This window comes from Megascapheus bottae, chromosome 19, assembly GCF_031878675.1.
Source record: "Megascapheus bottae isolate mThoBot1 chromosome 19, mThoBot2.hap1, whole genome shotgun sequence".
Classification (NCBI taxonomy): domain Eukaryota; kingdom Metazoa; phylum Chordata; class Mammalia; order Rodentia; family Geomyidae; genus Megascapheus; species Megascapheus bottae.
The window spans coordinates 38,164,016-38,308,194 of NC_143527.1; the positions used below are offsets into that span (position 1 = coordinate 38,164,016).

The window sequence follows — 144,179 nt, forward strand, 5'->3', positions numbered from 1 at the left end:
CTTAACATGATAGGTTGCGTTAGAAGTACAAGAAGAGTATGTGTGATAGTTTTTGCTTTCATAAAGAGTAAATCATCATCTTCCAAGGTAAGAACTTGAGGACTCAGAATTTTGGAGGAAAACTCTGACATAATTTAATTCTGTCTTTAGAGATGCTTGCTGTTGATATGGAAATAAACTGAATTTGGATTCTGTGGGACTGTCAGTCATATTGTCCCTTGCCTTGATTTTCAAGGACTTCAGCCAGTGACGTTACTTAACGGTCATAGAATGTAAAGTCAATAAGAACTCAAGTTTGTGTTTTTAACTGTGTGTGTGCGCTCAGGTACTGGGGCTTGAACTCAGGGCCTTGCACTCTTGCATGTTTCTTTTTTACTCAAGGCTAGTGCTCTATTACTTGAACAAGAACTCAACAAAAGCAATAGTCTTTGGCTGGGTAATTAGATAGGAGGCTCATGGATTTTCTTTCTTGAGTTGGCTTTGAACCAGCCTTCTAAGTAGTTAGGATTATAAGGGTGAGCCATCTTGTATTTTTTAAATGTATTTTTGTTTTGAAAATATATTTTAAATTATTTTTAAATAAAAATTTAAACATATATATTATACAGGGCTTTGTGCTGCATGGCTGTGGCCATGCTGGTAATTATCAAATCAGGTTATATTTTAAGCTTCTCTATGTCACACTAGCATGCAGTGTCTAAAGTCATAAAGAAAAAGTGTTCTGGAAGGGCATGTGGTTTGAATTGATTCAAACAGCAAGAGGGCTGGTGGAAGGCCTCTGATGCGTGTTTTCTTCCTCCTTTGCAGAATACAACCAGAACATGAAGCCCCCACTCTTGGTGTTTGTTGCCTGGGTGTTGTGCTGGAGACATGGTCCCTGTGCCCCTGCTTGGAAGGACAGCACTGTCCTTGGTGGAAGCCTGAAGGGTATGCCAGCTTTCTCGTCGGTGCTGTATTTCGTGTGTGCTGTGTCCTGTCCTGCTGGGATTTCTAGGGACTTCCAGTTGGGAGATAACCATGTGCAGTGCAGTTCACCTTGGAATGGTCTCTAGGCACTTAAGCCAAGTCATCGTGACAGCGAACATCTGGATCAAGACAGAAAATTCCAATCAGGTCTCCGTGCGTGAGCATTCACATTCACCAGATGTTTGCTATTGCAGAGACGAGACATGCCAACTTTTTGACAGCCTGGTTTGGGTCGATCCAGATGTGTGGTGTCATCTCAGCACAGCTTCAATGAACAGTGAATTTTTTTTCTAGCATTTAAAAAATTTGAACCATTACAGTAGTGTGTATAATTGTTCTGAAACAAGTCCAGGAGGGGGCTCCCAGTGCAGCAGATCTGTGTGTTATGTGTCCATTTGCTTGTGCCTTTGTCTGGAGATAGGGCGTTTAGGTACTTAAGTCTTACAAGAAGAAATGAGCTAAAATAGAGTTTGTTTGGTCTCAGGTTAAACTTAGAAACAGAAATAAGCTTACCAGGAGACATACTGGCTGCTAAGAGAATATATCCATGAACATGGACCCACTGAGGGATTAAGAATGGTAAGAAAGGGGCAGGAGTTTGGCCTAATGGTAGAGTTCTTGCCTTGCATGCACAAAGACCCGGGTTCGATTCCTTGGTACCATATACATAGAAAAAAAGGCGTAAGTGGTGCTGAGGTTCAAGTGGTAGAGCTCTAGCTTTGAGAAAGTCCAAGGACAGTGCTCAGGCCCTGAGCTCAAGCCCAGGACTGGCGGGAAAAAAAAAAAGAATGGTAGGAAAGGGTGTCTACTGGGTTTAGAGGACTCAGGTAATTCATGAGATATCTCTTCTGGTAAGTTCTTGGAAGAGACTTGCAGTACAAAAAAAGAAAGTAGGCTGAGTGCCAGTAGCTCATACCAGTAATCTTAGCTACTTAGCAGGCTGAATCTTCGCAGTTTGAAGCCAGCCTGGGCAGGAAAGCTTGTAAGACTGTTATCTCCAGTTAACTACAAAAAAAAAAGGCAGGAAGTGGAGCTGTGACTTAAGTGGAAGAATGCTAGCTCTGAGCAACAAAAAAGCCCAGGCTCTGAGTTCAAGTCCCAGAATGCACACATGGACACAGAGAGAGAGGGGTGGGGTAAGGTAATTAAAGTTCACAGTGAAACCCTCAAGTGGCACATGATATCACATCATACACATTGTTTATTTTTGAGAAATATCTGAAACTTTCTGTAATATAAACATAGCTGGGTCTGTGTAGTGGCTGTATCCACGTGGCTGCTGACAGCTAATTCATTATGACCTGCTTTCAGAGTATGAGGCTATAAGAGAACAATGGAGCCTCTATACCAAAGAAAACACACTGTTATCTGATCAGGTTTCAACAACCTACACTGTGTCTCTTAGGTTTGTTGGAGGCAGAGGAGACAGATGCAGATGCAGAGGTGAAGAAAGCTTTGATGGGCATGAAGCAGATGAGAATCATGATGGGAAGGAGAGAAGAGGAACACAGCAAGCTAATGAAAACCTTGAAGAAGTGCAAAGAGGAAAAGCAGGTGCTGTAATGAAAAATAACATCTGTTCTCTTCTTAAGACAGAGCTGAGCTATAAATATTGCATTTCTCACAAAATGGGTGTCACTTGTTTTCCCTGCTGTTAAATTTTCTGGAGAGCAACTTTTGGTTTGAACTTCAGAGCCTTACACTTGCTGAGAAGGTACTCTACCACTGAAGCCATGATCCCAGCCCATGTTAGCCTTCATTCTTCAGATACGGTCTTTTTTGCCTAGATTGGCCTGGATCATGATCCTTCTTTTTACATTTCCCACATAGCTGGGATGACAGCTGCACTGAGATTTTCATTGGTTGCATTGGAATCTCAAATACTTTTTGCCCTGGACTCAAATTGTAATTCCTCTGATAGCAGCCTCTCATAAACGTTTTTTGAGCCAATACTAGACTTTAACTCAGGGTATTGTGTTTACAGTCCATTTTTTTTTCTCAAGGCTACCACTTTAGTTATGCCTGTAGTTCAGCCTTTTGCTAGTTAGTTGGAGATAGGAGTCTTTCTGACTTTTCTGCTTGGGCTGGCTTAGAACTCTGACTTTCAGATCTCAGCTTCTTGAGTAATTAGGATTATAGGCCTGAGCCACCTGCATCTGGCTGAAAACAGCTTTGGCTGGAGAAAAGCTTGACACATACTTTCACATTCCTTTAAAGAACATATTCTTTATAGAACAAGCCTCTGCAGGACTCCACACATCGTGTTTGGGAGTTTCATTCCTGTGTGAGAAGGGATGCTTTCTCAAAAAATCGTTTTTATCAGTCCCTTCTCAGTTATCGAGTCAAAAGTGTTCACAGGCAGTTTTGGGCTATATCAAGATAACTGGTTCCCAAAGTGTTTTTACTGTTTCATCTCTATTGTTAAAGAGAATTTTAGCCCATACCCTGAAAGCTATTCGTTTCATCTACAGTTGAGATGCATAAATTGCTACCATTAGTGCCCTAATTTACAATATACATTAAGAGCAGAGTTCATCATTAAGTTCATATTGCAAATAATCCCATAGATATTTTGAAATTTTTAGTTAACTTGCCAGATGTTATTAGATCATCAGTTTAACACTGCATGGCCAAAAAAAAAAAAGAGTTTGCAATGAAAAACTTACTTTAGTCACATGTTTACAAAAAATGGGGGAGAGTTGGTAATACTGAGGGGTTTTTTGTTGTTGCTGTTTTTTAGGTTTTTATTTAGGGCCTTGAACTTGCTTAACAAGTGCTGGGTTTCATGCTTTTGTCTGGGCCAGCCTCCTCTGGTCACCATCCTCCTAGTTATGCCTCTCAAGGATCTGGGTTACAGACACATGCTGACATGTCTCTAGGCATGTAACCCACCCAGTGGGTAGTCTCCAGTCCAGCCAGCGAGGGTGCGTTTACTTACAGCTAGGTAAGTAGCCTAGCTGAGTCCTCTTATTATGACAGCTGCAGATGAACAGAGAATAAGTAAACACTGGGTCAATGCTTCTAGAGTATAGAAGGACACTCCCCACCCCCGCTTCCCCAAGGTCCTCACAGTCAGCTAGCTCATGGGATATCTGACAGGAACCCCTCAAGAGAGAGAGGCCCAGTGTATATTAAATAATGTACCAGTTTAGCCCATTTGTGTTTTACTTTTTGCAGTGCTAGTATATGTTAGTCCAGCACTCTACCACTGAGCTGCACCCCCACTTATTTACCTCCCCATCCATTTTAGAAATGCTAAACAGCTTTATTTAATAGTTCTACTTCAAACTATGTGTTTTTATGAAGGATACATATTCAAATGTTCTTGGACAATGTTAAAAATTGACCATAAGCTACTGTATAAAGCTCAGCAAATTTCTAAACTATGGACACTGAATAATTTATAGTTTAATAACAGTACTTAACAATATTCAGAGCAATATTTATTTTTGTTTTGGCAGTCCTGGGGCTTGAACTCAGGGCCGGGACTCCAAGCCTTCTGTTCAAGGCTAGCAGTCTACTACTTTGAGACAAGGTACCATTTCTGGTTTTCTAGTGGTCAGTTAGAGATAAGAGTTTCATGGCCTTTGCTGTCCAGGCTGACTTTGAACTGTGACCCTCAGATCTTAGCTTCCTGAGCAGTTAAGATTATAGGTATGAGCCAACAATGCCCGGCTCAAAGCAGTAATTTCTAAAATAGGAAAATGTCATATTAGTGGGTAGACTAATAAGGGGAAGATAGGCTGGCAAGGGATATAAAGGGAGAGATTACAGCCAAAATAGATTATTTGCAACTGTAAAAATGGAATAAGAAAAACTGGAGGACTGGGATTAAAACCAGACTGGGGAGAAAAATCCAGGAGACTTCATCTTCAGTTAACCAGCAAAAGTTAGAGTAGGAGCATGGTTCAAATGGTAGAATACCAGCTGTAATAAGAAAACAATGTGAGTAGAAGGTCATGAGTTTAAACCCCTATGTCATAAAAAAAAAATTGTCAGTCATGGTATTTGAACTCTGGGCCTGGGTGCTGTCCCTGAGCTCTTCAGCTCAAGGCTACTACCCTACCCCTGGAGCCATAGCCATTTTCTAGTGGTTAATTAGAGATAAGAGTCTCACATTCTTTAGTGCTCGGACTGGCTTTGAATTGCCATCCTCAGATCTCAGCCTCCTGAGTAGCTAGGATTACAGGTGTGAGCCACTGCCCCCAGCTTCTGTCGTATAATTTTTTAAATCAAGAAATGTTAAGTTGTGGCAAAAATACAAAGTTTATCAGCTTACCTTTTGTGTATGTGGTAAGGATTGAACCCAGGGATGTATGTACACGCTTTGCCACCAAGCTACAATCCAAAGTCTGATGCCAAAGTCTTACACATTGCCACTTAAGCCATAGCCCCATCCTTTTGTTCATATTTGTGAGTCTAACTTTTCCTGGTTATCCTTGAACTTGTAACTCCCCAGTCTTGGCTTTCTGCCTTCAGAATAGATGGGATTACAGGCATTCACCATTTTACACTCAGCCTGACTGATGTCAATCATTATCAAATTTGCTGTTTTACTGAATTTATTCATTCAGATTGTCATGCAATCAATCCTCAGAATTCTTTTCATTTGGCAAAAAGTTGAAAATCTATGCCTATTACACAGAACTTTTTCCCTCCACCCATCATTTTAAAATTTGTGGTAGTGCTATAAATTGGATCTCTCCTCATCAATTTTTAAATTAAATAATATAAGCAAAGTTCTAATGCTTTCTATTTTTATCTACACTGAGATACTTAGCAAGTTGGACAATGCAGCAGTCACCTCACTCCTGGAGAACTGTAACATGTGAAAGTCCATTAAACAGCTGGAATGCCCCAAAGCTATGGGTCAGCCTGTTACCACACTGCAGCCACGCTGAGCGCCCAGCATCACGCAAGGCCAGGAGAATGTCCAACCAGCAGCTGCAAGCTCTCCTTTGGCAGCAGTCAAAAGATTTTGAAGAACACTTTTCCCTTTGCCAAATCCCGCTTCCCCTCCAAGACGGGCTCTTCCCTGCTGGACCTGTGTTTCTGGTCATCTTGGATTAAGGACACTTAATGCCCTGAATATAAAACTCATCATCACATGATGTGCTTCAAGCATCGGGGCCAAGTGTACTTTCATGTTACAGCTCAGATGTAGGAGCTTTAATGAACGTGTCATTCACAACCTGAATGAATGAGCCAGGAGAGGGCAGCAGTGCACATATGGCCTGGGTGTGCAGCCAGTGGCTTTCCCCATAGCTCTCTTCTTTGGGCCTCCTGGCAAGTGCTAGGAAAAAAAAAAAATGTCCCCGTCAGAGGAGAACCAAGGAGGCAAACACTGCTTCAGTTCTGGTCCTGAACAGTTCCAGCAACTAGCAAAATATGTATGCATCTTTTAAAACTGTACACTTAGAAGCCCATTGGATTAGACTCTTAAGTTTGGAGCTGGGATTCAAAAGTCATCTGGGAAAAAAATTTTAAACCTATTTCTCCTCTAAGTCTCCTACCCCCGATTTACGTTAGATGTAGAATAAAAAGTGGTTTAGACAAAGTAAGAGGAATTGGCTGCTGAGTTTCCCTCCATTATTAGGTGCCACTCATCCCTGGAGACATGGCATCACCACCATCCACCCTGCCTTCTCCCTCCTAATATTTCCTGCCAGCACCTAAAGTTGCTTGTACTAGAATGAGAACCTCCGGTGGATCCTGATGGGTCCATCAGGCCCAGGCCATGCATGCTGATGAGCTATAGAGCCACAGCTATAAACCCGGGCTCTGTCTATGGCGGGGCTATTAGAGGAAGTAGAAGGAATGGACAGGACATTTCTTTTTTAAAAAACTTTTATTGTCAGGATAATGTGTAGAGGGGTTACAGTTACATTCGTCAGGTAGTAGGTGCATTACTTCTCACACATTGATACCGCTTCTCATGTTTTTGTCCCTGCTTCCCTCCCCGTACCCCCTCCCAATCATCTTGTTTTCCCCCTTCCCTTCCCTATTGCAAATAAACAAGGACAGGACATTCTTAACCAGAGACCTACCGCTACCATAGCAACACTTGGCCTCCAAGACTTGAGAGGTGCCATTTGGTCAATGGTCTTTTTTAAGCTGCTGAGGGGCTACAGGAAGGAAGCCTGAGAGCTACTCTTTTGCTTTCTTATCTGTCTTAATAGAAAAGCCTTAAGAGGTAGATCACGTACTTCTGATTTACAAAAGAGGAAACTGAGGCTTCCATATATTGCTTCCTAGGGAAACTTACTACAGTAAGGACTGTCCAGAATATTGGACTTTGGTTTATGGGGACAATGAGCAAAAGATTCAAGTAGGAATGGAGTGGAAAGGCCAGGAGGACTCTGCTACCTGCCTGGATGAAATGAACGTAGTGTGTGTGTGTGTGTGTGTGTGTGTGTGTGTGTGTGTGTGTGTGTGTGTGTGATGCCCCAGCTGTCCTTGAACTGCAGTCCTCAGACCCCAGACTCCTGAGTAGCTAGGATTACAGGTGTGAGCCACCAGCATTTGGCGGAAATGGACATTCTCGATAAAATGTGATTCCAGCATTGTTCTTCAAAGCCCTGGCTACAACATGCACTTGACAAGCTGGCCCTCCGAATCCCTTATGTGCCGGTAGCTAATGCTCCCTGGCTCTGCACCGAGCTCCGCGTCAGGAGCTGAGGAGCCCACACTGTGCAGCGATGGGGAAGAGTATCCAAGGGACCCTATTCTTTAGGTCTCCTACAGCAGCTAAGGGTACTAACTTCTCCTTTCCTATGGGATGAAACAAACAAAGCAGTAACACTGTAATCACAGCACTAGGGAGGCAGGAGGAACAAAAGTTCAAGGCAAACCTGGGCTATATAGAAAATCAAAACCATACTAAATGTGTTTTAAGCACAGAAACTTTTCTCCACTGCATTTTTTTCCAGTTCTGGGCTTGAGCTCAGGGTCTGAGCACTGTCCTTGGACTTTCTCAAGGCTAGAGCTCTACCACTTGAGCCTCAGCACCACTTCCGGCTTTTTTTCTATGTGGTACCAATGAATCGAACCCAGGTCTTCGTGCATGCAAGGCAAGCACTTTACCACTTGGCCAAACTCCTGGCCCCTGCATGTTTTATTGAAATCAGGGGCCTTTCGCTCTAAAGCCTTTAGCTCATGACCCTCCTCCTAGACTCATCTCAGGCGTGGAGAAGCCAGCCTTGAAGGGACATCAGTGGTCTAGTCAGGAGAACAAGAACCACCTGCTGTGTTCTTGTGGGACTCCAGGAGCAATCACCTGGCCATGCACAGCCCACACCACCAGGGGGCGCGGCACGCTCAGGAAGAAGATGCTTCACAGGCAGCCTCTGGAGACAGTCACTAAGTGCTTACTTGCAGCATTAAGGAACACCCCACTCTCAAAGGCAGCATTTATGAAAGAAATAAAATATACCAGTTTTATAAGCCTTCCGTCCAAGCTTCCACATCCTCAAAAGTCAGGCAAGTAAAAGGGCAAATCACAGAGGTTTTCCCCTAGGCAGGGACAACGTTCTGGCTACTGGCTCACCTATACAGAGCCAAATACTCAATAAATATTCGTCAAACAAAGGAACCAGAAAATGAGTAAAATTTGCAAGGTCAATCTCTGGCTTTTCCCTTCATCCAACAGAAAGAAGTGCTACAACACATCTAGGGATCTGAAGGAAAAAGACTGAAGTGGCTTTGAATATGTGAAGATGTACTTTTTTTTTTTTTTTAATTGCTCATGGGGTTTCTGTGCCTGGGCACTGTTCCTGAGCTCTTCAGCAAAAGGCTACTGTTCTACCACTTGAGCCACAGTGCCACTTCCAGTTTTCTGGTGGTTAACTAGAGATAAGAATCCCATGGACTTTTCACGCCTGGGCTGGCTTTGAACCATGATCCTCAGGTCTCACCCTCCTGAGTAGCTAAGATTACAGACATGAGCCACTGTGGCACCTAGCTGAATATGCACATCTTTAAAAGAGCAAAACCAACTAAGCTACACAAAGAATTATGAAATGGCAATAAGACTTCTGTTTCTAATTTCATTTAGGAAGCCCTGAAACTTATGAATGAAGTTCAAGAGCATCTGGAGGAAGAGGAAAGACTGTGCCGGGCATCTTTGGCCAATTCCTGGGACCAGTGTCAGACTTGCCTGCAGAGCAAGTGCATGAGATTATACACAACCTGCAAATCTGGCTGGTCCTCTGTGAAAAGCACCGTAAGCAGAGAGCAGAGCTCAACATTTCCGGTTCCTTAAGTTGTCTACCTCAGAGTCCTTGTATTACTTTCTATTAATATTTAGAACAAATCCCTGACTTGATTTTAGCCCTTTATGATCTACAGTCTAACAGCAATGTTTATGTACCACCACCTGTGGATGTGAGAACAATCACTTACTCTTCATCCCTCTCTTTCCCATATTTTATTGATGGGAAGTCATTGTACAAGGGGGTTCATTCTGGCATATATTCATATCCTGTACCCTCATCAGACTCACACCATACTTATCCCTCTTTTTAATGGCACTGAATGTATCTCCTTTCCCAGTACCCTGATTCTTCCTGTCTGCATTTGTTAGTCAAAAATGCATTCCCAGCAGACAGTAAGCATTTTGAAGGCAGAGGTCATGACTTACTTGTCTTCATCTGAACATTTCACACATCTAATCAATGTTTGTTTAATCGCATTCTCAATGGCAGTATTACAGGCTCTGAATTTGATAGGCTTTAATCTTTCCCCACTTGTCTGCCTCCTGGTTCTGTAGTACATACATACCTGTAATGTCTCCTCTTGCCCACTCCATGGCATCCTGCAAGACTAGCATGCTTGGCTATCCTCCAGGCACTGGGATTCACAGAAGGTGGTGACCCACATAGCATGAGTACTGACAAGGAGTGGCTTAGGTTGGCCTGGATTCTTCTCTCCTCTCAAGAAACAAGCTGCATATGAAATGGAGTGGAATTTCACTCTCCGCAGCAGAATGTACACTAATTAGAGTACACCCTGGCTTGGCAGGGCCATGTGCAATGACAAAGAACAGCCTCAAGGATAATGAATGTGCCAAGTTAATTTGCCTCCACTGTTAATAGAGGCTGCTTTATTTTTAAAGCCCCTGCAGGATGAGGTCAAATTGAGGATGAGTCTCATGGGGGCTAGTTGTGTATACACATTTCTTAGGAATATGGGAATATATATATTCTCTCTCTTCCTATCTCTCTCTCACACACATCTATCTATCTATCTATCTATCTATCTATCTATCTATCTATCTATCTATCTATCTTTCTCTCGATCGAGAGATAGAGAATGTGTGTGGTATGTTGGGAGGACCCATCACATTTCCAAAGTGATCTCCAGCTCTCACACTTCTGGCCTCATCTCCTCATCTCAGCTGCCTGGGACCATGGGTGTGTCCCCAGCTGGGCACTTCTATTTTTGTGGATAGATTCAAGTAACCACAAGATGGCAGAGGGGAAAGCAGGTTGTTATTTGCCAAGATGACTTTCTGAGAATTGAAGAACACCTCTGTGAGAGGACAATTATTTGCACAACAGGAGTATTCAACAATGGGCAACACTCAGCACATTTACGTCACTATCACAGAGGGTAACTTCAGTCTGCCCAGACTCAAGTGTCACAGACACCCAGCAGAGCATAGTGCGACTGCTGGGAAATCTCCACTGGTTGATACTCAAAAGTCTACAATTGGACTGTCATTGCTTTGACTATAACAAGGAGGCCTTTGATCGGTGCAAACACATCACCTTCTCTAACGAGTCTGTTATGCTGTATTTGTTATCTACACATCTGTGTTCATCATCCCATGGCCCAGTATATAAGATGAGAAAGAGGATAGTTTAAAGACATTAGTGACAACCTATTAAAGAATTAACAACAACAAAAAGAGCAAAGCCTTCAGCAAATTTATCAATGAATTTCCACGTTGTCCTGTGAGCTAAGGTGCCAAGGGCTAGTGTACATCAGGTGAGATGGCTTATCCACTGGATCGAAAATTTGGCCTTTTTCAGATACTAGGGGGCAAAACTAAACCAGGAGAAATTCAGATCCTAATTCCACAATCAAAGTCAGAAAGCCCTCGTCCTAGCTGGTCCACCATTGGAACGACCTCAGTAAGCTGACTTTAAAATGTGAAGAAATGATCTAGAAGGAAAAGAAATGTTCTCTTTTTGTCCCCTGCCTCATCCAACAGATTGGACAGTTTTTCAGGAAGCTGTACCAGTTTCTGTTTCCCCTCCATGAAGATCAGGATGACCCCTTAGCCCACAGAAAGCTCGCTGAGGAAGACCCACAGGTGACACAGATGGAGGGCGTGTTTTGCCAGCTGACTGAGGACATGCGAATCCTCTTCAATAGGAGTTTATTTGTCTTCAAACAAATGCAGCAAGAATTCGACCAGGCTTTTCAGTCCTACTTCCTATCAGACTCAGATCTCACCGAACCTTCTTTTCTTCCAACTTTCTCCAAGAAGCCAATCCCAAAAGCAGATGTTGGGCAAAGGTGGGACTTCCCCAGTTTTTTCCAGGTGCTTTGCAATCTCAGTCTCTCTCTTTATGAACGAGTCAGCAAATCTATCACCAGCACACTAGGCGCCATGCAGGACTCACTGACACAACACCAAGGTGAGTATTAGAAGATTCCTTTTATTTATATGTCTCTACTAAAGTCAGGTTTGAGCTTTGGAAATTATAGATATTTCTGAATTGCTATACATAATTTTTTTATTTTATTTATTTTGTCTTGATACTAGAGCTTAGATGTAGGATCTGGGCAGTCTTCCTTAACTTTTTTTCTCAAGGCTGGTGTTTTACCACTTGAGCCACATTCCACTTCTTTTTTTGCTGGTTAATTGAAGATTAGGAGTCTTATAATGAAAGGTGAACAAATACAGCAGTGCTACCACTAGACACTATGAAGAAAATGAACTATACAACTTGTGGGTGGGATGGGAGGGGAAAGCAGAGAGAGCAAGGGAAGGGGTGATATAAAAGAAATACACTCATTACCTAGCTTACATAACTATAACCCCTTTGTACATCACCTCTACAATAACATTAAAATAATATTTTTGTAAAAAGAAGGAACTTCCTGGAAGTCTTCACAAAGAAGGAGCTTTAAGGGATTTTTTAAAACAAATGTATATAATCTCATGAGGAAATTTTTTTTAAACAAGCATGATACAAGAACAGTATATTGTTCAAACCAAAGCAAAAAAAAAGTCTCATGGATCTTTCTGCTCAGGCTTTATTTATTTATATTGTTATTGTAAAGTTGATGTACAGAGGGGTTATAGTTACATAAGTCAGGTAATGAATATATTTCTGTTTGAACAGTGTACCTCTTCCCTAATTTTCTCCCAGTTTTTTCCCTCCCCACCCTCTTCTCCCACAAGTTGCATAGATCATTTTCAACAAAATCCTCTAATGAGATATTCTGAGCTTTGCCCTTGGTGGTAGGCAGAATTAATAGCTTCTCAAAGATACAGCTCTCTAGTTTCTAGAATCTGTGAATACGCTGTTACAGAGTGAAGAAGTAAAATGATAAATGGAATTAAGGTGGCTAATCTGCTAGGTTTAAAATATGGAGATTATTCTGGATTATGGGAGTAGATTGGTTGTAATCACAAGAGTAATTATATATAATCACTTACAAGTAGAAAGAGGTAGAAAAGAACAGGTAACACCAGGGGTCTTTTTCTTGGCTGATTTCAAAGTGGAGGAAGGAGCTACATGTCCAGGAATAGAGGCAGTCTTATGAAGTTAGAAATGATGTAAAAAAGAGTTCTCCTTAGAGCTACCATGAAAACCTGCCCTGCTGACATGTTGTTAGCCGAGGAGACCCACTTTAGACATGATGTAACAGACTGTACAATAATGAACATGTATTATTATTCCAAGCCACTGACATTGTGGTAATCTGTTATAACAGCAACAGGAATCTGACATATGCCTCTTATTGATGATACTGATCAATGACTGACACTGAGAAAGTGCTATGTGTCTGGCAGCCATCACAGCTGGGCCTTAAAGGTCATGAATGCCCTCGGAGTCAAAAGTCAGGAAAATAATTGAAATGGAATAAGGTTCACCATTAAAAAGAAAGAGGGAATAACAGTTATTTAAAATATCTTGATATTTAATGTTATTTCTAATTTCTGATTTGTTACTAATTGCTAATTTACCTACTTTACCTCAAAATTTGTTGGCTTTAGGTGTTTTATTTGTTTGTTTTTGTCAGTCATGGGGCTTGAACTCTGGGCCTGGGCGTTGTCCCTGAGCTCTTCAGCTCAAGGCTACCGCCCTACCCCTGGAGCCACAGTGCCACTTCCAGTTTTCTAGTGGTTATTTGGAGATAAGAATCTCCTCATCTTTCTTTTGTGCATGGGCTGGCTTTGAACCACGATCCTCAGATCTCTAAGCACTGTTCTTGGGCTCTCTTAAGGCTAGTGTTCTAGCACTTGAGCCACAGCACCACTTCTGGCTTTTTCTGTGTATGTGGTACCAAGGAATTGAGCCCAGGTCTTCTCGCATGCTAGGCAAGCTCTCTACCACTGGGGAACTTTGAAGTAGAATTTCAAAGAAGGAAGTGGCTGCAGTCACCTATTTAACCTTATTGGTTTCTGCCACTCCTCCCTCTGAGTGCAAAGGAAATGAAAAACTACCAATGAAGGAAAACTTCACACTAGATAAATTAATTTTTAGCCAACTAATATGGGTCGGGAGCGTGGCCTACTGCCACACTTGAGAAAGCTCAAGGACAGTGCCCAGGTCCTGAATTCAAACCACAGGACTGGCAAAAACAAGGAAAGAAACAAGGAAGGAAGGGAGGGAGGAATGGAAGGAAGGATAATAAGCCAGATACCAGAGGCTCATACCTGCAATCTTAATGACTTAGGAGGCTAAGAGCTGTAGGATTATGGTTTGAGGCCAGCCTGGGCAGAAAAGTCTTGAGAGATTTCACCTCCAAATTAAACAGGAAAAAACTGTGCTAGAGGCATGGTAGCATATTACCTCAGTGAGACTTTGAAGTCCTGAGTTCAAATCCCAGTACTAGCAGACAGAAAAGAAGAAAGGAGGGGAACAAGGCACACTAATTATACAATAATCTAAATATACAGAGGGACAAAAACATTGCCTTCTCCCACCCCCATTAAGTCTATCTTCTGGAAAACTATTATTTTCCATTCCATCATTTTGTTTCTAGAAAATGAAGTCACATGCCTTAGTGTGCATGCATGTACATGTGTGTGCTAATAATAAACTTCCAGCAACCAGATTCTTGGATTCAAAGCTAAGTGTTATTTATAACACATGTCAAACTGTCCATGCAAATGAAGACTGTGAAAGTACTGGTAAGAGAAAGCAGTGTCATTGTCTGTGTGTGTGTAATGTGCACACTCTAAGGACAGATGTATCAACATCACCATCCTTGATTTCAGAGCCTTTCCCTGAGTGGGACAGAGTGTCATGTGAGGAACTTGGCCAGAATGTATCTGGATGTTTTGAATTTCATGAAAGATGCCAGATGTGTCAGAATTATATATCTGAAGGTAAATATTTTCTCAAGGTTTCAGTAGCATTAAGTAAAGGTGGTGTGTGTGTGTGTGTGTGTGTGTGTGTGTGTGTGTGTGTGTGTGTGTTGTGGGCTACACAAGCCTAGGGCTTTGTGTATGCCAAGCAGATGCTATCACTAAGCAAAACCCCCAAGCCTCACCTTTTTTTGGTCTTCATATAGGTGGTAGGTGCATGATATTTATAGCAAGTTATTCTCCAGCCCAGTTTCTGTTATGTAAGATCACACAATTAACGGTTAATGAAACTAGATCTCATTTGAAACCGACGTGGGTGGTATCCATCACTCCAAAATAACAGACAGACGCTAAGAAGTCACACGGGACCATGGTGCCCACTGCCCTTTCCCGGGTTACTTTCTCCCCCAGGCTGTCCTGACGTCCCTGAACTGCACACAGAGCTCCACGAGGCTCTGAGACTGGTCCACCTGTCTAGTGAGCAGTACGACCAGATCGTCCGCATGACCCAGTACCACCTGCAGGACACCCAGAATCTGATGGAGAGGATGAAGGCACAGTTTGGCTGGGTGTCTGAACTGGCAGGCCAGATCCCAGAAGCTGAGATCGTCAGTGACTTAACAAAGGTAACTGCCCAATTCAAAAGATGTATGGAAATTGCTGATTTATTCACTGAGCCTGTGTGAATCTGAAAATAAGCTGAAGGGGATGCGGGTGTTCACTGTGATTGTATTCAGGCTGACATGACATAATGTAGCTTATGGCCTTTAGAAAACAAGAATCTCTATAAGAAAAACCAAGTTAAAGAACACCCTCCCACTCACACACACACAGGTGCCAGGAGCATGGCCTAGTGGTACAGTGCTTGCCTTGCATGCATGAAGCCCTGGGTTCCATTCCTAGATACTACAGACAGAGAAGCTTGAAGTGGTGCTGTGGCTCAAGTAGTAGAGCACTAGCCTTGAGTAAAAATGCAAGGGCAGTGCTCAGCCCCTGAGTTCAAGCCCCAGGACTGGCAAAGCACAAAACAAAAACACATATATACACTCACACACCTGTAATCTCAGGTACCTGGGAGGCAGAGATTGAGAGGCCCACAGTTCAAGGCCAGTCAACACCAATCAGAAGGTGGGTATGGAGGCATGTACCTGGCATCCTAGCCATGTGGGAAGTATAAATAGGAAGAGGGTGGTCTCAGGCCAGCCTGGGTATAAATGTAAAATCCTATTTGAAAAATAAAGCAAAAAATAAAGGCTGGAAACATGGCCCAAGGAATACAGAACTTGCCTGGCAAGCCCAAGGCCTTGACTTCAGACCCTAATACTGAAAAACAAAAACAGTACCAACAATAAACAAATAATGTTCTAACCCAGAGAAGTTACAGGGCTGAAAGCAAGGTAACTCTGAAGAAACCTGGATAATGTAGGTTTTAAAAGAGAAGACTTACAGGTAAAACAATTTGGTGCCAAAATTTAGCAGTGAAACTTAGCTGAGAAATCTTCAAAAAGTTCCTTAACCTTTCTAAGCCTCAGTTTCTCCACCTTTAAAAATGAGAGTAACAGTAGCTACCTCCAAATGTTTGCCTGAAAAGCATAGTTGAAGCCCCTTGTACAAAAGAGAAGGCTTGTAAATTATGGCTCTTAATACTTTTTGCAACAGTGAGATACTGAGTTACCTTAAGCAGCAAATAATGGCTCAGACCTACAATCCTAGCTATTCAAAAGTCTGAGATCTAAGGATCTCATGTCAAAGCCAGAGAGGAACTGCAGCTTAGTCTGAGAGAATCCACTTTCAATTAGTGTGTAAAAAGTCATGTACTGGAGGTATAGTAGAGTGCCAGCTGCGAGGGAAAATGTGAAGGAGGAGCATGAGGCCCTGATCTTGACACAAACTCTAACACACACAAAAGGAATTATGCAAATCTTATACATTTATCTTTGTCCTCTTAAAGTGTACCTATGATTCCTACACTTAAGCAATAACTTTGTTGCATAAAGCAATGACTTTTGGGCCAGGAGCATGGCCTAGTGGTAGAATGTTTGCCTAGCATGCACAAAGCCCTGGGTTCGATTCCTCGGTACCACATACACAGAAAAATAAAGTAAAATGCAGTGACTCTTTCATGAGACATGCACCCCTACAGCCACCCCAGCATTGCATTTATTGATTGACTAAATGCATTAATTGATTCCTAATGAGGATAATATAGGGGAGATATCCTAAGACTTGGCCACAAGAACCACTGGTCAGAGCAACTAACAAGGTAAGCTGGGTATGGTGGCACACACCCATAATCCCCACACTCAAGAGGTTGACACAAAACCTCGAGTTTGAGATCAGTCCAGGATACATGAGACCCTGTTAGGAGACAGGGAAAAGGGGTAGAGACAGAGAGGGAAAGAGGGAGAAAAAGAGGAGATAGAAAAAAGAGAAGAAAAAAAGAGAGAGAATAAGTAATATCCCATATGCATTTTGCTTCACTAGGTCTTGCCCAAATCACACATAAACCATAAATTGCAAATTTCCTAAGAACACTCTGTATACTCCTTAGCAGTCTATGTTAATGTCAGTCACAGAGACACCAACGCTCATTGAACATTTCACAGTTCACTCAGATCTTCTTGTCCTCCTTGTGGGTAAGTGGGACCGTGTGACAGGTTCAAGCCAAAGAAGTGTGAGGAAAAGGTCACGGGTCATGTCTAGGGTAGGGAAGTGTTGGACCTATCCACTCTCTTCCTCTGTTGAGTACACAAAGAAAGCCAAGAGTTCAATGCCACGGTGATATAAGGATGCCTTTCTGCCAGCCAGGATCCTGAACGACCATTTAGTCTGGAGCCCTTGTAATGGACAGGTGACATGAGTAAGAGATAGACTGCTTTTATGACATCAGTGGAATGTAGGAGCTAATCTGTCACCTCAGCACAACCTAGCCCATCCTCACTACTGTGGTGTTCCTTTTGAATGTATCCTGGGATCTAATAAACCTTACACAAAATAATCCTTCTGCTCTAGGGACGACTAAGTGTTGGTGAAGGACATTCTTCCAAGCAAGATGAAACAATGGCAGACTCACACCTTCTGCCTTCCCCCAGTGTCACAGTGAAGATCCCTCCTGACACAAGCGCAGAGCGCTCTAACTTCCTGGAGTACGTGGCAGCCAAAGTTCTAGAGAATCTTAGGGAACATTTTAAGACTTGGTAAGTGGAATGCCCGATTTGCAATGCTTTGTGGACAGGAAGAGATGACTCATAAAAGATTAACACAGGCAGGGAGTTTGGCCTAGTGGTAGTGTGCTTGCCTAGCATGCATGAAGACCGGGGTTCAATTCCTTGGTACCACACACATAGAAAAAAGTCAGAAATGGTGCTGTGGCTCCAGTGGTAGAGCTCTAGCCTTGAGAAAGTCCAAGGACAGTGCTCAGGGCTAGAATTCAAAGGCCCAGGACTGGCAAAAAAATATTAAAAAAAAAAAAAAAGATAAACACAAACTTGATTTCAAAATCTTTGGAAAATATGTTCAAACTCATAATAATCAAAGACATGATACAAATAAAATACTTTCTATAAAATATACAAATTTTTAAAAATTGAGTAGGACTTTTAAAAACCCCATTCAGTCCTTCTAGGATTGTGATGAACTTAGAATTCTTTTGTTTTATTGTTGAGACACTGTCTTATTATGTAGCCCAGGCTGCTCTTGAACTCATAATCCTCCTGCACGTCTCTAGAATGCTGAAATGATTCAAGATACAGTGACAATAGGCAATTGCATGCTGAGTCATTAAGAGATTGAACAAATTATTTGCTAATCAGGCAAAGGAAGCGATGGTCTTTTGTAAAGGCAATGCTCAAAAAAGTCAGAAATCAAAAAATGTCCATAATCCCACCATTATTTTTTTTTCCAGTATTAAGGTTTGAATTCAGGGTCTCACACACACTTGGATTGCTTACTGGGGTAATGCTCTACCATTTGCAACCTGCTTTCAGCCTTGCTGTTTTTGTTTGATTGGTTTTTTTTTTCATTTTTTATTGTAATTAATAGAAGGGTTACATTACATTCACCAGATAGAAGGTACATTACGTCACATACATTGATACCCTTTCTCATGTCTTGGTCCCCAGTTCCTTCCCCCCACCCCCACCCCTCATCTTGTTTTCCCCCCTTCCTTATCCGATTTCAAATAACCAAATAAACATATATACAATATATCAGATAACAAGGTAAAATACTGTAACAATATGAGATAACCAAGGCACAGCAAAACAGATGAGAAATAACATAGTACATTAAGGACAACAATCACTCATTATGTGGCTTTTGTTTCTATATCCTAAAGGTCCTTTCATTTAGCATCATACTATATGGCCTTATGTATCTAGGTTTTGCTCTACTGCAAAGCTCTGCTAGGAGAGCCCAAGGTTTTTACTGATTATGACAAATGAGGGAAACCACTGAGCCTATGTTCCTTTGAGTCTGGCTTACTTCACTTAATATGATTCTTTCCAAGTCTTTCCATTTCCTTACAAATGGAGGGATGTCATTCTTTCTGACAGCAGCACAGAACTCCACTGTGTATAAATACCACATCTTGTTGATTCCATTTAGAACAGTGAACCAGGATTTCATACCTGCCAAAGATCAAATAGAAACTAAAGAAAAAACAGAAGAGAAAAGATGGTAGAAAAGAATCAGCACCTGCATTTGCAAATATTTGTTAAGTTCTAGAATTCTCCAGTAATCTAGCATGCCAACTGCCTGGTGGTCCTGACTGGTGGTCTGGTTTCTGATGTGTTATACTTTTCTACTCCAAACTTCCTCTGGGACAACGGTTACAAGGTGTGACACAATGTCTAAAACATCCTGCACATTTAAAAAGCTTTAGTTGATAGGTTCTTACCAACACTGTTATTTAAAAAAACCTTTAAAAAATTGCTGGGTGCCTGTGGCTCATGCCTGTAATCTTAGCTATTCAGGAGGCTGAGATCTGAGGATCATGGTTCAAAGTGAGCCTGGGCAGGAAACTTTTGAGATTCTTATCTCCAATAAACTACCTCCAAAATAGATGGAAGTGGAGCTATGGCTCAATGTAGGCCCTGAGTTTAAGCCCCAGTACTGGCAAAAGAAAAAAAGGCCAGCAAAATGCAGAGCTGGAGGCATGGCTCAAGTAATAGAGCATCAGCTATAACCAAGCAAGCATAAGGCCCTGAACTCAAACTTTGGAATATGCAAGTAAAGAAGAAATTATAGAATAAGGTAATAGGTTATGACTAACAGAAACTTATTGAACAAAGGCTGCAGAAGACGCACTTTCACAGCAGAAGAAGGGTTCACCTTTTGTTTGTTTGATCTATTGTTGTCTCATGCTGGAGTTGAACACAGACCTTCTGCATGCTCAACACATACTCTTTCATTGAACTACAAGCCCAGGGAACATTTGATAGTTTCCAAAGATTAACAAAACTCTGAATCTTTCTTCAAACAATGATGTTAAGAATGTCCATATATTAGCCAGGTGTTGGTGATTCACATTTGTTCATCCCAGCTATTCAGGAGTCTGAGATGTAAGAATCAGAATTCAAAGTCAGTCCAGACAGACAAACCAATTTACCAGCAAAAACCCAGAAAGTAGAGGTACATGTGGCTCAAGTGGTAGAGTACCAACTGTGAGCAAAAAGCCAAGTGAGAGCATGTGGACCTAAATTCAAGAAAAGAAAAAAGAATGTAATATATATGAGTCTAGAAAAGAAAGAGGAAAATGTCATGAAAGTCAGAAGGAGTCATGAAAGTCAGAAGGGATACTATTTTTTTCATATATTTTTCATTGTAATTAATAGAAGGGTTACATGATTTTTGCCAGATAGAAGGTGCATTAATTCACATACATTGATACCCTTTCTCATGTCTTGGTCCCCATTTCCCTCACCCCCATCCCCACCCCTCATCTTGTTTTCCCCTCTTCCCTATCCAATTTCAAATAACCAAATACAAATATATCCAATATATCAGATAACAAAGTGAGATACTGGACCGGGAGTTTGGCCTAGTGGTTAAAGTGTTTGCCTAGCATGCATGAAGACCCGGGGTTCGATTCCTCGGTACCACATACATAGAAAAAAAAAGCCAGAAATGGTGCTGAAGCTCAAGTGGTAAGAGTTCTAGCCTTGAGAAAGTCCAAGGACAGTGCTCAGACCTGAGCTCAAGCCCAGGACTGGCAAAAAAAAAAAAAACAAAGTGAGATACTGTAACAATATGAGATAACCAAGGCACAGCAAAACAGATGAGAGATAACATAGTACCTTAAGGACAACAATCACTCATTATATGGCTTTTGTTTCTATATCCTAGAGGTCCTTTCATTTAGCGTCATACTATAAGGCCTTATGTATCTAGGTTTTGCTCTATTGCAAATCTCTGCTAGGAGGGCCCAAGGTTTCTACTGATTACGACAAATGAGGGAAACCATTGAGCCTAAGTTCCTTTGAGTCTGGCTTACTTCACTTAATATGATTTTTTCTAAGTCTTTCTATTTCCTAACAAATGGAGGGATGTCATTCTTTCTGACAGCAGCATAGAATTCCATTGTGTACAAATACCACATCTTGTTGATCCACTCATCAACTGAGGGACATCTAGGTTGGTTCCATACCTTTGCTATGGTAAATAGTGCTGCAATGAACATTGTTGTGCTAGTGGATTTAGTATGTCCTTGTTTCTGGATGATTGGGTAAATGCCAAGTAGTAGGATTGCTGGATCATAGGGGAGCTCTATGTTTAGGCTTTTGAGGAACTGCCATACCGCTTTCCATAGTGGTTGAACGAGTTTGCACTCCCACCAACAGTGTAGTAATGATCCCTCCTGGCCACATCCCCTCCAGCATCTGTTGTTATTAGATTTCTTGATCCCTGGCCATTCTAACTGGAGTGAGGTGGGATCTTAGTGTTGTTTTGATTTGCATTTCTTTTATGACCAGAGATGTTAAGCATTTCTTCATGTATCTCTAGGCCATTTTTGTTTCTTCTTCAGAGAAGACTCACTTTAAGTCTTTGGCCCATCTTTTAATGGGATGGTTGTTACTTTGGAGATTAGTTTTGGAGTGATTCAATTTTTTAAGCTGTTGATATATTTTAGATATGAGGCCTTTGTCCGTTGTATGGTTGGTGAAGATCTTCTCCCATTCTGTAGGCTTCCTAATTTACTAGCTATGTCCTTTGCCATACAAAAGCTCTGCAGTTTAATGCAGTCCCACTTATCCAGCCTTTCTCTGATTTGTTGTGATTCTTGGTCCTTATTAAGAAAGTTTCGACCTGTGCCAAGGAAGCCTAGTGTATCTCCTATTCCTTCTTGTAAAGTTTTCAGTGTGTTGGCTTTTACCTCGAGGTCTTTGATCCATTTGGAGTTAATTCTAGTGCAAGGTGACAAAGAATCATCTAACTTTAGTTTTCTGCAGGTGCTTAACCAGTTCTGCCAGCACAACTTGTTGAAGAGGCTATCTTTCTTCCATTCTATTTTTTTGGCTCCCTTGTCAAAGATTAGGTGGCCATAGGTCTGTGGGTTAATATCTGGGTCCTCAGTTTATTCGATTGGTCTTCAGGCATGTTCTTGTGCCAGTACCAAGCTGTTTTGTTCACTATAGCTCTGTAATAGAGTCTAAAGTTTGGTACTGAAATTCCTCCTGTGCTGTTCTTTCTGCTAAGAAGTGTTTTGCTATATGGGGTCTTTTATTATTCCATATGAAATTTTGGATTGCCTCTTCTATTTCTTTAAAGAATGCCATTGGAATATTGATGGGTATTGCATTGAATTTGTAGATAGCTCTTTGCAAGATTGTCATTTTCACAATGTTGATTCTTCCAATCCAGGAGCATGGGAGGTTTTTCCATTTCCTCAGTTCTGCTTTAATTTCCTTTTTCAGGGTTTTAAAGTTTTCATCAAAAAAGGTCCTTTACATTCTCAGTTAAGATAATTCCTAGGTACGTTATTTTCTTTGAGGCTATTGCAAAAGGAGTTGCTTTCCTGATTGTTGCCTCATTCCTCTCACTGTTGGCATAGAGGAAGGCAGTTGATTTTTGAGGGTTAATTTTATATCCTGCTACCCTTCCAAAGTTTTGAATTAGCTCAAGGAGCTTGGGAGTGGAGTGTAAAGGATTCTTTAAATACAGAATCATGTCATCTGCAAAGAGGGAAAGTTTTACTTCCTCTTTCCCTATTTGGATCCCCTTTATGCTTGCTTCTTGCCTTATTGCACTGGCTAGGAATTCTAATACTATGTTAAAGAGGAGTGGAGAGAGTGGGCATCCTTGTCTCGTTCCTGATTTTAGAGGGAATGGCTTTAGCTTTTTGCCATTAAGTATAATACTAGCTGTGGGTTTGTCATTCACAGCCTTTATTATACTGAGGAATGTTCCATGGATTCCTAGTTTCTCCAGAGCTTTTAACATAAAGGGGTGTTGGATCTTGTCAAATGTCTTTTCTACATCTATTGAGACAATCATGTGATTTTTGTCCTTGCTCCTGTTGATGTGTTGAATTATATTAATTGATTTGCATATGTTGAACCAGCTTTGCCTCAGAAGGGATACTACTAAAGATAAAAAGAACCAGAAAAGGGGGTGGGGAGGGTAAGAGAAAGAAATGGAAAGTGATACAATAAAAGTATGTCATGTGTATGCATGAAAATGTCACAAAGTCCATTATTTTATATAATTAACATGGGCTAATAACAATTTAAATATCCATACAGGTGTATCTTCCATTATTTTGCTATATATTCATTTTTCCATAAGGCAAGAGCATTTATCCTATTCTGATATTACTCCAGGGCAAAAAAACTATAAATAATTCACTGGTATTTTATTATTGCTACTTTGATTTAAAGGCAAGAAGACTGAATACATCCCAGATCCAGTAAGAAGTACCTCTTCAGCTGAGCACTGCAAATTCTCGCACTCAAGACAGATTAACACAGTAAAAATGGTTGTAGGAGATAATGTCAGTCAGATATTGTAACATACTGTTCATTTACTTGTGTGGAATGGCAATTTTTATTGCTAGTCAAACTGAATGAAAGTGAAAATTCCTCCTAAATAAATGTACCTATTCTATGATGCATTAAACAAATGTAAAATCACTTATGTCCTGTTAACTGCAAATGTGCTTTTTTCTTTCTGCCCTCTCCTTCCTCATTCCTCAAAGAGGCCCAGACTGGCCTTGAATTCTCCATCCTCCTGCCTCAGTCTCCTGAGTGCTGAGAGTACAGGTGTGTGCCATACAGAATAACTGAATGGAATGAATGGAAAAGATGAAACTTTCTTTAAATCCTAACCAGAGCATATTCCTTTGATGGTCTCCAATAAACAGCACCTATTCAACCATACACTTCATGTTAGGGCAGAAAATAAGCCTCTGGTGCCCCACTTAATGTTTTATGTGTGGCTCATAAACATCAATAAATAGTAACCATAATAATAAAAAAATTGGTACCTGAGTCATTGTTAAAAAAACAACCATTTCCTAACTCTCCTTTACCTGATTTGTTTTGGCTTGGTTTGATTTCTTGTTTTGAGGATGAGATCTCACAGTGTTATGCAAGTAGGTCTCAAATTCCTAGGTTCAAACAACCTTTCTGCTTCAGCCTCTCAAAAGCTGGGACCATAGGTAGATGCCATTATGTATGCTCCTTTATCAACTTTTACCATCCCTTCTGAGAATTTGTTGTACAAAGAAAGACTTTTTCTAGATAAATTGTCTTGAAATATTTTTTGTTTATTTGACATTGAAAGAAAACTGAAAATGATTCACATGGGTTTTTTTTCTGACTTTCCAATGTAAGCTGAAAATATTAGCAATTGTTTTGGCTAGTCATGGGCTTGAACTCAGGGCCTGAGCACTGTCCTTGGGCTTTCCTCAAGGCTACCATTCTACCAATTAAGCCACAGCACCATTTCCAGCTTTTCTATGTATGTGGCACTGAGGAATCGAACCTGGTCTTTGTGTATGCTAGGCAAGCACTCTACTACTAGGCCAAACTCCCAGCCCCAGTATTAGCAAATTTTAAGTTTCCTATGTATTACCAATATATATCTCTTAATAATTGAGTCCCAAGAAAAAAAACAAAACAAGAAGAAAAGACAGAAAGAGAAAAAGAAATATACCTCTGAATGAAAGGAACCTTTAGGTCCCCCAGAACTGTTCATGTATACAAAACTAACCATTATATATTTTTGTCTTTATTTTCAGCTTCTTCACAAAGCATTCTTGAAGTGTTGCCAGTATTCAGGTGACCTTCTCAATGGACTCTTATGTAGCCACTAGCTTCCTTGCACAGAAGCACTTGTCAGTTTGGATGGTGCTGGAGACTGAACCCAGGGTTTCACGATCTCCCAACCAGCCACACCCCCTGCCCACCTGCAGATCTCTTATTTAGAAAGTTTCGACTGTGTGCTAGGATTTCAGTTCCAAGGAGATAAGGACCTTGCCTGAATTGCTCTTTGTTGGGGCAACATGGAAAGCTCTGTGACAAAATGCTTGTTGAATACAAGTATCTGAGGATCATTCGTTCTACCTAACCTTTATTGGCAGCCAGTTTGTTTTGTGCTGATTTGGGGGCTGGAATTCAAGGCCTGGATGCTCTTGCTTAGCTTTTTCACTCCTGGCTGGTACTCTATCACTCGAGTGATCCCTCTATCTCTAGCTTTTTGTGGTTAATTGGAGGTAAGAGTCTCATGGACTTTTCTGCCCAGGCTGGCATCCAAGTGTGATCCTTGGATCTCAGTCTCCTGAGCAGCTAGAATTACAGGAATGAACCAGCATCCAGTTTTGTTTTGTTTTGTTTTGTTTTAAATGCAATACTGAGGCTGGAACCCAGGGCTTTGTGGTTGCTTGGTAGGTACTGAATGGCTACTGCAGCCATGCTGGTCATTATGAAACCAGACTTTCAGTACTCACACAGGCGCCCTGCAGTGTGCAAGACAATCCTGCCCAAGGAAAAAATAAGCCCCATCCTAAGCACCCAGGTCTTTTGATAGACCCTGTGGCTCATTGCACACTCAGCACTGAGCCTCTACTGGGGTAATCAGCTCAACATACCTAGAACAATCTCAAATGAGTCCAGACCCCCGTGTCCCCCATTCTATCAACTGGTTCTTTGAGCTCAGATTACAACAGTCTCAAAGTACCAGAGACACAGTCACCTGGAATGAAGACAGCCCTCTCACCAGTACAATGTAACACACAGCAGGGAGTCAGTGCACAGCACCAATATTGACATACTGCATATTTTATAGAGAAGGAAATTAAGCAAGAGGCACAAACAGAAAGCCATTCTCCCTGGTTCTTACCTTTTTCTTCTAGGAGAACTAGAGAACTAAAGAGTTCTCTGACCTCATTTTCCTGAAAATAAATCCTAAATCTCTCATACCAGAAGGCTAATTTATACCTAGAGGCAATAGAAATCTGAATAAACAAGTCTTGCTAAATCACCCTCCTCCTTCACAGTATCATCTGTTTTTTTTTTTTTTATTACCACTTTATTACAAAGCACTATCTTTCCCTTACCATCTCAAGGCCATGGTGTGGAGACAGTACTTTTGCTCCTCTCCACACTGGAGGGCTGTCTTTCTAAGGGAACTGTGGATGGTTTTTGAGCATGACCACTACACTGGACTGGAGGTGGGGTGAGGAAGTAGAGGATGAAGGATCAAGGCTGATTCAGGAAAGCCAGTTCAGTACAACCTGGATGAAAGGGATTTGATCTATATGCTCTCCTGTGAAATGTGACTGGACAGGTATAATTTTCATTAGCTGCCTACAGACATCTTCCTGAATTGATACGTTTGTCTAGACTGAAAATCCCATTCTAGATACCCCAAGAGGCCTTGACAGGAATCCAGATTCCCCTCCCCTGTGTGCATTTCGGCTTCTCCCTTGAGGAACATCCATACTACCAAACAATAGGACAATCATTTCCACCACCAGGTTTGTGAAATATTTTCTGAAATACTCCCTTTTCTCTCCAATTAGCTCCAAAATGCCAACATTTCCACACATCTTTCAGATTCTATTTAGTGAAGACTCTGCACCATATAAAAGCAGGCAATGGTTGTTTTAGCTGAACACAAGAGGCCAAGCTGCAGATAAAAGACATTTAACTAACTCCTCCCAGTAATTAATACTTTTAACTCGAGGCACGCACTTTAGCAGACACTAAAACCTTTCCCTTATTTTGTCAAAAATGCCCAAGAGAATCCATTTATGAAGAGAGGTTTATTTCTACTCACTTGTTTGAGAAGTCTCCGCCCAAGGTCTGTGGGTAGTTGAAGATAGGAGCAAGAGGGTGGGGCAGAGAAGCTGCTTACCTCATAGCAGGCAAGAAGCTCCAAGAGGAAGAAGCTGTGAGTGCTTGGGGGGGGGGGCACTTAATAGGCCTGTAACTTTCAGCTGGTACACACCACCCACCCCTTAAAGGCTCCACCACCTTGCCATGGCTTACAGGCTGACCACCAAGCCCGACACCTGGACTTTTGGAGATGCTTATCCAAACTATAGTACTTGCAAAAAACAAACAAACAAAAAAACGAGAGGAGATAACCAAGAAAAATAATCATGAGTGCTGGAACACCAGTGGCTCACAGCTGTGACCCTAGCTACACCCAAGGCCCACGTACCCCACATTTCAACGGAGCTCACATCCTGTTCTTCAAGGCCCCAGATGTGGCCAAATACATTTTAACACTTGCAGTGTTTTCAATGTTGTTGCAGATCGTTCCTTGCATGCACATGTATTATCACACTGTAAATGATCAAACAGTTCATATTCATCAGCGTTTGTCTGATAGGTTTCACCAAAGTTTAAGAAAAAAATAAAGTCTGTGTGTGTGTGTGTGTGTGTGTGTGTGTGTGTGTGTTGTTGAAAACACTGGACCTTCACTGGTCAAAGCTGTATTATGGCTCGCCATGTTCAGACCTATTTATTGTGCCAGCCTAGCAAGCAGGGAGTCCTGAGTTCACGCCAGAAGGAAAGAAGGAAGGAAGGAAGGAAAGGACGGAGGAGGGAGGGAGACAGCTGCAGTGGAAGTGCGGGTCCGCGCGTCTGCGCCTGCGCTCGGTGGCGGGTTGGCCGTCTGCAGGAACAAGTCTACACTAGTCCGTAGGCTTGCCCCAGCTTTGGTGACCCCTCCGCAGAGGCTGGCGCACCAGGGTGCTGGGCTGAGTGTCCCCGGCGGGCGCGGCGGGGCACGAGGCGCGCGCGCGAGCGGGTCCGCACTTGGCCGCCAGAGGCGCGCGGACAGGGGGGCGCTGGGTCCTCGCTCGGGCGGGCGGGCGGGCGGTCGCTTCCCGGCAGGAAGAGGCGGAGCGCGGGACGCTGCGCGCGCGGAAGGGTGCCCGCCGCCCACTGCCCTCCGCGCCGCTCGCCATGCCCGCCGTGCCCGCCGCGCCCTCCGTGCCCGCCGCGCCCCTGGTGCACGGGGAGCGGCAGTACCTGGGGCAGGTGGAGCACATCCTGCGCTACGGCTTCAGGAAGGAGGACCGCACGGGCACCGGCACCCTGTCGGTGTTCGGCATGCAGGCGCGCTACAACCTGAGAGGTGACCCCGGCCGGGCCCCCGGGGGCGCGGGGACCGTGCGCCCCGGCTGCGGGGAGGGGGCGCGCGGGCCGCGGTAATCCCTACCCCTGATGCCACAGGGAGGCTCGGGCTCGAGGGAGGCGCCCTGGGTCACAGCAGGGAGTGTCACCCGGGCCCTCGTGGCTCCCCAGCCTTGGTCCTCCAAGGCTGCTACCTCCCCCTCCCCCGCCCCCAAAGCGTTCTGACTCTATTGCCTGATCCATAGCTAGGGCGTGGGACTGGCCTGTCCGGGCGACCAGGAGCCCTTAGATTTTGTTCCCCCCCTTTCCCCTCCTCGTTGTTGGTCAATGTGCATTGCAACATTTTTTTTTTTTTTAAACTAGAGCGAAAACGCTCTAGTTTCCCGCCACGGTGGTGGCGGGAAGAGAAGAGGACCGGGAGTCTGGGCGGGAACTTGTGGGTTCCGGATTATTTCCCTCTTAAACCTAGAAAGGAGTTCTGGTTCCCACTGCCTCCTTCCCTTCCTATTACAGCATGGCCCCGGGGTGGGGGTGGGGGGAGTTTCCCAGGCCTGATGTAGGTCTGGATGGGGGAGTGCGGGGGTGCACGGGAGTTGGGGCAGTAGGTGGCATGTCTTTCACCTCGGCGATCCCTGGGATTGAGCCCCAGTTGCTAGGAAAAGGGGATTCCTCCAAGGTGCTTCTGCACCCTTGACCCGTGGTTTTGAAAGGGAAACGTTAGGTGAGCAATGCATCTACACTAGGGAGACTCCCAAGCGCCATTAGCTACTGCAGCTGATCTAGTTGGACATTCTGGAATTCTCCAAGCAGGGATTTCCTTCTACTGCTCTCCACAACCAGGGTTCTAAAGGCTTTAGTCTTTAGTCAAGTTACTCTGCCTCAGAGGTTAAGACGCGGGGCAAATGCTCTTTATCCTGGGAGCCTTGTGGGCACAGTGGTGGGACAGGATCACAGTGGTGGTGGTTGTGGGGGCTCTTTTTGTTTCCACACAACCTGCTGCCCCCATCGTGTCCAGGCCAGTGTGACTCCAGTGGGTGGTCCCTGAACAACATGTTACTGACTTGCCTTGCTGCCTGAGGGCCCCACCCTCACTCCAGGTGGCCACTGGGCAGCAGCTGGCATTTTCTGACTGCGCTGACACCCCAGGGCTTTACATCCTGGGCACTTTTCCTCTACAGAGAAAGTTGGGCCGTGGCAAGGTGTGTCCCATATGCCGACAGATGTGGCAAACTTTTTTCTTTTTTTTTCAGATGAATTCCCTCTGCTCACCACCAAACGTGTTTTCTGGAAGGGTGTTTTGGAGGAGCTGCTGTGGTTTATCAAGGTACAGAAGCTGCTACAACCAGTAATCCAACAGTCCATTCACCACACCCAACCGGGAGCATTTAAAAGTCTGATCACGTGGTCCTCAGCCTTCAGATTCAGGCCTTTCCCCTTTCACCTGTACCAGCCAAAGTTCCTGTTTTGGCTCCTTTTCCTGCTTTTTTCTGCCCCACCCAGGCCTCTCCTGCTTTCCCCTGGAACATTCTTCCACTCAGTTCAGTCTGCTGCCACCTTGACCTCCTGGTTTAAGACTGAGATATCTCCTCCCCCTAGCTTCTTTTGCTTCTGTGGGAAGCAGCATCCTCTGGTGTGTGGTTTGGGCCTTATTTCTCCTTGAGGAGAGGGAAGAGGAGAGGTATCAACAATAAGTGAAATATCTTGTAAGCATCAAAGAGTGTTTCTCTTCTTGCTGTTGTGTCCCTAGGGCTTACAACACAGCCCTAGCCTCTGGTAAGCACACAGAATATATTGATCACTGTGTAGGAGGTAGATGCCTATTAGTCACTCACAATTAGCAATTGCTAACTCCTCCCTTCTCCATATTCCAGTCCAGAACCAGTGATATTCTGGGCAGTGTTGTGCAGAGTATCTGAGGAGACAGGCACGTGATCTTTGGTCAAACCAGACCTGAGAGTTGTTAATAGATTTTAGAAAGGATTTAATTGTGGTCTAGTGTGTCTTCCGTGTTCTTGAAGGATTTTGTTTTATCTTGGCTTTTCATCTGAAAGCCTTTAGCAGGAGACATATCTACAGATAGCTCAGAAGAGGACTCACACACATATCTACTGATAGCTCGTGTGTGTGTGTGTGTGTGTGTGTGTGTGTTGGTACTGGGTGGGGCTTGAACTTTTTATGCTCCGTTACTTGAGCTACAGCTCCACTTGTAGCTTAGCTAAATTTAACATAGCTAAATTGATGGAAAAGGGAGAAATTTGAAGCAGATTGTGAAAGACTGAGAAATTACTTGTGAGGGGAAAAAGGAGTACAAATGCAACAACCGAAAGTGAGGCAGGAAGGGAGATGAATCCCTAAAATATGTTCATGTGTTTTAACATCAGGCTTGAAATTCAGTTTTCTAAGAAATCCTTACCAGCTATACAAGATGCCCCTTATCCACTGGGACCTTCATCAAATCCAGGAGTTAGAATACACCAGGAGTTCTGACATACCTGCACTACAGCTTGGGATCTGTGAACAAGACAGGGCCATGTAAGGGTTAATCCATGCCCAGCTGCATTTTGCTAGTCCTGACTGTTTCTTACAGTAGACATGTATCAGTATTGCTCCTGTGCTCTTATAGGTGAGGTTAGAGGGGTGAGCTGAGGAGTAGATATAGCAGGGTCAGGTTCCAAGTCCCCAGGTATATGACCCACCATATCCAGAGACTCTAGAAAAGGAGAGGGGTCTGTCCTGTTCCTGCATGATGAGGATACAGATAAGGATGCCATGGGCATAACCTAATGGAGCGAAGTCAGATACACATAAGGCCTTGGAAGAGAATAGCCTTTTAAGTGTAGGTTGTATAGGGAGTATTGATTGGGGGGAACATGATGGCACAGAGAGGAGGTGAATACAGCTGTATCCAAATTTGGTCATGTATAACTGGTATGAACTGGCTTGAAGGGTGGTCTGGTCATTCTGAAGTGCCCAAAAGTTTGTGCTGAGACCAGTCTATTTCAAGATAGAATGGGCTCCACACACCGCTGTGGCTAAGTGGCCATCCTCCAGTGGCTTGTGGACTGGAGTCTCTTGGAGGCTTACACCAGGTGGCATGAAGTCCACTTAGATGCCTGCTCTGTCCTCATCTCTTGCAGGGATCCACAAATGCTAAAGAACTCTCTTCCAAGGGAGTGAAAATCTGGGATGCCAATGGATCCCGGGACTTTTTGGACAGCCTGGGATTTTCTGCCCGAAAAGAAGGGGACCTGGGCCCAGTTTATGGCTTCCAGTGGAGGCATTTTGGAGCAGACTACAAAGATATGGATTCAGGTGAGGAAATGGTGCAAGCCTTGACTTCTAGCTGAGTCCAATCCATTGTTTGAGGTAAAGTTTGGAGGTGATACGCCAGAACCCTAGCTCATACTTTTGTGTTTTGCACACGTGTGTGTGTGCATGCATGGATGCATTCATGCACTAATCCTAGAGCTTGAACTCAGGAGCCTGAACACTGTCCTTGAGCTTTTGTGCTCAATAGTAGTGCTTTGCCACTTGAGCCACAGCTCTACTTCTGTTTTTGTTTGTTTGTTTGTTTGTTTGTTTTGGTGATGACAGTCTCACAGCCTTTCTTGCTTGGTCCTGCTTTGAACCACGATCCTCAGATCTTGGTCTCCTGACAAGCTAGGATTGTAGGTATGAGCCCCTGGAACCCAGCTTCATGTGTAATTTTGATACTGAAACTCGACACCGAATTAAGGTGTGGGAGCCACAGCTATGTCTTGTAAAGAGCTGATCATATTCTCGGTCACTGACATTTATTGGGCATTTGGAACTTTGCATCCCTGTGTCATTGGCAGATAGCACCGGACCAGTGTTTGCATTGGAAAATGGAAAGTAAATCCTTGGGAGACAGAATGGAAACATGGTTGTGGTTTTCCTTTTCGTGCTGTAGGTGGCGCTGTGGTGACAGCACAGTTGACTGGGTTACCTCTCTGTAGGAACAGACCAAGAATTCAACATCTCATGTCAGGTCTTGGACCTTCCTTTTCCTGTTGGTGGCACCACTGAAGTGTCACAGAGTCCTGGCTTTTGGTGCTTCCTGTTTTATGGACAGTTTTCAAAGTAAATGCCACCTGGAAAGGGGTGTGCCTCTTTGCAGGAAGTGACACTTTACTGGCTGGGCAGGACCAGCAGCCTGAACAAAAGGCATGCCATGTAAAGGGATGGCTATAACTTGCTTCAGCTAACTTGATGGACTTAGGCCTGGTGCTGCCCACATTCTTCAGCAAAAGCCTAGATTTGTCTTCTTGTGTGATCCTGAAGTTTTCTTAATGTGGCAACTTCCAGAAATTTCAAATGCAGTGTGGACCAGAAGTGGACAAATTCATAACGCAGAAAATAAAGTGGGCATTGCCTGGGGGTGGGGGGCAGGGGAATGGGGAAGTAATGTGTAGTTAAGAGTGCTCAGTAGTGTGGCTCTACAACAGTATGGATGCTTTTAGTGTGACTGCATTGCACACTTGAACATGGATCTAGTGGTCATTTTCATGTTAATGTGAACTTTATCATAATGTGTGTGCTGGGTCCCAGGAGCTCACACCTGTCACCTAGTCACTCAGGATCTAGCTACTCTATATGTGAGGATCTACACTCAAGGTCAGTTCAAGCAGAAAAGTCTGAGAGGCCCTTTATCTTCAATTAACCAGCTAACAAACTGATCTGGATGCATGGCTCCAATGATAGAGGTCCAGCCATGATAGCAAAAAGCAGAATAAGCATTCCATACCCTGAATTGAAACCTGGTGCCAGCAGACGCTGCTCCCCCCACCCCCTGAAAAAAGTAATGTGGACTAGACTGTTGGTTCTTCATGTGAGAAGTGTGCAGCGTGTTGGCTTCTTCTCTGGGCATGAGGGTCTTCCCCTAGCTTAAGTCACCTTTCTTCCTGCCTGGGAGTCAGTTATTTCTTGTGGCCTGATATATTAAAAGTTGTATGTGTGCCAGCTGTTGTAATGCCAGTATGGAAATTTGTCTTCTTTGTTTAAAATGTTTCATTTTGAAATTAATAGATTCACACACACAAAAAAAACTGAGAAAGAAATGGCAGTTTCCTGTACCCTTCACCCTTTTCTCCCCTGGTAATACCTTGTACTCCATCTGGCATGAATTAGCTGTAGTGCAATCTCCAGGGTTCATCAGTTTTATACACACTTATCTGTGGGTGTATGTGTAACATACGCGCAGAAAACCATGGGGCCTCTGCCCTGATGACTTTATCTACCCTTAGCCTCCTCCCAAAGGCGTAGTTGCTAAGCACTATTAATTGGATTAAATTTCTACCCTCTAAACACTTCACAATAAAGATTAAATTTCAACGTATGAACCCCTAGGGTTCACACCATCTCCAGACCACCACTTAGAAATAAGGGAAGGTTAGGGGAGAAAATGAAATTGCATAAGCCAAAAAATATAAAAGACTGATCTACAGGAAAGCAAACAGACTGTCACAGCTCCAGAAAACAGATTCAGGAAGTCAGGCAGGGCCCTGAACTCAACATCAGAGAGGCACAGAACATGCTGGCTGTCTTCCGACCATGGATCTGGGAGGAACATGGAGTGAGGCCTGTAAGAGATGGCTTCAGGGCCACCTTGTGAGGCTGTGAGTAAACACACGGCACACACACACACACACGTCCTTCTTCTTGACAATTCACAGATTACACAGGCCAGGGAGTAGACCAGCTGCAGAAAGTGATTGACACCATCAAGACCAACCCCGACGACCGGCGGATCATCATGTGTGCCTGGAACCCAAAAGGTAGAGAACAGCCCAGCCATCTCCTGCGTTAGCCTAGTAAGCTCAGAGGGTCACATGTGCAAGGCACCACTGTGACAGATGACCCTGAGAACTGTCCTGGCCATGAAGCTGTCACGCATGTAACCTGGTGCGGTCATGCTTACCCCATAGTCATCCTCATATTAGGGGTTTGGGCTAACGTCTTATGCATTTGGGGGCCAAGAGTTTGGCCTAGTGGTAAGACTGCTTGCTTAGCATGCATGAAGATCCAGGCTCGATTCCTTGGTACCACATACATAGAAAAAGGCAGAAGTGGTGCTGTGGCTCAAGTGGTAGAGCACTAGGCTTTAAGAAAGCCCGAGGATAGTGCTCAGGCCCTGAGTTCAAGCCCCAGGACTCAAAAAAATAAAAATCTATGCATTTATATTTGTTGTTATTCCAAAAAGAGCCTTAAAAGGCCTATGAAAATACCTATAGTTTTTTTATGTTAGGTTTTTTGTTGTTGTTGTTTTTTTTACAGTATTGAGGCTCAGTCTCAGTTCCAGCTTGCTAGGCAGGTACTATATCACTTGAGCCACACTCTGGCCCTTTTTGCTGTGGCTTTATGGAAGGGTGGTGGAGTATTCTGTTACCGCTTGATGGGCAGTGGTGGTGGGAATGGCTGTGGCCAGGAGGTGGTTTGATATGGTATCTACCACCTGTGCTGGCTTCTGCTGTTTTACCTTACTGACAGCACCTTTCCCTCTGTGCTCACTCTTCAGATCTTCCTCTGATGGCACTGCCTCCCTGCCATGCCCTGTGCCAGTTCTATGTGGTGAATGGGGAGCTGTCCTGCCAGCTGTACCAGAGGTCCGGAGACATGGGCCTGGGTGTGCCCTTCAACATCGCCAGCTATGCCCTGCTCACCTACATGATTGCACACATCACAGGCCTGCAGGTGGGCCGCTCAGGAACTGGATAGTAGCCGAGTGCTCTGAGCTCTTCCATTCTTTCACAGGGAACAGATACATTGAGGCAGTGTGGTCTGACTGGTAGGAACCCTGGGGAGAAGCAGTAGAATATGAACTGGCTCACTCTGGAGCTTTGCTGTCTCGAGGTGTATGTGACCTTACAGGCTCATGTAGTGCCACTTTGGTGAAAAAAATTTTTCACTAAAGCCACACTGGCTAATTTATTTATTTAAAGAGCTTTGGGGGGCCAGGAGTTGGGCCTAGCACACATGAAGCCCTGGGCCCAATTCTTTGGTACCACACACAAAAAGCCAGAAGTGGTGCTGTGGCTCAAGTGGTAGAGCACTAACCTTAAGCTGAAGTACTCAGGAACAGTGCCCAGGCCCAGCGTTTAAAACAAAAACCCTTGGGTACTTTACCTAATGTGCAATTGCTTGATGTTTTAAAGGAACTAAAACTGTTCTGGTTTCTCCCATTGAATTTATTTAGCCAGGTGACTTCGTACACACTTTGGGAGATGCACATATTTACCTAAATCACATTGAGCCACTGAAAATTCAGGTAAGAATAATTTATGTATTACACTCTTTTTTGTTTGTTTATTTGGTGGTACTAGTATTTTAACTTGAGGACTCAAACTTTCTAGTCAAGTGCTGTACCTCTAAGCCACACCCCAGCAGTTTTTTTGCATTGTTTCTTGAGATAGGGTTTTACTTTTTGCCTAGGCACACACTTGAATTGTAGTCCTTCTGTTTTATCCTTCTCATACTAGCTGGGATGACAGATGCCCAGTTTTTTTCATAGATGTAGAATTTTGTGAACTTTTTAGAAAGCTAATGGTTGGCCTAGAATTATGAGCTTCTTGATCTCAACCTCCCAAATAGCTACTAACAACATTGAATAGTGTGGGATATAAATATACATTACCATACCCAGCTATTGATTGAGAAAGAAGCTTGTACATGCATGTGTGAGTTGGCCTCAACCTGGGATCTTTTTTGATCTTGACCTCCTAAATAGCTGGGATTGCAGGCATGAGCCACTACTCTTGGTATGTGGTATATTCTTTTGAGTTTGGCATCTTTTCCTGATTTTTGTGGAACACTCCTTACATCAGAAGCACTTTGCTTGATGTTGTGTCTGAGGTAAATATGTCATGGCCCAATTGCAGGGCTTTGAGTTAGGGGAGGTGGGTAGGGAGAAGACTGATACATACTTCAGCAATCACAGTCACTGAATGTGACGGATGCACAAATGTACTGAGCACCAGAGAGGAAGAGTCACATTTGAGACCTTCCCTGAGTTGGCATTTGAACTCTTTTTACTTGAAGGAGTATTGAGATGCCAGTGTTCTTCATTTTATGCCCAATACAGTATTTAAGTCTTAACTTTCAGGGGCTTGTCTGTTCTTCAGACCCCTTGCAGGGGTGGGGATTGTCTGGCCTGGGCCAGAAAACACACATGGTAGATGATGGGACAGACACATGTAATCCTCATGTGCTTCCTCTTTTTTTTTTTTTTTTGCCAGGCCTGGGGCTTGAACTCAGGGTCTGAGCACTGTCCTTGGGCTTTCTCAAGGCTAGAGCTCTGCCACTTCAGCCACAGCACCACTTCCAGTTTTTCTATGTATATGATGCTGAGAAATCCAACCCTGGTCTTCGTGCATGCTCGGCAAGCACTCTACCACTAGGCCAAACTCCCGGCCCTTGTGCTTCTTCTTGACTGCCTACCACCCTCTTTCTGTATTGATAATTTTGTATGGCTCTTAGGAGAAGAGCCAGCAAATAATGACTTGAAATGATTAATAAAAATATAAGCATCTCATGGCAGGAGCTGGAGGCTCACTCTTGTAATCTTAGCTACTCAGAAGGCTGAGATGTGATGACTGCAATTCAAAGCCAGCCTGGGCAAGAAAGTCCCCAAGATTGTTATCTCCATTGAGCACCCCCAAGAAAGCTGAAAGTGGAGTTGTAGCTCAAGTGGTTAGAGTGGTAGGCTTGAGCACAAAGATCAGGAGCAACACCTAGGCCTTGAGTTTAAGCCCCTCCATTGACCAAAAAAAAAGAGTAAAATTTGTTAAAAACGCATCTGCATTATGAGCCTAAAGGGGGAAAACATACCAGTCCCTTCCAGATTACATACCTGAGTTCCTCCTATTTGGGTTGAGTCTCTTGAGTAGAGGTGACTGCAGGCTGGCTCAGCTGTTCTCTGCTCATGTGCTCTGTCCTGATGGACATAGTAGTGTGAGGTCATGCCTTCATGTCCTGACTGCCACTGTGTGTGCACCTCAGGAATCCTGAATGGCATTCCTTTCTATGAATTAAACAGATGCCTGCTTTTGTTCTTTTTGCCATGGTCAGTTGGGATGGGGATTATGGAACCCCCCAAAAACATACTGAATGCTCTTTTGAGTTTCAAATGGAAAAGTAAAAAAGACTGGGTTCGCATGTTTAATAAATTTACCAGGAGTTATGGCAAGTACACCTGGTGAGCTATCTAAGGCTGTGTAACATCACAAAATACCACGACTAGGTGTTTAGGCTCAGTCCTGGTTCCAGGAAGTAGGTACCTACAGTGTCACACCCCTATAACACAGGACTGTGTTGATAGAACCCTATGTGCTTCTCTTATAAAGGACATAGGGAACAGAATTAAAGCACAGTGTACCAGTATTGAAAAATCATTCCCCGCTTTTGTTCTAGCTTCAGCGAGAACCAAGACCTTTCCCAAAACTCAAAATCCTTCGACAGGTTGAGACAATTGATGACTTCAAAGTGGAAGACTTTCAGATTGAAGGATACAATCCTCATCCGAGTATTAAGATGGAAATGGCTGTCTAGAGTGCTTTTAAAAGAGCCATTACAAGGATGTTGCCTGCCTTTTGAAACCCAGGTGAAAGTTACTTTTGTTTTAAAGGAGAAAACTACTATAGTGGGTCAAAAAATATCTGTCAGTAACTTACCAGTTACTACTGCTTAGTGTTGAAGGGTGTTGTTTCTCTTAGTAATGGAAGGCATTGTTGAGTTGGGGGAGCTGACTGGGATGCATGAAATGTGGAGATGAGTTAAGTGCAGACACTGAGGAGAGTTTCAGTCATAGACATTCATGAAGGCTAGTGACTCATCATAAGCTGTTTTTCTGAACTTGAAATAACACCATCAATCCTACTGTACAGGGTCCTTATAAATGTGTATAAAGGTATATTTTGTTTTATATACTGCTGTAATAAAGAACTATTCTTTCTGTTTTCCTCATTGTGTTGTTTGCTTAGTTCCTCCTTAAAATTGAACCTTCAAATAAATGCTTTTTAGTGGGGTACAGTATACTTCATAAGTTCCATTTTGCTCTGTTTTTCCTTGATTTATCTCATTCTAGTTTTTTTTCTTTTGTGGCAGTCCTGGGGCTTGAACTCAGGTACTTGGCACTGTCCCTGAGCTTCTTTTGCTCAAGACTAACTAGCCACAGCTTCACTTCTGGCTTATTCTGTGTGTGCAGGACTGAAGAATTGAACCCATGCATGTTAGGCAAGCACTAGCCCATACTAACAGCCCCGTAGTTGCTTTTTTTTGTTGTTGTTGTTGGTCGTGGGGCTTGAATTCTGGGCCTGGGCACTGCCCCTGAGCTCTTTGGCTCAAGGCTACCACTCTGCCACATGAGCCACAGAGCCACTCCGGTTTTCTGATAGTTAATTGGAGACAAGAGTCTTGTGGACTTCAGTGCCCAGCTGGCTTTGAACCATGATCCTCAGATCTCAGCCTGCTGAGTAACTAGGATTACAAGTGTGAGCCATCAGTGTTCCAGCAGGGCATTTTTATATGAAAATAAAAAATGGCTATTTAGTTGTCTTTTTGTGGTCCTGGGGCTTAAACTCAAGGCCTGGGCACAGTTCCTGAGCTTTTTCGCTAAAGGTTAGTGCTCTACCAGCTTTTTGGGGGGTGGGGGCACTTAATTGGAAATGAGCCACCTGGACTTGCCTACTCAGGCTGGCTTCAAACTACATTTCTCAGATCACTAGGATTATGGGTATGATAAGTCACCAGCACCCTATGTACGATGTGGAAAATGAACTATGTAACTTGTGAGCATGGATAGGCATGAAGGAAGGGGTATCTATGAACCATTTGCTTCAATTTGCCTCAATAGTGTAAATTCTCTTAAGTGTGATCAAGAAAATGGATGCTGGCCAGGCACCAGAGGCTCACATCTGTAATCCTAGCTACTTAGGAGGATGAGATCTGGAAGATGGAGGTTTGAAACCAGCTGGAGCTGAAAAGTATAAGACTCCATCTCCAATTAACTAGCAAAAGATAGGGATGGAGGCATGGGTCAAGTGGTAATGTACCTATCAGAGAGAGAAGGGCTGTTATACTAGTCTGTGAAATCATCTTCCCTTTGATGCACCAAGATCTAATTTTTGACAAGTTTGAAATTATCCCAACAAGTTGTGACATACTGCTGACTTTCAAAGTATGGTTTTAATTACTATATAGTAAGCACTTGAGAGAAATTTTCTAAGAAACTTCTGGACTTAGATAAGTAACTATTTGTTAGAGGATACAACAGAAAATGTATTGGCTTGACATTTTTTAATTTTTTGGTCAGTGGTGGGGTTTTGAACTCACAGCCTTTTTTGCCAAGTGCTCTACCACTTCGAGCCACAGCTCCACTTCTGGTTTTTGAGTGGTTGATTGAAGATACAAGTCTCAGGAATTTTTCTACCCAGGCTGGTTTCAAACCACGATCTTCAGGTCTCAGCCCCTTAAGTAGCTAGGATTATAGGCATGAGCCACCAGCACCTGGACTGTATTGACTTTTTGAAAAAAAACAAGTAGTAACAATGATTTAGCTGATCCATTAGGCTAACATGTTTGAATTGGGAAGGATGAAGTTAGAAGCCTTCTTCATTTAAGAGTTAAAAAGAAGGCATTCAGGCTCAACACTTAATTTTCTTGAGCAGAGAGGAGTTTCTTCCAGACTTCACCATGTGGGTACTGGTGTTTCTGCACCGATTCCTCCTTCATTTCAGTGGAGTACCCCGCAGCCTAGCAAAAACATCAAGTGAGCAATGATAATAACTACAGGGGACAGAAATGTCTATTTTGCCCTGCTACTAAGTGTTCTAAAATCAGCCAGAGACAGTTCCATATTTCAGAAACTTTCAGCTTGTCTGAAAGAGCAGAGGTGCACACCTTAATTGGCCACTCAAGATTAGTTACCAAAAGTCATCCAACTTCCTTTGATACTCAATGTCTGCCTATGAAAATGAGCTCTTAATCTGAACAAAATTGGGATAAATGGCTCTGATTACACAGCTGAAGTCAAACCTTTAGGGTCACTAACTTATAAGTGGTACTGGGTGTGGTTTTGGGGTGTTTTTACCCCCTCCATAAGTTGTTTTTATTTTTTTGTTGCATGTCTTGGGGCTTGAACTCATTGTCCCTGAGGTTTTATTTTGCTCAAAGCAACTGCTCTGAAATTTGAGCCACAGCTCCATTTCTGGCTTTCCTTCCTTCCTTCCTTCCTTCCTTCCTTCCTTCCTTCCTTCCTTCCTTCCTTCCTTCCTTCCTTTCCCCTCTCTCTCTCTCTCTCTCTCTCTCTCTCTCTCTCTCTCTCTCTCTCTCCCTCCCTCCCTCCCTCCCTCCCTCTCTCCCTCCCTCTCTCTCTCTCTCTCTCTCTCACAGACTTTCCCGGAGCCACCAGTGCCCAGCATAAAGAATGTTTTAAGGCCTCATCTCTGACCCTCAATTTCATATTGGCTTACGAAAGAGCCACCTGTTTTTAAATAACAAAATACTCTTGTGTCAAAGCCCCATATGTCTGTCTCCAAGATGTTCTGAGCCCCAGCTTACCTTAGGAGGCATGTAGGAAGCCTGCTTGATTATCACTGGATACTTGAAATGTTCGTGCAGGTGGTCCACGTATTCACACATCCTAGGGGGAAGGAACCACAGTAGGACAACATTGCCTAAAGGGTAGGTAGTATCTGAGCTGATGTTAGAGCTGGCAAGTGAGCTGGGTGCTGGTGGATCACACCTATAATCCTTGTTACTTAGGAGGCTAGTATCTGAAGATGGCAGTTCAAAAGCCAGCCTAGGCAGACTCAAAAAAACAGAAGTGGAGCTGTGACTCAAGTGGTAAAGTGCTAGCCTTGCACCAGGTAACTTGGGGACAATGCCTAGGCCCTGAGTCACACACACACGCGGGAAAGCACCCAAAAAAGAATGATCAGGATTACAGCTCAGTGATACAGTGTTGGCCTAACATACATGAAGCCCTGGTTTCAGTCCCCAGAGAAAGAAGGAGAAAACTGCCATCAAAGTCCTTGACTTTCTCTAGCTGATATGCTTTTGTCTACATTGCTTTCATAGCAATGTAGAAAGGAGCCAGAAGGTCCCTTGTCCACAAGGTTTTGTAGTGAGCTGACTCAGATTTCATAAAGACCAGGTTATTTGGATGCCTTTAGGGCAAGTTGGATGGATGGATTAAACCAATAAATAAAGTCCCTTGCACCTACACACACAATTTGGAGGAAAAGCACATGGTTTAGAATCAGATCGGTCAGTTTAAGTTCTCTCAGCAGCCTTCTAGTTTTGTGCTCAGGTACCCTTATGGGGCCAGTAACATAATTTTTCTTTTATTTGTACTGGTTCTGGGTCTTGAACTCAGGACCTGGGCACCGTTTTCAGTTCTTTTTGCTGTACCTCTTAAGCCTCAGCTCTACTTTTGGCTTTTTTTTTTTTTTTTTGGTGATTAATTGGAGATGAGAGTCAGGACTTCCTTGCCTGGGTTGGCTTCAAACGGCCATCATCAGATCTCAGCCTTCTGATTAGCTACGATTATGGATGTGAGCCACCAGCCCCCGATCAAACTTGTTTATGTGTTAGTGGGCACTGAATTCAGGATCTTGAAAAGGTTCTACTACACTCTATCCTCATTTTTATTGTTTCTGACATAGGGTTTGCTACCTTTTTACCTAGACTGGCCTCTAAACTACCATCCTTATTCTGCTTCCAGGTAGCTGAGGTTAGTAGCACACACTAGCCCCAGCCTTGTATCTTTTTGTCCCTGGTGTAAATAGCAGTGTGCATGCTTGGTGCTGGGATGCACAATGAGACTGGCTGGCAAGAGAGCCCCATGGTTTGAATGATCACAGGCCACTGACTACATGTGCTATATGACATCTGGAAAGAATAGGGTAGCCATCGAGAGAACACAGATGAGCTTGGAAGGTGAGCTGGGAGCTGGTAATCTATGCTGAGGGAATGGCAAAGCCAAGCTGAGGTCTGACAGCACCCGTGGTGGTTTCACATGTACAGGGATACTGCTCTGGGGCATCACACGGACACCTGGTGCCCTGAGCTGCAGGCTGACGATCCTCATCCCTGCAGAACTGCAGGACACTTTGAGACTGATGGGATCCCTGTTAGAGTGAAAGGCAGAAACTGAGAGGAGGGGCAAAGGCAGAAGAACCTAGAAATGTTCATTTTTTTTTCTCTCTCCAGGATCAGGAATGATTGGAAATAGTTATCTAGGGAGCTGAGAGTGTGGTCTAGTGGTAGAGTGCTTCCCTAGCATGAACAAAGCCCTGGGTTTGATTCCTCAGTACCACATACACAGAAAAAGCTGGAAGTGATGCTGTAGCTCAAGCCATAGAGCATTAGCCAGGACTGGCTAAAGGAAGAAGGAAGGAAGAAGGAAAAAGTCCCAACCTTCAGCTTCCAGCGATCCAATAGGTTTAGACTCATGTAGAATCAAATAGGTTAATGGTAGCTCCAGGATGAAGGAAGCTGTTTCCTTTCCAATCTAATGTTCTTTAATTTACATCATAAAAATACAGTAGTCATAATAAAAGGAAGCACCAATCTGTTCATTACCAACTACAATTGCAATTACAACTATAGTCCTCTGTGTGTCCTAACATCCCATTTCTCTTTCTGAAGTCAGTGTTTACCTTTCCTCATGCCTTTCATGTTCAGTATGTTCTTTAGTGAGCTTTCTGTGACATTTAATTCCTGGAACAAATCAAGCCACACACATGCAGTCTCTCCTAGGAGACTACCAGTTGAATGTCTACCTGAGAATCTAGGGCATAACTTGCTGGTAAGTTGCTTGCCTAGCCTGTGAAAGACCCTTGGTTTGATCCCTAAGAAGGTAAGGAGGAGAGGAGAGCTGATTCACCTAGGGCATGTTAAGAAATAAGACAAGGCTGGAAGTGTGGCCTAGTGATGAGTGCTTGCCTAGTATGCACCAAGACCCAGTTCAATTCCTTAGTACTACATATATAGAAAAAGCCAGAAGTGCTGTGGCTCAAGTGGTAGAGCTCTAGTCTTGAGAAGGCCTAAGGACAGTGCTAAGGCCTGAGTTCAAGCCTGGGGACTGGCCCCCTCCCCCTGAAAAAAGACCAAATTAATTAAAGATCTAGATGCACAGAATGGAAGAAATTAGACAGAAGTACAGAACAGGCCTGATGAAATCCAGGCTGCAGAAAGTTGGAAAAAGGAGCTGGTTGAGGGAGGAGTTGGCCCAAACCAACCATAGCCCTAGCATACAAAGCAGTGAGTCAGCTACCAAGAACCTGGCCTTCTAGTAGGAAAAATGACTATGCTGTGCTAGATCCTGCTATCGTCTTGTGGAAAAGCCAAAGCAAAACCAATTCATCCTGTGAGTTACAGACTGGGTTTAGTTGAACACCATTGGGTTTAACTTAATTTGGAAGTGGGTTTGTTGTTTATGCTAGTACTGGGGCTTTAACTTAAAGCCTGTTGCTAGCTCTTAGCTTTTTTTTTTTTTTTTTTTTTTTTTTTTGGCTTGCCTGTCCTGGGCTTGAGCTTAGGGCCTGAGCACTGTCCTTGGACTTTCTCAAGGCTAGAACTCTACTACTTGAGCCTCAGTACCACTTCTGGCTTTTTTCTTATATATATATACACACATACATACATATATATTTGTAATTAATAGAAGGGTTACATTATATTTGACAGATAGGTGTATTACTTCACAAACATTGCTACCCATTCTCATGTTTTTGTCCTCATTTCCCTCCCCCACCTCCATTCTGGCTCTTTTCTATGTATGTGGTGCCAAGGAATCGAACCTGGGTTTTCGTGCATGCTAGGCAAGCACTCTACTACTATGCCAAACTCTCAGCCCGCTCTTAGCTTTTTTTTTTTTTTTTTTAAATCAAGACTAGCACTCTACCATTTTCTTCCCCAACTGGGCTTCAAACGATGATCTTCAGCTCTCAACCTCATGAGTAACTAGGATTATATGTGTGAGCCAGGGACTCCCAGCCCCTTTTAGCTAGCATTCTTTAGTCCCTTTCATCAGTGCATTTGGGTTGTTTCTTTGCTCATGAGAGCAGGACTTTTAAAGATCTGGCTTGGCTTAAGGGATGCTAGTGCAGTAAAGTGAGCTAATGCCATGTCACTGACCTGTTTTTAAGGCTTCCAGAGACTGATATGAAGTCAAATATGATCAAGTGCTGTACCAGTTCACAGAGGCCTACACCACCAGCATGGGGGCAGACAGGAACTAGAAGGAAGATATTTTTGTTTGATACCAAAAGTAGTACCATAGTAACCCTGTCGTTTTGTTCATGCTCACAGATAATTAGATCATTAATATTTAAGAAGGAAATTCCAGGATGCAAATCATCAAAGATTCCTTGATTAGGACTAAAATAGTTAGTAAAAATAAATGTGGAAAGAACATTAAGGGAATCACAGGAAGTGACGTAGGAGTGGGAGGCCTGGCCAGCAGCCTTACTTCCAAACTTTCTGGCCATCAGTAAAACTGAGAGGTTCTCATTGACACTTCCCAGTCTGCAGCTGTCAATCTGGAGAAACTGCAGGGCATCTGCCTGGAGGAGTTGCTTAAATATCACTCTATTGTGGCACTGGAAATACATTTGAAAATAACACAAACAAGAGTCAGCTGTTTGGCCTTCAGGACCCCCTGAACCCAACAGTGGGTCAATTCCTGGCCAGGTGTTTTCTCACAGCAGCCTCGGGGAAGCTGGGCCTATTTCCTTTCTGTTCTCACTAAGCATGAGGTGGCCGCTTACAGTGCAGGCAGGGGCTTTGCATCACTTCTTGACTCATCTGCAGTTGTGACAGCATGAGTCAGGTGGAAGTCACATTGGTTCAGTATTAGAGAATAACTATCAGTGATGCATGGGAGGTGAAGTGGAGTCTCTGGATGACATGGTTGACAGTGATGAGTGGATAGCACAGTGATAAATGAAACTGAGCAGTATTTCTCCTTTTGTTGGGAAAGCTGTCTGTTCCTCTCACTGCTGTGCTTGGGGGCTGTCTGCATCAGGTACTTAGGCTTAGGCTTTGTTTATAAGCATAAAAAGTGAGCCACCATGTCAGTTCCAACTAGAAGCTAGCCTTCTCAAAGCTATGTATGTTCAGGCAATGGTAACTTTAAATCACTGCCTTGTCAATTTTGATTATACACTGAAAACAAAATCAGTGACTTGAGTTATGTATTGTAGAAAAAAAAGCCTCCAATTTTAAACTAGATCTGGCTCTAGATTTTAATCAGCTGCCTTTTCTTTATTCAGTGCTGAGGATTGAGCTCAGAGCCTTCTGTATTCTAGGTAAGCATTCTACCACTAAGCCATATCCCCAGCTGGTCAGTTTCTAAGATGATAAAATGCAACTTCAGAATGCAACAGGTGATGAAGCCCAATGCACATTCTCCATTAGGTGGCAAGCTTGTGACAAGCAGGACAATCACTTACCTGTTCTCCTGTGGCAACACCAATGCCTAATGGGGCCAGTGCCTACAAAGGAAGGCAAGCTGGTGTTACTTTTCTCAGTAACAGAACAGCAGCTCCTAATGTTTAAATAATGTATTTATAGCTGAAGAAGGAAACGTCCCTGCCGTTGAATGTTTATAGCCTGGCAGAAGGATGTCTGGGGGACTGTGTGCCTGTGGGCAGGCTGTGGCTACACAGCTCTATGGGGACTGAGATCCTACTTTACAGGAAGAAAGACCATTGCTCACCTGGTATACTCCCTCACCTAGTGCAGTGCTAGAATCTTCACTGCTGGTCACTGTGACCTCTCTGCTGACCCTGAAAAGCCACTCACCTGCCACCTGGGGCCAGGTTGCTCCCAGCCTCCACTGGATTGTGATTCCACAGCTCACCTCCCCAGGCTCTTTAGCTTCTGCCTGGTCTTCCTTCCTGTCGGTGATGCTAAGAGCTACTGCTCTCTGAATCTCATTCTGAGTCAGGCACAGTGCTACATACTGACTTGAAAATCCATAATGGCTCTCTGTGCTTGGCCGTGTCCTTGGCAATAGATCCCACCAACTGGCCTCAGATGCTGCCTCTTTGCTGCATTCTGCATTCCCCCTGGGTCTCCTCTGAGTAGTGGCCTGGACTTGTTGTCTCTGCAGCTGCCCTCCCCTGGCTCATCTGATGCCTATTCCTTGAGCTTCCATCATGTACACAAAACATCTATGGGTCCAAGTCCAGAAGAGCTTCCAAAGAGACTCCAGGTTGGCAGAGGTGAAGTGGTGCCAGGCCCAAAGCATTCAATATGGTACAGCCACTCTTCTAGAACTCTTAAGGAACCAGGTGTGGGGGTGCATGCACACTCATAATCCAAGCACACACGAGGCAGGAAGACTGAGAGCTCCAAGCCAGCCTGAACTCTATGTAGTGAGACCTTATCTCAGAATACCAGGACATAGCTCTAGAGAATAATCCTTCCTTCCTTCCTTCCTTCCTTCCTTCCTTCCTTCCTTCCTTCCTTCCTTCTTTCCTCCCTCCCTCCCTCCTCCTCCTTCCTCTTCTTCCTTTTCTTCTTCTTGTCCTGGGCTTGAACTCCGTGCCTGGACATTGTCCTTGAGCTTTCTCAAGGCTAACGCTCTAACATTTAAGCCATAGCACCATTTCCAGTTTTTTTTTTTTTGCGGGGGGGGGATATATGGTACTGAGGAATTGAAGCCAGGGCTTTGTGCATGCTAGACAAGCACTCTACCATTAGGCCACACTCCCAGTCCATAACATTTCTTTTTTAAATTCAAAGTGACCTGTAGCTTGATAGCAGGACACATTTAAGTACAAGGCCTAGGTTTCAATCCGCAGTACCACTCAAACAAAACAAAACAACACAAAACAACAACAACAACAAAAAACAAGGCAAGTGGAACTAAATTGATTCAGGTTCTATCGTGGCACTCCTTAGAGTCAGCTCCAGTCTCTTCACCAGGCCACCTCCCACTGGCCCAGCCCATGTCCACCCTCTCATTTTGAGCTTCTGGCCAGGACACTCATCACTCAGTGCTCTGGCCTTCTCATTTATTTGTCTTTGCCTCGGATATCTGTGTTTCCTCTCTAGCAAGGCTGTACGTGGGGAGTAGACAGCAATTTTAAGACTCAGGCTGTGAAGAGGATCTGACAGAATGTACACTGATTTACAGGAGCATGCCCCCTGACCTCCGTCCTCAGAGAACTTGGAACTAAGACTTAATGTTTTAAGATCAATCCCTAATGGGGGTGAGTATGGCTATACAAAGTCAGCTCAGGGAGAAAATGTTCCCAAGGAGGGAGGACTTTGACTAGTAGCCAAAATGTACTAAGCTAAGGACACATTATGTCCTTGGCTATCAGATGCAAACACAAAAAGGGCATCAGAGGCAAAGGGATGAGGCCCTAGAGCCAGAAGCAGGCAAGTCAGAGCTTAGAGATGGCTGTTCTGGACCACTGTAATCTGATGCCATTACATATTCAAATTCTATAACCAGCCTCTGCCTTGATTCTCTATAGCCTGTAGCCTCATTCTGTAGCTTCTGGCTCATTGTGGCTCCTTAACAGATTTCACTGTCGTTCGAGGAATGAAAACCTGGAAGCTATAGTTCTTCTTACTAATGAACTCATTCAGTGCTGTAAACCTGAACAATGGGAGCCACCTTGTAAGAAAGAATGGGGGGGGGGGTCTCACATGTTCTGATGTGTCAGGTGCTTCCTGAACCCTAAAGACAGAAACTGGTCCCAGTTAGTATGAATTTGTCTCAAGGCTCCCTGGAAACAGGCAACCTTTTCTTTGGGAGGCCTCACCCTAGCATCTGCAAAGGAACCTTTTCTTTGGGATCAAGCAGATGAAATGTATGGTGTGTGTGTGTGTGTGTGTGTGTGTGTGTGTGTGTGTGTGTGTGTGTGTGTGTGTGTGTGTGTGTGTGTGTGTGTGTGTGTGTGTGTGTGTGTGTGTGTGTGTGTGTGTGTGTGTGTGTGTGTGTGTGTACGCACACATGAATAAAGTACAGGGTGTTCCTTAGTTAACATGGGACTATGTCTTGATAAACCCATTGTAAGTTCAAAAGGTCATCCTAGGTAGAAAATGCATCTAATACATCCAGCCTATAAGACATTCTAGCTTAATGACACACTGTAGCATACAGGTGGTTTAGGTGGTTTCCCATTGTAGATGTAGGGCTGGGAGCTACAGTGCATGCTTGCTGACACTGGGCATTGCAGCAAATATTGCACTGCACACCACTAACCCAGAAATATCCATTTACCTTTGCATTATCATAAAGTACAAAGATCATGTTGAAGCATCACAAGTCAAGGATTGTTTATACTTAAATGCTATATTTCTACATAAAGTAGGGTAACCAAATCCACTCATCTTAAAACTGGTAGTAGCCTTTCAACTTTCAGAAACTCACTTTCTGTATGACAAATGGTAAAAGGATGACCACCCTACAGCTCTTTTAGGCCCAACTCAATTGTTTTAGCTACTTGATCAGAAAGTAAAAGGCACTGGTGAGGGAATTTTGGGGTCTGTCATGACCATGCTGGAAAGTTAAATAACTATATGGTTGAGACAGCAGAACCCGTAATATTCCTACCTTGGAAATGGTAGCATGTCCCAGGATATCATCAGGGGATGTAGGCTCTTCAATCCACAATGGCTTGAACTCTGCCAGCTTTGACATCCACTCCACTGCCTCAGGCACATCCCAACGCTGGTTGGCATCCATCATCTGCAAATTCAGACCCTTCACTGTAGAACTGTTGTTCCCAGGGAGGACATGCTGTCACTTTGTCAATGACTGCTAAGGCCTAGCCTATAGCCCAAATGAAAGGAACCAAAGTGCAGCCATGAAGACTGGAACTCTGCCTCCAAGTTCTTTCTTCTAGAGGAGATGAAAGTGGTTCTGTGAATCACTGTGAAGTCTGGACATGCCCTGGCCTGAGCCATAAGCGCTTACTCCTCCTGGAGCTGAAGCCCTGCCTACACTTAAGATGGCCCCTTCCCATACTGTACTGTTGCAGTGCCAGATTCTCTTGGAACCATTTTGTTGCACATTTTGAACTATATACTCTGACATATTAATCAATACTACTGAGTGAAGCTCCTGCTGTACCAGGCACTTAGAAGATTTGGTGGCATTTAACACTTACTCCTAACCCTATGCGAAGGCTCACATGAATCCACTTCACAAATTAACTCCTCCCTGATGTGGAGGAGTAACAGTAAGTCCAGGCCTTGCCCTTTAGGCATTGGCTTTGTCATTCTGCCTAGAAGCCAGGAGCTGGGTATGCAGAGCTAGCGAGAAGACCCCCCAATCCAATGTCAGCCTTACCGCACTTGGACAAGACAGATAAAAAAAACAGTATCTGTAGCCCACTAAATGGTAACTTCCTCACAGAACACTGAGAACCAGAGATGGTAGATGCAGAATCTATTTTTATCATAATTTGGACAAGGATGACCTCATGAAGCAAAAGTAGCATTAACGTATATATAAATAATGTGACTTCTGAGTAAGCCTCAAAAAAACTCCCCACAACCTTCATAAAAACATCTGATGTGACTTATGAAAATATTTGTGTAGTGACTTTCATATTCACCCTCAGATCGCCAGTGGCTCATGCTTTAATTGTTTTTGTTTGTTTGCCAATCCTCGGGCTTGAACTCAGGGCGTAGGCACTGTCCTTGAGCTTTCTCAAGGCTAGTGCTCTACCACTTGAGTCACAGCACTATTTCCAGCTTTTGCTGTGTATGTAGTACCAAGGAATCAAACCCACCCTACCACTAGCCTACACTCCCACCCCTGGCTCATGCCTTGTAATCCTCGCTGCTCAAGAGGAGGAGATTTAAGAATCAAGGTCCAAATGAGAGTCCAAGAGCTAATGAACCAACTATAGATATGGTTCAAATGGTAGAATGCCAGCCACTACTGGAAAAAGCCAATTCAGTACACATACACACAGAGAAAACTACAGTCAGAAATGATAAATCCTTGTTATTTATATCAGCAAAATCTTCAATACTTCTTCAACAAAGGCTCTATGAAACCCATCACCTGATGAGCTACTTAGGAAGGTTAGTGATTATCATAGTTGGTAAAGCACTTGCCTCATGTGTACAAGGCACTGAGGTTGGTTACCCTATCCATCTCCCCCCAAAAAGGCTTCATGCAAGGTTGCATATGAGAGAAAGTGGTTGAGAGAATATGAGACGATTTACCAAAATCTTCTCTGGTCCAATCATGTCTCGGATGAGGCGACATCTACGAATGTCATCTTGGAGATCAGCACCAACCTTTACTTTAAACCTATAAATATATTTGGTTAGTTTAGATCTATATTTTTCTTTTCTTTTTTGTTTTTTGTTTGTTTGTTTTGGTGTCAGTCCTGAGGCTTGAACTCAGGCCTAGGCACTATCCCTGAGCTTTATCATGCAAGGCTAGTGCTCTACCACTTGAGCCTTAGCTCTACTTCTAGATTTTTGGTGAATTATTGGAAACAAAAGTCTCGTAGACTTTCCTGCCTAGGCTGGCTTCCAGATTTCAGCCTCCTGAGTAGCTAGGATTACAAGTGTATGCCACCATTATCTGGACTGGATCCATTCTTTGACTTGGCAAAAACACCTGGTTTTTCTGAAAAAGGTGCCGTGTCTATTAATGATTCACAGACTGCCCAGTAACCTCTTGCTCTTTCTCATATGATCTTTTAGACAAGTCACTTGGTAGTAAATCTGCAGACTACTTGTCTTTAGTTAGTGTTGGGGCAATGGACTCTCTTACCTGCTGGAGGAATCAGGTTAATACAGGAATTTTTAACTCAGTTTAATCTGAGGTTTTGCTGTGTTGTAAAACAACAACAACAAAAAAAAACAGTTGGGTGCAGTGGCTCACGCCTATAATTCTAGCTACTCAGGAGGCTGAGATCTGAGAATCTCAGATCAAAGCTAACCCCAGCACTACAAAGCCATGAGACTTTTATCTCCAATTAATCACTAGAAAACAGGAAGTGGGGCTGTGGCTCAAGGGTAGGGTGGTAGCCATGAGCTGAATTGCTCAGGGACAGCGCCCAGGCCCAGAGTTCAAACCCCAAGACAAAAAAAAAAGGCAACAAAAACAAAGGAAAAGACCTCAGTCAGAAAAGAGCAGGCTTAGAAGGAAAGATTACTACACTGTTAGTGGGAGTGTAAGCTCATTCAACCACTCTGGAAAGCAGTATGGCAATTCCTCAAAAGACTAAACATAGAGCTCCATGACCCTGCAATCCCACTCCTTGGCATTTACCCAATCGTCTAGAAACAAGGACATACTAAAGCCACTAGCACAACAATGTTCACTATTTACCATAGCAAAGATATGGAACCAACCCAGATGCCCCTCAGTAGATGACTGGATCAAGATGTGGTACTGATATACAATGGAATTCTATGCTACCATCAGAAAGAATGACATCGCCCCATTTGTAAGGAAATGGAAAGACTTGGAAAAAATTCTATTAAGTGAAGTAAGCCAGCCCTAAAGGAACATAGGCTCCATGGTTTCCCTCATTTGTAATAAGTAGTACACATCTAGGACTCTCCTAGAAGAGGATCACCATAGCTCAAAAGCTATGTTCATATGGTCATATAGGATGAGACTCAACAAAATGAACTCTAGGATATGAAAGCAAGAGATTTATCTTTGTGATTGTTGTTCTTCTGTACTATGTGCAGTTAGCTCTTTTCTCTTTTTTTCCCCTTATGGTTAATCTCATGTGGATACTGTATCTGACTTTGTTACCTAGTCTATTGTATATACATTTATTTATTTGAAACAGGGAAGGGAGTAGGGGTAAACAAGATGATTAAGAGGGGGTCACAGGAGTGGAAGGGGGACAAAAACATGAGAGGGGTATCAATGTTCAAGAAGTAATGCAGGCCATACTACCTGATGAGTGTGACCCCTCTATACATTGCCCCGACAATTAAAAAAAAAAAAAAAAGGAAAAAGGAAAAGAGTAGGCTTAGGGGACAGCAAGCTGACAAACTGTGTCTAGGGTTACTTTTAGCCCGAATCTAGTGTGGTTTGTAAAGGCCTACATGTGACAGGCTTTCCCTCAGAGGGCTCTGTCTGCAGGGAGCCTCATGGAGGAAGACAACAAGGCAGGTTGGCTCCCAGGGTCTGACCTCAGGGAGAGAAGGACCTTAGCCACACACTGAAGAGCAGCAGACTGCTGCTGGATGCTCCCTATAGAGAACTCCTGTACACATCTGGACATGTCCAGGACGCTCCTTAGTTTATGTGCATGTCCTACTATGCTCCTAGTGTTCCCTGTGACTTGCCACCATGAGCCTGTTAGCTGGAGGAAGAATGAGAGGATTAAATGTATCTCCTTTGCCAGCCACTCCCCAGAACAATCCTTGTCAGTGTTGTACTTGGGTTAGCAGTGGCTACTGGCTGCCACTCTAGGATGGCCTAGGAGTCCTCTCTCTGTGTTCCTAAACATTCATCCCCTCTTCCTCAGAAGCACTGGCTGTGGGATGGACATACAGATGGACACATACACATACACACTTCATCTACTGCCTTCTCTCCTTGCACTCAGCACTAAGCCCCTCCTCAAAAAAGAAAATTCTACACCAGGTGGGAATTTCAGTTCCTAGATCTGTGGTTCTGGAAGGAGGGCGGCTGGCCAAAGCTCAGGCTTCCAGACCTAGGAGGCCCATGAGTCTTTCTGGAGCCTTCCAGATGTGCCAAGATTTGACTGCTCCAACCTCCCCAGGGTTGAAGGAAAGCACAGGAGGCCAGCACTCTAAACACTTGCTTCGAATCTGCCTGGTGCTGATCCTTGTCAGGCATGGCACGGAGTTACTATTTGAAACAGTATTTAATATTATTCTCTCTCACACAGAAAAAAATGGGGATCAGAGATGCTGAGAATTTGCCTAATACCCCAGAGAGTACTTGTAGAGAATGAGGGGGAAAGGCAGGATTGGATTATAATTCTATCAGAAGCCAATGCCTCTTTCCACTGCTATGTACTGCCCCTTCATTCTCCTCAACCCTTTATGTGGCCAGAGTTAACGAGAATTCAGTGCCTATCAAACATGTGATACCCACAAGTTGCTCAAAGGGCCTGGCTACAATGTAGAGTGGGGCAGCAGATTCAAGGAGAGGCCTCAGACTGTGTACCCCTGCCAAGCTCTTAAATGATACTGCTGCTTCACAGAGGGGGAGGAGGATCAGTAGGCACCCTGTTTCCAAGTCAGGTAGGAAGCCTGGCAACACATTAAAGGCAAAAAGTGGACTGGAGAGTGGCTGAGTCAAGACACAAGGATCCCTCAGAGACCTGTACTATACCAGGATTTGAGGCCATGACTACTACAGTTCATTGAGAGGGTCTAACCCACATACAGGTGCCAAGGGAGGTGTACAGGCGGTCATTCTAGACAGCAAGTGGCCAGTGAGAGGGAAGGAAAGACCTTGGCTCTAAAAATTCCATGAAGGAACAGTAGCTAAATGTTATGAAAGTTATAAGATCCCTTACGCAATGGAAACAGGCTCCTCAAAGTGAGGCTGGCTGCCTCTGGGTCCTCGCATACACACTGAATCAATGCATGTTACTGACCTTAAAAAGGGATTTCTAATTCTAGACAGTGCCTGAAGTGGAGGCTCTCCAAAGCCCCTTTTGAAAATCCGTGATGTTTGGGGATTCTAAGTAGCACTCACATCTCTCTTTAGAGAGTAAGCCTGGCCTAGGGTAAAATGTCCAGGTCCCCACATGCCTGGCTTTGTTGATGCACTTTCACTACTGAGTCTCCTCATGCTGCTCCTTGAAAGGTCAAGTCCATTACTGCACACATCGCTTACCTGGTCCAGCCATCCTGCAGTGCAGCTGCACAGAGCTATGGGGAAAGGGAACACATCTCATCACACACATGGTACTGTGCACAGAGCTCCCCTGGCCTGAGGGCCTCAGTCATTTCTGATTTGGGTTTCACTAACATTATGGTCAGAATATAAACCAGAGGAAACAACCATGTGTTGTTGAGATTAAGAACGGAAACAGCTTATCCAACAGAGCATCACTCTACTTTGAGGGCGGCTTTCTTTCCTCATCTCTATGGCAACCATTTCTCTCACTGTCACAACACTCCTGGAAGGGTGCTATAGCATAAATATCCCTTTTTTTAAAAAAAGATTTTAAAGATTTTTTTTCTGTGGTATCCATATAACTACTGGATGTAAAAATAACAGCAGACGCCAGTCTGTCTCAATGGTAGAATGCTTGCCTGGCCTGGATGAGGCCCTCAGTCTAAAAATGCTCAGTATAGTGAAGAGTAAAAAACGAGCTTTAGACCGATTGCATGTCATGTGCCAGTTGTGGTATAATAACCTACACATTTCATCTGAATCCTCAAAATCATTTCATGAAATGTAGAATATTATTTCCCCACTTCTTACGGGGGGAAACTGAGATGCAACATGAATACGTGGCTTGAACAATGTTGCATGACTGCCTCTTCCTGAGACTCAAACTGTCTATACTGTCACCTTCCAGTGAGCAATGTGGGACTCAGGGCTAAGTCAGAACCATGGTGGTAGAGCTGTCAATGGCTTCACATCCACTTGTGTATAAGTATTGTCATGGTACTACATTTTGGGTCCAAGACCCAAAATGATATAGAAAGGCTGGCGAGAAAATAGTAAATCCCAGAAAGGGAGGAATATAAAGCCTGTGGGCCACAGAGACATGTATTTGATATCCTCCCAATCCCTCCTCCCACATACTGTACCGCCTTACTGTATTTCCTAGGGCATAGCTCCTACAACTCTTAGAATCTCCTGAGTGACAAGTGTCTTTTGTATTCCAAAAAGAAGGCCCTTTATTAGCTGATCATCAAAACTAAGCCATGACAAAGGGATTAGAACTCTCATCCTCAGACTCTAGGGAGGGAAGAAGGGCTGAAGACTGAGCTAATGGCTAATAGCCAGTGGCAGTGAATTCTCGGTGAACAGCCCAAAGGACAGAGGCCAGTAAACATGTGATGACAGCTAGAGATGCTCACACACTCCCCTCTATCCCCCTCTTCAACCTGACTGTTTTGAGTTGTATTCTTTACAGGCTCATGCCTGTAATCATAGCTACTTAAGAGGCTGAAATCTGAGGATAGAGGTTTGAACCCAGGCAGAAAAGTCCCTGTGAGACTTTTACCTCCAGTTAACCACTCAGAAACCACAAGTGGAGCTGTAGCTCAAAGTGGTAGAGCAGTAACCTTGAGCAAAAGTACTCAGTAACAGCATGGAGGCCGAGTTCAAGCCCCACAACCAACAAAAAATAAACTGTAAAGGTTAAGAAAAGTTTTCCTGGCTTCTGCAAACCTTTTCTCTAGCAAATTAAGGGGATGTGTTATGGGAGCTTGGGTTTTCTAGCTGGTTGGTTGGTCAGAGCTGGGATTAGATCTGAATAGGGTAGTATGGTGACACAGAGCCCTTGCTCTATGTGGTCTTCTCTAATGCCAGGGAGGCAGAGTAGAAACTGAGCTAAATTGCAGGGCACATAGTTGGAGAAGTGGTAGTACAGGAAAACCTCACACTGCCAGACCAATGCGCAGTGATAGTGGAGTGAGCCCTGAGTACAGAAGGAAACCTGTTTTTCTCCTTTTGGTCGGCCTGCAAAACCAGTTAGAAAGCACACCTGCTTCAGTGTGGCATCCGAGTACCCCAGCCAGGCACACGACGTGGTATAGGCTGGGTAGCCATGTGTCAGCATTTGCTCTTCTGGAAGATATAACATTTGTCAACATCTGGCACTTTCCAGAGAACTGCAGAATTAGAACTTCCTATAGCTATGTTGTGCCACTGAGAATCCAGCTCTTCCCTGGGTGGTTAACTTATACACTCCGTTATTTGTCCAACCCTCTGGAGTTGTCAAGGGCAGATGACTAGAATATTCTCTGAATGTCCTACTCCCCAGGGCCCTGCCTTACCACAAACCCCCTGTAAATAGTGACTGAAGTGCGTCCCCTCCCCCAAGTGGTATCTTTATTCAACTCACATGTGTGAGGTCAAGCTGCTTAGCACAGGGCATCGGGAACATTGTGAGGTACCCCTGGAGACCAGGGACCCTCAAAATTGGTAGCACAAACAGGGAAAGAGCATTTCACATAACTCACCTCTTTCCTTTTTACCAACTTGACCTTTCTGCAGTATTTCTGAAAAGAAGAGAAGTGTCACTTGATGCTCTAGAGCCCATTGTGTGTGCGCCATGGTCAGCGCCAGGAATTTTTGGCTTCCACAGCCCTCCCAGGACTCACCATAGGCCTCCTCTTCTGTCAGCACATCAGTGATGTATCTGAAGTCGATGCAGGATACCAGTATCCGGGGATCCTGGAAGGGAGTGACAGGAGAAGAGCCTGGGTCAATTCATAGGCAGATTATACTCCGAAGGAGTTACTTCTGTTACCTGTGGAGCTTATCTTTTCCAGGAAGGGGCCTATGGGATTTATGCCAGATTGTCTGGTTCTGTCATTGCTTGGTAGGAGTTGCTCAGAGGCTCCTTGCCCCTGGGAGCATCCTGATTTTCATTCCCTATTCCTCTAGGCAGCTGTTCAACATGATCAAGCTGACCCTGCAGTGAATCAGAAGGGGACAAGGAAAAAAAATGGGGTGGGGAAGGGGAGATGCGGCTGTCACAAAACACTCAATGCAGAGAAGACAGGTCATGCTCAGAGCTGGGTCTGGCAATCTGCTCTCCTGGGGTGTAGAGAAAATTCATTTCATTGACAGGAAGAAAGTGGCAGAACAGGAACACCTCGTGGCTCGGGGTTTGCTCCTTCTTCCTGTTCTTCCCAACTGCATGCCCAATGCCCTGGCCACACAGGTGAAATTTTTTATTGGCCCCAGCAGAATAGACACAGGGGAAGTCAAGGATTTCACTCCACCACTAGTACTGTACTAGGCTGCAAGGAATTTTAAAAGCTTCTTCAATCTTGAGCCTCTGGGATTTATTTAATTATTTATAGGTGGTTATAGGACTTGAAGTCAGAGCTGGGAACTGGCCCTGAGTGATTTGCTCAAGGATACTGCTCTACCACTTTGAGCCACAGCTCTATTTCTTGTTTTTCAGTGATTAATTGGAGATAAGAGTCTCACAGGGACTTTTCTGCCTGGGCTGACTCCAAACTGTGATCCTCAGATCTCAGCCTCTTGAGTAGCCTGGATTACAGATGTGAGCCACCAGCACCTGGCTTTTGGGATTTTTGCTTTTGAACTCAGGGCCTTGGTAGGCAGCTGCTCTACTACTTGAGCCCAGTCCTCATTTCGTTTACTTTCCTTACTTTTCACTTACTGTCTTGAGTTTTTGCCCCAGGTCAATCTCAGACCTCCATTTTGCTACCTATGCCTCCTATTGGTTGAGATACAATATCAAGGACACTTTTCCTAGGTGGGCCTCAAATTATCCATACCTCCTTGAATAGGTGAGATTAACAGGTGTTAGCCCCTTCACTAGTCCTGAGTCTGCTTCTTTTAAAGAGAAGTGGGACTGAAACAGGAAACATGAGCCAAACGATGGAAAATTCATAGCTCCTTTCTGGGGGCCCTCAACTTTTTCCATGTTGGTGGTGAATACCTCTGTGAAAGGCTCACCTTCCCACATCCTTCTTCCAACACCCGCCCCACCCCGCATGCTACCCTCAGCCTGCCAGAGAAGTGAGAGGGAACCTGCCATAGAGGAAGAGCAAGGTCTCATGGCTCAACAGTCTTCAAGGCCATGTTGTCATTGTCTTTAATTTTGCTGTCAAGTAATAAAAAGGGCCCTCATTTGTGGACCACCAGGTTTTCCCCAGAGGCAGTTGCAGCTCGCAGTGGGTAAGCAGTTGACTCAAGGTCTCTTAGCTAGTTAGTAGTGAAGGTTAGACTTAGAGCCAAGACATGCTGGGTTTGATGTTCACTCCTCTTTAACTCAAGAGATTTCTTTTTTTCATCCCTCAGCAACCAGGTGCTCATCTCTGCCTTAAATAGGTCAAGGAGAAAGAAAACAGCCAAGTGTGTATCTTTAGAATTCACTATTAAGCTCCAGCCTGCTCGATGCTGCACAGTGAAGACAGCCATAGCCTCATCTTGATTTTTGAGTTCAAGTGCCGCAAGTTATCTTAATGGTAACGCTGGCTTTTCAGACTTAATGGAGTGCTTTTCTCATTTTAGGCTGATTCTGTGAGCTCCCTAGATGTCTGATGACTCTCTTAGTCAAGTTGCAGAGGGTCAGAGAATTTGCTTCACATGCTAGAGACCCCCCCAAGTGGGGAGGCAGGACCTGAGCTTGACTGCGTGAGCATGGCTGCTGGTTGCCTCAAATAGTAGAAAGGGCACAGTACTTGCTCAGCTTGGGTAAGACTCTGGTTCCATCTCCATAAGAGCAAGAAGTGTATTTTATTGATTTTTTTTTAAATCTTTTTTTCTGGTTCTGGAGCTTGAACTCAGGACCTGGGTGCTGTCCCTGAGTTTATTTGCTCATGGCTAGCACTCAGCTGCTTGAGCCACAGCTCCTCTTCTGGTGGTTACTCGGAGATAAGAATCTTACCGACTTTCCTGCCTGGCTAGCTTCGAACTACAATCCTTAGATCCCAGCTTCCTTAGTAGTTAGGATTACAGGCGTAACCACAGAGACCTGGTAGTTTGGTTTCGTTTGGGTTTTCCCTAAATCATCACCAAATGGTAAAATGTGAAATGTATTTCAATTAGAGATAATTATAACATTAAAGACTACTTACCATGTCCACAAGTAACTTCCACAGAGGCTTGAAGAAAAAAAGAAAAAAGGTTTATAAAATATTATGTAATGCAAAAAAACCACATCATTTTTGTCCAATAGGGAATACACTAGTGGCAAACTCCTGCTGGTGTCTGACCACTCAACCACCCTACCCCAGTGCTGCCTCATCCCTCTTTGCCCTTTACCCTGGTTGTCCCTCTCCTCCTTCAGCCCTTTCTAAACTCTTCCTACTCATTCTTAAGTACTACTGGTATCTTTCAGGGAAGAAAAGAGTCAAATCCCTATTTCTGTTCGGGGACCTGCAGTGCATTGGTCTTTGGTCTTCAGAGGGTCACTCAGAGCCAGTCACATGTCCTATGTCATGGCATGTTTCTCAAATGAGTTACCTTTCCCTCCTGCTTTGCCCATAGGTCCCACACTGCATTCAGAATGGCTGCTGTGGCCAGGTGTACCACACCTTTCTCTGGACCAATCTGATTGGGAAGCAAAATACAACATATATACAATCACATCTTAGACACAAAGGGAAGTCAAGTCTTTTAGCCAGTACATAGTTTATGAATTTGAAAGTGGGACTAGAGACTCAATAAAGAAGAAAGAAGGAAAAAGCTGGATGCCAGTGGCTCATGCTTATAATCCTAACTACTCATGAGCTAAGATTGGAGGATTGTGGATCAAAGCCAGCCTCTTAATGTAATGTGCTCCAATTGCCATGGTGTTCTGCCTCACCACCAGCCCAAAGTGATGGGTCCATCCAACAATGGATTAATCCTGTAAAACTATGAGCCAAAATAAACCTTTCCTTCTTTGAAATAGATCTTCTCAGGTATTTTGTCACAGCAAAGGAAAATCAGCTAACACACTGATCTGTGTCAACAAAAAGGCCTTTCTAACTTTGCTCTTCTGTTTCTTTCCTGAATGACTCCTCCAATAAGGTTCTCTCTCCTTAGAAGAGGTTACTCATCTAGCCTTTTATCCTCTAGATCACGTGTTCTAAGCCTGGTAAGTGGGAGGAAGAGTATACAAGGACAGGGTGCTCCCAGGATCCAACTGCATCCAGGCTCAAGTCTTACAGAAAAGAACAAAGTACTGTAGACATTAATGAGGGCCGGGAGTTTGGCCTAGTGGTAGAGTTCTTGGCTCGCATGCATGAAGACCCAGGTTCGATTCCTGGGTACCACATACATAGAAAAAGCCAGAAATGGTGCTGTGGCTCAAGTGGTAGAGCACTAGTCTTGAGAAAGCCCAAGGACAGTGCTTAGGCCCTGAGTTCAAGCCCCAGGGCTGGCAAAAAAAAAAAAATGATGAGCTGAATACCTCAAGCCCTAATGTATGTGAATGAAATGTTTTATTTTAAAATTGTAAACCCATGTCTAGTTTCACATTGGTGGCAATCAAAAGACACCATAGAGTTTAAGTGACATTATTTATACAATCTTTTTAGAAAATAGGATCCTTACCCATCTGAGTTGCCCATCACTGGTCAGCTGCCGGTAGAAGCCTCTGAAGTCCCCAACAATGTCCCTGAGGTCTTTGTGAAGTACATGGTGGGCAAGGGCATTCACAGCACAGACAACTATTAAAGAAGGATTTCATCTGTGTTCATGTTTTAATATACAGACAAAATATGAAAATACTACAAGTAGTGTAGATATTTTGTGGACAAGGCTTAGCTACCAAATGGACGCGCTTTGTAAAATTACTCTAAATACATCTTCTGTCATTCACAACTAATATCCCACAGTGGGAACAGTTCAATCACTGAGCTAAATTTTCTGACTAGAGCAAATATATTTTGTTTGCTTGTTGTGTGGAAAACTATAGATCTGCAAGTTTATATGGTTCCAAATTATTTTCCTATTCACTGGGGAAAAGGTGTTCAGACTATGAGATTCAACGCCAAACCTTTCTAAGTTCAGTAGTCCTACAGAATAGAAACTATAGAATTAGATCTCAGGAGACTGAGATCTCAGGAGGCAGTTCAAAGCCTGCCTGGGCAGGAAAGTCTGTAAGAATCTTTTACCTCCAATTAATGATCAGAAAACTAGAACTGTGGTACTGTGTCTCAAAGTGGTTTAACACTAGCCTTGAGCAGAAAAAACTCAGGGACAGTGCCGAGGTCCTGAGTTCAAGCCCCATAACTGACCAGAAATTAAAAAGTAATAATAGTAAGATAAAAAGAGGGCAAGGAATTTAGCCTAGTGGTAGAGTGCTCACCTAGCATGCATAAAGACCCAGGTTCAATTCCTTCGTACCACATACATAGAAAAAGAAGTCAGAAGTGGTGCTGTGGCTCAAGTGGTAGAGCATTAGCCTTGAGAAAGCCCAAGGATAGTACTCTGCCCCTGAGTTCATGCCCTAAGATTGGCAAAAATTAAATAAATAAATAGAAAGAAAGAAAGAAAAGAGAAATACCTTCAATATGGACAAGTATAGGAAATACTTGGATATATAACACACTATTAAAGACGAAATAAAACCAAGGGTGGTGCTGATGCATGCCTGTAATTTAAACTAGCACTGAGACTGGGATTGCATAAGCTACATGGGCAAAAGATCTTGCCTTCCCACCCCTCCCCCAAAATCAAATAAATTAATTTTCAACTAGCATAATATTTATATATGAAACATTAACGTACATAAAACACTATCTTCATAAACATTTGAAGGATAAACTTAATTTTCCCTAGTATTACCATGAATTAATTAATTTTGGTGCTTTAAAAGGATTCATTGCTTAAGATGAAGAGGGATTGGGGACATCACTCAGTAATTTAAACCTATCTAGCATGTGTGAGACCCTCAGTTTGATACTTAGAAGGGAATGATGGAAAATATTAATAAATTATATTCACAAGACCTATCCTTTGTACATTCTAGGAAACAATGTATGTGCAGGACATCACCCCTTGGAAGTGGGCTGGAGGAGGAGGGAGGACTCATTTGTGACTCATCTCCTCTGGGGGTCTGTCCTGTGTGTTCCCTGGAGGGAAGCAGTCCCTCTCTCTGCAACTTGTACATACTAATAACAGGAATTCTAACAGTACCCTGTGACCCTGCCTTTTAGTCTGTCTGTCCAATGACTTTCTGTGCTCCTTGTAGGTAGAACTGTTTTTGTCATATTTCTTCCTTTTAAAAATGCTTTCTCTAGTACCCAGCAGAGGGCTGGTTACATAGCAGCTCTTAAGGCAAGTCTGTAGAAGACTGATTCCCTGGATGACCAGGGAGAAGCTGCAGTGGACACATACACCCCTCCCATCCCCACACACATGCACACTTACTCTACTTTATTTTTGCCTAGTCCTTGGGCTCCAAGTCAGGGTCTGGATACTGTTCCTGAGCTTTTTTTTTTTCCCCTCAAGGCTAGTAGTACTATACCACTTGAGCCACAGCTCCACTTCTTGCTTCTTCTTAGAGATGAGTTTTGTATATATTCCTGCTAGGTCTAGCTATGAATTGCAATACATAAAACCATCACTTAACCCAAGGCAATCAATTTATTGTAAAATATCTGATCACTTACTGTTTGGTATTGTACTACAGTAAAATCTTTAGGTCACTTACTAAGATAGTTATGGGGCACACTCAGGTCCTACGGGATCAACATTCTGAAAGAAGCCTGACATACTCCTAGGATGTGCCTAGCCTCTGAGCCAGCTCTTGAAGTCCACACACTTGTGGATGGGTGTAGGTTCAGGTATGAACCAGCTATTTTAGGTTTCCTGGGGTTTTATTGATGGAATATACCACCATTCCCAACCAGGGCCACTCCTCCTATAATTTACTCCTCAGATTAGGAGAATACAGAATTATCCTTGTTTCTTGATGGCTGATGTTCTTAGGCTTAAAAGCAATCTGACCAGTACATCAATAACCCAGGGTGAGGGTAGTCTATCATTATCAATATACAGATTGGCCTTATTGTTGGAAGTCACTGACTGCTGTGGCTTGCATCACAATAGAAAATGCTTCTCACAAAAGCTAAGGATGACTTCATTCTCCATGGCTCTAAGAAATAAATTATCTGTAGCAGGTGAGTTTCCTTGGTCATCACAAGGGCAAGAAGTTAAATAAATTTTGCTACATTCATTAGAAATTTGGACTGGGGTATCTGATCCCAATGTAGAACAATTTAGGTTTTCATATTTTATGGGATGGGTGGAGATTTATCTTCAGAAAACCAGTCCTTGAAAGGTAGCTGGCTTGCTGTCTTAGGGTTTTCTCCTGTGACCGAGGACCCCCCAGGCCTGGCTGAACATTCAATAAGACTCGTGGATGACCATAGGTATTAGAGCCCTGGCAGTGACATGAACCTTTATGGCTATATATTTTAGAAGTTGTTCCAATTAATGTTTCTTTTCTTTTGGTAAACTAGCTTGGCTTACACTATACATGACCTTTCACATTTGTCTAAACTCACAGACGATACCAAGAGTGAATCCCAGTGTTTACTGTGGACATAGTGTGACCACAGGGCATTACCACAACTGTACCACTCGGGTAGGGGGTGACAATAATCAGGCAAACTGGGAGACATCTATAGCTCAATTTTGCTGTGAACTTAAAACTCCTCTATAAGAATGAAGCCATTTAAAACACTTAAAAAAGCAGGAGAAAAAAATGAATAAGTGAATAAAAATGTTTGGAAAAACAATGAAAAATGACACTGGTATAGTCTATGCACTAGAAAATAGCCTTCCCTCCCTATCTTTCACTTTCAGCACTTACTTCATGGCAGTGAAGTAAGCAGTGTTTCACTGTCTCACCATCTCTCATCTCTCTTATCTCTGTCTCCTCCTGATTAGGTGAAGTGGGTTGATCAAGGATGCTGGAGACCCAGATGAGATAGCAGATTTCTCACCTTTGGTGTGAGTACCATGTAATGGTTAATGAGATAGCGGTGACTCATATTAAATATGTAGCAAGGTCAAAGTCAAAACAGATCTGTCACACTGTGGTCTGGAAAAGGCAGTAGCCAACATTATTAGCACAACAGAGCACATATTAAAATCATTAAAGAGATAGAAGTTGGCTTACCCATGCCCAAGACATTTATCATGACTGGGGGTGGGTTAAGAGGGGATCATAGAGCACAGCTCATTCTACCAGAGCTCAGTCTCAGGGCAGGTCCCTCCGCTGGGTATCCAAGTGCATGAAGCTCAAATTCGGCTGTTAACAGCAATTTCAATGGCCTCTCCGATGCTTTATAAACTCACTGTGTGGTTTATGAAACCTTTGGGGGCCATGCTATAAGGTTTGTGGTATGAAGAAAAGGACATCAGCTTCCTAAAGTGCTCAATACCTAGCCAGGGGCAATTAGAGTTGCAGAGATGCTGAAACAGCTCTCAAATGTACCTCAGTCAGCCATTACTACGTTGAGGAAGGTTTTTACAGGAAATCACCCTTGGAAGTGGGGTGGAGGAGGAGGGAGGACTCATTTGTGACTCATCTCCTGTGGGGGTCTGTCCTGTGTGTTCCCTGGAGGGAAGCAGTCCCTCTCTCTGCAACTTGTACATACTAATAACAGGAATTCTAACAGTGAGTGAAAAGCTCAGTGCTGGTGACTCTGGCCTGAGCCAGAGTCTGAGATCTGACAATTGCAATTCAAAGCCAGACCTAGCAGGAATACACATGAAACTCATCTCTAAGAAGAAGCAAGAAGTGGAACTGTGGCTCAAGTGGTATAGTACTACTAGCCTTGAGGGGGAAAAAAAGCTCAGGGACAGTATCCAGACCCTGATTTGAAGCCCAAGGATTAGGCAAAAAATAGAGTAAGTGTGCATGGGGGCGGGAGGGGTGTATCCACTGCAGCTTCTCCCTGGTCATCCAGGGAATCAGTCTTCTACAGACTTGCCTTAAGAGCTGCTGTGTAACCAGCCCTCTGTTGGGTACTAGAGAAGGCATTTTTAAAACTTTCCCTACCACAAGACCTTTCCCCCACTTAGCTGAAGGGTGGATTGTGCACATATAGAAGGTAAGGGCCCACACTCATGGTGGAGAAGCTGTTTTCCTTCCTTGGCCTTTACTCTTCAACCTGTCACAACTCAGCTTCAGTCTCTAATGATGCGTTGAAAGCCATCTGGCAAAGGTCACCTTTTATGCTTCTTGAATTGTGAATGAAGTATATGGATTTTGTAACCAGTGAAGGCTGCATTTAACTGATCTGGACACTAAGTGCTCCTACCATCACAGTGGTGGGTTGGGCCTTATTTCCAGACAGACCTCAACATCACCTGTCCAGCTCTGAGAAGCATTCCATTCTGTTCAGGGTCTTCAGGCTAGGGGTGTTTGTACAATGTGCACCCCTAAAGACTCTACTCTTGAAATGAACATGCTGTAAAACAACCTGTGGTCTGAGTACACTCAGCATACATCACAATGAGCCTTGCTGCCTGAGTTCACCACCATTCCCTCTCTTCAACCTTGGTCACTGATCTGTTCCAGGTACTCAAGGCCCTATGTAGTCATGAGTTAAGAGCAGGTGAGTAACAGGCTGGCAGTTTACCATCTGACACAGAAATGGACCCAGAGTGAAGGAGTGTGCAGCAGTCTATACATGACTCCAAGAGGAGAGGCCAAGAGCCCCTGCATTTAAACTTCTCCTAGCAAAACTACTAACAATGTAATGTGTTTAAAGACAGAGAAAAACATGGAAAAGGAAGCATCATGGCTCCTCAAGAGCCCCAACTCACCAATTTCGGTGCCCTTCCCTAGAGTGAAGGTAATGCCACAGCCCTTGAGTCCATCTTCTGCGTCCGTTTCTATGACAACATAGGCTGCTGAGTAATCAGGATCCGTGTGCTGCAGGTGTTTGGAAGCCGAGAGTACCATGAGAATGACACGAAAGAATAGAAAAATGCAACCAGGTTGCTGGTAGCTCCCACCTGTAATCCTAGCTATTCAGGAAGCTCAGATCTGAGGATCACAGACTGAAGCCAGCCCAGGCAGAAAGGCACATGTCTTTATGATCTTCAGTTAATCAACAAAAAGCTACAAGTGGAGGTGTGAATCAAGAGGAAAAGGGAAAAAGCTAAAGGAGAGTGTCAGGGCCCTGAGTTCAAGCCCCAGTACTGGCATAAAACAACCAAGAATAGAAATTGTAATGAGGACTATGCAAGAAGGGCCCCAATCATATGTGACAATTAGTAGAAACCAAAGTCAATCAGGAGTTCTGAATAGACCAAGAGAAAGTGCTCATAAAGGTTCACATTGGTCCCTTGGTTATTTCATATTGTTATAGTATCTCACTTTGTTATCTGATATATTGAATTTATTTGTATTTGGTTATTTGAAATTTGATAGGGAAGGGGGGAAAACCAAGACGGGTGTGGGGTGTGGGGGGGGAGGGAAATGGGTACCAAGACATGTGAAAGGGTATCAATGTATATGAATTAATGCACCTTTTATCTGGCAAACATCATGTAACCCTTTTACTAATTACAATAAAAAATGCAAAAAAAAAAAAAGGTTCACATTGGTTTTATAAGTATAGTATACACATTTGGGGATGGGACAGGATTGAACCCAGGACCTTGTGCATACTAAGCTCAAACTCTACCACTGAGCTGCACTTCAAGCCCTAAATGAATGCTCTGTTGTTAAAGGAGGAATGACATTTTCATCTGAGTTGTGGAGGCTTGAGTTTATGGCCAGCATCTGGTCCACTGCTTTGGGCTGAAGGTGGCAGGGCATCACAGCACAGAAATATGAGGCAGAGCAAAGCTGCTCACCCCAGGGCTGCCAGGAAGCACAGAAAATGCATGTACGAATCTTCACACCAGTTTACAATGATTTTGAAAACCAGTATTCAGCTCAATTCTGAATTTTTCTGTTGTTGGGGCTGCTATGCTGGAGGTTAAACCCAGGGCTTCACAGATGCTAGACAAGTACTCTACCATTTGAGGTATGCTCCCAGCCTTTGTAAAAATTTAAAGTTTTTATTTGTGCCAGTACTGGGTCTTGAACTCAGAGCCAGTGTGCTTAGCTTTTTCATTCAAGGCTGGCACTCTGCCTCATGGGCCATACTTCCACTTTCAGCTTTTTGCTGGTTAATGGGAGGTAAGAGTCTTACAAACTTTCCTGTCTGGGCTAGCTTCAAAATTCAAATCACAGCTTCCTGAGTAGTTAGGATTACACATATGAGTCACTGGCACCTGACTAATTGTTTTTTTCAGACAGGGTCTTGCCACTACTTTAAGGCTGAAAATCTGTGGGATCAAGGGTAGGCGTGTCTCCAGTCTTCTCAGGAACACTATCCAACATCACTGACGGCTAAGAGCACAGACTCAGAGCTGAAGCAGAGAACCCCCAGGAGCTCACAGACAATGAGCAAAGAAGAACAGTACTGATAGAGATGATCACGGGTCAGCTGGACTATGAGCTCACAGCTGTGGACCTTTCTGAGAAGTGCTAGGAAGCAAGCAACTAGCAAATACCTGCAGGGCAAAGCACCTCTTGTTTTTAACAAGGCCAGTAAGAAACCATAATAAAAAGCCCACATGTGCCAGTCCATTCCTATAATCCCAGCTACCTGGGAGATGGGGCTTCATCTTGGTTTAAGACTAGAGCCCTAGAAAAAAATTAGAACACTCCCCATGTCAACAAACAAGCTAGGAACAGTGCTTCACTTCTCAGCTACACAGGAGTCATAGCATGTAGTTTGTGGTCCAAGGTGAGTCCAGGCCAAATGCAGTACAAGACCTTACCTGAAAAATAACTAATGTGCATAAAGAGCTGGGTAGAATGCCTGCTTTGCAAATGCATGGTCCCAAGTTCAAATGCCAATACCACCAAATGGGAAAAAGAAAAATCCTAAAAGAAGCTTTAAGAAATTATAAGGTCAAGCCAGGCACCAGTGGCTCATGCCTGTAATTCTAGCTACTCAAGAGGCTGAGATCTGAGGACTGAGGTTCAAAGCCAACCCAGGCACTAATGTCCTTATTTCCACCAGAAAACTGGAAGTGGTGCGATGGCTTAAGTGGTAGAGCGATAGCTTTAAGCTAAAGAGCTCAGGGACAGCGCCCAGGCCCCTGAGTTCAAGCCCATGACCAACAAAAAAGAAAAGAAAAGAAATTATAATGTCAGTTTCAGGGCTCTTTCCAAAAGAAATGTTCTGCTTCTCATCAGGAAGGCTTCCTTTCCTGCTGACTGCTGAGAAGCAGGGATGTGCTGAGCCCAGCACTCCTTAAAGGGGAATGAAGCCTTCATGTGGAAAACTGCCAAGTGGCATTCTACACACAAGGCTCTGAGTATCAGCACAGCACACTCACCTCCCTCCTGAAGAGCAACACTCAAGTGTTTATGAACTTGTAACACAGCTATCAGATGTCCCCTCATCCAGAGTTCATACACTAACATGTACCCATAAACAAATTCCATCTCTTAAACTTGCCCAGGTGTTAAACTTAACACCTGACAAATTCAGTCAAGTTCTGGTTACTCAGTCCTGCTTCAATATCATTAAATGCAAGGAATAATGTGCTGACCAGGACTGGCCCTTCTGTCTTGCGAGCATTTTCTGTGTTGGGTTCTACTGAGGCACTCATTTATGTATCTGAAGTGGATACTAATGTCCCAGTGTACAGATGAGTCAACCAAGCTTGCTAAAATTCACAGGGGCAAAGGCAGTTGTTCTCAGTTAGAACTTTGGATTTTATAAGTTGGTAAAATTTCAGTTATTTGGAAATCCACAAAGAATTATGATGGGATTTTCAAAAGCAATTTTCCATAATAGAAGAAAGGATATGTAGAGTTTACAATGCAGGATAAAGTGTGATACTAGTACAGAAAATTTCACAAAATCTCCTCTCAATCCATAGTGGGGCACAATAAGTGAACCTGCTGTCCTAGTTTTGTGGGGTTAGGATTGAGAGAATTATAGTTCCAGGTCAGTCTGGAGAGAAAAGCTGGGAGATCACATCTCAACAGAAGATACTAGATGTAGTGGATCACACTGGTCATTCCAGCTAAGATGGGAAGCAAAAACTGGAAGCACTCACCTAAGCAAGAAGGGAGAGTCTATCTCGAAAGAATAAAATAATCATATCCCTGTAATCTGAGCTACTCAGGAGTAGTTGAGATCTCAGGATCATGATTCAATGCCAGCCAGAGAAGAAAAATGTGAGTGTATCTCCAATCCAGCAAAAAATGCCACACTGGAGTCCTGGCTCAAGAGGTCAAGTGCCAGACTTGAATAACAACAACAACAACAAATGTGAGCAAAAGCACAAGACCTTAAGTTTAAGTCCTAGTACCACTACCACAAAAAGAAAAAAAAGATAGCTAACACACACACACACACACACACACACACACACACACACACACACACACACACACACACACACACACACACACACACACACAGAGAGCCTGGAGGGAGGCATGGCTCATCAAACAGAGTTCCTGCTTGGTAAGCGACTTTGAGTTCAAACTCCAACACTGATGTAAAGAAAAACAAAAGGGGGGGGGGGCTGAGACAGGAAGAGGGAGGGCCCAAGTAGAAGAATGACATGTCCTGGCTTCAATTCTCCAGCGCTCACATACACACACATACAGGGGGAGTGAACCCCTGGCTAAAAGACATTATTTTGCATTCAATACCTTCAGCATATTCTGAGAGGGCTATAGCCTACAAAAACTTCAGGTTCACCGGGAAACAGAGAATGTAATGAACACCAGTTTGCTCTCTAGCCAGTTTTGGAAGTAAAAGCTGACACTGTGATTTAAGAATCCCTGGTATCGGGGCCGGGAGTTTGGCCTAGTGGTAGAGTGCTTGCCTAGCATGCACGAAGACCCGGGTTCGATTCCTCGGTACCCCACATACATAGCAAAAAGCCAGAAGTGGTGCTGAGGCTCAAGTGGTAGAGCTCTAGCCTTGAGAAAGTCCAAGGACAGTGCTCAGGCCCTGAGCTCAAGCCCAGGACTGGCAAAAAAAAAAAAAAAAAAAAAAAAAAAAAAAAAAAAAAAGGTCCCTGGTATCCTTCCTCCCTTCCTTCTATACATGCACTGCATTTCAAGACAACTTTACTTTTCACTTAGTATAGCTGTCTCACCGGTGGAGGGTAAGGATCCAGCACCAAGCCCCATAGAAACACCTGCTGCACTCAAGATATCTAGGAAGCACTGCTTACACATTTGGGGAGACAATTGAGGAAGGGTGGGAAAAGAGTTCCTCTAATCTTCTTGGCTTCCATCTCTGTCTAAACACACACACAGCTGACATGCCTCCGTCTCTCTGTTAATTGCACGAGGTTGTGAACTTGGGGCCTTGCACTTGCTGGGCAGGCGCACGAGGTTTAGAACTCAGGGCCTTGGCACGCCAAAGGCCTAACTCGACGGTGGCAAATCCTTTCGAACAAGCGGGTGGGCACAGGAGTCTCGGGCGAGCTACTCGGTTTTTTGTTTTGTTTTTCCATTTCACGGATGGACCCTCGAGGCCCAGAGAGCCTGGGGTCTTCCTCAGGCCACACAGCAGGGTGGGGCGGGGAGGCTTCCGGGGGCGCCATTCCGGTCGATGCCCTCAGCTCCCCGCCAGGGAGCGTCCAGGACGCCGCTCGGGGTGGCGGGGAGCTGCGCTGAGCAAAACCCACTAGTTGCACAGCACACCTTCCACCCTTTCCAGAAAGCCCAGGCACGGCAATCGCGGGCAACGAAAACAAGAGCGGGAGGGCGCGGGGCCCCCGGCTGTTTATTTCCTTCGGGACTAGAGGTGGCTTCTGGGCCCAGCTGCACCGGACCGGTGAATACCCGCCGCGGGCCTGGGCGTCGACCCCGGGTGGTTGGTCAGTGCTTACCATGGCGTCCGAGCCGTGGCCCCTCAGCGACGTGGGGAAGCGCACGTCGCGAACCGAGAGCCGGGAGATCCTGCCGCGAACCATGTCGTCAGCCGCGCGCACCCCAGGCACGGGTCCCGGATCTCAGCTACGCTGAGGGACCTCGAGGCGGGGGCGGGGCCTCCCAGGGCGGGGCGTCGAGCGGAGGGCGATGATTGGGCGTGCCGCGAAGGGGGCGTGGCCGCGACCTGGACGTGACCTTGCTGGGGCTACCGGCGCAGATCGGAGCTCTGCCCCTACCAGTATGATCCTCTGCCACTGCGCTGCTCACAGTGCGTTCCACCAGGGTCTCAGTGGACGCTGGACGAGAATGAGGCACCACATGCAGTCTGCATCTCACATATATTAGCCTTCTCAGGGTCTGAAAGCCTTCTTTCCTTTCATTTCCTTATCTATTCCCTCCCTCCATCCCTTTCATTCTTCCTCTCCCTATTCCTCTCCCTTTCCTCCCTCCCCGCTCCTCCTCCTCCTTTTCCTCTTCCTTCTTCCACTCAGGGTTAGGCAGGCTCTCTGCTGCTAAGCCACTATTCCACTTCTGCAGATTATTTTTAAGATGGGGGTCTCGATTTCTCTCCTTGTGCATTTGGAAATTGTTTCCTTCCTGCCTTTTCTGGGATGATTGACGTAAAGCAACGTTTCTGTTGAGATGGAATCTTGTGGACTTTTCTGCTTCAGCTGGTTTGGAAGCTTAGTCCTCATTTCCCAACTAGCGAGGTTTACAGGTGTAAACCACTGAGTGCTAGTGCCAGGCTCTGGGAAATTATTTTTAATACAATTTTTATAACTTTAAACAATAATTGCTATAAAGCTCTTTATCAAGTAGTTAATCTCCATATACTACCTGTACACTTAAAATGTTTTATTGTCCTAGGAAGACTGGCCTATCGGTTTGGCTTCTTTCTGGAATTTTCATTATTATTATCACTGTTCAAAGAGATAATAATAATGAGGCTTCAATTCTATGTCAGGTTATGAGTACATACAATGTTCTTGATCAGTGGCACTGCTTCCATTGTTCTACCCAATTCCCCCTCCCATCCCTACCCTCAAGTAAATACTTCAGGTTTACACAGTGTACACTGGATGTAATGACTGCACCTGTAGAAGTTTACTTCCACGAAGTTTTAGTTGATCACTGATGGGGAGAGTCTAAAGGCTGTAAATAATATCAGTAGTATGGCGAAGAGTACAGCTGTACCATTTGCCAAACTTTCCAACAACTTGTATGAGGTAAGCAAAGGATGCTAATCCGTTTTACAGTTAACAAGAGCTAAACCTGTGAAATTCATTAATCATAAATGTGGGTTGCAAACTCCAGGCCAACAACTTAAAAGTGGGGAAGAAAAGTAAAGTTGACACAAAAAAGAGGAGAAAAATACAATAACAAATCCTCAGTTTAAAACTACATAGGCAGTAAAAGAATATAAGACAGAAATAGGCTAAAGGTATGTTCTCTCTGACATGTGGAAGTTAGATCTAAAACACACTGGGATATGGCAAATTACACAGGATTCTAGAAATTCACATACAGTGAGACCAAAAGAGGATATTCTTAGAATAGAATTATAAAGGCACAATGCCTAAGCACCTCTTCTTTATATAAAATAATACACATACTGAAATGAACTCCAAGATATGAAAACAAATGACTTTTCTTTTTTAGCTTTTGATGATTCTTTTTATCTTATACATGGTGTAGTCACATCTATATTTTCGGGAGGGTGAAGGGAGGGCACAGAACTTGAGGAAAAGAAGGTGAAAAAATGCAGCAGTAGAGTTCACTGGACTCTGATGAAAGTGAAATATACAACTCATGAGTGGAAATGGGAGGGAGGGACTGGGAGAGAATAAGGAAACAGATGACACTGTACAAAAGGAAATGTATTCATTACCTGATTCGTGTAAATGTAACCTGTCTGTACACCACCTCTATAATAACAATAAAGTAAATTTAAAAGAAATGAGCACAAAGAACAAGGAAAACAAACAGTAACAAAAATGGTATATAGTAATCTAGCACTGCCAGATGTTAGTGGTCTAAATACACCAATTGAAAGAGAGGCCCAGAAAAGAAAAACCTAGTGCTATGAAAGTGATATTAAAAAATGGCAAAAATAGATGAAAAGCAGATGGTGGTATGACTGCATCCCCCCAAATCCTTATACTGCAACTTAATCACCAAAGTGACCATGTTAAAAGCTGAAATTAGAAAATGGTTAAGCCCTGAGTGCTCTGCCTCCACAGGTGGAATAGGACCTTATGAAAGGGTTAGAGGGACCAGCATTCATCCTTTCCTCTACATGAAGGCATCGCCTTCAAGAAGCCATCTTGAAAATAGAGATCAGGGTTCTTACTGCCAGACACTGAACTGGCCAGGACCTGATGAACTGCCGAGCTTCTGGAACTGTAAGGAAGTAAGTACATTTCCTTTCTTTATAAGCTACCCAATTTTATTTACAGCAGGATGGACAGATTGAGACAGTAACATAAAGATGTACTATACTGTTACTGAATCGAGCCTACTGGATTGGAACCACAAGGTTCTTGGTCTTGTCAAAAATTGAATGACAGAAACAAGGGGCTTAACCAGAAGTAAGTTTATTAATGCAAAGTACAAGTAAAGCCCAAGTTTAGAGAAAACTGAGCAAGCTCACAAGGCAGCTGCTCCGGAGTGTCTCAAGACAAAGAAATCTTATTGGAATGTGCAGACAGAGGGGTAATTTCTGTAGAACTCCTGCCATACTGTAGGTGGGGCAGTTTTTGGCCTTAATATTCAAACTGGAAATGTCATTTTCCCTGGGCTGTTGGGCAAGACCACGTTGTATGTCATGCCATGAATTCCATTAGTGTTGAGTTTTAGGGGTAGGACCTTGCATATTCTCCTCCTCCCCCGCCATTTACAGTCTCCCTTGTAGACTGGATGACAGGTGCATGTCACCATATCTATCTTATTGACTCAGATGAAATGCCACTAATTTTTTGCCTGGGTTGGCCTGCAGTCTGAATTTTCTTCATCTCTGCTTCAGAAATACCATTATAGAATCATGGAAATATAGGCATTCAAATGTGACTATTAACACTGACAGAAAGCAGGAGTAGCTATGTTAATTTCAGGTTGAATAGATTTGAAAAGTTTTCCAAGAATAATGAAGAACACAACATAATAATAAATGGGTCAGTTGTCCAAGAAATTTAAAAATCCTGTGATGTATGTGTCCAACAACAGAATATCAAAATAAGGTAGGGAAATGTTAGAATTATCACTGATAGGTGCTGGACCTGGTTGCATATGACTGTAATACCAGCTAGCACAGGAAAACTAAGATAAATATACTGCAGTCCAGGAGTGTGCCTAGGCAAAAAGCAAGACCATATCTAAAAAATAACCAGTGCAAAAAACAACTGGAAGCATAGCTTAATAATATAGCACCTGGTTCAGCAAGAGTGCAGCACTGAGCTCAAAACCCTAGTACTGAAAATAAGAAAAGGAAACATTAAAATATACAATATTTATGGAAAATCATTTTTTTTTACAAAAAACATGCAAGACTTACACTGAACACAGTAAGTTTCCATAGTATTGTTAAGCAAGACATGGTGGTATACACCTAGAATCCTAGCAATTGGGAGACTGAAACGGGAGAATCACATGTTCGGTGCCAGCTTGTGCTACACATCAACACTTCTGTCACAAAAAATGAAATCAAAGATGGCTACACATCATTGCTTCTGTCTCAAAAACTGAAATCAGTTAAGTCTTTGTCTGTGGTAAATTCACATATCTTCTTCGGCCCAAATTTGTGCTGCATTGTCACTGTGGTGAGCTGAGTTTTTTCAGTATTTGAGATACAAGTCCATTCTCTAATCTGTATTCTGCAAATGGTTTTCTTCCCTTTGCACATTCCTTTTTCCTCTCATTAATGATTTCTAAAGGAAAACATTCATTTTGATGTAGTTCAATTTATCCTGTTTTTCCTTTGTGATTCATGTGTTTGGGTCTTAGGAAACTTTGTCTTATCCAGGTTCATAAGCTCGAATTACCACTTCCCTCCCTGAAAAGAGGTGAGAAGACAAAACAACAGGGAGTTCTCCCTCTCAGGACTTTACCTCACGCCACCAATAGTAATCCGTGCTATTCAGGAGACTGAGATCTGAGGATTGTGATTTGAAGTCAGTCTCCGACTAATATGAAAAAAGCCAGGAGTGGCTCAAGTGGAAGAATGAAGGGAAAAGCCAAGAGGGAGCTTAAGGGTCTAGGTTCAAGCTGCAGTGCTGGAACAAAGTGGGCAGGAATCATTGTTCTTTGGTCAACTCCAAGGCTTAGTATTGTATTTCTATCAGAACCATCTTGCATTTTATTTCTATAATCATTTATGCTTTAGCATGTGTGTCTATTTTTGGATTCTCACAGCCCTCCAACTTGTTCAAGTTAACTTGACCTTTCAGATCAAAGCAGAGATGGATGGAATCCCCCTCCCCTGTGATGGTCCAGTACTTCACCCAGTACCTCTGGGGTTGCCTAGTGGACTTACACTGCTCCTGCTTACCCACTCAGCTTCTGTATTTGCCACATTATTCCCTTTACTTCCACAAATGCCCATGGCTGTGGTTTTATTTTGTTTGTTCCAGTCCCGGGCCTTGAACTCTGAGCCTGGGCGCTGTCCTTGGGCTTTCTCAAACTTTACTACTTGAGCCACAGCACCATTTCTGGCTTTTTTTTTTTTTTTCCTATGTATGTGGTACCGAGAAATCAAACCCGGGTCTTTGTGCATGCTAGGCAAGCACTCTATCACTAAACTCCCAGCCCTGGCTGTGTGTTTTGAAGGTTTAAGGTAATCAAGGAGGGCCCAACATGTGCCTTAAAACCCTGAGAATTAAGAGTCCACCTGTGATGTCAGCTAATCAGGAGGCAGAGATTGGGAGCCTTGTGCTTTCAGGCCAACCCTGTCAAAAGTAAGACTCTGTGACCCACCCCCACCCCCAAGCCTGGCATAATGGTTTGAAGCTGTAATCTCAAGTTACAAAGAAGGCCATAGGTAGGAAAATCACAGTATGAGGACCATTCCTGGGCAAAACTTGGAAGATCCTATCCAAAACATGACAAACGAAAAAAATGGGCTGGAGGAGTGCCTCAATTTATAGATGCCTATCTAGCAAGGGAGGCCCACAGTTCAAACCACAGTACTGTCAAACAATGTGAAAACCAAGTACACATTTTTGTAAAAGGAAATAACCTAAAAGGATATTTTATACTGTTTCAATTAGCTCCTAACGTCTTTAAGTTTCTGGGTTTAAAAAAATTCCTTTTCTTTTCTTAGCATCTCTTACCTCACAATCTCAGTTTTTTTAATGTACCAAGTGAGTACTTCATTCTCCTATTCTGAAGAACAGGCTTTTTAGTACTTCTATCACAGGTGGCTAATTAAATTTGTGTAAATTAAGAAAACTTCAGCAAGCCTCTGATGGCATATACATGTAATTTTAGCTACTCAAGAGACTGCTCTGAGAATCATAGTTAAAGCCAGCCCAGGCAGTAAAGTGCATGAGATTCATCTCCAATTAACCACTGAAAAACCAGACATAAAGCTGTGGCTCAAATGGTGGAGCATTGGCCTTGAGCAAAAATACCAAGGGTCAGTACCCAGGCTAAGTTCAAGATCTGGTATATTCTCTCCATAGTTAAAAATCCTTCTTTTAATTTTGTGTTTACCACAACACCATAGAATTACTAATGTACTGAAAGCTTTCCTCACTTTAGGTAAAATGTTTTTGATGGCTCTAATTTGTTTTTTCAATACAGCCATGACAAATGAACTGGAAACAGAAGGCAAGTCAGTTAGATTGAGATAAGGATATTCACAAAGGGGTGGGCAATAGGCACTCATTAGGACTGGTGCAGTTAAGTTGGACTGGGCTGGGAGCAAAAAAATACCATCCTCCCTAAGGCAGAAGAAATACAGAACTGAGGTGCTACCGAAAGAGGGCTCTACAAAGAAAAATCTTTGTTAGGATATAGCCACCCAAAACTCACAGGGAGGAAGTACTTGGTTCCTTCTTTCGGGTTTCCTTTGATCTGCTGGAGCTCTTCCTCCTTGTCCTGACCCAACAAGAAACCAGGGAGCAAGAGACTTACAACCAGAAGCTGGGTGGATCTGGATGTGAGAGCAAACAATTGGAAGTGGGCAGGAATGCTTAGGGGCCAACTATTCCCTTTTCTATTAAAACAGTCTTAATATTAACCAGGGCTCTGGATGCCAATGAGAAAACCTTGCTGGTTCAAACAAATAGAGAAATGATACAGTAGAGGAAAGACAAGAAAGAGCTGGTTTTAAGGAAATAACCGTTATTGGGCACAGTGTCTATGTTTTATCTCTGTACTGGAAAGTATCCTTCGAACAGTGTAATTAGACACAAGATGACAAACATCTTCCATCTTCCAACAGAAAGCTTAGAGAAGAGCTTTACTGTGCAGTCTAATGAAGAATTACATGTGTGGGACAGGAAGAGTGATTTGGAATGTCAACTCTTACCAAATCAGCTTGCAAGTATAATACAATCAGAACTAAACTTCCATCTGAAATTTGAAAAATAAAGACTACACACTTCATCAAAAACTTATCAGGATACCAAGATTTTTTTCTTTTTTTAAAGAATAGCAAAAGGAAACTAACTTTATTATTAAAAAAAGTGTTAGCCAGGTGCAGTGGCTCACGCTCTGTAATCCTAGCTGCTCAGGAGGCTGAGATATGAGGATCAAGGTTCAAAGCCAGCCCGGATGGACCTGAGACTCTTATCTCCAATTAACCTCTAGAAAAGGGGAAGTGGGGCTTGGCTCAAGGGTAGACTGGTATCCTTGACCTGAAGAGCCAGGAACAACACCCAGGCCCAGGGATAGGGTGGTAGCCTTGAGCTGAAGAACTCAGAGACAGCACCCAGGCCGAGTTCAAGCCTTATGACCCACAAAAAAAAAAAAAAAAGTGCTATGCTGTATTGATGGCAGAGATGACAAATTTACTGGGCACAACAAAAAAATGTATATAATGAAGGAGTTCATTATGGGTTAGCCAATAAAAGTACCGGAAAAAATAAACAGGAAGAAAATTCATGCTGGATGATAAAATCACATTTTATACTCAAATAACTTCCAATGAATCAAAACAGTGTATAAACTGTAATACACATAATGTGGGGGCCTGAGTTCAAACCACAGTTCTGTCAAACAATGTTTACTGAAGAAGCATGAACATTAATTTTCAGAAATCAGGTAAAAGGTGAAGAATCATTTCAGATAATCTAATAGTACAAAGTAACACAATTACAGTACTGAAAAATCACATATGTTCTGGCCATTTAAAATTTAGTAACAATTTTATTTTCATCAAACCTATAAAAATGAATTGTAAAATGCATAGAGATGTGGTTCACACATTTATAATTAAAAAAAATCAAGTCCCTTTTGATCTACTTTGGAGTTTCACATAGGTTCTATGTGAAAAGATTTATTCAATACACTTACGTTTCTGTGTGATACAAAGACTATTTGCTGACATAATTTTAAGAAAAAGAAAATACTATTATAGAAAAAAACTACCATGGAAAATTAACCACAAAGAAAAAGGTTGACAGTATTCTAAATTTAATAAAGAATTCAAGCTGGGTGCGGTGGCTCATGCCTGTAATCCTAGCTACTCAGGAGACTTGAGATCTGAGGATCATGGTTCAGACACTAAAGTCTGTGAGACTCTTATCTCCAATTAACCACTAGGAAAGCAGAAGTGATGCTGTGGCTAAAGGAGTAGGGTGGTAGCCTTGAGCTGAAGAGTTCAGGGGCAGCACCAAGGCCCAGAGTTCAAGCCCCAACAATAACAAAAAGAATACATTTAACTCTGCTCAAGAGGTACAAATAAAGCATTTTTTTCCAGTAAAAGAAAAAAGTCACAATATATTAAGTTTTAAAAAATGAATAAGGTTTGGGTATTGGTGGCTCATGCCCGTAATCTTAGCTATGCAGGAAGCTGAGATTCAAGGATCACAGTTCGAAGCTAGCCTGGGGAGGACAGTCCATGAGACTCTTATCTCCAATTAACCACTAGAAAACCAGACCGGGAGCTGTGACTCAAAGTGATAGTGTGCTAACCTTGAACAAGAGCTCAGGGACAGCGCCCAGACCCTGAGTTCAAGCCCCAACAAAAGAAAAAAAGAAAAAGAGAAAATATGAATAGCAACTGAAAAGATAAATAGGTGCATTCAACAAGAATTTTTATTTCGATTATCCACAAAACAATATTACAATACTTTATAAAAATATTACATTTTAGGCTACCATTATTCGTTAAAAAAAAGTATGTGCTAGGTGGCTCTTTTTGCCAACGTTTTTGGTAAGGGTTATTAAGTTCCACATTATGACAATAAAAATGAAAGTTGTTGGAAAACAATCTTCAAATGTACAAAACAGTTCATTTTCTTGGTAATTTAAAAATACAAACCTAATATGCATTAAGTTAGTGTTTTACCCTTCCTATGCAATTACTATTATAAGGAACTGCTCCCTTCAGTTAAAAACCTATGGAATACCACACCAACTTTTGTTGGATTATTTTTTTTAATGATCAGAATTAGTACATAAACATGATTTTGCTACCTTTTTAAAAATACTTAAAGAGTCTAACATATAGTTGATTGTAAAGCCCTTTGAACATTCATGTCACGGTTGTAGACATTATGGGCAATGACAGCACTCTTTTTAGGAGACCCTTTGGGGGAGAGGATGCAACACTAAACAGGTTATAGGAAAAAAGGAACTATTATTTTTGGTACCAGAATTGTTGCCAACCTGCATGAAGTTCATTTGTTAACATTTTAAAATTATGGGAACATGAACATACATCCCACGGCAAAAAATTCTAAATTTAATGATAAATCAGACAGTGATACAGTTAATATTCTAAGTTGAAATATGGGAGCCTCATATATTTTAAGAAGTTTGACTATAAAATACGGTATTTTACAACATAAATATTACACTTTTTGCTTATCAGATTGCTTTTCCTTTGCTAGATTCCTAAACAAGTAATGCTGTTAATCAAATCCATATTGGGAATTTCTTTACTTCTGAGCCAGAAAAAAAATCAGTCTTATTTTGTATATTTCACCTTTGAACTCTAAGTGGGCAAAAACTGTCACACACCCCCTTTAAATTACCACTATTATTCAGAATACATTTTTTTCCTTTCTAAATTAATATATTCTAAAAGGGCAAATGACAGCCATCTAGAATAGTTTTTTAAAAAACTACATGATAAGATTCAAACAGGGATTTGAAAATTGCAGCTTTACAAAGGTTTTGCATAAAAGCTGTGTTTAGTGTGAAGCCTTGCTTCACCGTTTTGAGATTAGCACTCTTGAGTGTGTATGTTAAGAGGAATTAGGTTTGCAGTGTTACAGTCTCAGAAAAGAGCTAAGTGAGGAGCTTTGAGTGCCAGCAAAACCATCTGTTACCCCATGACATCAACACTAAACACTATATTCCATTCCTCTATCTGTAAAACTTCCATATTTTCTTTCCTATTTCTTTTAAATACATTTTCTTCTCTCTATACTCAATACTAGCAAAAGTGCATTCAAGTCCCTGATCTGGTGATATTTTCTACGTGTGGCACCCATTCCCATAAGAACACATTAGCAACATCTCACATACCAAGCATTTTTTTTTTTAATGGACTGCTTAAACACTGGGTCTTACTTTCCATGCTATCTAAAGATGAAAGATTTCCCCATGGACTGGACAGTAGAATTCATTTATATATTGCCTTTTAAAAAAGCAATAAAACATTACAAAAGATTGTCACTTTCTACTTACCTTTATTATTCTGAAGTGAACTAGTCAGAAAATGACTGAAAAATTTTCTATTTTTCAGCTCCATACTGTGAGTATGAGCACAGTGTATTATATTTTCCCATTCCACTTCTGAGGCCTAACATTTAATCAAGGTTTAGCAATTGTTTATGATCCTTTTTTTGGCTTTGAAAAACCTTGGCCCATTCCTGCACAAAAGGAAGGTATATGCTAAGACCGCACATATTAGCTGTTTGACATTAAAAAAAAAACAAACAACTTTTGAGACTAATAAATGCAAGATAAAAAAAAAACTGGAATGGACTTATTTGGTCCTGTGAAATTCCTTAAATTTAGGTTTTCACTGTGGTGTAAATTTTACCTCTCAAGTTTTCCCTGTAACAATAAATAATTTTCATAATGGTGAATGTAAGGAAAAAGCAATGATTATAAGCTGTAGCCTATTGCTGTCTTCTCATGTTCTCACTCACACTGCCATCAATAACTTTACTTTCTTTGGACCCTGAAATAAGTTGAAAAATTCATCAATGGTACTTTAAAGTTTTAACACATGGGGGAAACAGTGGTTTTGTGCAACCATATCTGGAATTCCAGTTTACCATTAAAAACATGCAGAGTGAAGATTTTCTTCTTTCTGATTCCTGGACGTGAGGAACTCTACACAAGTTCTTTCCATTTTGGCAGTTTGTATATGAAACAGGCCACTTGGATTATAAATTTTCTCCCGGCTGGTACTGTGGCTCTGTAGCAGTGAAGTAGTCTTCTAAGAAGGACTGAATATAGTCAAATGTTGGTCGTTCATCAGGGTCCTTCTTCCAACACTGATTCATCAAGTCATGGAGAGACTCTGGGCAGCTCTGAGGGCATGGCATCCTGTACCCTCGTTCGACTTGTTCCAGCACTTCTCGGTTCACCATACCTAATACAAGATTCAGATATTACACACAATGCCAAAAACAGTATGTGTCTCCCAAGCACTAAATGAGGAGGCATTTAAGTTTATTTACTAAGAAAAGTCTTTCAACAAATTTAAATGTAAGAGTATACCCATCCAGAGGAGAAAAGAAATCTCCACCCCATCCCCCCCCCCCCGCCTCTGCCCACCAGGGCCTGAGCACCATCCTTGGGCTTTCCTCATGGCTAGCATGGCACCACTTGACCTACAGCACCACTTCTAGCATTTCTATGTATGTGCACAGGCTAGGAATTGGGCAAGGACCTACAGGAAATTTGTAAGCAGCATTTTAAGAGTTCCTTCCTCCCAGAACAGGACACTCCAGATTCTAGCACTGGATCCTCTATCTCCTTTGTTCAATAAGCCTGCTGCTTTCTGTTTGGCCTGTACCCTTTTAGTAACTGTTTTCTATGTCCTTTTCACAACTGTCCTCAGGGAGAAAGGTGATGCAAACGCAGGGCTCATTTATGTGCTTCTGTTAAGGATTGTGGATCTTATTGTTGGAGGTGCAATGCTGAAACTGCTGTTTTTCATCTTTTGTCTAACTTCTGTAGTCTGTAGTGAGGTGGTACACTGGATACTAGCCATACTAGCATGCCCCGGACTTGAAAGTTTCTCGTAGCTTTAAACTCGAAAGTGAAACTACCTAGTTTGACTATTTTTTTTTTTTCCATAGTGATGCTTTCTGAGGGTTTAGCAGGCAGAGCTGAGTTTTATCTGGTGTCATGACTTTGCCAAGTAATAGTAGTAAAATAAAAAGGCAAATGACAAATATAAATGCAAGAGAGGGATTTTTACTGTTTGACCATGAAATTTAAGAACGGTTGGTTTTATGAAGATAGGAAAGGGCAGGCAAAGGTGGCAGAATTCAGATTTTGGTGTTATCACAAATTGCTATGGTTAGGATAGAGCTGGTAAGATGCAAAGAAGGAAGTAGGTAATGAAATCTGATCTATAGTTGAAGGTATTCGAGGAGAGAAGCCAAGTGATACTCAAATGTCCTAACATTAGCATAGTAGTTTTGGATTGGATTTTACATACTTTAATATTCCTCTATTACTAAGCTACTTCGGGAGATGTTTAAGGACCATCAGGCTAGAAAAAAATACTCAATTATAGCTGAATTTCAACTGAGCTCAAATTCCCTTTAACCCCAGAGGCTCTATAAATTATTTTTTCAGAGGGAAACATTTTTCTCATTTTTAATAATGAGAGGTATCAGTGGCTCATGCTTATAATCTTAGCTACAGGAGGCTGAGATCTGAGGATCACCATTCAACTCCAGCCCAGGCAGTAAAGTCCCTGTGAGACTCTTATCTTCAATTAACCAGTCAAAACCAGCAAGTGGTGCTGTGGCTCAAGTGGCAGAGTACTAGCCCTGAGCACAAAGAGGCTCTGGGACAGCTCTCAGGCCCTGAGTTCAAGCCCCATAACCACCCCCCCCAAAAAAAAGATAATGACAGTTAAGAGACTAATAGCTTGATAAAATGGGAAATATATACTAACAAAAATACATGGGTCACATGACTGGGAAAATTACTTTGGAGGGAGTAAGAACCCAGGATATTTAAGATACAGCTTTTTTCTTTCTTTCTTTTCTTTTGTGTAGTACTAGGGCTTGAACTCAGGACCTAGTGCTCTTATTTGGCTTAGTTTTGCTCAAGGCTGTCACTCTAACCACTTGAACCACATTTCCTCTTCCAGCTTTTTGCTGGCTAATTGATAAGGGTTTCATAGGCTTCTCAGTGTCAGTTGGCTTCAACCAGGATCCTTAGATTTCAACCTTCTGAGTACCTAGGATTATAGGTTCAGGTTATAGCCACCAGTAACCTGTTAAGATGTGCTTTTGATCTGAGAGAACAGGCCAGATTAAAGGAAGTCCTAAAGGAGAAAGCTGAGTAGAACATAGGCTCAGACACCAGGTGTGCTTGTTCTAGTAACTCAAAGATTATAGTTTCCAACTGGCTGCTGAGCACCAACTTAAAATGAGAAGGTAAGAAGAAAAGCTCCTACTCGTACATTTCTACTTTCAATATACTTACTAATGTCACTGCTAGGAAAACAAAAAGCTAGTTAAATGCACACTTACCTGGATATGGTACTCTCCCCTTCGTTACTAGTTCTGTCAGTAGAATTCCAAATGACCACACATCAGACTTTATTGTAAATCGGCCATATAGTGCAGCCTCAGGAGCTGTCCACTTAATTGGAAATTTTGCACCTAAAACAATATTGGGAATCTTAATTTGGTTTTAAAAAATTTATTTGTGTAAATATAGTGTAAGCAGGGGCTTATGTTGGTCAGTGTCCCCTTTATGTGTTGTGTCAAAGTCTTCAAACCCAGACAATACATGTTGAAATTAATTTCTAAAATTTATATTAAACTAAATTATAGTTCTTTTTTTGTCAGTCATGGGACTTGAACTCTGGGCCTGGGCTCTTCAGGTCTATGCTACTGCCCTACCTCTTGAGCCACAGTGCCACTTCTGGTTTTCTGGTGGTTAACTGGAGATTAAAGTACCTGCGCTGGCTTTGCCTGGGCTGGCTTTGAATCCACGATCCTTAGATCTCAGCCTCCTAAGTAGCAAGGATTGTAATTGTGAGCCACTGCACCTGGCTTAGTTCTTTCAAGACATTCAGTAATTTTTTTTTTTTTTGCCAGTCCTGGGCTTGAGCTCAGGGCCTGAGCCCTGTCCTTGGACTTTCTCAAGGCTAGAGCTCTACCAGTTGAGCCTCAGCACCACTTCCAGCTTTTTTCTATGCATGTGGTTCCAAGGACTCGAACCTGGGTCTTCGTGCATGCTAGGCAAGCACTCTACCACTAGGCCAAACTCCCGGCCCCATCAGTAATATTTTTTAATAAATGCTGGAGGGAAAAGAAAACCATCCAAGAAAATAAAGAGTGGAAACTGAACAAGCAAAAATATGGATCATAAAATCTTTAACTTGCCAGATGCTGGTAGCTCAAGCCTTAATCCTAGCTACTCAGGAGGCTGAGATCTGAGGACTGCAATTCAAAGGCAGCCAGGGCAGAAAAGTTCCCATGAGACTTATCTACAATTAAGCCCTCAAAAGCTGGAATTGGCACTGTGGCTCAAGTTGCAGAGCATTAGCCAGAGGCTAGAGCAGAGTTCAAGGCTCTGAATTCAAGTCCCACAAATGATAAAAACAAAACAAAACACTAAGTTTTAGGGCCAGTTACAGTGCTTGTACTTCCAGATACTCAGGCGAATCAAGAGGACTATGTTTCAAAGCCAGCCCAAGCAAAAAGCTAGCATGCCTTCATTTAACAAGGAAACGAGGTGTGATGTGGTATCACAAGACTGTTGCCTCAGCTATGTGGGAAAGCATAAGTAGGAGGATCAACACAGTGCAGGCTTGCCTGAATATAAATGTGAGGCCCTATGAGAAAAGTAATAAAAACAAAGAGGTCTAAAGGCATGGATCAAGGAGTAGAGCTCCTGCCTAGAAAATTCCAGTCCCTGAGTTCAAATCCTCAGAATCATAAAAAAACAAAAAACAAAACTTTTGTTATTAGATAGCTCAGGCTAGCCTGAAATTCAAGGTTTTCCTGTCTCGGCATCCTAAGTGATATGATATGCACCATCAGGACTAACTAAAATCCATGACTATTAAGTACAGTTTGGTATTCAGGAACTATAACTAATTATTGTTGATAGCTACAAGCAATTTTTCCTGCCACTTTTCTATTTTTTTTTTCATAAGATGGCGTCTCATTAACATTTATTGTCCAGGGTTTACTGAAAGGGTCATGAATGTGTCTTAAGGGGTTTTTTTTAAAACCTGGTCTCAAGCAAATTTCTTCTAATCTCAGCCTCCCAAGTATAGTGTTCACTGTTTCAAATATGAAAGAGTACAGTCTGAGTTTGGGACAGTAGACATAATGGTCCTGGCTTTTCCTATCAGTTTTTCTTTCTTTGTAATATTGGGAACTGAACTCACAGCCTTGCACTTACTAGGAAAGCAAGTGACAATGAATATGACATTTCAGTCATATTCCTACCTTTGTGGCTTCTTTGATTATCTGCACCAGCCCTGGATTTGTTACATCCAGATTTCCTATTACATGAGAAAAAAAATGACTGCTGGATTGAAAACAAACAAAAAGGTACTTGGGTGTTAACTTTCCTTAGTCATAACTGTAACACTCTACCTTTCCAACTTGGCCCCAGCAGAAAAGAAAGGTGGAGAGAAGGACCTTTCTAATATCAACAAGATGGTGACCTGAAAAAACACTATCAACATTCACAAGTACACCCACAGAGTGGGCTTATAGGAGTGTACGCCACAGGCATTTCAGATGTATGGATCAGATGAAGCTCACAAAGTTGTCTGAGCCAAAGGTATATGAAATGTCCCATGTTGTTTTGTGTACAGTTATCTAGAAAGTGAAAACAAATGTTACTCAAATAAGCTCTATACTTTGGTAACTTAAGTCCCTGTTACCACATGTCATGGATAAAAACTAACCACAGAATGTCAAATATAATTGCAAAAAAAAAAGAAAGAAAGAAAAAGAACAATGGCAAGTAAGTTAAAGTGGTTCAAGCCTGTACCATAGTTGTTTGGGAGGTAAAGATTACAGTTGTGGTTTGAAAGTAAACTCCGTATAAAAGTTCTTAAGACTCCATCTCAATCAATAAGCTAGGACTGACAGCATGCTCTTGCCATGTCAGTGACAAATGGAGGTGAGGGGACTTAGAACTATTATTATTCTTGTAAAATCTTGTATTTTCGAGAGTGTTAAGACATTTGTTTGAAAGTAATTTTACCTTGTCTTGCTGTGTACTCATTGTCTTCAATTAATCTTGCTAAACCAAAATCTGCTATTTTGCACACAAGGTTTTCTCCTACAAGAATATTAGCAGCTCGAAGATCTCGATGAATATAGTTCATTCTTTCAATGTATGCCATACCATCAGCGATCTTGGAAAGAAAACAAAATGCTGAACATATAACACAAAGAAAAGCAAGGAGAAACAATTCTGCTTAATGTCAGATGTATCACTGAAAAACGAATCTGTGATTTCAAAAGATAACAACAGGAGATTGGTGTATAGCAGTGAACTGCAGTTTAAGTTCAGCTTGGGCAGAGAAGTTCTTCAAGACTTTAACTTACAGCCTGGCACAATGACATACACCTGTCATCAAAACTACTTGCGGTTCCAGGCCAGCTTGAGCCTGGAATGAAAGACACATATGAAAGACTTCCATCGCTGTAGAGGGAAGCTGGATGCAGTGGCAAGGGACTACAGTCCTAGCAATGACAGTAGCCAAACGTAGGCAAGAGGGCAGCTCAAGCACACACCCAAAGTGGAAGCCAGACTGTATCTTTAATTGGCAAAAGCTCAGCAGATTTAAGGCCTGAAGATCTCAGTTTGAAAGTCTATGAACTTATCCAATGAACTACCAAAAAGATAGAAGTGGTGCCATAGCTCAAGTGGTAGAGCACTAACCTTGAGCAAAAAAAGCTCAAGGATAGAACCCAGGCCCTGAGTTCAAGACTCAGGATAGACAAACAGAAATAGACACACACATGCCCCCCCACCCAAAAAATAACCAGCAAAAACCAAGGCTGGGGGCATGGCTCATGTGGTACAGTGCCAGCTTAGCAATTATCAGGACCTGATTTCAAACCTCAGTACCGCCAACACAACAACAAAAAGATAGTACAGGCATAGTCTGGAGGGAAAAATAACAACATTAAAACAAAACACTCTAATACTAAGTAATCTAGTACTTCAAAAAAGCTGGAGGGGCCAGGAGTTTGGCCTAGTGGTAGAGTGTTTGCCTAGCATTCATGAAGACCCAGGTTTGATTCCTCGGTACCACATACATAGAAAAGACAGAAGTGGTGCTGTGGCTTAAGTGGTAGAGCACTAGCTTTGAGGAAAGCCCAGGGTCAGTGCTCAGGCCCTGAGTTCAAGCCCCAGGACTGGCAAAAAAAAAAATCTGGAACTTGGAGCTGGTAGCTCATATCTGTAATTGCAACTACTCAGGATGCTTTAATTTGAGGATCATGGATCAAAGCCAATCCAGGTAGACAAGAGACTTTTTCTTTATTTTATTTTATTTTTGCCATTCCTGGGGCTTGAATTCAGGGCCTGGGCACTGACCCCTGAGCTTCTTTTGTTCAAGGCTAGCACTCTACCACTTGAGCCACAGCACCACTTCCAACTTTCTCTGTGTATGTGGTACTGAGGAATCAAACCCAGGGCTTCATGCATACTAGGCAAGCACTCTACCACTAAACCACTTCCCCAGGTCTCAAGAGACTCTTATCTCTAATTAACCAGTTCAAGCCCCAGGACCAATACCAAAAAACAAAACAAAAAAATCTGGGATTAATAAGAACTCCTGGATAAAATCCCATCAAGGTCCATACAGGCATAGTTTTATATGTAGTGGTAATAAAGGTATTTGTCCCCGTGAAAGATGACTGATGTGTAAGCCAGATAAATATAGCCGGCAATCTGTTAGAGTATGGCCCAAGAAAATGACTTTTTATTGGTGCAGATACTGGAGTTTAAACTCAGGGATCCATGATCTCTCTTGAATTCATTTGCTTATGGTACTCTACCCCTAAAGCCAGACTCCTCACTACTAGCTTTTTTCAAGTTACTGAAGTTAAAAGAACCTTGAGAATTTAGCTGCCAATGTTGGTTTTGAGCCCTGACACTCTGATCTTGAATGCCTGAATAGCTACAATTATAGGCATGAGCAACTGTGCCCAGCTTCTCTCCGCCCCCCGCCCTCCTCAATACTGAGCTTTGAATTTCCACATTCAATCCAAGGACACACACACATACAAAAGTGCAGTATGACAAAATTTTATATAACACACAGGCCTAACACATTTACTGTGTTTTTACAAAGGAGATGTGTTGATTCCCCTAATATTCACTGTCTGAAAGCCTTAATTTAAATAAGGTCTGGCATATGTTTGTCTCATAAGTAAGTTTCCCAGTAGGATACTTCTCATTTCTCTGAACTGCCAGATTCCATGAACATGAGGATGCTTACTGGGAAGAATCAGCAGATCAAATGAAACGAATAAAAGGCCCTATGAACATTAACATCAATATTAGCAGAAACTGAATTTGAAAAAGTAAACTAAGTCCTGGAACTTGACCTTTAGGCGGATACTGTCCCTGAGCTCTTCAACTCAAGGCTACTGCTCTACCACTGGAGCCTACATCTTAATTTTTGTTTTGTACTATAGTAATAAATATTTGAGCATATGCTTTAGACAGTTAATATTCTCTTTGAAATGATACTCATCTATTTTAATTTTCTTAATCTACTAAAATATGAATACAGACTTTACAGTTGTGGAAACATTCTCTAAGACACCATGTGATATAGTACACAACACCAGAGTAGGAGTTCTACAACTAAAAAGTGGCTAAAAAGCTATGCAAATTTTAGACTTCTGGTCTTCAGATACTGTTATAGTAGATACTGTTAATATTAGAAGAGCATACTTGATTATGTAGCATATTCTTTCCTCTTCTAAAATTCCATTATTTCACTACATAAAATATAGTATTTACAGGTACCTGTTAAGATTCCACATTTACTCTTACTATGTATTCTACATTTTAAATATAAACTTTCAATTTAGATTGATATATGTATATGCAAATACCTGAGCAGCCATATCGACTAGTTGTGGAAGCTTCAAATACTTTCCATCTCCTTCTTTAAGAAAATCTAATAAACTCCCTGTAAGAGACAACAAGATTATTTATGGAAATTAAGCAAATTTTAGAGTAAAGTTGAAATACTCTTTTCATCCCCAAACAAATTACCCAACAACAAAAACTAATCAGCTTTTCTCTCTCTCTCTCTCTCTTTTTTTTTTCTTGTGGGTTGTGGGGCTTGAACTCTGGGTCTGGGCTCTTCAGCTCAAGGCTACCACCCTTGAGCCACAGCCCCACTTCCAGTTTTCTAGTGGTTAATTGAAGATAAGAGTTGCATTCTTTAGTGCCTATGCTGGCTTTGAGCCAAGATCCTCAAATCTCAGCCTCCTGAGTAGCGAGGATTACAGGTGTGAACTACTGCGCCTGGCTGGCTTTTCATTTTTTAAATACCTTTTGGCAGCATTGAAATTTAAGAAAGATTCTGGAAAATATTCCCTAAAGAAAACCAAAAACTTCTCTTGGTAACATGAAAAAAGGAAGGAAGGAAGGAAGGAAGGAAGGAAGGAAGGAAGGAAGGAAGGAAGGAAGGAAGGAAGGAAGGGAGGGAGGAAGGAAGGGAGGGAGGGGGAAGAGGGGAAGAGGGGAAGAGGGGAAGAGGGAAAGGAGGGAAGGAGGGAAGAAGGGAAGGAAGGAAGGGGAAGAGAGAGAGAGAGAGAGAGAGAGAGAGAGAGAGAGAGAGAGAGAGAGAGAGAGAGAGAGAGAGAGAGAGAGAGAGAGAGGAAAGAAGGAAGGAAGGAAGGTAGGTACAATTCTCTATCCCAAGCGAAAACACCACCAAATTAGTCATTTTTTCCCTTGTTTTTATCAAGATTCTAATTTTGATTTTAAAAGTAGTTTTAAGTCAACCTGAATGAGGAATTCAGATAACTGTGACTATATTGGTATAGTAACAATATAGAGTTGGCGAAACTAGCTGCTGTGCAAGTACTGAACTCAATTTTAGCAGAAGACATCATGAAACAGCAATGTGCTATGAATAGAACAAAGTGAAAGGCTAGGAATGCAAAATCTGGTTGTTGCTTCTATTAACAGTTAGAAGTATACCTTGAATTTAGTCAAGAAAAAAATATCAGGTGAACCCAATTAAGGCCAATATTCAAAACATGAACATGGACCATGAAAAGTAGCAATGCTATGTGAAAAACAACAGTTGAGGGAACTAAATGTAATATATGGTTATAGATTGGCTGTCAATCAAGGAAGAATATTTGGTAGATTGGTCAAGAGATAGGGAAATCAAAATTTCATGTGAAAAAAATAACGTAAGTCATGGGCAGGGTTGGGATATGTATGACTCAGTGGCAGAGCATTTTGCATCCCCATGTTCCTGAGTTTGGTCTTTAGCATCACAAGGAAAAAATAAAAACACCACAAAACAACTAAACAACAACAAAACCAGCACCAGTAAAACCCATACAAGAAAATTTGTCCAGAACAGTGGGGTTTATGCTAGAGTACATGAAACAAAACGATATAGGAGGTTAATGGCTAAGGAACTGAATATTAGAATGGGTGAGATTGTTACTAAGTTTTGAAACTAGAAAAGACTTTTGTTACTTGTAAGTTAAATTCTGGAAATAACCCTAAGTTACTTGCCAACACAGAATCCCACTACATCCTCCAAGCTAAACAGTTCTTAAAATTAACATACAGAGCTAAATGAAACATCAGCATTTTCTCCATTTTATCTCTTGTACTAATCAATATTTTCATTGTAATGTTACCTCCCTCCTCCTACTCTTTCCTCTTCTAGCTCATTCAATATACCCGTTCCAGTAGCTTTCTGGACAGTTGTTTAGGAGAGGAAACTCCTTCTAAAGAATACTAGGCACTTGGGACTCTCAGAATCTTTTAGCTATCCACTAACAAGCTGTTAGTTGGTTTACAAGTTTGTAGTTGCTCCTATCACCACTAGATGGAACTACCTCACTGGTCAAAGTAAACCACTGGAGAGGGTGACATAATTTAAGTGACTTAACTAGTCTGATTCAAAACATCAATAAATAATTTTAAGACAGATCTGATCCAAAATGGATCAAATATAGTCAGTCACCATATTCTATGACTTACTGATTCCTCTTCTAAAGTATCTGGCAATAATTAACCTTTGTCATGCAAGATCATGGGAAGAAAGGAAAAACTTCCATTGATGACAGTAGAAAAAGGAAGTTTCTGGAAGTTCTGAGTACATAATTGTGCCAAAGCTCAAAGCCAGCCCGGGCACAAAAGGATCTGAGACTCTTAATTCCAATTAACCTCTAGAAAACAGGAAGGGGGGGCTTGGCTCAAGGGTAGAGTGGTAGCCTTAAGCTGAAGAGCTCAAGGACAGCACCCAGGCTGAGTTCAAGCCCCAGGATCCACAAAAAAAAAAAAAAAAAAAAAAAAGCAAAAACAAACAAAAAAGACAGATTCTGAATGCTTAATTTCTTTAGTACTTTATAGTATACGCTGGACAAACTATAAGTAATCATTTTTCTATAAACTGTCACATTGCCTCTTTTCAGATTCCTGTATAAAAATCTACACGTAAAATTACTTCTTTTTTTTTTTTTTTGGTGCCATTCCTAGGGTTTGAACTTAGGACCTAGGTCCTATCACTAAGTTTTTTTGCACAAGGCTAGTACTCTATTACTTGAGCCACACCTCCAATTCCAGCTTTTTGGTGGTTAACTGGAGATAAAAGTCTCACAGACTTTCCTGCCTGGGTGGGCTTTGAATCATGAAATCTTCAGATCTCAACTTCCTGAGTAGGTAAGATTACAGGTACAAGCCAGTGCCATCCAGTCATAGACTTACTTTTAAAAAAAGTTTTCCAATGTAAGTAGTCTTTAAAACAAAACACTATATACATACCTTTTGACATAAATTCAGTGACAATATAAATTGGCTCTTCAGAAACCACAGCATACAGTGGAACAAGTTTGTCATGTCGCAACTTTTTCATTATCTGAGCTTCTTGAAGGAAAGCTTCTGGCATCATTGTACCTGGTTTTAGTGTTTTGATTGCTACTTTTGTGGTTCCATTCCATGTTCCTAGAGAAAGAAATGCCTTTTACTACTTCAACATATGGGATTTCAGCGCAAACTTCAGTGAATAATAGTTCAACTATTTAAACATATTAACTAGAATTTCAAGTTTCTTACCCATCCATACTTCACCAAAGCATCCTTGTCCTAGTTTAACCTCTAGTTTCAAAGATTCTCGAGGAATTTCCCAAGCATCTCTTGCTAGACCTTGAGTCTGGGGTTTCACAGTTGGACAAACAGTTGTTAACTTGTGGCATAAGCCATCAGCATGCTCTAGATAAATGAATAAACTACACTGTAAAATGCATTACAAAATTAAGCAGCAGAAACATAGTGTATCATTCTTTTAAAAGCTTGGCTACAGAAAAACAATACAAAGTTTTATCAATTTTATTCTAAAAACATTCACACACAAGAAATTGTCCTTAAGAAGCAAAGCAAATATAGAAGTAAAATGTTATAAATACGTATTGTTATCTACTAGATACTATGTTCTAGCTATTGTGTTTATATATATATATATATATACATATGTCATGTAAGTGAGGCTTGGAAAAGTTATGAAACTCTCCCAAGGTTCCACAATAAGTAAGGCCATGAAATTTAAATCTATCTTCAAAGTTTTGCTTTTGACCACTAGAATTTATTTATTCTTTATTAATAGTTATGTAAAACCACCACTAATTTGTAATATTAAAAATCAAGGAAGAATTTCCTTTAAGGAGATTGGATTTTAAATGGAGACACAAAACCAGGAAACACAGATTTGTGAGGGCTCCACTTATACACCTTGCTTATACAATTGTATGAGGTATTTCCTCCCATTCTAATGAAGAGATCACACAAATTCACATTCTTACAAGGGCAATTTTAAGTGACAACACGGCTTGGTCACATGTTTGATCAGTGCCAAGATTGCTGATTGACTTGGTAAGACTCAATTTGCAACAAGATGTCATTAAAGAAGAAATTACTGTGGAAAATTCCCATCTTGTAGTTCTTATTATCTGAAGACTTTCAGCTACATTTATATATCAAATTGGCAATGAGAAGTTTTGAGATACAATATTCCAGTAATACTTTCCAAAGATCCTTAAAAGACAAGAATGTCTACAGCTGCTTTAGACTAATTTTCTAGGGTAAGAAAACTTTATCTTCAGACCAAATTTCATTATCTTTGAAATCTTAAAAGATATATCCCTCCCCGAGATAGTGTTTAGTTTTGTATACTTATTTATGTCCTATTTATGTCCATAAAGAAATATTTGGTTTGAAATGAATTCTAATGGAAACATTAAGCCAGTGAGATGAAAAATCACAATGATCAGTCTGATTTTACACATTATCTAACAACCTAATTTAGATACTAAGTTTTACCCATTTTATTTTTTTAGGGACAGGGTCTCACTTTATTTTGCCTAGACCAGGTCCAGCTCTTGTTTCCCATTTTAAAACTAGAATATAAACTTTACTGGGCACATACTGTATGTAAGTATTAAAACGTAAGACTTGGTTTTGTCTTCATGTAATAGATGAAGAAATAACTTTTACCTCTGAAAGAATTTACCTACCTGTGTAGTGTTTCACCAATTTCTGTAGAGTATCAAATTGTGCTCTGGTTGTAATATAGTATCCACCACTGTCAAGTTTTCTAATTTTGTAGTGTTTCACATTGTCGCCCCTGACCTCATCCCAATCACGAATTGAGAGGGAATAAGCACCTAGGAATAAAAATAAACTCCTTTATTATACCTTCCTCAAAATATTGCTCAAGGGAATTTTCTACTTACTCAGTATAATAATAGTTCATACCTTTAGTAGTTTCGCTTTCTCTTACTAAGAATATACCTCGTTGATTGCCAGGATTCAGAAGTAATCTTTCAGCATCTTTTCTTCCCATTTTGCCAAAATACCATCTGGAAAAAGAAATTAATGATACTGTGAGCTGGAAAAATATGAAAGTCAAAAAAAGATACATTATCAGTGAGAATGGAATGTGATAGGAGACAAATCATGGTATGAAACCCAAATTTTTATTCATTAATCAGAAATATTATAAATATGACTATGCTCTAACAGTCATGTTTATAGTATTTTCATATACAGACTATTCAAAACTTCTCTTGAACACTACCGGAAGACCTAGAAATAGTAAAAGAAGGGAAAGTGAGTAAATACAGATGCTATCTGATAGCAAAAAGAGGGAAATACTGAATACAGAAGTGAACATCTGTATTCAGTAAGATGGAAGTATATGATATACAACATATACAAACTAAATTTTCATTTTTATTTAACAAAGGTTAATGACTAAAAATGAGTCTTCCTATGAAAAACCTTACTAAATACTAGAGAAGACAAAAGGAGGAAATAAAAAGTAATGGTAGAAAAGAGTCACTGAGATAAAGTATCACCAGTAAAGGTAAGCAAGCACTGAAACAGTATTTAATATATATATTATATATATAATATATATATATAATGTATATAATATATATGCATGGAACTGTGTTAAGTGCTCTAATAGAAAAACAAAGTAGCATGTAAACTGGTTTGACCTAAAAGTAGTAACCAAAAGTCACCTGTTAGTTTTTAAAAGTTCTAAGAACACTACCACAGGACAACCATACGCTCTACAATCAGGTTTTCCAGTGGTTCACATTTTGCTTTGTACTTGCTTGTGTATGTGTACTTTTTCTTTCACTATCAAAAGTTGCAAACATGGGGCCGGGAGTTTGGCCTAGCGATAGAGTGCTTGCCTAGCATGCACGAAGACCCAGGTTCGATTCCTCAGTCCCACATACATAGAAAAAAGCCAGAAGTGGTGCTATGGCTCAAGTGGTAGAGTTCTGACTTTGAGAAAGCCCAAGGACAGTGCTCATGCTCTGAGCTGAAGCCCAGGACTGGCAAAAAAAAAAAAAAAAAAAAAAAAAAAGCAAACATGCTTCAATCATTAATACTTCAGTGTGAGCTTCCTAGAAAATAAACATGTTCTCCTACACAACCACAATTCAAGTACCTAAGTCAAGAGTCTGTAGAGCATGTATAAAAAAGTAGAAAAGGGCCAGGCATTTGGCCTAGTGGTAGAGTGCTTGCCTAGCATGCACAAAGACCCAGTTTCAATTCCTTGGTACCACATACAAAGAAAAAGCCAGAAGTGGTGCTGTGGCTCAAATGGTAGAGCTCTAGCCTTGAGAAAGCCCAAGGACAGTGCTCAGACCCTGAGGTTCAAGCCCCAGGACTGGCAAAAAAAATATAATAATAATTTTTTAAAAAGTAGAAAAATAAAGCACAGAGACCAGGCATAATGCAGTTTGATTAATGCAGATTCACTTACAATACTCTGAACAGATATTATGATATCAATTATTAATTCTCAACTTGTATCTATTAATATGATACATTAGCTGCATTAAAACTAGTATGTAATTGTGTGTGTGTAAGGTTGTGGTTAAGTAGAATGCACATTAAAACATTTTTGAAATCAAAATAATAAATAAAATATGAAGTATTGCCATACTCTTCTGCCTGAATGGAATCTGCAGGCGCTACGTAATTGCTAGGGATATAACCATTCTTTCCTGTAGCAATTGATCTTGCTTCCCACCAGTCTCCTTCCCTGTAACATATAAAACAAAAGTTACCACAATCACACTACTATACCAAAGTTCTTGATGAAGCACATAAAAGGTATTATTTCTATCTTTTAATTTATGCATTCAAAGAACAACATTTAAAAAACAGGTCACATGAGTTCTGACTAAACAAAAGTTACATACTTCTACTCCAAACCAACAAGAAAACTCAAAACATCACGTAAGCCACATCTCCAATCTTGCTTCTCCTTGGTTATCTCTAAGATAGGATCTCATTTCAATCTGAGTGAGCACATAAGCTGTGATCTGCCTACTTTAGCCCTTCCATGGTTGCTGGGATTACAGCTATACATAAACTGAATTCAGATGTGAGTTGAGGTCTTGAGGCTCGCCTTGAACTAAGATCCTTCCATTCTCAATCTCCCAATACTTATAACCCACTGGCATCTCTTTGTACACTGACATTTTAGTTATGAATTTCTGTATTATTTTTCAACGTAAGATAACAAAATGCTGACTAATACTGGAGAGATAAAGCTTTAAAATTATTGCATTTAGAGTACTTTAAAAAAAAATAATCTTGTGCTGGGAATGTGGCTTAATGGTAAAGTGCTTTCCTAACATGCATGGAAGCCCCAGGTTCAATTCCTCACTACCACATAAATAGAAAAAGCTTTAGGTGGTATTGTGACTCAAGTGGGAGAGTGCTAGCCTTGAACATACGAAGCTCAGGGGCAGTGCCCAGGCACCGACTTCAAACCCCAGATCTGGCAAAAATAAATAAATTAAATAAATCTTCAAATAGTTGTATGAAGGGGTCTCAGTTTAACGTGTTCATTTATGTGTACAATGGTTTTGTTTGTTTGTTTGTTTCTGCCTGTCCTGGGGTTGGAACTCAGGGCTTAGGAGCTGTCCCTGAGCCTATTTGTGCTCAAGGCGAATGTTCTGCTACTTCTGGCTTTTTCGGAGTAGTTTACTGAAGACAGAATCTAGGTTGGCCTAGAACCTTGATCTTCAGCCTCCAGAGTAGCTAGGATTACAGGCATGAGCCATTGCTACCCAAGTACAATGCATTTTGATCATTCTCCCTATCCCTCCCATGCATCCCACCTCCACTGTCTAATTTTCTATTTCATGTACGCACTGAGTTTTATGGCTATATTTGTTCACCATTCCTCTTCCCATTTGTCTACTCCTTCTTAGCCTATATGTCCCTCAGGAATGTTTCAGCTTCCTAACATTCACTCTCTTAAGTGATCTATTAATTGCTCAAAGGGGTTACACCATGAAAACCCAATTCTACATAAACCATACTTTGTCAGTTTGATCTTATATGTATATGTGTGCATATGTGTGTGTCTATTTAGGTTTGTGTATATGTACATATATATGCATATGGCCCTATGCTTTCATATCTCACATTTTAGGTCTAATTCCCATACACTGTTTATCTCTCTGAGCCTGTTTTTTATTTTTAAAGACTTGAGAACATTTGGATACTATAACCCATATGTTTCAAGTGTAGAATTTAGCTGCTTTTAATATGGTCAGAGAGCTGTAGAGCTATCAGAATTATGAATTTTAGTACATTTCTTCAGTCGATACCTATTACTAGATATCTCCAGGCCCCTTCCACTCTTGTCACTGGCAACCATTAATCTCTTGCCAGTCATTATTGATATGATGTCTATGTGAGTCTTTCCCACAAACAGATTGATTTATACAGTCCTTTGTGACTGGCTTCTTTCACGCAGTATAATTCTCAAAGTTCATCTATGTTATGGAATATCTCAGAAGTTCATATTTTTGTTGTTATGGCATGTTTTTTCTTTTAAATAGTATACAAAACTGTAATGTTCTTTTTTTTCCTGTCAGTTACGGGGCTTGAACATGAGACAGTCTTTAAAAGTACAGAACCCACCATCTGTCAGTGATACTTTTTTAACTGATGAATCTGTCATGTTTACTAATACTTGTGGCCTCTACCCACTACTCTACCCACTAGATAAACAGAAGCAGCATCCTGATTGCAAAAAACAAATATATCTCCAGCCACTGTCAAGTATCTCCTGAGCCACTCTGAATGACGGGTCAAGTGACAAACTATAATTTAAAATTTGATGCAAATATGATTGAGGTTTGCACAGGGTGCTATAATAAACACCCAAGAGAAACGAGAAAACAGGAGACCAAGCTAGGTAGGAGAGGCATCAATTGAAAGAACCTATGAACTGTATTTTAACAAATGAGTACGGATGTTAAGACAAAAGAAATGAAGACTGGCAGTATGGCTTCAGTGGCAGAACATTTGCCCAGCCCACAAAAAAAGGAAATCACACATGGATATGGAAAGAATGAGAAAGTCCAAAACATTCAGAAAATTCCAATTACTCCAGCATGGGTATGTAATAGAATGAGAAAAGAGAAAAAGATATAGTGGATGATTATTGTTTCTGCTCTTTTCCTTTTATCTTGGTAATAATTACTGTCTATGGAACGAGACAAAAATCATACTTTGCTTTCTAGAACAATATTGGTAATAAATGGGAATATAGATAGGGAAAAATGACTGGAAGCAAGGAGCTCAAAGTATGCTTTGAGATATTACTAGGGTTGCTAATAAAATTATTGTTTTTCATAACAAGTGTTAAGTTTTTTCTGGTGGACCACTAAGTGACAAAAAGTCTAGGAGTCACACAGAGAGAAAGCAACTTAATTTGGTAAGTTTGGGGAAAGAAGGGTTCCTCACTCAATGTTTTCCCCTTTATTTCTTAGGAAAAATGAAATCTTTGCAGTTAAGGTGGTTGAATATATTAAAGTACCTCATTCACATGTAAAAAAATAGTGAGACCAGCCACCAAATCACTCATGCAGAGGATAGTAGTTTGAAGTTAGCCCAGGCAAAAAAAGGTCTGTAAGACTCTATCTCCAAAATAAGCAGCCAAAAACTGGGCTGGGGGCATGGCTTAAGTGGCAGAGTGCCAGTTGAGTGCAAATACATAAGGCACTGAGGTTCAAGCCCTGGTACCCGCAAATAAAGAAAAGGAAAGGAAGGAGAGGAAGGAAAGGGGGAAAGAGGGAGAGAGGGGCAGAGGGGAAGAGAGAGGGGGAGGGAGGGGGATGGAAGAAAGGAAAGGAAGGTGGAAGGAAGAAGGGAGGAAGGGGAGGAAGGGAGGAAGGAAGGGTGAAAGGGAAGGAGGGAAGAAAAAAGGAAGCTGTTAAAAATTATTTTTGAAAGGGGAAGAGTGATTAAAAGAAAAAGTTACACTGGGGGGTCAATCTGACCAGAGCACACGAGTTTATAAGAAATAGCATCATCTTTATATCACCTGGTACTTACATCAGATTCTCTTTATGAGAGTTTTTCCTTTTGTTTTTGGAATACAATCTTGATATGTAATCCAGAATAGACAGGAACTAGGCTGGCCTCAAAATTTGGTAGATCTTCCTGCCTCAGTCTCCTGGCTGCTGGCATTATAGATGCCAGAAGGCTTCATTATTAAATCTACCCTTTAGGGATGAAACCCAGTGGCACAATTTGTGTAAATGTGACTTCGGCTGCAGTAGTAGTATGCCATGTATCTCAAGAAACGAAATGCATTATCCAACTCAAAGGTCAGAGATTTATGCCCTTCTCTCATCTTTAGATCATTAACCAGTTTAATGGCTCCAATGTAAAGACCAGGTTTCTATCAACGTTTCTCCCTCATGAAATATTCACAATACTTACGTATTGTTAATTATTTGAAATCTTTCACCCTTCTTGAATGAAAGATCTTCTGTAGTTCTAGCTTCATAATCATATAAGGCCACAAATATAGTAACACCACCTGCAAAGGAAAAAAAAAGTATCAAGGTAAATGATATAGACAAATCAATAAAAGAGAAATAAAGTACTGCCTGCAAAAGGAGAAGGAGAAGAGGAGGAGGAGGAAAAGAAAGAAAGAAAAACTTAGGGTCAGTGTCCTCGTTTCTAGAATTTATTTTTAAAATAAATTAGGCTTTTGACAATTGCAGTTTAAGTTCTTTAAGGTCTATTAAATTACTCTAAATTCTAAAATTTTATACTCAAAGGGTAATAACTGAAGTTTCAGTTTTTGAAGAAATATTTCTGGTTTGAAAAAGATAATCAAAATTTTATGTCAATGCTGTGATACTAATCTGCTCAATTTCTTTTCTTTTCTTTTTTTTTTTTTTTGCCAGTCCTGGGGCTTGAACTCAGGGCCTGAGCACTGTCCTTGGACTTTCTCAAGGCTAGAGCTCTACCACTTGAGCCATGTATGTGATACCGATGAATCGAACCTGGGTCTTCATGCATGCTAGGCAAGCACTCTACCACTAGGCCAAACTCCCGGACCATCTGTTCAATTTCTTAAATGCAATGAACAGCCCCTATAATTATTAACAGGAATTATTAAGATTTAATCGTTTTTTATTTCTGTACCCTTGTCTTGTATGTAAGTATCTGATTTGGGGAGAGGAAGGAGAAACACAGAAACAGGGACAAATGGTGAACCAATTCAGAAGTGATACTCACTGACACTGTGTTGGGGGTGGGGGAGCTGAGAGGGGTAAATAGGGAGAGGATGAGGGAAGAGTGACATTACTCAAAAAGGAATGTACTCATTACCTGACTTAGGTAACTGTAACCCCTCTCTACATAACCTTTACAATTAATATGTGTGTATGTGATTTAATAGGACTATTTATACTTACTGTAAAAATAAGTTACATTTTTTAAAGCAAGCCTTTATTTTATTTATTTATTTTTGTCAGTCCTGGGGCTTGAACTCAGGGTCTGAGCACTGTCATTGGGCATTCTCAAGGCTAGGGCTCTACCCACTAGAGCCACAGTACTACTTCTGGCTTTTTCTATGTATGTGGTACCAAGGAATCAAACCCCGGTCCTCATGCATGCTAAGCAAGCACTCAACCAACCACTAAGCCAAACTCGCAGCCCAAAATAAAGTTACATGTGCCTTAGAAATTAACTGACAGGAATTAAAGCACACATAAAAAAAATAAAAAAAAATTTTAAAAAAAAACCTGTTACATTTAACAACATGTGCACAGGAGATGCACTATACAATTGAAGTTTATATGCAATCAAAATAAACTACAGAACAAATGTATGCAATATGTTCAACATTTCCGTCTCTACAGTTACTCAAGGCAAGTATTCTGGTATTCTCATCATTTTGTTTTTTAAAAATTGTATACACTGGGGCTTGGAGTATGGTGTAGTGGTAGATGCTTGCCTAACATGCATGTAGCCTAGGTTCGATTCCTTGGTACCATTTACACAGAAAAAGCTTGAAGTGGTGCTCTGGCTCAAGCAGTAGAGTGTTAGCCTTGAGGAAAGCCCTGGACAGTGGCCAGGCCCTGTGTTCAAGCCCCAGACAGGCAAAAAAAAAAAGAGTACACATTTATTGCATATAACACAATTTTGAATTGTGCAAATTATGGAATGGCTGATTTCAGCTAACTGGCATAGGTTACTACCTCACAGTGTCACTCTTTTTTTGGGTTAAGAAAACAATTTTCAAGAATACAATAGTTACTATCTACACATTTTGTTATTAATGACTAATATCAGTTATTAACTGCCTATTTCTCCCTCCTGACTGAAGTTTTATAACCTTTTGAACATTTTAAGATTTGTGGTGTGAGAGACCAAATCCAGAACTTCAGGCATACAAAGCAAGTCCTCTACTCTTGAGTAACATCCTCAGCTCTCACCACATATTCTTGATCTCAACATGTATATCCTGTACTCAGGACAATCCACTGACTTGCCATAAACATTATTAGTTTATATGCATCTACCCATGGATGTAAAATGGAATAAATTTGAGATGGTAAAAAAGAAATCATGTAAACTCTAAGACTCAGGATTTTTCTTCCTAAAGTAGAATCTGACAAAAACTTTCCATTATTCCTATACTGCCATATAACTTAACATTTACTAACTGCTATAATATTTTAATATTATATTTTATATGTATTATTACAATTTTACTATTATAGCAGTTGAGATATTATAACAAGCACTTTATAGTTATAAACTTCCCGAAGGAGGGATGGATGTTTTAATCCAGTGCCCGCCACACACTCAATAATTACTTGAACAATGAGTGGTATAAACCAGTACATAATAACCTTTAGGTCATTACCAAGTTTCCGAAAACCATATCCATGTACATACTGACTTTAACTTCTGTTAGATTTTAATTTCCACATCTAAGTTTTTGAAAAGTTTTTGTAATGGCATACAGAACAAGTGCTGCACCAAGTTATGCTCTCAGCATAACTGTGTGATTAAAGCCTACCTGTTAAACCAGTTGGATATGAACTGGGCACCACAGAGAATGAAGAAGATGCTCCCCCAAAAGGAGTTACGCCTGAGGATCCTCCGAATGGTGTGATGGAGAGATTGCTGAAGTTAACTGAAGCTCCCTTTGCTGCTGGTGGTGTCGCTGTAGTGTGGTCTGCTACATAATGGCTGACACTTGTATTGACAGGCTCTGGAGGGTTTTCAATTGTATATTTAATGGCTGGACTTTTGTTTTCTTTACTTTTAATGCAGCCCATTATCAAATCTACAGAGGTAAGAGAGACAAAACATTTGAATAGTTAACATACAGGACACTTTAAAAGATATAGCTGAAAATAATACTAAAAAGTAATATTAAAGTAACCAAAAGGCTGAAAATGCAATCTCTTTCCCACATTTATCTTTACTACAATTCTGCTAAGGCCTACTCCAATCATATCACTAACACTAGACCACCTGTAACAGTCCAATAATAATATGGCACAGTAGTTGGGAAAACCATAAATTCTGAAACCAGAAGTGCAAACTTAAATCCTGATTTCCTATTTAGCAGAACAATTTCAGAAATGATGTTTTGCCCCTTGATTATTTAAAAAAATATCACCTATCTCATATGGTTTGCTCTGAGGATTAACTTTATTACAAGGACTAGACATCTAACATACAGTGAAGCAAGTATTGTTGTATGGTACTTGTAACAACATCAATGCAATAATCTGAGTCACAAATGTAAGTCACATTTTATTTTAATTTTTTCTGGTGATATATGTATGTAAACCCATCTAAATAGGTGGTAGAGATGATCAGCTAATAGTTCAAGTCCAACCTAGACAAAAAAGTTACAGAGACCAGGGCTGGGAGTTTGGCTTAATGGTAGAGTGCTTGCCTACCCAAGTTCAATTACTCAGTACCACATACATAGAAAAAAAAAAGTTGGAAGTGGTGCTGAAGCTCAAGTGGTAGAGCTCTAGCCCTGAGAAAGTCCAAGGACAGTGCTCAGGCCCGAGCTCAAGCTCAGGACTGGCAAAAAAAAATTAAAAAAATAAAATAAAATTATATATATAAAAAAACAAGTTACAGAGACCTAACCTCAAAAAACATGTCAAGCTGGGCGTAGTGGCTCACGCCTCTAATACTAGCTACTCAGAAGGCTGAGATCTGAGGATCAAAGTTCAAAGCCAGCTTAGGCAGGAAAGTCCTCAAGAGACTCTCATCTCCAATTAAGCACTCAAAAGATGGAAGTGTTGCAGTGGCTCAAAGTGGTAGAATACTAGCCTTGAGCAAAACTGCTCAGGGACAGGTCCCATGCCCTGAGTTCAAGCCCCAGAACGGACAAAACAAAACAAAAAGCAGTAAAACAAAACCCACAATCTTCCTGGCTTCCAAGCGCAGATTAAAACAACATACTTTTCTGCTTACCAGACTGGCAAATGTCAACTCAGTGCTCAAAGCTTAAAGACAACTTTTACCTAGCAATCAATACATGTCCACACATGTCACAATACCAAATTAGGAGGCTATCAATATAAGAAATATGCAAAATTAGCTGGCCCTGGTGGCTCATGCCTGTAACTGTAGCTACTAGAAGCTGAGATCTGAGACTCAATTGCCAGGCAATTCCAAGACTCTTTATCTCCGAATTACCACCAGAAAACTCTAAGTGGTGTTGGCTCAAAGTGGTACAGCACTAGCCTTGAGCAAAAAGAGCTCAGGGACAGTACCCAGGCCCCAAGCCCCACCACCACCACCAAAAAAAATTACAAAATTATATTTAAATATGCATATATTTAACCAAGCTTAAAGTCTAAATATTTAAAAATATTGACTCAATATTAATAGTTATTAGCATCACTAAAATTACATAAATAGTACTTTGAAAAAAAATGGCAGATGCATAAAAGAAAGGAAAAATACCAAGGGAGAACCAGCCATTTGCTATAATTTATTGTAAATGGGATAGCAGCTGACTATGAACTCTCCTGCCAAGTTGAAAGAAAGGTTACTATAATCACCACTGTTTTTTTTTTTCCCAGTTTCCTTATTTCCTTATCCTCTCACCTTCTTCATCCAGTAATCTTCAGCCAGGATCCTCCCTGTAAGACACTACTCTTAACCTCACATCTTATTTTAAAAGTCTTCCAAAACCTTCCCACTAACCTGTTTTTCTAAACCTAGTCTTTGGCCCCCTTTCCAGAGCCACCCATTTCCCTATGCCAATAGCTACAGGAGAAAATCTTTTTAGTTCAGTTTCAACAATATCTCAGCCATCAACACTCAAGAGTTATTAGAGCCTCCCATCTCCTTTAGAACCTTATTATAGAATGTAGGATGCAGTTTGTAATATCTTCAAATGCTGTATGTTAAACTGGTTGCTTTAAAAATGCATCTTATTTTGGGGCCGGGAGTTTGGCTTAGGTAGAGTGCTTGCCTAACATGCACAAAGACTGGGGTTCGATTCCTCAGTACCACATACAGAGAAAAAAGCTGGAAGTGGTGCTGAGGCTCAAGTGGTAGAGTTCTAGCCTTGAGAAAATCCAAGGACAGTTCTTAGGCCCTGAGCTTAAGCCCAGGATTGGCTCATGCTTGTAAAAGTAGCTTAGTCAGGAGGCTGGTGTATGAGGACTGAAGTTTGAAGCCATCCTGGGCAGGAAAGTCCATGAGACTGATCTTCAATAAACCACTAAAAAAAGCCAGAAGTGGAGGTGGGCCCGAGGAGGTTCACGCTTGTAATCCCAGCTACTTGAGAGGCTCAGATCTGAGGACTGTGGTTCAAAGCCAGCCTGGGAAGTGAGATACTTACTTCCAAATAACTTCTGGCTTTCTGATAGTTAACTGGAGATAAAGAGTTTCATGGCCTTTCCCTCCCATGCTGCCTTAGAACCTGGATCCTTAGATATCAGTCATCTGAACAGCTATGATTACAGGCATGAGCCACTAGCGTACTGCAGTAAGGGGTTATTTGTAAGTATGATAAGGTAGGCAGCTGGGTAAAAGGGAATTCATAAAGAAATAAAGCAATAACTTCACCATTTAAACAAAAAGAAGTTCTACAATAGGAGAAAATGTTTTTTTAGAGTAACTATGACAGAAAAGGATGAAGCAATAATAGATAAGTTATAAAACTATTGCAGTGAACCATGAAGGGAAAAAGAAAAGTAGGAACAGCATGGGATGAACAGTGATGAGGGGAAATATAAGAGGTGCATGTTAAATTGAATATTCAAACTTAGACAATCAGATGGACAGAGGAAGAGGAGACATGAAGAAAAAAAAGTCATGTATTCATCCTTAAGTACTTACTGAATGGTTTAAAAGTAGTCATTCTATAGTGATAACTCAAAAATCTGGATGACTCCCTAGTCGGCTGCTTGAACGGAGTGGAAAGAAATACCACGATGAGGTAAAGTGGAAAGAATAAGGTTTCCATACAATGAATTTAGTTTCAGATATTCATTTTAGGTGCCCATGGAGCATTGTTGTAAAGTCTAGTGAAGGACTGATAATGAGCTTAAACCTCAGAAAATAATGGGAACCAGAAAAAGATTAAACAAGCATTTCCAGTTTAACGAAACCTTTTAGTGTTAAAAACTCATCCAAAGTATAGACTCAGAGAAAATGAAGAATTAATACAATGTTGGAATACCAGTACATACAGGGATTGACAGGGAAAGGAATTAGGAAGAAGCAATTCAGACTTTCATAAATATAAAAACATACTAGAAAGGATGGTTGTCAATTTGAAAATGGAATCAGTTACGAAATAGCTGCAACTATATATTCCTATAAAAAAAAAAGAAATATAATGTAGGTCTGTAAGTCTAGAGATGTAGCTCAGTGGTAGAATGCCTTGTCTAGCATAATAACCACAAGGCCCCGAGTTCCATCCCTAGCACTGAGAGGAGGCGGAAGAAACAGAAGATAGTGGACAATGTTACTGCATTAAATATGTTATTTTCATTTGAAGTACTTCATAAATTTTGTGGCACTTAAACCCAAGACCTCGATTGCCAGGCCAGGTATTCTTCCACTGGAGTTATTTTGCTTTTAGGGTTTTTGTTTGTTTAGACAGGACTTTGCGGGTTTGCTTAGGCTATCTTCAGATTGCAATCCTACCTTTGCCTCCCAAATACCTAGGATTACAGTCTTTTTATACTCTGTGCAGTTTAAACAGAATTTTAATCAGAAATGAGAATAAAAGAGATAGACTTTCAGGAAGAAAATGGCTAATGATATTTAAGAGAAAAATGAAACAGTATTTAAGTTAATTTTAAAAGGCTAGCTGACTTAGAAATTAGGGATCCACAGGAACTTTACATTCAAACAACTTTTTCAGTCTGAGTATAATCAAATATAGTTGATTACTCAACAGCCATTCTCCCCTTTTTTGATAAAGGAACCCCTATTCTGTTCCCATTCCTCTCATGTGCTTAGTCCTTCAGGGAAAGCCATGGTTCCTGATAGCCCTGGATAGGAAACTATGACTGACACTTAAGCTACTCAGGGGATCTTGCTTGCATCCTTGCCAGTTTGCTCAGTAAGCTATGAGGACAGGCTTCCAGGAAGTTTTCTTTTCTTATAAATAGGAATATAATATAGGACTATTCAGTCGTTCTTTCACAGACATTGTACCATATCTTTGATGTCTAAATCTGGGGTCTAAAAGTACCTACTAAGGAAGAGTACTGGTAGCAGTACGCTGGAAGCACCAATATACAGAGAATGAAAGAGAAGATGGGAAGAACTTGAGTCCTTAATGAACATACTCATTTAATAAATTACATAACCAACCCAAACTTACTTCCAAGTGTTTCCATAAAATACCTTGAAGATGTAAAACTTTCAAGTTAAAGATAGCATTAAAATTGTAAGCAAATTATATCTCTGATATGTGTTTATATTCTCTGGAAAATATTACTATTTCAAAGGATTTTTTTTTCTTTGCCAGTCCTGGGCTTGAGCTCAGGGCCTGAATGCTGTCCTTGGGCTTTCTCAAGGCTAGAGCTCTACCTCTTGAGGCACATCACCACTTCCGGCTTTTTCTATGTATGTGATACTGAAGAACTGAACCCGGTCTTTGTACATGCTAGACAAGCACTCTACCACTAGGCCAAACTCTCAGCCCTCAAAGGATTTGTTTCTTGGCATGACTTTAAAAAGTAAAACTATATCTAGGTGCCAATGGCTCATACCTGTAACCCTAGTTAGTGACAAAACTAAGATCTGAGGACTGAGGTTCAAAGCCAGCTCTGGCAGACAAATCCACAAGCTTCTTGTTTCCAAATAACCAGCAAAAGGCTGGAACTGGAAGCATGGCTCAAGTGATAGATTCCAGCTATGAGCAAAAAAGAGCAAAGAAGTGAAGAAGCTAAATAAGAGCATGAGGCCTGGAGTTCAAGACCAATACAGGCACAAATAAATACATATATATATATGTACATACATATTGTATATATATTATATATATATAACTAGACACAGAAGCAAAACAAAAGTATACCAAAAATAATGGATATCTTTTAAGTAGTATCAGAAAGCCTAATAATTTTCTTTTTTTTAATGACTAATTCAAAGTATAATAAAATGTATCTACTTAAGAATCTGCTTAATCATTTCAACAAGTTTTGGTACACAGGTCTGGATATGATCCAAACACTATGCAAAGCTATCATTTTACTCTGTTTAGAAAGCTTTGACCACTGAAAGCTTTTGATATCAATGGTAGCTGACAACATAAAGTACATCTGACAGAGGTGATATTACAAACATTTACTACAGATGCATTACAATTATTAGAATGGCAAATTAGCCACTGATTTCTAGCTCACTGAAAGAAACAATCATCAGAATCTGAATAACTGCCAAACATTTTTACCACTCTCTAATTTGCCAAAATCTATTAAAAGCCCAACAACACACCAATTCTTTAAAGAATTTATTGTTTCTACACTGTATTAATGCACTTGGGAGGGGGGATATTTGAGACATCGGTGACAATCAAGAGTCCTTCCATTACTCCTCTGTTCTTAAAGTTATACTCTTTCCAGACACTGCCCAAATGGAATCATAAAGAGGATGTAGCCTTTTTAATTCTAGCTTTCTTTTTTCCCATTCAGTATAAATGAGATGACAATCTAGCCTTGTTTCTGAGGACATCAGCCCATTCCTTTGTGCCAATGAACACTATTTTTATTTATTTGTTTATTTTTGCCAGTCATGGGGCTTGAACTAAGGGCCTGGGCATTGTCCCTGAGCTTTTCCTTATGGCTACCACTTGAGCTACAGTGCCACTCTCAGCTTTCTCTGTTCATGTGGTACTGAGGAATAGAACCTAAGGCTTCGTGCATGCTAGGCAAGCACCCTACCACTAAAGGCACATATCCAGCACTGAATACTATATGTGAATACATATATACACTAGTTTACTAATTCCCTAGTAGAAAGACATTTGTTTCCGGTTTTTGAAAATCACAAATAAGATACTATGCCTCCAAGTTTTACTGCTAACTTGAGCTTTTATTTCACTTGAAAATGATTATATAGAATCCCAAACTATCCAAAGTTTCTCAGAAGTAACTTTAACATTTTGCATTCTTATCATTAAAAGAATTTCAATTGCTCCATATCCTCACTTGTTACTGTCAAGTCATCTTAATAGGTGAAGTGAAATGTCTTATTAACTTTAATTTGTATTTCTCTAATTTCTCTGCACCTCACACCAAGCATGTTTCCATGTGATTATTATTTTACTATCATATTCATGTCTTTGACAAGGCACTCCCAGACTTCATTACATACGCCTCCTGCATAGTTGGGATTACAGTACCATCATACTCAGTTTATTGGTTCAGATATGGTCTTCAGTACCATCATACTCAGTTTATTGGTTCAGATATGGTCTTGTTCACTTTTTTCTGGGATGACCTTGTGGTCCTTCTAATCTCAACCTCTGAGCAGTTATGATTACAGCGTGTAACATTCCTTCATTAATCTTTATTAACCCTATTCTCTTCCCAGGAAGATATCGCACTTCTGAAGGTTCAAGAAAAGTTTGCAAGACTCCATCTTGAACATTGCCTGGGCATGGTGGCATGCACCTGCCATTCTAAATTAGATAGCAGGCACAATGGTTAGGCACAGTGGTATATGTCTGTCATCCTAGTGACAGGAAAGCACAAATAGGATCACAGTCCAGGCTAGCTGGGGCATAAATGGAGACCCTATCTTAAAAATAGTTAACCTAAAAGGTAGTTTGTAGAGTGTCTCAAGTGGTAAAGCACCTGGCTAAGCAAGCGCAAGTTCAAAAACTAAATTACTTTATGTATCTAACTTATTAAATCTAAAGTCTGTGTTAGTTATGCTCTTTAAAAAGACAAAAGTGGTAACAGGAAAGAGGAAAGACTATCATAGAAAAACCAAGCTCACACTTGTAAATTCTAGCTACTGAGGAGGTTGAAACTTATGGGATCACAGTTTAAGTCAGACTGGCCAGTTAAGTTTGCAAGCCTCCATCTCCAATTAATCAGCTAAACACCACATTGAAAATATGGTTCAAGTGGTAGAAGACCAGCAATAAGCAAGCAAGCTGAGTGAGAACAAGAGGCCTAGAGTTCAAGCCCCAGTACTAACACCAAAAAAAAGCAAGTAACTAGCTAGGTACCAGTGGCTCAAGCCTGTAGTCTTAGCTACTCAGGAGGCTGAGATCTGAGAATCAAGGTTCAAAGTCGGCCAGGCAGGAAAGTCTGTGAGGCTCTTATCTGCAATTAACCACCAAAAGGCCAGAGTGAAGCTGTCACTCAAGTGGTAGAGTGCTAGCCTTGAGTAAAAGAGCTAAGGGACAGCACCCAGCCCCTGTGTTCAAGCCCCAAGGTCAAACAAACAAAAAGTAAATTAAAATTTTTTAAAAATCAGAAAAAAAACCCACAACAGTCTGATCATTCAGCTTATTACCAAAAGCATATGTTCAAATCTGGTTGACAAACACTGCTTTATCAGGAACACACTGCTTCCCTATGTACCATGGACTGAGAATCTCTTTTTCTGTAATCTGATTTCTAAGAGCTGGGAATCAAACCCTTGGCTTCTCACATGCTAGATAAGTATTCTATCTTGAGGCTAAAACCTAATGCTTGCAATTCACATGTTTTTTTTGTTTGTTTGTTTGTTTTGCCAGTTCTGGGCTTGAGCTCAGGGCCTGAGCACTGTCCTTGGACTTTCTCAAGGCTAAAGCTCTACCAATTGAGCCTCAGCACCATTTCCGGCTTTTTTCTATGTATGTGGTACCAAGGAATCGAACTCGAGTCTTCATGCATGCTAGGCAAGCACTCTATCACTAGGCCAAACTCCTGGCCCTACTTCACATGCTTTAAAACCCAAATACTTCACTCTTTACCAACAGAACCAGTCCTTACCTATGTCATATCTTTTACTTACTCATATTTTTTATCATTTGCGGTTTATCCCAGGATCTCTCAATATTCAATGCAGTGGCTGATTTGCCTATTTTTCACATTGCATTTGAACGAACAAGATTAAGAGCAAAAAGTAATAATTTGCTGATCGAGTACACTTTTGGCTGTCGGTTTATCCTGGTCTCTTTAAGAGACTGTGAGCCTAGAAAGAACCATGACTGGACTGGCATGTATGAATTCTTATTAACAAGGTCTCCTTTGTTGACCTTGCTTTAATAGCCAGTGTTGATACACATCAAAATACAATTATAATTTCAACTTGTAGTCTATTTCTTTAATGAGGAAGAACTCAGGGATAAAGAAGATGGGCAATAAATACTAACCCTGCTCTTTAACAATCACTTGCCATTACCAGAAAGAAGAGTTGGGCCAGATCAGGAAGTCTTACCTTATTTCCTCATCATATCTCAAGTGTGTTCTCCTCAAATAATGGGCAAAAGAAGAAAGAGAAGGCATAAAGAAGGCTCTGCTGATGGAGCAAGCTCTCAAGAGCAGAGAGGCAAATAACCCCTTTGGGCTGTGACATGACTGCTATGTCACCCTTCCCAAAAGGGCAAACCAGTGTATTAAAAATCTGATCACTGCTGGGCAGCGGTGGCTCCTCACTGTAGTGTTAGCTTCTTAGGAGGATGAGAACTGAAGATGGAAAGACAAATTCAGTCAGGCAGGAAAGTCTCTGAGACTCTTATTTCCAATTAACCACCAAAAAGCAAGATGTGAAGCTTCAGCTCAAGTAGCAGGGTGCTAACCTTGAGCAAAATGTCTCAGGAGCAACACCCAGGCTCTGAGTTCAGGCCCCAGGCTGGCACAAAAAAGTAGAATAACAAATTTTTAAAAAAGTTTAAAAATCTGCCTGGCACTAGTGGTACACATCTGTAGTCATTCTATTCAAAGGGCTGAGATCTAAAGATCTCTCTTGGAAGCTAACCCAAGCAGAAAAGTCTTGTGAGGTTCTTATCTCTAGCCATCCCAAAAGCTAGAAGTAGAGATCTGGCTCAAGCACCTGATGTAACCAAAAAAGTCAAGCAAGACCACAAGGACTTAAGTTCACAATAAAGTGTGTGTGGTCTGATTTTAAAAACTTCTGACTATGCTCCTTGCTTCTTACCAACTTCATTCCTCAATAATTCCATGTTGCTAAATCCAATGGTGAAGTTTCAGTTTTCTGTGGCACAGGCATATCCTAGTACAGAATAAAATCCCAAAACTCCTTAACCAGCTACTCCAGGTTGATTTTCCATTCTGTTCTTTCTGTCATCTGTTAATCTTCCATAATACAATTCTGGAGTGGGAGGAGACCAAAAAAAGCCCATTAAACCTTAAATATGAGAATCAGGAGGCCGAGACTGTCTTTAAAGCAGACAGCAGGATGTGCAAAATCCCACAGATAAAAGAGATAAAAGAGAATTAAAAAATTCTATGTACTTCAGTATTCAAGTACCATATAAGAGGAAGAAGAGAAAAGATGAGGCCAGAACAGACAGCAATAGAGAACAGACTAATTCCATAAAGATCTTGCATTTAGCCAACAAAAAATGCATTATATAATGGACATTTGTTTAATTTTTATTGAAAATAAAATTTTTGATGACAGTGAACTATATAAAAGTGGAGACAGGAGGGAGGAACAGGAGAGAGTGAGGAAAAGAAGACACTGTATGAAAGGAAAGGTACTCATTACCTGACTCACATAATTGTAATCCTTCAGTACATCACACCTTTAAAATAACAAAACAAAATTTTAAAAATTTACAAATAGATGTTTATTTAGATCAATTCCACACAATCAGCCTAATACTTATTTACACATTCCCAAACAGCCAACCATAACAACAGTTCTAGAAATACGTAATAGGTTTTTCAAATCATTCCTAACATATCAATTCTTTATGTCAGTTAAAAGTTTTTCAAGTTTTTATATAGTGGTCGTATATCAGAATTGCCTACATTACAACCTGCTTTATAAATGTATCTGACTCAACTATACAAATGTGTTAATGTATTTTTAAATAACATTGCACACTCCAACAATGCTTTTGTCTCCAAAGTTTCTATTTCATAATTTGATTCCATAATAATCCTAATGTATTACCCAAAGGGGCAGGAAAAAAATCTCTCTATTCTTTACAATGAAATGAAGCTAAAATGGAGCTCAAGCAGGCAACCAGGTTTTTTTTTTTACTATTTTAGACCACATTCTTTCCACCACCACCACCACCACTCACAAACCTTGAGGAAAGCCTTGTACATGAATGAATAGCAGCCCTTTAGAAATGTTACAAACAGCAGCTTCACTAACAGCCTCATCTCTCACCAGGAACATTCTGCCTTATTATTTAATAGTAATGTTAACATTTTTTTTTCAGATAGTGTCTCACTCTAGCTTAGGTAGGCTTTGAACTCTCCATCTTCTGCCTCAGCCCCCTAAATGCTAGGATTACAGATTCATAGTTTGTCTTAACACATTTTTGAACTTAAAAAAATGATTTAAGGGGCCAGGAGTTTGGCCTAGTGGTAGAGTGCTTGCCTAGCATGCACGCAGACCCGGGTTCGATTCCTTGGTACCACATACATAGCAAAAAGCCGGAAGTGGTGCTGAGGCTCACGAGTGCTAGCCTTGAGAAAGTCCAAGGACAGTGCTCAGGCCCTGAGCCCAAGCCCAGGACTGGCAAAAAAAAAAAAAAAAAAAAAACAACAACAACAAAAAAATGATTTAAATATACTTTAGTTCCAATTTTATCAGGCAAGGCAACTATGACATTGCATGCTGTATTCAGTTGGAGTAGAGGAGTCCTAGTTTGGCATTTTGCCCAGATGGGTCCAATTTACAATGAAGTTTTAAGAAACCTTACAGAAATTCATTTACAGATTGAGTTTCATAGTACTAAATGAATTACCTCAAAAGTGAAGGAGCTCCAGAAGCCATAAACATAGTCAATATTTTTTTCCCTAGCATTTCCTTTGTATATCTTCTCCCTTTAAGCATAAAGCACCAAGAATAAGGCAGGATCATAACCATAAAACAGAGAAGGTAGGCGGGGAGGAGGAAGCACAAACTACTAAAGGGCGTGGACTTTGTCATGTAAAAGCAAACAAAGAAGTTAATTTTCCCAGTCCAAGGAGAATAGAAAATGTGAGCAATGGAAAACTGAGCTTGCAGGGCTCACATGGGTAGCAATTTTCTACCATCTTCTTTTATTTCTTTTATACGAGAGCTGTACAAATGACCTTAAAGAAAAGTAAGCCAAAGCCTTCTAAACCCCTGGATGGAGCCTCTCAATTATGAAGTCTGCCATGGGATCAGCCATAAGGACCTAATAGTTCATACAGAATTGTAAAAAAAAAAAATTTTTAATCCTTATTTTTAAATTTTTTTCTACGGTGGATAATACTAAAAATAACTTACTAATAGAGGTAAAGCCTCAATATTAAACAAATTCAACACAGAACAGATCTGAATGTAAACATGAATTACCTTTAAGCATTTTTGACAATTATTGAGCATTGCTTGTTGGTAAAATACTACTGGGCATCATTCCTTCCTCAAATTCATCCAGCTCTTGAAAATAGCTGATTTCATACCTATCTTAAAAAAATTTTATTCACCTTATCCCTTTTTCTTGTAAAGACTTTTAACACACAACAGTAAACCATCAGACACCACTTTTAAGTTCCTATTCAATTAAGTGTGGGCTCTTTAATGAGTGTGCAATTACGTCTATAACATGTAGTTTGCTTTTGCTTTTGCTTTGTTATCTAAGTCAAAAGAACAAAAGATTGGATTTAGTGTATAAAATTAACCTAAAGCACTTTAATTTTCCCTCAAGCTCCTATGGTATTTACTGTATCACTACCATATTACCACAATAGTTTAAGTTATAGTAAATGTTTTACTCAATAGATGTAAAACATAAAAGTTTGATATAAAATATACAGAAATATTAACATGAAATTAATGCAAGGAAAAAAATTAATGCAAGGGATCTAGGAATAGGGAGCCTTCAGTAATTAAACAAAAAGCAGGGAACAGCTGGTTGTTTCAGAAGCCAATAGTGAACTCAGGGAACTCAGGCAGGGGTGGGGGTCAGGAAAAGGTATCTATCAATTCAATAATATGTTACACCTTGGAGGTACAGATCTTCCTGACCTCTGCTACTTTTTGGTATAAATCTTGTTTTTCCCCCAGCAATTAGAAGCTGTACCAATACTCCCAAATATGTTCAGTAAGAGTGAAGAAGTTATTAAAAGTTTTGACTGGTCCTCTAGAATTTGGCTACAGCTTGTGCATGTAGCGTATGTTTTAAATTAATCTTCCAGATCTAAAAAAAACATTTTTGAAATAACTTCAAATATAAAATTGTAACCATTTTCTCTTATAATACTGCTTTTGATAGCTATTTTTTGCTGCCTAATTAGTAACCTTAGTACATGAAGTAAACAGTTTAATTTTGTTACAGCTTCATGTAAGGTTCTGAATGGTCTGCCTCAAAATTTTAATTGGCGAACATGTTAAAAGATGTCTGAACTTTCATAGAGAAAATCTGTTCCTGGAAAACAAATTACTAATTAATGTTTATTATCTAATGCCCTTAGCTGCAGTTTCACAAAAATTGAACGGTAATGTAATTCCATGGATGCCTATCAGGTAAAAAGATACACAAAGTACCAATTTTTCCTTTTAATCAAGTTAGTTTCTTCTCCTAAAAATGTCTACAAAGAATATACATAATAGAATAATAAAGACAACTGATGATTTTTCTGTTTATTAGGGAAGAATTTGACCTTACGTTTAAATTAGCAGTAAATCTTCAATCATCTAAAATATGTATTGTGTTACTCTGGTTTTGCCCCAAAGTTTCATGTAATAAAGGTGCTGTTGCCAATTGCTGGACGTACAGTAAGTGATTTGATTGCGAGTGCTCTAACATCATCAGGGGATTCATTCCTTGATGGACTCATAATTTGACAGCATCACTGGGAGGTAGAAAAACTAAGAGGTAGGCCCGCGGTGAAAGAAGCAGGTCACTGTGCAAACTGCCCTGGAAAGGTACCAACTGTGTCTCTAGTCCCTTCTTTCTCTCTGCTTCTTGGCAACGGTGAAGTAAGGAATTCTGCTCTACTACATACTGCCCACCAAAATGTTTTATTCTGCCTTCTTCCAGAAGCAGTGGAGCCAAACAAATACTAGACTGAAACCTATCTGTTTTCTAAGTATTTTGTCACAGCAGCTGAAAAGATGATTAATAGTGATGTCTACAGGCATTCCTTACCAGAAACTGGTAAAGGGTAAAGATTAAAGATTAGCTCTCTTTATATTAAAATGTGCATCTCTACAAAAGGTTTGTTTTTTTTTCATTCATTCATTCATTTATTCATTTGTCAGCCATAAGGCTTGAACTCAGGGCCTGAGCGCTGTCCCTGAGCTTTTTTTTTTTTTTTTTTTTTTTTGCTCAAGGCTTGTGGTGCTCTACCACTTTGAGCCACAGCTCTACTTCCGGTTTTCTGGTGATTAATTGGAAATGAGAGTCTCATGAACTTTTCCCTCCTGGGTTGGCTTCAAACTGGGATCCTCAGATCTCAGCCTCCTGACAAGTTAGGATTACAGGCAAGAGCCACTGGTACCAAGCATAGAGAAGGCTCTTTCAATTGGTACAGCTGTCTAAGCTGGAATACTTTCCATGAATCTCAAATTTACCATGCCCAAAATAGGATTTAAGGTCTATCTAATTATAATAATCCATTTTTTCCTTTCTTTTACCTTATCTTAGTTAACAGTAGACACAGTACTCCCATTCACCCTTAGAAACATTAGAGTTGTTTTTAGTATCTATTCCTCCTGGGTACCTTATATCCAATCAGTCACCAAGACCTGCCTATACTACCCTATAATCTTAAAAATTCTTCCACTTCTCCCTCTCTGCTAATTACTACTTTCCCTGGCTACTAATCACTTGCTGTCTACTGCAAAAACATCCTTAACTGACTTCCATGTCTCCACTGTTAGTTTTCCAATCTTTGCTATGAAACTGTATTTTCTTACAAAGAAAATCTGCTTATGTGTCTTGAATGGCATGACCCTCTTTCCTTTTTTTTCCATATATTTTTATTGTAATTAACAGAAGGGTTACATTATATTCACCAGATAGAAGGTGCATTACTTCACATACATTGATACACTTTCTCATGTCTTGGTCCCCATTTCCCTCTCTCCACTCCCTCCCCCTTTTGCCCAGTATAAAAATCTGTATTTCATGGGGCCGGGAGTTTGGCCTAGTGGTTAAAGTGCTTGCCTAGCATGCATGAAGAGCTGGGTTCGATTCCTCGGTACCACATACATAGAAAAAAGCCAGAAGTGGTACTGAGGCTCAAGTGGTAGAGCTCTAGCCTTGAGAAAGTCCAAGGACAGTGCTCAGGCCCTGAGCTCAAGCCCAGGACTGGCAAAAAAAAAAAAAAATCTGTATTTCTTCGCCCTTTTTTTGGTGGATTATGGGGCTTGAATTTGCCCTGGGCGTTGTCCCTGGGCTCTTCAGCTACTGCCCTACCCTTGAGCCAAGCCCCACTTCTTGTTTTCTTGAGGTTAACTGGAGATAAGAGTCTCAGGTCCTTTTGTGCCTGGGCTGGCTTAGAACCTTTATCCTCAGATCTCAGCCTCCTGAGTAGCTAGGATTACAGGTGGGTGTAAGCCACTGAGCCCAGCTAAAATCTGTACTTCTTAATGTATTTTTTTTTCCTCTCTGTACCTTGGCCTAGTCTTTGGCTCACAGTTGATACTGGCATATAATATAAGAGTGCATGAATAAGAACTGACTTTGAGTTCAGATTAATACTGTAATTCTTGTTCAAATTAAGTTAAAATGCCTAAGCCGGAATTTCCTCATTTCCTCTCACTTCAGGAATTATTACCTAATTGTGTAAGGTTTTCAGTATTAAGGAACTCACATGGAAATAAACCAGCACATAACCTAATAAAAGCATGTGTTTGTTGTAATTAAGACTTGCGCACATAAGGGCAGAATCTTAAAAAAGGTAGTTTAATTAAAAAGGGGCAATTTTTTATAAAAGATTACAAGAAGTGTTTCCTAGAAGTTAAAGACATAAAAGACCACCAGAACCAGGAATGAAACTGTGGGAAGCTGAGCTTATTTACTCCCTTTCCTGGCCCTTACATCCTTTCCTGTCTCAATCTCTATCATCTTCCATCTGTGCCATTATAGCAGGACTTTTTCAGCTCTTCAATGGCAAAAGAGGGTTACCAATAGTTTCAGTTGTGACCTTACATTTTAGACTTCAAATCCAAATTCCAAGAATACTCCAACCTTCTTGCCAGGACAGTTTTCTCTGGCCAAGAGGTGGTAGATTCCATGTTAACTAAGAACAAGTGAGAAAGTAATATGAAAGGACCTTATTATAACATCTACTCAGGAAATGCTATTAACATTTCAAAAAAACTATTTTACTTAAGTCAATGAAGGCTAGTAAGAATAAGTTGTAATAGGTCAGGAATTTAAAGTTACATCTCTATAGTTTTTTATTGTTGTTGTTTTATTTTGTTTTTTGTTCAGTCTTTGGGCTTGAACTGTCCTTGGGCTTTCTCAAGGCTAGCACTCTACCACGTGAGCCACAACACCACTTCCGGCATTTTCTATGTATGTGGTACGGAGAAATTGAACCTGTGGCTTCGTGCAATGCTAATCAAGCACTCTACCACTAGGCCATGCTTCCAGCCCCACACCTCTATAGTTTTATATTATAAATATATCTATGGAAAATATCCATAGAAACATGTAAAAGAACTATTCTACTTCAACTTTTTGAAGTTCTGATCTCAATAACTAATGTTATAAAACAGATAAACACTTTCAAGTGAAAATATTTTAGGATATTCTTCAAAAGTTTTGTAAAATTGCTAAAGACACAGAGTAAAAGTTGGGAAAAGATCTCAGAAGCCCATTTGAAAATTTGAACTTTTTACATTGTAAGTATCTCCCCTAACCTGGTTCTAGCTTCCTAAAATGGGGGAAAAAAAATGTAGGGGAAGTCATTACATGGTCATTTATAGCATCCTAGCAATAATTATGGATATAATGCTATAACAAAATGAACCTGAAACCTCAAGTTAGTTGAGCTAGAAAAACCAGAATAAAACTGAGCTATGAGTGAGCAGAGAGCTTGTCTATTTCCCACCCTTTTTCCACCCTTTCTAAGCTTCTAAAGTATTAGTCTAGAATTTTCTACCTGACTTTAGTATTTGTAATATACAATTAATGCTATGAAAAGTAACCTTTTTCCTTTGATAAAATCCTAATGGTAAAAAGAAGAATGGAATATTTCTTGTATTAAACAAACAGACACATTATTGATGGAATCTTCCCCAATTTCATTCTGGGGAAAAAAAAAAACAAACACCAGCCCATTTAAGACAGTTTTTTTTGGGTACTGAATGTTGTACCAGCTAAGCAACCACTTTGCCACTGAGCTATACCTCAGCCCTTAAGGCAGATTTTGTCAAACCATGTGCCAGGGGCTTATACATGAAATCCTACACAGGAGGCTGAGAATTGCAGTTCGAAGCCAGCCCAGGAAGAAGTCTGTGAGACTCTTATCTCCCAATCAAGCACCAGAAAGCATGAAGTTGAGCAGTGACTTAAAGTGGTAGAACATTAGCCTTGATCAAAAAAGCTCAGCAACAGTGCCCAGTTCCAAAGTTCAAGCACATAACTGACCAGAAAGAAAAAAAAAAACAAAAAATAGATCTTGTCATATAATCTTAAATGTACTTAGGACATTTATTAAATTTCTTCTTGTACTGAACATTTTAACTGTAAATTTTCTTTTCTTTCTTTCTTTTTTTGTCAGTGGGTCTTGAACTTTGGGCCTAAGTGTGGCCTCTGAGCTCTTCAGTTCAAGGCTACTACCCTACCCCTTGAGCCACAGTGTTACTTCCAGTTTTCTGGTGGTAAATTGAAGATAAAGAGTCTCACAGACTTTAGTGCCAGAGCTGGCTTTGAATCTCCATCCTCAGATCTCAGCCTTCTGAGTAGCTAGGATTACAGGCATGAGCCACCATACCCAGCCTTAACTGTAAATTTTCTAAATGCTCTTTATATTAAAATTTAAACCACATATATGTAAGTTAACATTGCACTAATTTACATAATCCAGATAATTTTGTTCTTGAAAATATGTAATATTACTATCTCTGCTTTACAGATGAGGAAACTGAAGGCTGAGTATCAAGCAGCTTTGGGTTTTATGTCACAAAATTATCAAGTCATAAGTTGAAAGTGGATGCTGGTGATACCATCTCTATAGTTTTATATTGCTGCCACAACAAATTACAAGCTTGGTGGCTTGCAACAATGCAAATTTATTTAATCTTATACAGTTCACAAGTCTGACACTGGTCTCACTGAGCTAAAAATCAAGATGTTGGCTGGGCTGCATTTTCTTCTAGAAACTCAGGCAGCACTGCGCTTTTGTTGTTGCTGTTTTGTCCTTTCTGGTTTCTAGAAACTGCCTATCGCTCACTCACAGACCCCTTCCATTTTTAAGACAGTAATGCTGTTGATCATCTTTTTACACTTAAACCTTAGAACCTCCAAATCTACATTAGCACATATCCTAGATGATATAAAGGACTGTGTGACTTAGGCACTACTGCTTTATATAATTAACTGTTTATTCCTATGTTCCACCCACAAATTGCTACATGCAGTGTACAACCTTATTTTCTCCATCTTCACTGTCATGCATTATCAGCTCCCTCTTGATCTATCTCTGCTCTGTGAAACCCACTGAAATCCCATCCCCACTAGAATTTTCCTAAATGTTCATTTTTTTCTTCCCTTCCCTTTCTTTTAAATGTGCATCTTCCAATCCAGTATTTCTCTCACGTTATCTGAAGTAATATATTTAATTGATAAACATGAGTGGATACAGTTATCTTTTTATATTCTAAATGTTTAATCATCATAACATCTTTGCGTGGAGTAAAGAGTACCTCTTCATTAGTTAGTTGGGTTGTACTATAGATTTGTATTGGTCAATGTTTGGGATTTAACCTACCCAAAAGTGACCAATAAACTAATTCTTTAACTGAGAAGTAAAAACAAATTTATGATACATGAACACATACTAGATTGATTTACAAGGTATCCCTCCACTCTTCCCTGGGTCTCTTCTCTTGTTTTTTGTTTGTTTTTGCCCATCCTAGCGCTTGAACTCTGTCCCTGAGCTGCTTCTTTTTTTTTTTTTTTGCTCAAGGCTAGTGCTCTGCCACTTGAGCCACAGCACCACTTCTGGATTTTCTGAGTCATTTACTGGAGATAAGAATCTCATAGACTTTTGTGCCAGGGCTGACTTCAAACCAAGATCCTCAGATCTCAGCCTTTTGAGTAGCTAGGATTATTGTAACTGTATGTTCTTGAAAATGTTGAAGACTAATGATGCATATTATTTCAATAACTGTTCTAGCTTCAAAATGTAAGTACAAGGCATGAACAGTAGATGACAAGACATTAACAAACAGATGCATCAGAAAGGCAGAACACGTGACATTACAGTCATCCAATCCTGACATTTTACCACTTCGTGATGGTAACAATGATACAACCAGCGTTTATTTTTTTTGTTTTGTATTACTGATTGTTTTGTAAAATCCTCATTTCCACTTAGAAATAGGAGACTTATAAATGAATAAATGAAAATGTAATAATTAATTATGTACTTAATCAAATGTCTATTCAATTAAGCTTCAAGAACCCTATCCACCCCACTAAGTCAAATGCATCTGCATGATAGTGGTGGAGTGCCTGCCCAGCATACATTCTACTCCTTAGTACCACATGCACAGAAAAAGCCAGAAGTGGTTCTGTGACTCAAGTGGTGGAGTGCTAGCCTTGAGAAAGCCCAAGAACAGTGCTCAGGTCCTGTGTTCAAGGCCCAGAACTGGCAAAAAAAAAAAAAAAAAGCCAGCCAGGGCAATAAACTCTGTGAGATGTTTATCTCCAATTAACCACCAGAAAACCAGAAGTAGCAGGGTGGTAGCCTTGAGCTGAAGAGCTCAGGAACAACACCCAGGCCCAGAGTTCAAGTCCCACGACCAACAAAAAATAGGGAATATGAAAATTTTAATTAAAGAAAAACTGAGGTTTCTACCTTCTTGTTACATAAGGAGGAATTTATTATTATTTTTAGTAGTTGCACAAAGGAGTTGCCATTTAACAAAGTAGCTTATGAATACAATATGTCTTTTTAAAAACTTCATTGTGGGGATAATGTATAGAGGGCTTACAGTTACATTTGTCAGGTAGTAGGTGCATTACTTCTGGCACATTGATATCCCCTGTTTTTGATACCATGTTTTTGTTCCTGTTTCCCTCCCACTCACCCCTTCCCAATCATCTTGTTTTCCCCCTTTCCCTCCCTTATTTCAAATAAACAAGTAGAATATACCAGGTAACTAAGTCCGTTACAATAACAACATGACATTAACCAAAGGACAACAAAAAAGAAGAAAAATAAAATAGTACATTAAGAACAACAATCACACAAGATAAACCTCCATATCCTAGAGTTCATTTCATTTAGTCTCATGCTATATTACCTTATATACATAGGTTTTGAGCTACTGTGATCCTTTGCTGGCAGAGTCCTTGATGTGCACTAATTATTACAAATGAGGGAAACCATGGAGACTATGTTCCTTTGGGTTCAATACAATATATCTTGATTGATGTCACTCCTGACAACTTTCTTATCCAGCCTTCCCCTACTCCCCTCCTTACTATGAGTCCTAAAGATGACCTAAGAATTTTAACCAGAAACAACAATGGTATACTATATATGAAATATTTCTTGCTCTGTCTATTCAATTTCAAACCTGAAATCATCTTTTAAAACATTTACATAGTAATTATGTAATAAGTCAATATTTAAAAAAATGAACACATCCTTCCACATATGCAAGACTGAAACTAGATCCCCCGTCTTTCACTTTGCACTAAAATCAATTCAAAGTGAAATGAAAATTCTTAATGTTTGATCAGAAACATATATAGTGTGACAAAGAACAAGGGTTCCACAAATGCAACAGAGACACTCACAAGATACTATATTGAAAATAAACTTTACAACTTATAGGGGTGGGAAATGGGGGGGGAAGTGGGGAAAAACAAGGGAGGAGGTAACAGTGACAAAAAGTATAGTCACTACCCTACTAATGTAACTGTGACTATTCTGTACATCACCGTTACAACAAAATAAACAAAATTTAAAAAGTGTAAGGAAAAACACTTCTGAAGATACAGGAATAGGGCAACATTTTCTTCTAATAGTCCACCAAGTAAGAGCAAGAATTGAAAAATAGGATTGCATCAAATTAAAATGTTTATATACATCAAAGGAAACAATTTTTGGAATTAAAGACACAAACCATAGAGCGAAAAAAGCTTTGCAAGCTATTCACTATAAAAATTAACATCTAGGGCCGGGAGTTTGGCCTAGTGGTATAGTGTTTGCCTAGCATGCACGAAGACTCGGGTTCAATTCCTCGGTACCCCACATACATAACAAAAAGCCGGAAGTGGTGCTGAGGCTCAAGTGGTAGAGCTCTAGCCTTGAGAAAGTCCAAGGACAGTATTCAAGCCCTGAGCCCAAGCCCAGGACTGGCAAAAAAAATTAACATCTAATATATATAAAGAGCTCAAAAAAATAAACACCAAAAGAAACATATATAATTCAATTAATAAAAGGGCAGACGAATTTAATATACATTCTCTGAAAAAGTACAAACGCCTAGGAAATGAAAAAATGTTCAATTCTTAACTATGAAGAAGATGCAAATGTGGTCATACACCAGTGGCTTGGGCCTGTAATCTCCTAACTACACAGGAAGTGGAGATCAGAGGAGCAAGGCAGCCTAAAGCAGAAAAATCCCCATGTCTGACTCTAATTAACTAGCAAAATGATGAATTGGAGGTGTGGCTCAAGCAGTAGAGTCCCAGCTGTAAGCATGCAAGCCAAGCAAAAGTAAGAGGCTCTGAGTTCAATCAACAGTATTGACCAAAAAGAAGAAGATAGGGAGAGAAAGGAAGGAAGAAGAAAATTCAACTACAAATCAAAATAACACTAAGAGCCATCTTACCTCAGACAGACTGGCTATTATTCATTCAATGATGTGTGTAGAAGGGGCTATACATACACATATATATTTGAGCTAAAGGGTATCCAGAATTCTTTTTACTATTTTCTAAACATTCTGTTATTTTGAAACTATTACTAAATAAGTTTTTTAAAACTAGGTGAATACTTAAGAATAAATATAAGAACAAATGCTCCGCTGATATTAAAAAACAAAATGGGAAAATAAAGAACAACCTCAGTCAATGGAAACATGTATCTTATTTTTAGATGGTGCAATCGATTCTTATAAAGGTATCTATTCTTTTTTTTTTTTTTTTTTTTTTTTTTTGCCAGTCCTGGCCTTGAGCTCAGGGCCTAAGCCCTGTCTTGGACTTTCTCAAGGCTAGAGCTCTACCACTTGAGCCCCAGCAGCACTTCCAGCTTTTTTCTATGCATGTGGTACCGAGGAATCGAACCTGGGTCTTTGTGCATGCTAGGCAAGCACTATACCACTAGGCCAAACTCCCGGCCCTATTTATTCTTCTTAAACAAGTCCAAACAACATTATCAATGGAAAGTAAATGGATATGAATAACTAAGAACATATTGAAAAACAAAACTGAACAATATGTTCTGTTAGAAACCAAAATCTTGTAGTTAAGATTTCACTTGTGGTCACTGTATTAGAGACCTGCATAATAGTCCTAGCTGGAAACATCAGTAAATTTATTTCATGAGACCTACTTTATGAAGCTCTAAAAATAAAGATATTAAAAGTGCCTAACTCTAGACTAGAGCCTTTGTGCAAAATGATTAGCTAAAATATATTTATCACTGCAACTGGCATTTGTCAACACGCAATACCATATACTTGCTACTGCTACTGTTACCACGGTCAGGCTTATGGGCAGGGAGGCTATATGGTACTGGCAGAAAAAAAGTAAATACCTGGAAAAGAAAACAAGACCAGAAACACATGGAAGAGTAAAACAATTTGGAAGTGCTGACTGGCAGTATAGCTCAGTGGAATGCTTGCCTAGTACTTTGAGTTCCATCCACAGCACAGCAAAATATTAACAGGAACCATAACAAAAATAATAGACTATAAATGCCACAGATAGCAATCTGAAGCAGTAAAGAAAAAGATTTGAGAGCTGGCACAGTGAGTGTGAGTAATATCTGAAGGAAAAAAGTCTGGATTCTAGCCTTACAACATACACAAATTCTACAATAAAAAGTTAACAAGTTATATCAAGTGCCAGTGGATAACACCTGTAATCCTAGCTACTCAAGAGGCTGAGATCTGAGGATCAAGGTTCAAAGATAGCCTGGGCAAGAAAGTCCATGAAACTCTTATCACCAATGAATCACCAGAAAGCCAGAAGCGGGGCTGTGGCTTAAAGTAGGAGAGCACTATCCTTGAGTGAAAAAGCTCAGGGACAGCATGCAGGCTGAGTTCACAGGACATAGGAAATACTGGAGAAGTAAAGATAAGCATACGGTAATATGGGGAAGGTGCAAAAGAAAAGACTGTATTCACAATTCATGAAGTGTCCTTAAAATCTATAAGAAAAGGACAAATTATAAGCAAGGGTTATTGGCAGGCAGAAATATTGTCTAGAAAAAAAAATGTAGCCTTTCATTGTAGCTTTACAAAGAAAAAAGAATTTAAAAGAACTTTAAAGGGCTCAATACTGGGGACACTGAGGCAGGAGGATACTTTGGCCCCAGGAGTTCATGGCCTGCTTAGATAATAGCCAGATCCTATCCTCAAACAAATAAATAATAAAATAAAATATACATGCACACGTGGTGTGTGTGTGTGTGTGTGTATTTACTCTCATCTATCACAGACTCAAATATTCTGATTCAATCTTCGGGGGGGGGGGATCTGGAAAGATATAAAAGCCTGTTAATATCCTTGGACTCTGAATAAGCAAAGCAAAAAGAAATGTTTGTCAGATCATTAGAAAACTTAGGTTATGAAAAGGGAAAAAACCAAAATGACAGAAAAACAAACCATCATTTCGACAGTCCTGAGAACTGAATTCAGGACTTTGCCTGAGCTACTCTACCATTCAATCTATGCCTCCAGCCCTACTCAAGTTTATCCTTAAGATTAAAATCACAAATTTACACCAGATCTGCCTCTCCAAAAAGTCTTGAGTTAAAAAGCTATGGTCACTGCATGTCTTTACTGAGCAGATATTGGTTATATCCATGGTAGGCAGCAGATATGTCAAGTTGACACCGGACATTTTCCTAAATTCAGTGTCCAATATATGCTGCAAATGACTTTAGGAGTCAAAACAAAACTTGCTGCCTCTAAGCAGCTTACATTCTAGTGGTAGCCATTTCTGTCCCTTAGAGTTTGCATGATCACAACCATGTAAAACCTATCTGCCAACCTTTTTGTAAAAATGTACCATGCATGGGCAATGATGAACTACAGGAGTAATAAATAAGAGATGCACTGTAAATATTCTCTGTGGAATTATCTACAAAGTCTTGTTGGTATTCTCACTAGAAAACAATACTCCAGTTTATTAGCTAGAACAAAGGGTACATTCTTAGATACAATCAAAGAAATAAAAGGAAGCCAAAGGGAAAAAAAGGCCTCTAAGGTGGTGACAGAAATCATTGCCAACTCAAGAACTTGACAGAGTAGCAACAGAGTAGCAAATAAGATTTCTATTTGGAGTCTTAGATGAAAAGGAATTCACATAACAGGATTTATAGCAACAAATCAGTAAGGAAGACAGTAACAATTAAAAGAATAAACTATCAGGGCATTGGTGGCTCATGCCTATAATCCTAGCTACTCACTAGGCTCAGATCTGAAGACCATGGTTCAAAGTAAACTGAGGCAATTAAGTCCAAGAAACTCTCCCTCCAAAAAAAGCTGCGAGTAGAGCTGTGGCTCAAGTTGTCAAGATCTAGTCTTGAGCACAAAAGCTCAAAGACAGCATGCAGAATGGAGCCAAAAAATAAGAAAAAGAAATAAAGAAATAAACAATTATAGAAGTATTGTTTCTTCCTGGTGAGCATGTTACCAGAAAATATGGACTCTATCCTACCAGGAGAGCAAGTTAGGTAATGTGACCCTTTCTAGAACTTTTATCTGAAAAGCAATACAGAGCCACTCAGTAATAAGACCTTTCATGTAGATTGAACTCTTCTAGAAATATACGCTACAACTGATAGAGGTGAAAACAATATCATAAATTAACTATTTGATCCAGTGTGCATATGAGAAAGATTCAGACTTGTCTTCTTACACACACACATACACACAGGTTCAATACTGTGTGTGTATATTTACAAATGAGGGACTGACTATATACTATATGTAGACTATAAAAAGAGCATTTACTATAGTTTAGTTAGTATAATAAGCCGTATTTTTTCCACATGCTTGTTCTTTTAGTAAATAAAAATTTAAAAGGCATGGTAGTAGGGCTGGGAATTTAGCCTAGTGGTAGAGAGCTTGCCTAACATGCACAAGGACCTCAGTTCCATTCCTCGGTACCACATACATAGAAAAAAAGCCAGAAATGGTGCTGTGGCTCAAGTGGTAGAGCTCTAGCCTTGAGAAAGCCCAAGGACAGTACTAAGGTCCTGAGTTCAAAGCCCAGGACTGGCCAAAAAAAAAAAAAGGCATGGTAGCACACCCATATTGCCCCCAACTACTTATTTGGGAGATAGAGATAGGTGTAAAGGGATATCAGTGTAAAGCTAGTTGTAGGCAGAAAGTGCTAGGTCTTACCTGAGAAATATCTAAAAACAAAGAGGTCTAAGAATGTGGCTTAAGTGGTAGAGCATCTTCCTCATAAACTGAAGACCCTGAGTTCAAACTCCAGTTCTACCAAGAAAAATAAAGAGTAATAAATTTAGACTTTAAAAATCTCAATTGGTAAAAGTCTAACAATTAACTATTAATTTGGGAGAAGCATTTTAGTTTATAAGATGATTTTTTAATGTTTTGAACTTACTGTATCATTTTCCATAATAAACACAAACTTACAAAAGGGTAGCATTTGCTCAAATTTAATTACTATAATAACTCATGTATTTCTAAGGAATATAATTAATAGCTGGCATCTATCTGTTATGAAACATGTACAGCATCACAAAGATTCTTCCATTAAAAAAGAAAAATGCAAAGAGTCAGATGAGGTGGCTACAGCCTGTAATCTCAGCATGTGGGAAGCAGTCGGTGAATGTAGGATAGTGAATTGGATGCAAGCCTGAGCCATACAAAACAAAAAAACAAACAGAAAATAAAAAGAAAAGTGAGACTGAAAATTCTCTGCCTCCAATTCAAAAGTACAATCTAATGGAAAAGGAAAGACAACCTCTCCCTTTCCTTATTCCTATGGAATAAAACTGGATTTAAATCCCAGATCAGACCAATCCCCAGTTACAAGACCCCAGGAAACAATATATATGTTCTGATCCTTAGCTACATCACTGGTAATGTATGCCTATCTCCTCCACAACTTTTCTGTGTATTTACAAACATATCCAAAATGTTCAAGCTAAATGTAATAACACTTATCAAGGGCAGCAACTCACAAAAGCTATCATAGAAGCAGTTCTCTTCCTTTCCTACTCAATGCTTAAAATGAGAAGTGCGAGTCTGGGCATTCTAATACAAACTCAGTGATTTTTAAATAGAACAGGGTAGGTAGGAAATGAGGGTGATTGGGAACACCACAGGCTTATCTATTTTGTAATTAAATCACTTATAAAACAAATATTTCACATATTTAAAGAGCACAGATTTTAAAAACCAAAAACTTAAAATTAGAACACATTTTGCTATTTGCTATTCCTGTTAGGTCTTTATAGGTTAATGCTAAGGGGCTACCAGTACTTCTAGCCCTAAAGGTCATTACAGAAAGGACTTTTTTTTGGTGGGGGGCAGGAGTTTGGTCTAGTGGTAGTGCTTGCCTAGCATGCTGAAGAACCGGGTTCGATTCCTCGGTAATCGAAAAAAGCGGAAGTGGTGCTGAGGCTCAAGTGGTAGAGCTCTAGCCTTGAGAAAGTCCAAGGACAGTGCTCAGGCCCTGAGCTCAAGCCCAGGACTGGCAATAAATAAATAAATTAAATTAAATAAATGACTTTTTTGGAAAAGGGATTTTCACTTCTAAAGAACTGACCGATAAAATTTTGGGGTCACAATGTACTTATAATGTTTTTTTCTCAGAAAAATCTATTCCGCAAGCTTTCAAAAGCTAATCCCTTAAAATAAATGCCTATGTCTGTCTTTTTGTCCGTTGCAGGGCTTGAACTCAGGGCCGTCCCGGAGCCTCTTTTGTACTCAAGGGTAGCACTCTACCACTCGAGCCACAGTGCAACTTTCCAATTTTTGAGTGGTTTGTTGGAGATCAAGAGTCTTACCAGGACTTTTCTGCTCAGGCTGACAATCCACAGATCCCAGCCTCCTGAGTAAGTATAGGCTTACGTGAGCCATCAGCACCTGACCCTATGCTTGTTTTGTTCTATATATTAACTAAATGTGTTAATGAGTTTTTAAAATAGTAGCTATTTTTCAGATACAACATAGTAAAGTTCTCATCCAAATAGCCATAATAATCTGATAATGGTATCATAGCTACGTGCTTCATTCAAATCGATAATTAATGCATTACTTTCCTAAAAATTACCATATAACTACGAAATATTTTTAAAGCCTTGCAATGAATTGTCTTTTTACAATAAAACTTCTCTGGAAGAGTAGTGAAGCCTGGATATTTGAATCACAAACAGCTGTAATAAACTAATGTTCAAAAAATACTCAATCTAGGCTGGGCGTTGGTGGTTCACACGTCACCCTAGATACTCAAGAGGCTAAGATGTGAGGATTGCAGTTCATAGCCAGCCTGAGCAGCAAAGTCCATGAGACTCTTAACCACCAAAAAGTCAGAAGTGGAGCTGTAGCCCAAACAGTAGAACACTCACCTTGAGCAAAAAAAGCTCAGAGACAGTACCTAGGCTAAATTAAAGCTCCAGGACTAGCACCAGAAGGAAAAAAAATAAAACTGTCTTCCTGCCTAGAAAATTAACAAAGCTAAATCTATCTAGTACAAATGAACTTAGTAATGTTTCAGCAGTATCACACCCTTAAAGGCACTGAAATTTTATAAGGGACTATTACTCTAGAAGGATTGGTTGCAAACACCTGAAAATTAGCATAGTTTATGTCACATGAATGATAGGGTTAATGAATGTTCACTTAATGAATGAATAACACCGTATTTGTTTGACCAAGTTAATGGGTCAGTTGTTTTTTTTGCCAGTCCTGGGCTTGGATTTTTCTCAAGGCTAAGGTTCTACCACTTGAGCCTCAGCACCACTTCCGGCTTTTTCTAAGTATGTGGTACCAAAGAATCGAACCCGGGTCTTCGTGCATGCTAGGCAAGTACTCTACCACTAGGCCAAACTCCCAGCCCAATGGGTCAGTTTTTCATCATAATCTTTACTTACTTGACATCTAATTTCATTGCATATAAAATTCTAGCCTGAGCTGGGCACCTGTGACTCATGCCTTCAATCCTAACTATTCAGGAGGCTGAGATCTGAGGATTGTGGTTCGAAGCCACCCTGGGGAGAAAAGTCCCCATGTGACTCATCTCCAATTAACTCAAAAACTAGAAGTGGTATTATGTGACTCAAGTGGCAGAGTGCTTGCCTTGAACACAAAGAGGCTTAGGGACAGCACTTAGGCCCTGAATTCAAGCCCGAAAACAAAAACAAAAAGCAAAAAACAAACAAATTATAGCTTGGTGCCAGTGGTTTATGCCTGTAATATTAGCTACTCAGGAAGCTGAGATGTGAGGGCAGGGGTTTGAAGCCAGCCTGAAGAGGAAAGTCGGTGAGACTCTTAGCTCTAGTTAACCAGCAATAAGCCAGAAGTGGAGCTGTGTGGCTCAAGTGGCTCTAGTCTTGAGCACAAAAACTCAGAGACAGTTCAAGCCCCAGGACCTCCCCTGCCCAAAACAACAACAACAACAAAAAACACCTTTACCAGTATCACTAAAACTTGAAGGAGGTCCTGAGTTCAATCCCAGGCACCAGAAGGGAGAGTGGGGAGGAGAAGGGGAGGGTGCTACATGTGACCCCATCTAGTCAAATTACCCCTTTCAAATGATCTGGGATTTTTCTGAATTGACCAAGGCTACATAGTTCCAGGTTGTCAAAAGTGTATAATTAAAATCATGTCTTCTACTTTTTAGTTCTATCTCTGCTCCATTTCAAATGCCTGATTGCTTTTATTTGTAAAGAATCCTTATCCTTAAAAGACTAATCACATCAGAACAAAAGTAGAAATTAATCAACTTGGCATGGAACAATTTTTAATTATTTACTTGCATACAAAAACTACCAGTTTTCTCCACACCAAAGTCTACTTAATGTTAAGCCATTCGCATGAAGACAAAAGCCATTAGAAAATGACTATCCTCTGTAGTCAACTTAAAAAGCCTACAGTCTATATATTACTAGGCAGAGACAGAAAACCAGATAATCCTGAAGTTTCAGTGGTCAGTTCTCCCGGGACTTCCTGTCTGCACCTTTTCCTGAATAACCCAGCTGATAGATCTGATGAACTATGCATTCCTTCACATACATTACTACAAGAAAATGAACTTTGTTGTTTTTGTCCTACCTAGATAAAGACATCATTATAACACTGCCACAATTAACAAAACACATTATCAAATTTATTCAGAAAATCTAGGATATTTTTCAGGAACTTAAGTTTTTTGCTGTTCTCTCCCTCCCTCCCTCCCCTTTCCCTACCCCCTCTCTTTTCCGGTAGGTCCTGGGGTTTGAACTCTAAGCCTGGGCACTGTCCCTGAGCTCTTCAGTTCCACTTTGAGCCATGGTTCCACTTCCAGTTTGAGGGTAGTTAACTGGAGATAAGAGTCTCACTGATATGTATGCCTGGGCTAGCTTTGAACCCTGATCCTCAGATCTTAGCCTCCTGAGTAGCTAGGATCACTAGCAGGGTGCCACTGGCACCCTACTTAAGTGTCTTCTTTTTCTTCCTTTTTTTTTTTGTTGTTGTTGTTGTTGGTCATGGGTCTTGAACTCCAGACCTGGGTGTTGTGCCTGAGCTCTATTCAACTCAAGGCTACCACCCTACCACCCCTTGAGCCACAACACCACTTCTGGTTTTCTGGTAGTTAACTAGAGATAAGTGTCTCAAGGACTTTAGTGACGGGGCTGGCTTTGAATTGCAATCCTCAGATCTCAACCTCCAGAGTAGCTAGGATTACAGGTATGAGCCACTGCACCCAGCCCTACTTAAGTTTCTATACTCACTAAGGTAGTAAGAAGCATTTCTTAACTTTCCTAGATCACTTTTTTTTTTTTTTTTGATGGGTCATTGGGCTTGAACTCTGCCTGGGCGCTGTCCCTGAGCTCTTCAGCTCAAGGCTACCGACCTACCCCAGGGCCTGGGCGGTGTCCCTGACCTCTTCAGCTCCAGGTTATGGCTGGAGCCAAGCCCCACTTCCGGTTTTCTAGAGGTTATCTGGAGATAAGAGTCTCAGGTCCTTTGGTACCCAGGCTGGCTTTGAACATTGATCCTCAGATCTCAGCCTCCTGAGTAGCTAGGATTACAGGTGTGAGCCACTGCACCCGGCTCCTATATTACTTTCAATTCAACTATTACCACATTCCTAGTTTAAGTTAGAAATATAAAAATGATAGTTATTTGCTAGACTATTTTCCCCCTGACAGGAGGGTGGAAACAGACTCCTTTGTGTAAATCTGTACAGAGATGTGTATATGGGATGTTGGTGGTACTTTGCTGAATGTAAACTTGCCTTGTCAATGGAAAGATTGAAAAAGTATTGTGTTTATTTATACATTTGTATAAATCTATATATGCATGTATGTATATGTGTGTTTAAAGCTCTCTCTCTCTATATATATATATATATATTCCCTAAAAAATGAGCTTTATTTCACATCTGCAAGACTGTTTAAACTATGTTGTAAAATAATTTTCTATAACAAAATTTCTAGATTTAAAAAAAATCTAAAGACTTTAATTTTAATCTATGAAAAAGCACTACATTGTTCTTATTCAATTTTAGGAAAGAAATGTTAAAAATATCTGCTGCATGCAAAAAAAATGTTGTAACTATAAAAGCCTTATAATTGTACCCATAACCACATTCCTATATATAATTCAAAATTGACTGAAGTCTTCATTGTGCTAGGGGATATTCTCCAGTATTAATATAGAGCAGTTCTTTGCCACAGTGCCACTGTATCAAGAATGACACTCATGGAAAGAAATAATTGCAGGGAGAATGTGCTTTGTCATAGGAACTTTGCAGAAGCACAAAGGTAGAGATTATCACACAAGGACTCAACCAAGTATGTGGCCCAATGTACACTTGATATGTAAGCATTTTACTAGTATCTTCAGTTGAGAAAGATATAACATTCGATTGCATAGTCTTTTTATACCTCTTCCTTCCTTCATGTTATATGAGTTTTGACGGCTCTCTAGACTCCATCCCAAACTCTAAACCCACCAAGCATAGCCATGATGAGCAAAATGAACTTTCCCTCCCTTTTCAGTAAGCGGAGCTAAAAGAACATATATGCTACTGCTACGTGCTTGAAATGTTTGTAAAGTGGGCATGCTGCATTTCAGAAGGAGCATAATTTGCCCATGGCACCTTCCAGTTTGGGGATTGCCAGATACAGTTGATATTATGCTTTTCTGTTTGTTTTGTTTTGTTTCTGAGAAAAGGGCTTGATGAATTGACAAGGGTGGCCTTGAACAAGCCTCCAGACTTAGTTTCCTCTTCAGTATGTGGGATTCTAGGTGTGCCATTACTCAGCTAGTAACTACATTTGTTGATACAAATCTTCTCAACACAAGAAATAAGAATAAAAAGGAAAAAGAATTCAGGATTTCTAGTTGCAAAATTCAGGCAACAAAGTTATGCCGTATGTACTGATGCTAGAAATAATCAAGTCTCTTGAGGGTCTCCCACTTTCTGGGAGAAAGTAGGGAGTCCAAAGAAATTCCCTATTAGCAATTCTGACACTAAAGAGTAACAGCCGTTTTTGTTAAGAATCCCAGTTTAAAGTAGAATGAAATATAGGCTATAAGCTTCAGGCAACCTTTAGTCTCATAGCTGACTGTACACTCAAACAAAAAACAAACAGAAGGTCAGTGTTGCCTGAGGTTAGGGATGGGGAGAAGTTGAGACACTGAGGCTTGTAATTCAGCCCACTTGTACCTCCTCTGTCCATTATACTGAAATTACAGGAATCTCCACCTTCCATAGAGTGGGCTTCAAGATCTGAAAGACAAATCCAATGCAAACTAGGCTATACTGCCATCAAGTCTGCCAGTTTCAAGACAACAGTAGTACTGCTGCAGCCAGCGATTCCCTGGCTCACAGATATGTTAAAATGATATTGGCAGCAGTGCTGGCTCTTTTTTCTCACTCTCTGCTGTTACTATAGCTCCTTTTGCTAAATCTGCCTCTGAGTTTAGACAGGAGCTGGATGGTTCATAATCACCCAGCAGCTGCAGCTGAGCAATACTCAGCCTAATTGTGGCACTGGAGCAGCTGAGAGGAAGAAAAGAGCTAATATACACTCTACGTAGCTACACACAAACTGCTACACACACTATCAGTAAGAGCTCAAGATACTTTATATGAGCAAATTACTTCTTTTACAGAAAAGCAGTTATACCTTGGTAAAGGACCTTTATTTATATTAAAACCTGTTTAAACATGAACTGAAGGTGACTTATGTCACATAGTATAGTGTTCTGAACAATGGAAGATCTTATTAAAACTTCCGGTAAACAGACACACAACAAAGCTGGCTTCACAAATGCCACCTTTAACAACATGTCCAAGTTCCTATGATATAAGAATCTGACACAGATATGATCTCTTCTTTAGTGTTCCATCACACTAATGCAAAGCAGTAACAAACACCAACAGGGTAAAGCAGAAGCCATTACACAAAACAAGAAAAGTAGCACAAGACAATGATTCTCTGCATTTCTGAAACTCTAATACCATACAATCATTTGCTTCCTTCTGAAACATATCCCTTGAAGGAAGATGTATATCTTCCTTGCGCTGATATACACTTTCATAAAATTTAGGTAATGACAACTTATTTTTCACAGAATTTCCTAACAATCAATGTCAAATGTCAAATGTAAGGCTGGATTTATTGGTCTAAAAGCATTCTGCCCCTGAAAACTAAAAATGGACAAAAGTAAAAAAAAAAAATTACTCCGTGATGCCAAAATACAGTGTTGATATATTGCCCAGTTTTCTGAAAAACAGGGTATTTGACAACACAACAGTATTTATTTTATTTTTCACTTACATTTAAAGTAAGTAAACCTAGTGTCTACTCTCAAAATAGTCAAATAATTATCATCCTAAAAGAACCCAGAACTTTATTGCAAATATCTTTTCTGAAATTTTCTAATTATTATACATTTGGAAGTGAGTACATAGCATTTTCAAGGCAATTATACACACTAAATGGTATATAAAAATTAAGATTAAATAAACCTAACCCTACCTGTTGTTGCTGTATGCATTTATTTGAAATAGGGAAGAAAGGGGGAAAAACAAGATGACTTGGAGGGGGTTGGGGAGCAAAAGAGGGAGAAAAGCATGAGAAGAGGTATCAAAATTCAAAAAGTAATATACCCACTACCTGCCGGACGTAACTGTAACCCCTCAATACATTACCCCACCCCAACCATTTTTTTTTAAGTCTACCCCTAAGGCAAAGTAAAGCCCCACCAAAGTTCTAAATCCAATCACCAAACACTTAGTTCTTTTTCTTTTTTTTTTTGCCAGTCCTGGGGCTGAGCACTGTCCTTGGACTTTCTCAAGGCTAGAGCTCTACCACTTGAGCTTCAGCACCACTTCCGGCTTTTTTTTTTGTACGTCCGTGGTACTAAGGAATCAAACCCGGGTCTTCATGCATGCTAGGCAAGCACTTTAACCACTGGGCCAAACTCCCGGCCACCAAACACTTAGTTCTTAATCCAAGTACCTTATATACATTACACACATTCTTTAAAGAAAACTTCCACCTAAAATAAAGCCCAGATACAGAAAAGCACACATAAGAGGTATTCAGCTTAATGCATTACACAAAGGCCAACTCCACTGGACCACAACTAGGTTAAAAAACAAACGGTGGAAAAACAAAAACACCCTGCCACTTCAGAAACAAGATAGCAATCACAGCCTTCTCCTTCCTAACCTATCTTTTAATGAAATAAGTTTCCTGCAGATTTTTTTTTCTTAATGTAGTCTTGCCACCCAAGTTTGCATTCCAAGACAGCAAATATTTAACTTATAAAGGCATAATTTCATTGAAATTGTATCTCTTAACAGACAGATGTATATTCCTAGACAGCAAATCTTAACAATGCTTTTCAAAATGTTTTACTAGGCTTCTTTCTTAATTGGACTAATAAGGGATGTCCACGGAACTGATTGACTAGATTAAGACCTAAATATATTTGTGTGGGTTTTTTTTTTTTTGCTAGGGCTTGAATTCAGGGCAAGGTCTCACTTGGCTTTTTCACTCAAGACTAGTTTCTACCTTTTGAACCATGCCTCCACTTCTTGCTTTTACTGGTTAACTGGAGATAAGAGTCTGCTCAGAATTTCCTGCCTTGGCTGGCTTTGAACTCTGATCCTCAGGTCTCATCCTTCTGACTAGCTAGGACCAAAGGCTTACACCACCAGTGCCCAACGTAAGAGCTAATTATATTTTTAAGGAAAAAAAATTACTCATATAAAAAGTATGTATAACTTAAGATCCACGAAAATGAACCATGAATAAACAAGTTGGATTGGTAATAAGTATCTTATTCAGTCACTGCTTTTCTTTTAGTATATTTATTCTTTTACCACTACATATAATAAGATACAAATTCAGTTATATAAACACTGATTTTTTTTTCAGTTTCAGGATTCCTGAACTAGACATTTTCCCCCAACAATGTATTAATATTATATATACTCTAACCATAAGACAAATTCCACCTATCCCAGGAAGACAGATAAAAGCTGTAATTTCACTTTCGGTCAAACAGAAAGGAGTCAATTTTGTGGTTTATGAAGTCAGCAAAACTAACTGGAAAATTAAAGTTATTATAACATTACGGTAGTTATAACTAAGTACATATTTTAGGAGCCCTTTCATCTTTTATCCTGGAAACATGTATATGAACAGTCTTGTGTTTAAGATTGCGACCAAAAGCAATTGGTCGGGGTTTTATTTTTTTTCTAAATTTAGGACCCTCTGTGTCCTCAACAAGCATATCAATTTTTCACTGAGGTTCAGCTAGTGTCTAAAAATTCTGATAAAACTAAATGTTGATATGGCAGGGTTCGCACATAATTTTTTTTTAAAAAATTGGCCTTGGTGAAATGTAACTTTGTCTCAAAGTATAATGTACGAATATATGTGAAGAACAGAAGAACCCTGGCTTCTAATTCAAGACATTCCTTTATTATCTATTCCATTCAAAATGTTTCCTGTCTGCTGTGTGCCAAGGCACCGTGTTGGTTGATATCCTAGATTTAATACGTATTTTCTCGCAAATGCAGTCACATGCGCACATTTAGCAGTATTTTCCTAAGTGTGTAATTTAACTCTTAGGAAGTGAATGGTATACACACTTTGAGCACAACCATGCACGTCTATACGACCAAGGCATACATTCTTGAAATTACCTATGACAACCTCCCCCATCAGCAGACGAACTAAACGGCATGCATGTGCTAGCTTCAGTGCTCCTAGAAGACTTTTCACTGAGCCACTTACAAGGTGACCGGACTGCACGTCATTCCATGACTGGTTCCATGAATTTTGAGACAATAACCCAGGCTGAACTGCGCCGCGTCCACTCCACTCACAACACAAAAACTAAAGCAATCCCTCCACACCAGACACGATTTTCCAGGAGCTCCTTAAAACAACTCTGCCCAATAAAGCAAAAGCTGGAAGCAATTACCAAGAAGAAAACACACACACACACACACACACACACACACACACACACACACACACTTTTAACACAAAATGTCCTCGAACCCATGTGGACCGACACCGAACGCAAGGGGAGGCGGCGGAGCGGCCCGGTGCAGCCCGAGTGGCCGCGGAAGGGTGGATCTCCCCACCCCCCAGGCAAAACAAAGGAAAACTTTACACAGGTTGCGGTTTTCAATCAAACCCGGGCCGCCCGGAGCTCCCCCCCCCACCCCCGCTCGTCCCGGCGCCCAGGTCCTCCCAGCCCGGCTCAGCGGCCCCCTGAGCCCGGCGGCCCGCGGACCTCCGTCCACTCTCCAGGGCAGAAAGGAGCCGCTCCCCGCGACCCCTGATCGGGCTCGGGGATCCGAATGAAGGTTCAACGCCCCCCCCACTCACACACACACATTGCCCACCCAACCTCCCTCCCCACCCACACGCACACCTCGTCGGGGGCGGGGTGGGCACACGACGCCCCGGAGGACGCGGGCAGGGACCGGGAAGCCCGGGGTGGGGCGGGGACCGCGGCCGCGGCGAGCAGGTAGCGCGGGCAGAAGAGACACGCCCGCCGGGCCGGGGGAGGGGAGAAGTTTCTCCCCAACTTCCCGACTCCGGGCCGGTGGAGAGCGGCGATCGCGGAGTCGCCTTCCTGGAGCAGGGCGCACGGGCCCAGCGCCGCCGGGCGCGCCGGGGTCCTTACCTGCCCTCCGGCCGCGCTCGCATGGGTCGCTGTGGCCGCGGCTCTGGCCCGGACGGAGAGGGGGCAGCGGGCGGAGCAGACGCCCGCCGAGGCCCTCCCGCTCTCCCTCCTCCACCCGGACCACCTCCTAGGCGTGGGGGCGCGAGGCGTGGGGCGCGGGGCGGCGGGCTGCAGCGACGACTGCGGAGCCGGCCCGGGACGCCTGACTTCGGGAGGAGGGAATTCCCGGGCTCCCCCACCCCGCGACTCCCAAACCACGCCCCTTCCCCGGGCCACGCCCCTTGCGCCCTCCGCGGGGGCGGGGCGGGGGCGACGCGGGCGGGGGCGGGGCGGGGGCTGCGGCTACCTGCGTCGGGCGCCCGCTCACCGGGACTCGTGCGGCGCTGCACGCCTCCAGCGCCTTCCGGCCTCGGCCCCCTCGCGCTTCCAGTTCTTCCTTGCGCGCCTCTTGCTCCGCTGAGCTCGGGGCGTCGACTGCGAGGCGGTGTCACTCGTGCCGACCCAACATGGCGGCAGGGTCCGGGGCGGACTCCCGAGGCGGCGCCGGCTGAGGGGGCGTGGGAGCGTGTGTGGTGGGGGAGGCGCCTCTCGGCCCGCGGAGCCCGGGCGCGCCCGCGAGCGCCCCGCCGGCCGGGCCGCCGCGGCGATGGAGCGGGCCGCGCGGACTCCGCCGCCCCTCCGCAATCGAGGGCTCGTGTGTGGGAGCACAGGGGCTCTCGGGGCGCTCGGCTCCCGCGCCCCTTGGCCGCGGGGTGGTTGTGAGCTCCAGGCCCCCGCGGGCGCCCGGGGAGGCGGTGCCCACGCCCTCCGCACGCCCTGGTCTCCGGCCAGAAGCGCTGGAGTCGCGCCTCCTTCCGAGGCCGGGATCCTGTCCCTGCCCTGGGAGCTTCCTGTTGACTGTGGGTCGAAGCAGCCTTGCCGGGAGGGGAGCGGACGCGCAGTTCCGTGGGCAGCCCTCCCTGAACGGCGGCCTCGACTTGCCCTGGCACCGGGCATGCACGGAGCACCCTGGCGACGTTCCAGGCGGGCCACGGGGGGCAGGTGTTGAGACCCTGCGGTGGGGCCCAGAAGTAGCGCCGCCCGAGCTAGACCGGCGCTGCTCCGGGTCTTGTGCACCTCTCCTGTTCTCCTTTGCAGAACACCGGGAGGGTCCAAAGGAATGGGGGTAGAGGGTGGTCCGGGTGGAGACGGGCTGACCCTTGAGGTTGTGCTAAAGTTAACTTCTGCTTTGTCAGACTCCTAATCCCCCCCCCCTTCGCTTTTTATTTCCTGTTTAGTGGGGTTATCTGAGTATTGATGTGGGATTGTTGGTTTCCTTTGTGGGTTTTAGTGAAATTCAGAGTCATCTTCGACGAACAAGCTGTGACACAATCATCTGTCAGAATTCTGGTATTCTAGGAATTTGAGAAAAATACATAGAAGGGTTAGGGGAAAAAAATGTTTCTTCGGTTGACTAAACCAACTCAAAGGCCTCTATAGGCATCAATGTTTTAAAAAAAAATGCACGTAATACAGAATGAGCTAATGAGCTTTATTTTGCCATGACTATCTTGGGTTCTACAATTTTGAAGTCCTTGAGTTTGTTAAGTTACTGAACTTCTGAGTAAAATCGAAATATTTTTATTTTCCTAAATTTTCGTAATAAAATAATTCCAACTTTGTATTTGTTCTCTCTGTAGTTTGGGTGAGGAGGGTGTGCAGTTGCTAAGGCCTTGAGCTCTCTTCAGGGCCTTGAAGAGACACACACCATTCCTAGGACTTGAAATCAGGACTTGGGCGCCATCCTTGAGCTATTTTTGCTCTAGGTAGCCCTCTTGCATTTGAGCCACAGGTCCATTTTTGGCTGTTTGGTGGTAAATTGGAGATAAGAGTCTCATGGACTTTCCTTCTAATCATGAGCCCCAGATCTCAGCCTTTTTGAGTAGCTTACAAGGCATGAGCCACTGGCTTCCTGCTTTCTTGGTTAATCTTTTTTTTTTTTTTCCCAAATAGTCAATGTTCAAAGCTGAGTTTTGGTCTGTAAATAACCTGATAAGTTTTCAACCTTATATTTAATAAATCATTAATCCTCAGGGATATTTAAATTGTTTTTAAGTGAGAAAACAATCTGGGAAGTCTCATTGAGTTTGATATAATACAATCCTGGCGCCTGTAATCCTGGCTACTCAGGAGGCTGAGATCTGAAGATCACAGTTCAAAGCCAGCCCAGGCACAAACATCTGTGAGACTCATCTCCAATAAACCGCCAGAAAACAGGAAATGGTGCCGTTGCTCAAGGGCCCATGCCCTGAGTTCAAGCCCCAAGACTGACCAAAATAATAATAATGATAATCATCATCATCATCATCTGTGGCTCCTGAGGAAGCTGAGATCCGAGGATTGTGGTTCAGTGCCATCCCCAGCAAGAAAGTCTGTGAGACTCCAATTAAGTACCAAAAAAAGCTGGAAGTAGATCTGTGGCTCAAGAGGTAGAGCAATAGTCTTGAGGGGAAAAAAAGAAAAATCAGGGACAGAGTCCAGACCCTGAGTTCAAGCTCCAGGACTAGCACAGAGAAAAAGAATTATTTTTAACTGAAAATGTCTTTATTGTGAAATGGACCAGTGACTAGCTCACCACTGTGTTTCTTTCTGTGCTGCCTGCCTAGCATGGAGGCGTGGAACTTTATATCAAGAGCAGTGATATGAGATCTGTCCTGAAACCCTTAGGAAAGGTGGCCTGTTAAACAATGTGAAACAAAAGGCCAAGGTAGAGTTTAAACAGTTCATTTATGTCAGGCCTCACAAAAAGATGCTTTCATTACTTGGTGAGAACTTTGAAGGGCTGGGTAGAAGTTGAGCTATGTCTATTCATAATCACTCTTGAACCTGTGATTCTTCTAGGAAATGTTTTTGCTCACTTGCTGTCAGTGAGTGAACCATTGTCCTTTCTTTCCTGAGGCTGAGATGGCAATTTTTCTCTTCCTGATGACTGAGAAGCCAGCTCTCCCCCTGCCTCCTCACACAAGGTTGCTTCTTAGCAATTATTCCAACCACTAAGTCTGTCAAACTACCTTTCACCCTGGTTTTGCCACCTTCTCCTGAGCCCTATTGGAAAATGAGGTACCTTCTAAGGCTGGAAGATCAGACAAAGGGAAAATATTTCTTGAGTGTTCTAAGTTCAATGAAGCAGTGCACTAAGTCACCAATTTGTTGAAATTGACTTGAGAACTGGGGCTCACAGGTTAGTTTTCACCACCTGTCAGCTTGGTCACACGAAGGCTGAAAGAACCACATTAAAAGACACATAAAGATGTATTCCACAGTGAATAGTTGTCACAACTGGCAACCTTAAATGAGCTTCAGCAAATATACTTTATCTTACAGTCTTCTGTTGCTTTGTCTAGTTTTTAACTTTTTTGGATTTTAGTCTATAACCTTTGAATTTCATTTGTGCTAGCTATTTCTAGCAATCTAATCTTTGTCATCTCCTTTGCTCATCTTTTGGTTTATTCTCTGATGGCAATTTTTTCTGTCTTTCTTTTTCTCTTGCAGTTTTTTTTTTCCTTTCTTTTTTTGTTGGTTGCGGGGCTTGAATTAACTCTGTCCTTGCTCTGCCACTTTGAGCCACAACACCACTTCCAGTTTCTGGTGGCTAATTGGAGATAAGAGTCACAGACTTTCCTGCCATGGCTAGCTTTGAACTTTGATCCTCAGATCTTAGGCTCCTGAGTATCTGGGATTACAGGCATGAGTCACCAGTGTCCAGCCTGACATCACTAAGTCTTATATCTACCCAAGCCCCTAGTTTCAACAACAGTCTGTGTTGCCTTGCTGCCTTTTCCTTAGTAGGAAACTTAAACTTAGTGGTAAACTTAAACCAGCTTCAAACTTTCATAGTCCTAGTTTACTTCTCACTACTCCCTGACCATTTTCTAAGCTAGATGGGCACTTGAAAGTCCTGTCAAAGGCAGGACTGAGCAAAATACATCAAGTAATGAATGAGATATCTTTTTAAAAGGGCTTGTTCTCAGGCAATCCAAATAACCTCCTTTTCTGAGAATCCTCTACTAATAGCTAAAATGTAAGCCAGTGATCTGAATGCTTGAATGACTAATACCAGGCTGTAACCTGGAATTTGAAGGTATTTGGTTGGTTGGTCGCAGGAAAGTTTTATTTGTGGATGCTTTATCATGGGGCCTCACTGTGAACACAAGCTAGACCAAAATATGCTGTGTGGCCCAGGCTAGAACACTCCATTTTTCTGCCTTGTTCTCTGGATTACAGGTGTGTACTACCAGGGCTAGGTTGGAATTTTTGAGTTTTGAAGGAATGATGCACGTTATTTTTGGTGGCTGTGGTGGCTATGGTAGAGTTGAGAGTCCACGACAGAAGATGAACATCAATGGGTAGGAGCATGCAGTAGCAGTAGGAATGTGTCCAGTGCCAATGATGCCTACATCATAAACATTCCATTCCAATGTATGACCTGGACTCAGCCTACCTCCCTTGATTCCTGCCCAAGCCTGCTCCTCTAATCTTCTTGTTGATTTCCTGAACTTCCTCCAATAAAGTCCTCTTCTGCTTAAATTAAATAAGGACCATTTCTTTCTTTCTCTTTTATCAGTCATGGGACTTGAACTCTGGGCCTGGGCCTTGTCCCTGAGCTACTGCCCTACCCCTTGAGACACAAGGCCACTTCCAGTTTTCTGGTGATTAACTGGAAATAAGAGTCTCACAGACTTTTTAGTTCCTGGGGTTGGCTTTGAACCATGATCCTCAGATCTCAGCTTCCTGAATAGTTAGGATCATTGGGGTGAACCCCTGCGCCTGGCAAATAGACACCATTTCTTTCTTTTTTTAAAAAAATGATTTCTTATTATCGAGGTAATGTATAGAGGGGTTACAGTTAACATTCACCAGATAATGGGTGCATTACTTCTCACACATTGATACCCCTTCTTATGTTTTTGTAAATAGGGACCATTTCTGTTCTTTGCAAATAAGAACCACAACTTAGTCTGCTATTTAAGTGGTTGACAGTTGATTGAGGTACTGTAAGAGCTGGAACTTGTGCTATATGTACAAAAGCTATCACTAAGTGTTTATCCTATACTTTTCTGATCTATTAATCTGGTATGCAGTCCTCATGTCAGTGTCACTGGCATTTGAACATATTAAAATGGCTAAGATTTAACCCACTGAAATTGCTACCAGATTGCTGTTTCCTGGACATATTACAAATTGGCTCTAAAAAGTAGAACATAACTTTGCTTGAAGGCAAGAAGTTAAAGTCAAAGTGTTTACCTCCATTACCTTTAGAAAGGAAAATATGAATCAGGCTCTTTTAAATCATGAAGCATAAAAAAGCTGATGTTAAGACACTTCTGATTATTAGGTGTTTTGCAAAAAGTGACAATGTGGCCGGGCTTTAAAAATACATGTTTGGGATGAATTCATGTTCTGTAAACCTTGTTTTAATCTTGCTTTATTAGTTAGACTTACTCTTCGCATTTTTGGTTGTTTAGATCATTGCTTTTCATCCAAAATCTTAAATCAGACTCACTAGATCTTATTATTACATGCAAACTACAGTGCATTTAATCCTTCAGCAAAGGATTTTGCAGCCATCCAATATTCACTCTCTGTCTATAAGTCTTTTGTTACTTGATATTG

General features: G+C 41.3%; 4 protein-coding genes across 6 annotated transcripts; 2 read left to right on the plus strand and 2 right to left on the minus strand.

Moving 5' to 3' along the window:
- The first annotated feature begins 821 nt into the window (after nucleotides 1-821).
- Nucleotides 822-17,716, plus strand: Clul1 (clusterin like 1). The gene is made up of 7 exons (XM_090353594.1): nucleotides 822-927; nucleotides 2,372-2,520; nucleotides 9,020-9,187; nucleotides 11,180-11,609; nucleotides 14,396-14,536; nucleotides 14,927-15,141; nucleotides 17,528-17,716. The coding sequence occupies exons 1-7, from the start codon at nucleotides 822-824 to the stop codon at nucleotides 17,714-17,716; spliced, it is 1,398 nt and encodes a 465-aa protein (XP_090209720.1).
- Nucleotides 17,717-27,901: 10,185 nt separating this feature from the next.
- On the plus strand, nucleotides 27,902-37,756 carry Tyms (thymidylate synthetase). Its single transcript, XM_090353366.1, has 7 exons — nucleotides 27,902-28,099; nucleotides 29,349-29,422; nucleotides 31,236-31,410; nucleotides 33,792-33,893; nucleotides 34,634-34,809; nucleotides 35,312-35,383; nucleotides 37,525-37,756. Exons 1-7 carry the CDS (start codon nucleotides 27,928-27,930, stop codon nucleotides 37,660-37,662), a joined length of 909 nt encoding a protein of 302 aa, XP_090209492.1. The 5' UTR covers nucleotides 27,902-27,927; the 3' UTR covers nucleotides 37,663-37,756.
- A 1,708-nt stretch (nucleotides 37,757-39,464) lies between these two features.
- Enosf1 (enolase superfamily member 1) lies at nucleotides 39,465-70,748 on the minus strand. 3 transcript variants are annotated; one of them, XM_090353368.1, is made up of 16 exons: nucleotides 70,643-70,748; nucleotides 65,540-65,648; nucleotides 60,308-60,378; nucleotides 59,234-59,320; nucleotides 58,846-58,872; nucleotides 56,389-56,461; nucleotides 56,248-56,286; nucleotides 55,770-55,852; nucleotides 53,942-53,976; nucleotides 50,317-50,404; nucleotides 48,692-48,826; nucleotides 45,570-45,611; nucleotides 44,588-44,717; nucleotides 44,254-44,353; nucleotides 40,672-40,753; nucleotides 39,465-39,864 (listed from the first exon to the last, which is right to left on the minus strand). In XM_090353368.1, the coding sequence occupies exons 1-16, from the start codon at nucleotides 70,724-70,726 to the stop codon at nucleotides 39,763-39,765; spliced, it is 1,287 nt and encodes a 428-aa protein (XP_090209494.1). In that variant the 5' UTR covers nucleotides 70,727-70,748; the 3' UTR covers nucleotides 39,465-39,762. The 3 variants fall into 3 exon arrangements, with proteins under 3 accessions (XP_090209494.1, XP_090209493.1, XP_090209495.1); XM_090353367.1 differs by having other exon boundaries at nucleotides 60,308-60,423; XM_090353369.1 differs by lacking the exons at nucleotides 56,248-56,286; nucleotides 56,389-56,461; nucleotides 60,308-60,378.
- Nucleotides 70,749-78,919: 8,171 nt separating this feature from the next.
- Nucleotides 78,920-102,433, minus strand: Yes1 (YES proto-oncogene 1, Src family tyrosine kinase). The gene is made up of 11 exons (XM_090353370.1): nucleotides 102,169-102,433; nucleotides 99,570-99,669; nucleotides 95,764-95,862; nucleotides 94,056-94,159; nucleotides 93,815-93,964; nucleotides 92,361-92,516; nucleotides 92,070-92,249; nucleotides 89,162-89,238; nucleotides 86,286-86,439; nucleotides 83,582-83,713; nucleotides 78,920-81,456 (listed from the first exon to the last, which is right to left on the minus strand). Exons 1-11 carry the CDS (start codon nucleotides 102,428-102,430, stop codon nucleotides 81,248-81,250), a joined length of 1,623 nt encoding a protein of 540 aa, XP_090209496.1. The 5' UTR covers nucleotides 102,431-102,433; the 3' UTR covers nucleotides 78,920-81,247.
- Nucleotides 102,434-144,179: the final 41,746 nt, after the last annotated feature.

What these genes read in the sequence shown, in the direction of transcription:
- Clul1 (XM_090353594.1), top strand. Translation starts at nt 822, where the DNA reads ATGAAGCCCCCACTCTTGGTGTTTGTTGCCTGGGTGTTGTGCTGGAGA. An exon ending in GGTCCTCTGTGAAAAGCACC is followed by an intron (nt 9,188 to 11,179) that starts GTAAGCAGAGAG and finishes CTCATCCAACAG; the next exon opens with ATTGGACAGTTTTTCAGGAA. An exon ending in TCGTCAGTGACTTAACAAAG is followed by an intron (nt 15,142 to 17,527) that starts GTAACTGCCCAA and finishes CTTCTGCTCTAG; the next exon opens with GGACGACTAAGTGTTGGTGA.
- Tyms (XM_090353366.1), top strand. Translation starts at nt 27,928, where the DNA reads ATGCCCGCCGTGCCCGCCGCGCCCTCCGTGCCCGCCGCGCCCCTGGTG. An exon ending in CTACAAAGATATGGATTCAG is followed by an intron (nt 31,411 to 33,791) that starts GTGAGGAAATGG and finishes GACAATTCACAG; the next exon opens with ATTACACAGGCCAGGGAGTA. An exon ending in CACACATCACAGGCCTGCAG is followed by an intron (nt 34,810 to 35,311) that starts GTGGGCCGCTCA and finishes GAATTTATTTAG; the next exon opens with CCAGGTGACTTCGTACACAC.
- Enosf1 (XM_090353367.1), bottom strand. Translation starts at nt 70,726, where the DNA reads ATGGTTCGCGGCAGGATCTCCCGGCTCTCGGTTCGCGACGTGCGCTTC. An exon ending in AGGGAAGGGCACCGAAATTG is followed by an intron (nt 60,424 to 65,539) that starts GTGAGTTGGGGC and finishes CTTCTTTAATAG; the next exon opens with TTGTCTGTGCTGTGAATGCC. An exon ending in CGGATGCCACACTGAAGCAG is followed by an intron (nt 53,977 to 55,769) that starts GTGTGCTTTCTA and finishes CTTTCCCCATAG; the next exon opens with CTCTGTGCAGCTGCACTGCA.
- Yes1 (XM_090353370.1), bottom strand. Translation starts at nt 102,430, where the DNA reads ATGGGCTGCATTAAAAGTAAAGAAAACAAAAGTCCAGCCATTAAATAT. An exon ending in TTTCAAATAATTAACAATAC is followed by an intron (nt 95,863 to 99,569) that starts GTAAGTATTGTG and finishes TATATGTTACAG; the next exon opens with GGAAGGAGACTGGTGGGAAG. An exon ending in TGAGTACACAGCAAGACAAG is followed by an intron (nt 83,714 to 86,285) that starts GTAAAATTACTT and finishes ATATTGTTTTAG; the next exon opens with GTGCAAAATTTCCAATTAAG.